The sequence below is a fragment of the Juglans regia genome, chromosome 12 (assembly GCF_001411555.2).
Source record: "Juglans regia cultivar Chandler chromosome 12, Walnut 2.0, whole genome shotgun sequence".
NCBI lineage: Eukaryota > Viridiplantae > Streptophyta > Magnoliopsida > Fagales > Juglandaceae > Juglans > Juglans regia.
This window is the reverse complement of record NC_049912.1, coordinates 2690442-2812337: the sequence shown is the minus strand read 5'-3', so window position 1 is coordinate 2812337 and position 121896 is coordinate 2690442. Positions and strand designations below refer to the sequence as shown.

General features: G+C 35.6%; 3 protein-coding genes and 2 pseudogenes across 4 annotated transcripts; 2 read left to right on the top strand and 3 right to left on the bottom strand.

Annotated features, from left to right (window-relative positions):
* Positions 1-2895: 2895 nt before the first annotated feature.
* On the bottom strand, positions 2896-9982 carry LOC108997553 (U-box domain-containing protein 5-like). Of its 2 annotated transcripts, XM_018973886.2 has the most exons (6): positions 9050-9982; positions 8254-8333; positions 6830-7015; positions 6023-6130; positions 4318-5483; positions 2896-3891 (listed from the first exon to the last, which is right to left on the bottom strand). In XM_018973886.2, the coding sequence occupies exons 2-6, from the start codon at positions 8308-8310 to the stop codon at positions 3135-3137; spliced, it is 2274 nt and encodes a 757-aa protein (XP_018829431.1). In that variant the 5' UTR covers positions 8311-8333; positions 9050-9982; the 3' UTR covers positions 2896-3134. The 2 variants fall into 2 exon arrangements, with proteins under 2 accessions (XP_018829431.1, XP_018829432.1); XM_018973887.2 differs by lacking the exons at positions 8254-8333; positions 9050-9982 and having other exon boundaries at positions 6023-6120; positions 6830-6928.
* A 19324-nt stretch (positions 9983-29306) lies between these two features.
* LOC108997506 (protein RADIALIS-like 4) lies at positions 29307-30978 on the top strand. Its single transcript, XM_018973823.2, has 2 exons — positions 29307-29800; positions 30665-30978. The coding sequence occupies exon 1, from the start codon at positions 29519-29521 to the stop codon at positions 29756-29758; it is 240 nt and encodes a 79-aa protein (XP_018829368.1). The 5' UTR covers positions 29307-29518; the 3' UTR covers positions 29759-29800; positions 30665-30978.
* Positions 30979-52935: 21957 nt separating this feature from the next.
* Positions 52936-71123, top strand: LOC118343969 (annotated as a pseudogene).
* A 7805-nt stretch (positions 71124-78928) lies between these two features.
* On the bottom strand, positions 78929-81716 carry LOC108997583 (zinc-finger homeodomain protein 6-like). The gene has a single exon (XM_018973935.2). The coding sequence runs from the start codon at positions 80298-80300 to the stop codon at positions 79239-79241; it is 1062 nt and encodes a 353-aa protein (XP_018829480.1). The 5' UTR covers positions 80301-81716; the 3' UTR covers positions 78929-79238.
* Positions 81717-84422: 2706 nt separating this feature from the next.
* On the bottom strand, positions 84423-90893 carry LOC118343968 (annotated as a pseudogene).
* Between the last annotated feature and the right edge of the window lie 31003 nt (positions 90894-121896).

Genomic DNA, 121896 nt, shown 5'->3' with positions numbered 1-121896 from the left:
TCAAAAGTAAGGCACTTCGTTTTGAGGAGTTGAAGGAGGCCCAAGAGCACTTTTTGGGCTATGTTGCCTCATGGGCAGAAGCCGGGGAAGCCTGCTGAGACTTGGAGAAGTGTATCGGCGAGCTTCAGTTTGAGAAGGAAGCGCTTGCAATGAAGAACGTTGCACTCCACAGGAACAAGGAAAAAGCAGAGGACTTGTATGTGGAGCTGGGCGAGTCCCACTAGCGACTCAAGAAGGAGTTGAGGTCCTATGAGGAACGAGCGAGGGAACTATTTCTCGTTCCTGGTACATTTGGCCTTTCGGGCTTTTGCTTGGTTGGTCTTTGGCTGAGCTTTGGATGACTTTAGATAAGAAAGTTGGTTTCTTGCCCCTCAGCTACTCCGTCATGTGGTCGTTGCACTTCTTACCCTTTAATTCTTGCACTTAACATTCCCTCGCCACCACATGTTTGTCGTGTATCACCCCTAAGCCTGCCTTCGTTAGAAACTTCATCTTTAAATGATATGTCAAGTTCACCACCTTTAAGCTATTTAGCGTTGGCCGCCCGATTATGGCATTGTAGTAGGAATGAGCCTTGACCATAAGGAAGTCCGCCATGGTTGTTGCTGTGAGTCTTCCCGTCCTGACTGTCAACAGTAGGGTTGTGGAACCTAGCGGATGTACTGCCTCACCGGAGAATCCACTCAACGATGTGGGGGATGGCTGCAGTAGATCTTGGTTGATCCCCATTTTGATGAAGGCCTCCCAGAATAGGATTTTCGGCCAAGCTGCTATTGTCTATTAATATCCTCCTAGTAGTAAAATTGGCCACTAGCATCATTACTACCAGAACGTCATCATGTAGGTAGATCACCCCTTTGCAGTCAACATCATCAAAGGAAACAACTGAGGTCTTTTGGGTTTAGGCTTACTTGAGCGGCCTCCCGACGCTGAAGATTCCTCATATCTAGCCTTTTTGGCTTATGTTGGCTATTGGATGCAGATGTGCCGCTACTGGTGAGTCCCTCGGCTATGGTATGGATCTCTCCTAATGGCAAGTTATTATAGTTCCATCGCAGAGGACTTTGCTCATTTCTTCTCCTTCTCGAGCTCTTCGACGATCTTCCCATCCTGGTTCTTGTCTTTCTCCCATTACTCGTCGGGGAAGTGATAAGCAGCGGGCGCCCTAATGTCCGAGCATCTCTTCTCAGACCTCTTCTCGGATCTCTTTCATCTTCTTCCTTAGGTGATGACAATCTTCGGTTCGGTGGTCCTCCACATTGTGAAAGGTGCAGTACCTACAAGCTATCTACCATGGTCGTAGCCTTCCTGCAAGCGCCCCTTGTCCCACGTTTGCATGTTCATGTTTAAGTGCACTTTCTGTGGGGCAATGCCGCCGTAGCTCCTTCTCTCGTGTTGCCCCTTCCTTGCTTTAGGTTCCTTCTCGTGGGTTTTCATGTTGGCACCCCGCTTGGGTTCGCTCAGGGCAATCAAGACTTTGAGGGTATCTTCAGTGTTGACAAAGTCGTCAGCCGGTCCATGAAATGCCACAAGGTGGTCAGGGTTCTTTGTGCTATTCCTGCCATGAAGGGGTTTTGGGGCCAGATGTCGCCCAAGAGCATCGCCAGTGTGATCTTCTCTTCTTGCTCATCCGTTGTCATGAGCTCTTTATTGAATCGGCATAGATACGCCTTTGGACTCTCATCCTCCTACAATTTGATAATGAAATAGGTGGTTGGTCTCCTACTCTTCTTGCTGGCCATGAACTATGTTAAGAATTTCCGACCTAGCTCCTCAAAGATGCTGATGATACCCAGCTGCAAGGCTCCGAATCATGCCTAGGCGGAGCCTTTCAGTGTCAGAGGGAACGTTCAATTTTTTGGGAAAATCGTGCAACGTCATGTGGGTCTTGAATGTTTCCAGATGTTCGATGGGGTCCTTGGACTTGTCGTACATCTCAACTTGGGGAGCCCTGAACTTAGGCGGAAGTGGGACGATCATCACTTAAGCACTGTAAGAAAGGTTCGTGTTGCTGAGCAGTTGGTCAACAAAGGATGATCCCTCTATTCTCTTCACCATTTCCTTGTATTTTCCCATAAGGCTGCGTAGCTCGTTGCTCAGCCTCTTCCATTCCTCATCTTTGGGTGGTACCCCGCTAGCATTTTGTGACTCCCCCTCTAGCCATTCAATTCGACTGGGTTGGGCGCCTTCTCTAAACTTAGCATTTCACTGTTTTAGTGTCTCGTTCTCCCGTTAGAGGGCCTCCATATCTAAGGTCATTTACTTCATGCGTTCTTCCATTTATGCAAATCTTCCCTCCATGTCTGTCGATGTAACTTTCTGCTCAAGGGTTACTCGGGAACGCGTCGTGGCTGCCATACGAAAGGCACGCTGATGCTATTGGACCAAAACAACTATCAAATCCATAGATGACACCAACTATTAAGGCGTGTTTTGTAGCCACCAATTTTGAACACCGTCAAGTGACTACAAAAGAATAAAAAGAGAGTGGTTGAGTGTGTCCATGACACCTTCAATACCAGAGTCAGAAAATAATCTTCAAGGAAGAAAATATAAATGTTTTGTTTACGAGCCGCATGCTTATAGAACTCCATGCTTATAGTGCATGCTTCATAAATGCTTGGGGTTCCTAAGGTTAATTCGGCTTTTATGTGTATTTTATGAATTAGTTCGCACGTCATGATGACCCCAGTATAGAACGCGTCGTGGCTGCCATAAAAAAATATATTTTATTCAACTTTCAATTTTTATCTCAACTCATCTGATCTGATCTGATCTGCAAAAACAAGCGAGGTCACTATCTAACAATTGAACTAAAACAAACATGAAATTTATTAAATTACAACATAGAACAGCACAAAAATGTACATGTTTGTCAAGTTAATATCCTAAAAATGGCAGCAAAAACATCATGAATCAATACTAGAAGCATTCAGTAATAGATCCCAAAAATCCATCCACCCCACCTACCATACAATATACATGGCTAATTCATTCCTCCATTCCATATAAACAGAATTACAGTTTAGGAGAAAAAGAGAATCACACCAAGAAAATTCTATTTCATTTAACACAGCATATTGCTACAATATTTCAAGTCACCACTGGGTTAAAATAAGCTGAAGGCACCAGTTTCATTTCTTCTTTCTTGTGTGAAGAGAAGTGGGCTTGAACATTCCGAAAAACCGAGATGTCTTTGATGGTTTCCTTTCTTCAGAGAGATTTGGAGACTCACTCGGGAAATCAATATCAGATCTGATGCATGCTTGATCATCAACATACTCGACATCTCTTAAGCACCGGAGCAATTCCAATGCACTTGCCCTGCCCATGTCATTTCCGTTGACAGATATATCAACAAGATCTGGTATGACACCCTCACGGGCCTCATCCATGACCAACTGACAATACTGAACACGTTGAGAGCACAATGAAAGGAGAACAGCTACTGCATTTTCTTGATACTCGCGACTGTCAGACCCAAGTAGTTTAGCAACAGAGGCAATGCATCCATTAGTTTCAGCAACAGATACCCTAGCCTCATCAGTATTGCATAAATTCCTCAATAGAAGTACACAACTTCCTCCAATACTGCTATCTAACAAAGGAACCAACTTTGGGATGCATTCCAATGATACAATGAGGGAACAAATGTCAATATTTGAGGAAAAATTGCACAAAATTTTGATAGCCCGTTCCTGGAAATCTCTGTTACAGGAGTCGAGCATCTTTAGGATAGAAGTTAAAGCACCAGATGCTTCGATTTTATCTCTACAGTACTGGTGGCCAGACAACACTTCCAATATGGTTAGACTTTCTTCTGTTGCTTCTGAACCAAGAACAGTGGCCAAGACACTAAATGCTTCTTCACGTAAGTACGAGATCCCACTTCTGAATGAAGCAACACAAAGTAGCGTTATACATGAGCTCATGCATAAAGGAAACATGATAGTTAAAAGTCAGAGAAATCAAGGAAAGACATGCACAAGAAACAATTATATATTTTGAACTGTCAATTGTTATGAAATTCCATTTTATGAAAAAAAAAAACATCAGTGCAGGCAATAAGATGGAGTTCTAAACCAACACAAGGTCTTGGATTAAATCATGCTGTATCAGCAGGCTAAACCTTTAATACCAACTGTTCCCAACATAATCAAAATCTCATAATTCTCAATTCATAAGGGCACCGAATGGGATATTGAACTTGCCATACCCGTTGAATACATGTTAACACAGTAAGGATAACCTTGACCTAACAGATATCAGTTGCCTTGGAACACAATCCATTGCATGTTCATCAACAGAGTAACTGACCTGCTTCTGCTCACATATGCCAGCAGCAATTGAGATCCAGCTTTTTGAGCTCTCAAGTCATGCCGGCCATTTGCATCCTTCAAAAATCTAACAAGCGGTTCAACAAAATTGTCAGATGACATAAATTGACAAGCTTCTTCGCTGTTATTCAGATGCTCTTTGATATCTTCAATGGCTTCACATTGGGATTCCCATTCAAGTTCAGCTAGTCTCGATAGAGATTCCAAATCTGTCTCATGTATACGTGCATAAGATTGACATTTGTGCTCATCTTTTTTCTGTACAGGATTCGAGTTTAAACCATCTGCCGTCTTAGTGTTTGATGAATCCGAATTGTAACTGGTATCTAAAGATCCAAGTGACATGTTGCTGAGATCCATCGGAAGACGTAGATCATGCATAGAACTTCCAAAGCTAGCAATGGAAGCAGAAGAAGCTTCCCAAGAGTGAAGGAATTCTGGTAGCATAGTTGGATCAGGAATGGTGACTCCATGCCTCATGCTCCACTTTGATATTAGATCCTTCATGGCCATGTTGGGAGTCAATGAGAGTTGGGCCAGTCTCATTTTAGTCTTTGGACATATATCATTTCCCTCATCAAACCACTTCTGTATGTAAATCCTCTCAAACGTTTGTCCAGAAGCAATGACAACAGGATCATACATCAATCTTGACGATATAGAACACTTAAATTCCTCAGGAGGTGTAGCTCTGCTTGAGAAGTCAATTTGGTCCTTGTGATGCCGTGATCCTATGAGCGAATCCACTTCAACAGACTGGCTAAATCCAGAATTATGTCTGCATTTCTGAAATGCAAATGCTCCTTCATGCTGAACATGGCCATTCATCGATTGCTCTTGCAGGATTAAGTTCTCATACTTCTTCAATAGATACAAAAGACATTTTAAGATCTTCTTTTTAATTGGGTCACTATCACTGACTTTATCATGCAGCTTCTTGATAGATCGTTTCTCTATCAAGATAGCCTTTGGGGATGTAATATGAAGTGTTGAAGCTGCCAATTGTAGAGCTTTTACTTCATATTCCACTGAGTCTGTTGCAGAAGCATCCTTATGGAGCAATCCTCGCACAGCCTTGCCGGCCTCTTCTTCAGATGATTCCAGGGTAAATGTCGCATGCCTAAGATCATCCATGATGTGAGAGATCTGTAAATGAGATTTCATCATTAGCTGCACCTAGCAAATTAGGTTATTACCCACAAAGCTTCTAGACCCAGAAGTTGCTCTGCCAGACTTTTTTTTTTTTTGGGGGTTTTGTATATGTGAAGAGCAGGGAGTGGGGCGAATAACTAGAAACTAGACTGAAAGCAGGAAAATCAGGAAATGGGACCACATTTTCTTTAAACAGGTTCCCAATTTGGTTATATGCATCAGAATCCAGAGAATTGCTTTATGGCATCAGTTACACTTTCAAAATACAGTGAAGTGGTTGGCTTAATCTACAACCATATTACTAGCACACTCCATAGCTAAGGGAACAAGAATACCGTAAATTTTGAAACAAAATATAACTAAGGAACTGCTCGGATATAATAACGATTTCTTCTCATATCAATACAAATGCATCCACTAACCATCTTTTTTTCTCCTCTTTTTTTTTTTTTTTGGCTGGGGGGATTGAAAATGAAAAAAAAAAAAGAAGAAGAAGAAGAAGAGAGAGCTCAAAAGGGCATGTAATGACGAACCTCTTCACCTAACTCAAGTGGAAGCATAGTTCGAAGTTGACCTAAACATTTCACCAACAAGTCCCTTGATCTTTTACATCTTGCGGCTATTTTATCCCCTGTAAATGCCTGAGTCAATTGCAAGCCTTATCAGCTATGAATTGACATTTAACTATAAAAAAATTTTGGAACAACTACACAGTTTATAAATGAAGAAAACTATTTGTTAATCCATCAGCTTTGACAGAGCTACTAGATGTAACAACAGAAGAGCAAGTAGTCTAACACATTCATATGCACACACTTTGTTAAATTTTTTTTAAGAAAAAAATATATAGGAGCAAGCTTATTAAAATGCTCATCAACAACAAGAGCATTCCAGAACATGTTTTACTCCAGTAAAATTCCAAGTGGAAATGATAGACCATAATCCGTCATACAAACATAATTTCCACCATGGATTGTAGTTGTAGGGCTTAAATCAAACCACTAATGACACGATCAATCAGCATATGTAATTTACCCCAAAATATAAAATAGCATGTGCAGGTTATGTTCTTTAACAGCAATATTTTTTTTTAAAATTCTCCTTCTCTTCTCGAGTTTACCAGCATAGAAAAAATTCTTTTATTTGTTTATTTGTACATATTTATATACTTTTGCAATGCACAGACAAATTAGAAATTACTATCCTCAAGGTCAAATGGCATGATTCTGTTTCTGTCAAGTTCCTTTTGGCTTGTTTATGGTCATTCTCACTTTGGTGAAATGCAGCAGAAAGTGTTCACATTACTCTACTTTGTTTATCGTATCGAAGAAATCACAAACCAGATAAAGTTTACTAGACTCGCTACAGTACTGAAGAAGTTGCTTGGCTTTCTCAATTGCATCGTTTAATGAGCATAGTTCCTGTATTCCTGATGAGCATCGAGGGCGAGCCTCTTCTATTGCTGGAAATATTCTTGATATTCTAGTAACCAAGTTCTGAAGTTTGGTGCACATTACACAATGCACCTGCAATCATGAATAAAAGCATAATGAGATACTTCGATGTGATATAACAGAAAACTTGAGTAGAAGTACAGAGACTATTCAAAGACTTAAATGAGGTCAGACTTAAAACTTCATTTCATAAGAATCACAAGGAAGCCACAGTGCTTGTCATTCTTGAGAAATAATACCCTCCGCCATCTGGAAAAAAAGTATACGCACTCTCAATTTGATTAGATCAATACCTTAGGATAAACAGTATTTTGTGAGTTTACTATCTTGATCAAATTATATTAAAAGCACACAATATTCTTGTTTCAAAAGAATTAAAGACTAGGTGTCCTTGTACATATAATCTTGCCCATGTGTTAAAGGTATCAGATTTTACCCAGTGTTTTGAATTTCATATTGTACCGGCCGGTACGGCCAGTATTTAGTGTACCGGTACAAGAAATGTATGTGTTTCGTACCAGGTCAAATACTGGCCGGTTTTTTGTGTATAGGCCAAAATTATTGTTTTTTTGTAATTAATGTAAAAATTCTAAATTTTTCATAATTTTCACTCCAATTCTCACATCTGAAAACTATTTTCTTAACTTTTTTTAATCCATTTTTCTCGAGAACTTAAAATCAAGTCCCTACTTCCCTTTTCGTGGATGACTAATTATTTTTTTAAATAGTTGGATTGAGAACTTAGAAGTATTATTGAGTTTTATAAATATGTGTTTTAACTTTTTAAAGGTTGCATCGATGTTATTTTGAAATATAAGTTATACATATATAATTAATTTATTATATATAGACTATCCCGAAACAGTACCGGTACCGAAATATTTCATTTCAGTGCCTTAACCGAAACGGCCACCGAAACGGTATTCAAAACATTGATTTTACCAACAAACAAAAACTAAGGTTTATACCAAAACCAAGAAACAAAAGTGATTATATCAATTACTGCTGATATATCTAAAACTCACGAATGCATGGGTCATGCCATTATGACCCATATACACTGCAAATACGAAAGTACTCCAATTCAAATCAGAGCATTCCACCTAAAGAGGAATAAATCTTTGGCTTATATCTAGTATTTGTTCACTGGATGTATCTTGTTAAAAAATGGAATGACCGGATCATGAGATTTCTACTCATTTTTTTTACTGTAATCGATTGCGTTCATCCATTTTTTCACAAGTTATATGCAGCAAAAAATCAATGGTTGTAAGCCAAATCTGAGGGAAAAAAGACCATGGTAATGGTACCTTGAAGGAACAAGGAGCAGATTGTTTGTCCTCTACCTCAGCAACATCAGACCCCATTAGGAAGGGGGATTATGTTAGATCTGCAGGTTCAGTAACAATTGAAAGCATCAGTCATGCTGTGTTCTCAAAAGAATCTATTCATAGCGTCTAACAGAATGTATCAAATGAAGATGCTATATGCATAACATTCCACAAGCAAGGTGACATCTGACTAATAGAATAATATCCAAAATAAAAAACACCAGAACTTCACGCTCTGAACATAATTACTAAGTTTGCAAATGCAAAATAAAGCATTTCCATATGCAGCACCATATATGCCATGGTATACCAAAGTTCTTCATTAAACTCACAAACACAATACGATTGTCGACAAATGGCAAAATGATGCCAGAAAACTAGCAAAAGCATTAACTTCCCCATCCAATTTTTCTTTTTTTAGAGTTCATTTCCAGTGATCATATACAAGTTTCACCAGAAAGATAAATTCATATTACAGAATTTGGGGTTGATATGCACAAGGATTTCATATAGATGTAATCCTGCTCAGCCCATCTTTCTTTCTACATCGACACTCTCTTTATTATTTTCCTACTATATATACCGAGTAGCTCTCTTCAAATTTTGACTCCATGGTCATCGTTACTTCATCATCCACGGGTGGGAACCCTAGATTAATTGGCTTGAAGGATGAAGTTGTAGGCCATGAAAAAATTAGGCTCTCCTCAGAAGAAAAAATAATTTGAAACCAGAAAGTTGAGTTGGAGCTTAAGGAACAACAGGAACGAAGCCTTACCCGGTGGAGAGGAAACCAGAACGATGATCAGAAAGCTGTGTTCCCTGTTTACTAAGAAGCAACTAGACTTCGTGGCCTTTTTTTTCAGCTAAACATAGACCTTGAAGCACAAGAAACACTTCTACAATCAAAACGAGCGCAACCCAATTCTTAAACCGCAGCTTCCCCCCACAAATTCCCCCTTCAGAAAAGAAAAAATTAACTCTGCAAGTTACGTTCAAACCACCAGAGGCTCTTAACCATTGAAAAATCACCACAACCTAGCTCTTAAACCGCAGCAGTTTCTTCAAATTCACCCGTATTCCGAGCAGACTTTTAACTTTTCAGAGTACCTTCAGCACAGCTCTCCCATGCATGAGAACGAATATCTCTGTCAGTGAACAGTACAGAGAGCACACGATCTTCTTACTCGTGAGAACTCCACAATCCTCAAGACTGGCGTTCCTTCATTGATAAGAACCCAGAGAAAAGAAAACAAAACTATACCACACAAATCAAAACAGCATCGGATTGCCAGAAAAATTTCAGAAGGTAAAATAAAAGCCAATCACTGCAAAGTGAGCTAATACTTCAGATTTTGCTGGACACCAAAACGTTTTTTTTTTTTTCTGCCCAACAAAAAGGGTAATAGAGTGAGAGAGAATTGAATGGGAAAATGTATGTAATTCGTTGGAACTTGGACCGAAGGAGGGACGCAACGCGTCAAAGAGCTGAATTTGGTGTGAAATTCACCGTCGCTACAGCATCAGCCATCAGGTCCTTGACGACGGCAGAAAAAGAGAGACAGAGACATAGACAGAGACAGTCGGAGTCAGTTGACGGAAGAAAGGCCACACCTGCTTCTCCAAGCCAACCAATAAACAGTTACCGGAAGCTCCACGACAGGACTGTCATAGCTGTAGCCTTTTTCTGGCTTTTCCCCTCTCTCATATAAGGAAAGCTGTAACTGTGCGGCGGTCCCAATAGTAAATCAAAGCGTGGCTTTAGTGGACCGTCATACTGTATTCTACAGTCCCTTGTGACCCCAGGGCATTTTGGACATCTCAATACAAGGGCTCCACCGCTCTACGGAAGGTTATGGGAAAGTTATAAAGTGGCAAAGAGCACTATCATTATCCATAGTCTTCTGTCATGTCACCTTCCCTTGCATAGGTTGATATCAATTAAAATATTAGGTGATTTAAATTAATAAAATATTTAAGATATTTTTTTAACAATAAATTTTTTTTTTAAATAAGAGAAAATAAGATGAATATTAAAAATTGAATAAAATATTATTAAAATTTGTATTAAAGGCGTAAAGAGACGACGGATTTCGTATTCAAGTTTTCTATTTAAAATTTTATTAATTTATTAAGAGATAAATACATTTTATACTTTTAAATTATTAAACATTCTACATTTTACCGATATATTTTACTACCCAACCATCACAAACTCCATTAAGATATAATTATCAAGGTCGTATCATGTCATCTATTTTTCATTTATCTTAATGGTTATAATTAAATTAGAGTGCAAAATGTCAATTGTTTTAATAATTTGAAGATGCAATGTGTAGGTTTTGATTATTTAGGATGTAAAGCATAAATTCCTAATAGTTTGGTGAGAAGGCTGTGATGTCCCTCTAATTATTCTCAATTTTTATTTTTATTTTTTTATTTTTTACTTATTTTCAATATGCACAACAAATATATTGCACAATTAGGTGTTTAACAATCAACACACAAACTTCTAAGGGTGGATACTAAATTAGAATATAATTAAGAATTTTTATTATTTATAAATTATCGTATAAATACACTATTTATTATGAAATTCGTTATAATTATGAATATTTTAATAAGAGTTTTGCTATACATCAGTTACTATTTATCTATATATTATTTATAAGATGTAGAATGTGAAATAATAAATAGTAACGTATGAGTTCTTCTGACAAACATACTTATACATAGAATTTCTTTTTTCTTTCTATTTTCACAAAAAAGGTGTATAAATCTGAAAGTTTTGTATTTGGGAAAGAAGATAAGGCGTTTGGTAGGTGAAAGGGACTTTCTTTTGGAGGGTAGAGTCCTTAATCCTTGTGGGGACTCTTTCAAAGTTACTCATTTATTATTATTATTATTTTTTTCCGTCTGTGACTCTGTTGGCAGTATTCTTCTTTAATTTCTTCATGCGAAAACTTAAAAAATAGAACACCGGAATAAAGGGTAAAGAATCTGATATGACAGAAGCAGGTAAGGCCGAAACATCTAAAGCCCACTTTGGCCCCCAGCGGAAAAATGAATAGTATTTATACAATATAAAATATGAGATATTTTAATTATTTTTTATTTTTATTATAATATAAATATTTGAATTATATATTTTTAATATTAGATGAATATTATCTATTTTACTCCAAAGTTTGAAGAATCTTTATTTTAATGGGAGGCAAAGATCATGTCCATGATTATCAATATATTTTTACAATATAGAGATTACATAGTATATACTCTCATTTTGAAATTGTTAATTTTAATTAATATAACATATTATAATTAAATGAAAATACTATTTATTTATATTTTGAGATTATCTCACAATTAAATGTGGTGCATTTAATTTTTCGTGTGGTGCGTATTCGGAAAAGGAAATCACTTAAAATATACCTAGAACATGAGAAGCATTAATTGAGGGGGTCAGAAGAAAACACTCGTGTTCTTGCTGCCAATTTGTAAGGTAAGAAGTTAAAAGAGATGGGATTCAATGCACTATTTGGACCAGCATTGAATGTAGATGGAAACACTTGAGTGGTTGCATTCATTTTATTATTGTGGTCAACTTGCAATTTTATCAAAGAGTATTGATATTCACGTAATATATTTTATAATAAAAAATTTTATTTATCAGTTATTATTTATTTTTATATTTTATATTTATAATTTTTTTTAGAATTATGTTATATATAAGCCTTGCACATCATTTAAAAAATATATAATTTTATTTTTTTGTCATCATATTTTATATTTCATGAAACACGAAAATAAAATAATAAATTTATATATTTTTAAGTAGTGTACAGAAATGTGAGGTTTATGTATAGAATTTTTCTTTTTTTTTTTTATAAGGTTTGAGATAGTGAATAGCAGCTAATGAGAAGAATTATTCATTTCATAACACATATTTTAAAGCGAGTGTATTTTTATAAAATATTTTATTAAATTATGATTTATTTTAAAATATAATTATATAATGTGTTATGAAAAATAATGTGTGTTTATTAAATTTTTTTTTTTTTTGTTTGACAAAATAAAATGAGTGAGATCGAAGTGGGTTGGTTGGATTGATGGATGGATGAAAGTTGGGAGCTTTTCTTGACGCCGCCAATGGGTACACATTGACCTAGTTTGACGGCACCGGACTCATGTCTTTCAACCAATTATAGTGGTACCCACCATCACTAATTGATGGCAAACACGTTTTTTTAAACTTTTTATATGAATTTAATGACTTCAATTGATACAAAGATAGGCATGATTTAGGTGAGTTTTAAAGTACTTATCATTGTCCCTATAAACTAGAGCTAGAGACGCATCATTCTTCTCGAACATAAGGAGAGCTTCTCATAAGATGTTTAGATTCGAAAATGACTTGAGATGACTTGAAATGAGTTGAGATGGATTGTGAATAGTAATGAGATGAGTTGTGAATAGTAGTGAGATTTATGAGTTAAAGTTGCTGAATAGTAATGAATAGTAGTGAGATGAGTTGAGATGAGCTGAGATGACTTGCGAATCCAAACAAGCCTCCAAAGTTTTTTTCCACTCCAACCCTCTCCTCTCCTCTCTCTCTCTCTCTCTCTTATTTGATTATATATTGACTAATTTCTAATTAATTTGTGATGGTTTGGCTCTAAAAATTTAGGAATATGTTGTAACACCAGGGCCAAGCCTAAGCCCGTGAAATATTAATTTATTGATATTAATATTTATAGGAAGCTCATTTGAGATTTAATGAGTAATTTTAAATAAGAGATGGATCTAAAATTTGTTATGAAGGAATATGAATTTTTTTATTTATTGGGCTTGATAATTTGGTTAAATCCAGATAATTTTTTTTATGGACCAAGTGGAATCTATTTATTTGATAGTTGCCTCAAAAAAATTATGGAACGAGTTGGGCTATTTTAGAATTTGAGTCGAGGCCCATTAGTGTTTATTATATACTCGACCCATGAAAAAAAAAATATGAACAAGTCAAAGAAATTATTTGGACTGCTTTAACGGGCCAAACCCATTTATTAAGTTCATACACCATCAAAATGTAGACCCAAATCTTTCGAAATTGACCCAAAGCCCACAAGCTAAGCCCAAAAGCACAGCCTTAGACACGTGCATAACTCCATGCACACTAATCTCTCCTTTCTCTTCATTAGGGTCTCCAATAGCATGTATATATAGATAACCATTCACTTGGATCACTCTTCACGTACAACGGTTTCTCCCACATGAAGACCCACGATCTCACGACTTTGCACACACAGTCTTCCTTCAGTCCCCTATAGCATGAAACAACATATCACTCCAAGCAGACCCACGCCACTGCACCATGAGACAACCAACTACTCTAAGACACTTATAGGAAAGTGCACCGCGGAAGGCCCATGTCCAACCGAGAACCACATAGAGTAGCCCAGCCACACGTGCACCATGAGCCAATTGCTGCCGACGTGTAACCCGGTAGAGAGACCAAGAATTCAACTGAGCACTATTTCCCCGCCAGCCACGAAACCAAACCCCACAAAACACCAGTCACATTATTCCTCGCTGGAAGAACACGGCCTCATGCTCCTCCATGCTAAACCAAGCCAAATCCACCATGAATAGAACGAAAACGCCCTTGTTTGAAGCACCCAAAAATAGAGCACTTTTGGAAACCATCGTGCACTGGTAAGCACAGAAACTGCCAACTAGACATTCATGTGACTCCAGTTCCTCTGCCACAGCACCGCCGTTACCTTTAGCCCACTGCAGCAAGACTAGCATCCCATCCAGTCGTGACCCCTAGTCACCTAGAGCCACGATGTGACAGCCACAACAGCCACTCAGTCGCTACACCCATTGTGAGACACTACTCCCCGTCTATAATGTAGTCCATGCACCACCAGGATAATGCCTCCTCTCTGTCTCTCGGTGAGCTCTCTCTCTCTTCCTCACGCCACTCTCTCTCTCTCTCTCTCATCACTTTCTTTCCCCTCTATCAATGACATGCTGTTTTGTTGACCACCTTCAACTGCCACCCAAACATTGCTCCGTCGCACACCTCTTCCTCTCTCGATATGGGACTTTCCACTCTATGGCACCGGTTGATCTGGAGTTTGTAGTTTCAAAAGTTTTATTTTTAGATTGCAGCCCTTCCCAAAGAGCCCTTACTAAGGGTGTAACCGGTCCGGTCCGGTTTTGTACAAAATTTAGGATCGAACCAGTATGTACCAGTTTTGTATTTTTTAAAACTGATTACGCATCAGTTAACCTCTTAAACCAGTATCTCCGATTTTACCAGTTTCCGGTCCGGTCCGGTCCAGTTTTCTGGTTTTTTACTAAAAAAAATCCATATACACAAACTATCAAACACACATATAAAACACACAATCTGTTTTACAATACAATCTATATACACAAACTATCAAATACACACTATCAAACACATACACACACATAGAGACACATACACTTACATACACAAACACATAAATTCAAATGTTCAGTTATTTTCGGAAGTTTCAAATATCTTCGAAAGTTTCAAATATTCCAATACCCTAACACACACACACACACACATACATATAAACAAACACACACAGACACACACAAAAACACATATAAATTTAAAAAAGTTAATCCATATACACAAACATAGACTTCTAGCCATTGACAACTTGCGGACTCAAGTTCACGCATATGGAAAGGGTGGGTGGGAATTACAGAAGCTTCCCATCAACAATAAACTGTACTTTCAGGTAATTTCACAATTACAAAATCCTAATAACACAAACACAATCACAAAACCCGAATGATTCATATAATTTGAATTAATTTCAAATAACTTAAATAAGTGAAATGAAAAAAAATAATGGAGAAAAATAACCATGAGGAATCGAAGACAGAGAGACGTGAAGAGAGGTTCGACGACGACAATTATGCCGTGAGCTCATGGTATGTGTGACGACCGGTGAGGGGAGGTAGAGAGATGAAAAGTGAGGTAGAGAGATAGAGACAAGAGGGCAGAGGAGAGGTAGAGACTAGATAGGCAGAGATGAGAGACAAGAGTGAGGAGAGGCCGTAAGTTCGTGAGGGGAGGTTCAACGACGACAGTGATGCCATGAGCTCAAGGTATGTGCGACGGCCGGTGAGGCTGAGGGACGAGAGAGTGAGGCTGAGAGACGAGCTCGTGAGAGAGTGAGGCAGAGAGTCTGAGAGTGAGAGACATGGGCCCGACTTTAGGGTTTATTCGAGAAATGAGAATCGAGAAAAGAGAGGAAACGTCGCCGTTTCCTTTTTATTATAACTATATAATATATTAGACTATATAATAGTATTAATATTAGGTATTAGCAATTAAGCATAACTAATTAGCTGTATATTGGTATCAGTTATAGTGATTTAGACTATATATTAGTATTTGTTAATTGTTATAGTGAATTTAATTTATTATAACTATATTATTGATAGTACTATAGTGATAGTATTAGTATAGTAATTTATTATTTAGTATAGTGATTTATATACTAATTTATACATAGACTTAAAGTAGATTACTAATAGTAATATAGTATTAGACTCTAATATTATTATAAATATTAGTATTAGACTATTAGTTATAGTGATTAGAATAACTATATATTAGTATTTATTAATTGTTATAGTGAGTTTAATTTATTATAAATATATTATTGATAATATTATAGTAATAGTAATAGTATAGTAATTTATTATAGTGATAGTATTAGTATAGTAATTTAGTATTAGTATTACTATATCATTATTTTATATGTGATTATTTAGTATAGTGATTTATATACTAATTTATACATAGATTTAAAGTATATTACTAATAGTAATATAGTATTAGACTCTAGTATTAGTTATAAACTTATAGTGATTTAGTATAACTATATTAGTATAAGTATCACTATAGTCTATATTATATATTAGTATTAGTTATAAATTTATAGTGATTTAGCATAGCTATATAATATATTAGACTATATAATAGTATTAATATTATACTATTAGTATAGTTATATATTAGTATTAGTTATAAACTTAAATATTAGTATAACTATATAATATATTAGACTATATATAATATAATTTAATATATATTTTTATGTTTAAAGCATATGATCAATTAAATTTTCATCTTTAAGATTAAACTTTTATTTTATAAATTATATAACATTATCTTATATATAATTATATTAATAACATATGATCAAACAAATTACAAATGTTCATATTTAAGATTAACATTTTATGTTATAACTTATAATTTATAAATTATAATATGAAATTATTTCATATATGATATCTAATTATATATATTATATATACAACTTTCGCATATAATTATATATTATATATAAAACTTATATATAAAAAATATTTTGTATAATATTAATTTTGTATAAAATTTATATATAAAATATTAATATATATATTTCCCCAACCGGTCTGGTCTGGTCTGAAAAATCGTAAAACCGGAACCAGTCCTAATACATGAACCGGTCCCGGACCGGACCTGATCAAAACCGAGAAAACCGCTCTGGTCTAGTGTAAATTTACACCCCTAATATCTTGTTATGAAAAGAAATTTGAAACAATCTTAGTGATTTGTTTGCATTACTCATGAAATCTGTATAAAATATAAAAGTATTTTTGTCATGATTGATATAGACATGAGCTTATTTTTGGCATTTTGTTTCAAAACTGTGCAAAAAGATCGAATATGAAAATTTGTGCTTGATTATATGAAAATTATCTGAATATGTTATGTTCTGTACTCTGTTTTGATAAGATATGGCTTCGGAAAACTTTTGACATGACATTCTGATTCTGTATCTAGCTCTGCTTTGACCTTACTACGGGTGTAAAACTTTGGCCTTTGTTTGGGTTGGTACCAACTTTTCTATCTCTGAGTGCATCCACTTTAGAAACAAAGTGATTTTTACGTGGTCTTTCTTGTGTGCACACTCAAGACTCCAAGAATAATAAGGAAAATATTCACTTCTGTCTCTACCCTGTTTAGCCACCGGGGATAGCACAACCCTACCACAGAGGTTAAACATTCTCTGTTCTGATGCGATGCTCTGATGTGATATGGTGACGATACTCACTTATGCTATACCAAAGGACTTTGGAACATAAATATTTTGAACTATCTGTCTGATAATTTTGATAACACGTTTTGTTCTGTATACTGAAATTGAAAATGCTTTGTTTTGCATTTTGTACTCTGTAAATGCTCTTATTTGCATGCTAATATATGTTCTTTACTTACTAAGTTGTTAATAACTCACTCCTTTATCTCCACAATATTTTCAGATATTTTGGATATTTCAGTTGAAGTTCAAGAATATGAAGTGTGAGTAAGGTTATATGATCATAGTGTATTAAGTACAAATAGGGTACTTATATTATTGGAAAATTTTATTTAGTAATTTTGTTTTGCTCTGTTGACTTGGTATTTTGGAAATCTGACATTTATTTTGAGACTTTGTGGTGTTCTTATTTAATTATTTTGGAGTAGTTGGTTTAAAACAATGTGATCTATGAGTAATTGAGAAATTTAAGTCTATATCTGTATTGTAAGATACGATTTTAAGTGATAAGAAGTAACTTTATGACCTATTTGGGACTAAGTCGTCACATATGTGGTTGAATTTTGCTGTATTATAGGCTTTACGCTTGCATTTCTCCCGCAAGAGGAAATTGAAAAATGAATGATTTTTTTAGATTATTATGATATAGATTTTTTCAAATTATTTTTTTTAACAGATTTTTCGAGATTATTATGATATAGATTTTTCATATTTACATTGAGTTTTATTGGACATGATGAACGTGTATGAATTGCTATTAGAAACACTCACAAGAATTATAGGTGTGGTATGTGTTAGATAATTAGGTTGAAAAAAAAATAGTTGGGAAACAATAAGTTAATTACAAGTTAAATTATTAATTAATATATAGTTAGTATAATTGTAAAATATGAAAAAAAATAAAAATATATTATTATTAAAAATAATATTATATTATTATTTTGGCTAATCCAATGTGAGGTTATATCTTGAATAATTTTGATTTTATGCAAAACATATACTTTTAGCTAAGTTTTGGAGATGGCTTTGGCTAGACCGATACCAATGCTCATGCTTTTAGAATCTTTTTGTAGGAGTGTCAATTGATGTTTGTGGGTCGTGTTCGCGTTCGTGTTGTGTCAAGTCATGAACATTTGACTATATAGGTTAGCCCAAATTTGACCCGTTAAGTTAAATGTATTAAACTTTCAAATCCAACTCATTTAAATAACAGGTTATGTCGTGTTACTTGTTTGATCTTTTAATAACTAATTAGAAATAAGTCAATGCGACACGACTCATTTCAACCATTTTCATGTAAATGAGTTGAATTCCCAATTTGACTTAATTAACATAATGTCACATAAAAGTTAAACTCTATATTTATTAATAGCTACAATATCTATAAAAAATAATAAGGCCACCTACTAACAAAAAATATAAATATTCTTCAAATTTTAACCTATACTAAAACTAATATTACATACCCTACAATAACAAATATGAGCACGAGTCTAGAATTACAATCTCAACAATAAAAACACAAGTGTATTGAGAAATACCGATATTACAACTCAACAATAATAAAATTTAAACAAGTTATTGCGGGTTAATTTCGGGTTAAACAAGTTGATCTGTTATTGCCATTTTATTAAATGTGTCTTAACAGGTTAATCCGTTTTTATCCAAATTCATTTATATCAAATCTAAATCTTTTAATTTCGTATCGTTTTTGTATTGAGTTCACGGATCGTATCACATATTGTCATCCCTATCTTTACGTGGTGTGCTACATTTCCTATTCTTTTATACTCTCTTCTTTTTACTACCCTGTTAAGAGGTGTCTTGAATCTATTTGAAATAGTGTCTTTGGTGTATGTTCGCTCGAGCAGAGGTTCATTCAGCTCGAGTGAAATGCAAGTCCTAGAGTTTGCTTGATATCGCTCGACATTCAACTCGAGCGAAATGCAAGTTCGAGAGTTCGCTCGACATTTAGCTTGAGCGAAATGCAAGTCCGAGACTTCGTTTGATACCGCTCTTCTGTTTGCTTGAGCGAAATGTCAAAACCCTACGTTCGCTCGACACCCGCTCGAGAGTTCACTCGAGCCAATGTTCTCAGAAGTGAATATGCATTATTTTCTATAAATATCAAATGGCGCCTCTTGTTTTTTCTTCTTAAGTCACTTTTGTTTTATAAGAGTGATTTCTAGAGTGAGTTGAGAGCAAGAGAGATAACGTCTTTGTGAAAGAAGTTTTGTATTATTCTTCTATACACCATCATTGTTTATTGTGCAATCTCTGATACCGACCCCACCAGTGAACGTAGGCTCACTTTGAGCTGAACCACTTAAATCTTGGCCTTTTTTGTGTGTGATTGTCAGTATTTTCTTTTGCTTATTTCCGCTGCTATACTTCAAGTTAGGCTACGTTTGGGTAGCAAAGTCTTCTCAACACTCTTCAAGTATTCTCGTACTTATGAAAATACTTCACATACCAAACAAATTAAAATACTCTCAATGGGACCCACAAATCTACTTCAATCTTTACTTATAACTATTTACAAATATTCTATAATATTTATCACTATTATATATAAATAAAAAATAAAAAATAAAATCACTATAATATTTATCCCTATTAAATATAAATAAAAAATAAAATACTATAATATTTATCACTATTATATATAAATAAAAAATAATTTCACTATAATATTTATTTATATTATATATAAATAAAAAAATAAAATCACTATAATATTTATCCCTATTAAATATAAATAAATAATAAAATCACTATAATATTTATCACTATTATATATAACTAAAAAATAAAATCACTATAATATTTATTTATATTATATATAAATAAAAAATAAAATCACTATAGCATTTATCCCTATTAAATATAAATAAATAATAAAATCACTATAATATTTATCACTATTATATATTAATAAAAAATAATTTCACTATAATATTTATTTATATTATATATAAATAAAAATAAAATCACTATAATATTTATCCCTATTAAATATAAATAAAAAATAAAATCACTATAATATTTATCACTATTATATATAAAAAAAATATTTAGACAATATAATATTTATCACTGTTATATATAAAATAAAATAAAATCACTATAATATTTATCACTATTATATATAAATAAAATCATCATTAAAAAAAATCAATCATTGATAGGACCCACATATTTTTCAATTATCTATCTAAAAGTCAACAACTCAACATATTTCTTACATCTAAACAACTCAAAATACTCTTAATGGGACCCACAAACCCACTTCAATCTCTGCTCATAACTATTCACAAATATTCTCAATACTTCTCAAGTATTCTTACTACCCAAACATAACCTAATCTTCGATATACAATTAGCAAACATACCCAATTGTCTAACGAAGCTTTAATAGGCCAAACACTTCGACCTAACATAAGTGAGCAAAGACAAGATGGCAAGATGAGGAGCGGCGCCCCTGGTAAGAAAGAAGAGCAGAAGGTTTTGGACTTTTTACTCTGCCCCTTCATCACGAGGATTACAAAAAATACTAAGACCTAGACCAACTGATAAATAATTATTTTATTTTATTATTAGAATACTGAATGCGCGTGGAAAAAATATGAGGTCTTATATATGGAAAAAATTAAATAATAAAACATTTTATAAGATTATATAATGCTTTTGTCTCTTTGAATTATTGGAAAGGTTTGGAATAAAAAGAGTAAAACTACTCTTATCGCTCCCGATTCCATTTCTGGTCCCGTAATATATAATTTTTAAAATTTTTTAATATTGTTTTTACTTAATGATTAAGTAAGTATTTTTTAATGATATTATAATTTTTTTATTTTTTTAAAAAATATTTTCCAATATTAAAAAAATATATGTATAAAAAAATAAAATAAAAAAATATAATATTTTACACATAACGATAGCTTTCAACGGGACCGAGGACTGTGACCGTAGAGCCACCAAAATAAAAAATATGGTGAGATTCCGAGAACCTTTTTCCCATCCAAAAAGAAAGCAAAAGTTTATTAAAGTAGTTGGCATAACACGCCATGTTGACGGTAACTTTTGTGGTTCAAATGGACAACCATGACTCGAAGAAAATGCAATGCAAACCAATCTGGTCTTCTTTCCACGTGTTTGGAAAATTTGGGACTTTCTCTCTCTTTCCGCTTGAAGCACTTGGATTTTGTAATGGATAGAGATATAAAATACATTGTGAATATTGATTTCTCTAAAAAGATTTAGGTTATATTTGATGGTTGGAGTGACTATAACTCATAACAAATTTATCATTGATGAGGTCTATTATTTTTTTAACTTTTTATAAAAAATTAAACTCATCTTAACCTATTTATACATTCAAATACATTTTAATGAGATCCATAAAATATTACTATTTATAGATCAACTAAGATCATCTGAGATCATCTCAGCATTTAAACACAATTTAAGGATTTGTTTGGAAAGTGAGATAATCTTATCTTATCTCAAAACATCTCATAATTTCTTTCCCAAACATCGATTAAATACAAATACTTTTCAATTTCAAATTTTTAAAATTTTCATCTAATCATTACAACTTTTCCAAACTATCAAAGAATATATAGAAAAATAATATAAAATTTTCAAATTTTAAAACTAAAATAATATTAAAAAATAAATGTTAATGTGGCAATATCCTTCAAGTTAAATGTAAAATAAATGTTGGAATTTAGAAAATTTACAATTCAAATTAGAGAAAATATTTACAGTTTTAGGGTGTGTAAGCCCCACACACAATCTTTGAAAAAAAATTAGTAAATCTTGGACTCACATAAAAAATTACTTTTTAAAGAGAAATGATATTTGTAGTTCTACGTTGGCAAGCCTTATGCAACCCTTTTGAAAAAAATTTGTAAATCTAGGACCCACGTGAAAAATTATGTTAGGTGAATCTTTGAAGTGTTCTGTAGTGCTGGGAATTGATCGAGTGAGCAATGATTTCTAACTAACAGAAGGTGAAACAGTGGGTTAAGACTAAGTGAAGTTGTGCATTTTGTGTGCAATGACTATTAACAAAAGTAGGTCGAAACGGTGTGTAGTGGAAAGAGGTGTGTTTAAAGACAAAGGCTTAATACGCGAGAAGGAAGCTCTTGACGCTACGTTTAATCTTTAGATGTAATAAAACGTAGTCTTTGTAATAGAGAAGAGTATAAAACTGGAAACTTGTAGGAGAATGTTCGTTTAGACTTGTTGATGTTAATATTCAATTGGAGGTTGGAAGTCCCTTAAAGTCTTCTTCTTCCAAGAATCAAGATTGAGATTCTTGGGTTTCTTTCATTTTCTAGTTTTGAATTATGTGTTGTTGTTCTTGTTTGTGTTGTGCTCTTGTTGAGTAGAAGAAGGCACGTGACAATTGGTATTAGAGAGGTCGATCCTCTCATGGCAGAAGGAACTCGAGGAACTCTGAAGATGCATCAAGAAGGATGTAGAAGCAGCAAGAGGCTCTGCAAATACAGTTGGATGACCATCATCATGCAATCCATGACATTACTGACAGGTTAGACCAACTTACCGATATGATTAAAACACTAAGGAATTCAGTGACTTGGTAGAAAAGACAGTCAATGAGGAGGAAAGTTTAGAGATTTCTATCCATGCTATTTTGGGTTGTCTTAGCAACAATGCTATGAGATTGTTGGGAAGGATAGAGTCTTGCTTAGTAGAAATCTTAATAGATTTGGGAAGTAGTCACAACTTCCTGAATCCACTTGTGGTGCAGACAACCAAGTTGAGAATCCATGGTGATTCTAGTCTATAGGTGCGAGGAAGTAGTCAAGATTCAAGGCCCTAAATTCATAGTTCCTTTTCATGTATTAACCTTGGGGGATCTAACATTGTGTTGGGAGTTAAGTGGTTGAAGACTTTGGGGCCAATTAATTGGAATTTTACAAGAATTTCCATGAGCTTCATGTTGGGATAGTCGAGGGGGTAACCTTACAGGGTATGAACATTGAGAATTTATCTGTGCTGACTAGGGAGAATTGCCTTAAGTCCTCTCTAATTAGGAAACAAGCTTGGTTTCTGCAGTTGGTGGCAGTGGAACAACGTCAAAAACCGGAAGTCAAGTTCAGGTGTTGGCAGAGGTTATTAATGAGTTAAAAGAAGTTTTTGGGGAGCCGGTGGGGCTACCTCCAAGGAGGTCTTTTGACCATCATATTCTCTTGAAAAAGGGAACTGCACCCATCTCAATTAGGCCTTATAGATATCCTTACTACCAAAAAATTGAAATCGAAAACATTGTGTAGGATTTGTTGAAATCTGAAGTAGTGAGGCCAAGTCAAAGTCATTTTTACATTTTATAAGTGAAGAAAGCAGATGGTAGTTAGAGAAGGTGCATTGACTACCGTGTTATACCTATACCGTACATTTACATTTGATGAGTTGTTTGGGGTCAAGGTTTTTTCCAAACTAGACCTAAGATCAGGTTATCATCAGATTAGAGCTAAAGATGAAGACATTGAGAAGACAACTTTTAGAACTCATCAAGGCCATTATGAGTTTTTAGTAATGTCTTTTGGTCTTACTAGTCCATGCTACTTTTCAAGGATTGATGAATGATATATTTAGGACTTTCTTGAGAAGATTTGTATTGGTTTTCTTGGATGATATTATGATTTACAACAACAATTTGGTGGAGCATGTGGGGCATCTTAGATCAGTGTTGGAGGCGTTGAAGCATCACACTTTGTATGCAAAAATGTCTAAGTGCAAGCTTGGAATGGAAGAGATTGATTATTTAAGTCATGTGATATCGGGCAGTAGAGCTAAAGTTGACCCCTTAAAGATTGTTTCAATGTTGGAGTGACCCATTCAATGTTGGAGGGTTTCTAGTCCTTACTAGCTGCTATAGAAAGTTCATAAGGTGGTACTATAGTAGCACCATTAACTGAATTGTTGAAAAAGAATTCCTTTGCTTGGAAGGAGGGCAACTCCGGCACTTTCACAATTGAAGAAAGCTGCCATTGAACCTCTTGTTTTAAGTTCCACAATCGAGTGTAATGCTTTTGGTGTTGGCTTAGGGGTTGTCCTCATGCAAGAGGGCTAGCCTATTGCTACAACAAGATTTTGAAGGGTAAAGTCTTGTTGTTATCAACCTATGAGAGGAAACTACTAGCACTTGTATATGTAGTCAGTAAGTGGAGACCATATTTGTTGGGAAGGGCTTTCAAGATCAAAGAGTGATCAATAGGATTTAAAGTACTTGTTAGAACAGAGGGTGGGGACTAAAGCTCAACATAAGTGGTTGTCCAAGTTGATGGGATATGACTTTATTATTAATTATAAGAGGGGAAAGGATAATAAAGTTACAGATGCCCTTTTGGGGAAATCAAAAGAGGATACATCTACTTTTGCGAGGATACAACTACTCTTGCTTTGATTACATTTCTAACTCTTGTTTGGATTGAAGAATTGAAGCAAAGCAACCAACTCTCCCTAACAATCAATGATATATACTTGAGACTTCAACAAGGGCAGGAGGGCCCACACCATTACACAATTCAGTAGGGCTTGTTGTTAAAAAAAGGCAAGTTAGTAGTGGTTCAGGTTCCCCGTTCAATATCAAAGTACTGCACCATATATATCATAACCCACAAGTTGGACATGTGGGTCATCACAAGTCATTACACAGGGCTAAGCAAGATTTGTTTCTAGGAAGGCATGTGTAAGGACACTAGAAAGATTGTGAAGGAGTGTTGTGTTTGTAAGACTACGAAACATGAGAATGTCCATCCAACTGGACTATTACCTAATCGTACTTTTCCATGGTTAGATATTTTCATGGATTTCATTGAAGGATTGTTTTATGATATTGAAAATTAAAAGTTTAACTAAATTAATATCCAATAGTCTTAGAGCTTTTGAATCAATGATTGGGTATTAAATAATTGGTATTAGAGTAGGAACCACGTTACAACTTTAAGTCACGGAGGGGGCGACCTATAGGTTGGACTAAAATGTAATGGTATTATGTATTGGTATAATGTTAAGTCATTGAATACTGATAGATGAATAAAGCTGTCAAAAGGGAAAGGACTACTACCGGATCAGTGTCGATAGAGTGGGCTGCTGGTGATGTCGGATTTGAAAGTGTGGTGGAATGTTATGATCTTGAGGGTTAAAGGTTTAACAAACTTAATATCCAATTGTCCTAAGACTTTTAGATCAATGGCTGGGTCTTTGATAAATTACTTTTTAAGAAATGGTATTCGCAGTTCTACAATATGCAAGCCTGCACACTTGCTTTGAAAAAAGTGGGTGAATGTAGGACTCACATGAAAAAACTATTTTTTTAATAGTGGACCACATTTTTTTTCAAAGGGAGTACGCGGGTCTTGTGCATCCTAGAATTATATCTAGCATTATCATTTTTTAAAGGTAGCTTCTACTTTTTTTCAAAAGGAGTGTGCTGAACTTACTCACCTTAGGACTGTATTTAGCATTACTCTTGAGATTATTCTAGGAAAACTAAAGAATAATCCGAAGTGAATTACAATAGGTGAAAATAGATGTTTCACGGTGATGTCAAATGTCATAATATATATATATATATATTTATATATATATTATTTTTTCAAAATAAATGATTTTTTCAAATAAGATTTTGATAATTGGTCTGATTTTAGTGAAGACTTGGCAGCTACTATCTTCAATTAATTGGGGGTGGCAAATTGTGTTAAAGAGTCGTGTTCGTGTTGTGTCTATTATACGATGTGGGTCTACTTGAACATGACCCATCCGTTAAGTTAACATGTCAGATTTCCAAATCTTAACATGACCCATTAAAATAACGGGTTGACACGATACGACACGACCCGTTTTGACTATTTTCAATCTGTTTATGTAAATGGGTTGAATTGACCCAAACAATTCATTTGACATAATTAATATAATGTCACATAAAAGTTAAAATCACAATATTTCTCAAAAATATAAAACTAATGATATAAGTCCAAAATTACAATTCAAATAATAAAAACACCAAAATTACAATCTAGAGGAAGTGTGGGAGACGGTCGTGACGGGTCTGAGAGAGAGTTAGGAAATACGAAATAATTAGGATATTTTTATTTTTTATGTTAAAAATGATATAATTGTAATTTTGAGTAAAACAATTTAACGGCTCACTAACGGGTTAAGAGGGTTGACCCGTTTAGTGACCTGTTAATGAATCATGTCTTAACGGGTCAACACTTTTTGACCCGAATCCATTAATATAAAACTCAACCCGTGTTCGTGTTTTATTAATAGATTGTGTCACATATTACCTCTACTACAATTAATGCCGTGGAATGTGTGTGGTAGTTAAGTTTAAATTCAAGCCGAATTCCCCAGACAAAATCATCAACTCGAATTCAGCAATCCTATGTTTCAACATGTTGGGAATAAGGGCTGCCACAAAGGAATGACGGCCCAATTCATAAGAAAGCCCAATTATCGGGTGAGAAAACCTGCTCTCCTTTTTGACAGTGGCTTGGCATTATATGCGATGTGAAACAAGAGGTGGATTATTAAATAAAAATAATGCTAGTGACAAGGCCAAAATGAAAAAGCTTGCAAGCCTTTTTTTTTTTCCTTAAAATAAAAAAATGGATTTTACTAAAAAAAATAAAAATAAATTTCTTACGCTTTTTTATAGAGAAATTATTTTTTTATAAAAGGTATGCTCGAGATTTATATATTTTGAATTTATATATATTATTATTCATTGAATAGACAAGACAACAACAAGAGAGACGTATTAATAAATAAATAAAATCATGTGTGGTGACAAAATGTAACTAATACTGGTCCTAAGAAGCTACAAGAGGGGGAAAAAAATTGGAATCCATAGGCTTTGTTCCAAAGAAGTGGATGGATCATATGAAGGTGATAAGGATTCCAAATATCAGGAAGATTATATACAGCAAGGTCCACTACCAGTACAGATTCCCAGTCCTTTTTTTCAGAAGTCCCTCTCAACCAATGATATGAGCTCCCAACCCCTCATATTCTTCCAATCAAGCAAACTAAAGCCACTCAAGAGAATAGGTTATTGCATGTTGCAGTTTGAGCATCTAGCAACAGCTCTAAGCAATATACTGAAAATTTGTGTATGATATAATACCTTGCACTTGGAATGCTGTGAATGAATATTTTTAGTGAAATGCTTTAGCCACGAAGGAATTTCACAAAAATAAATCCACAAACTGACGTAGCTTGATGTGGTATGCTAGATTATAAATTTTTTACTTTTATTATATAGTAGATTAAACATATCACATAAAGACACGTCAGTTTGAGAGTTTATTTTTGTGAAATCTCTCTGTGACTGTAGCATTTATTATATTTTTTACTTTGGGTAATACTTGCTTGCTTACAATTGTTTAGAGCCAAAATCCATAAAACATATGACAGTTGACACCCATATGAAAGAGTTGAAATTTCCTTTTCCATGCCTGCTTTTTTCCTTTACTGCAGAAAGAAGTTTCTGGATTCTAGAAGCATTCTTAACACTGATATGAAAAACCCCACTTACAAAAGGTCAGCCCATGGAGCCAACTAATTGCTAGGTATGTAAATGAGGTTCTGGGTATCTTCCTGGATATTATCTCAAGTTGGGAAATATACCTAATATTCCAAGCAGCTATATACTCTTCTCTAGTAAGAACTTTTGGTCCATACCTTGGTTGGAATAATAGCAAGTGGAAGAATCAAAAGAGCCACAATACGTGTACCAAACAATGTCTTAGTGAAGAAAGAAAGAGCCATAATAAGAAGAATCAACTAGGAGATCTTTAATATTTAGAAGGGAGCGGTCCAGTTGGATCAATAGTACTAACTTGAGTTCTTTTGCCAGTAAGAGTGGGAGTGATTGCCTTCAATTCACCATGACTGACTCCATTCCCCTAGTATTTGGAGTTCCACAGAGCTTTTGGGTTTGAAGTGGTATCCAATAAAAACACTATACAAGTCTCCAAAACCCCCCCAACAAGAAGATAAAAATGTAGAAAATAATAAAACATAAAAGTTGACAATTTCTCTCTTCCTTGTACCAAAATTGTATACTGATGAACAAGAAAGCATACTTACAATTGAACAAGTTGATATCAAAATCAAGAGTAGAACCCCCAAAAATGGAGGGGAGAGAGAGAGCGAGAGAGAGATTTGTTATGAGATTTGTTAATTGTGCTGATTGTCCAACCAGAGAAAGTTTTATAAGCCGCAGCATTACACTGAGGCCGCTAGGAACCATGATGTTATGCAGACAAGGCCTATATTTTAATCCTTTAGTCCTTTACAGGTTCAGAAATAGGATGCAAGATCCACAAAGCTTATATGGAAAAGGAAAATCTGTCCAATTGATAGGTGAGAGACAATAAGGGCAAACTCTGTTGCCAGATAAAAATTCCTTTTGATTGGTCTGAGTTGCCTTAAGATGAATGAGTAAATTTTAATTTGTGAGTTGATGCAATTTGCAGTGCAGTAAACATGGTTAGCATGGTACATCTCATTTTGGTTAGAAGATCAGGGATTACACGTCTTCTCCAGCCCCCAGATCTTAGCATGGTACATCTGATCCTTTTATCCACCGACTTATAACTAATAAAGGAAGTTCAACTTGCTAGTGTAATCCAAGAATATTGTCTGGTCAAAAATTTATAAAGGACTCATCCTTTTATCTCTGATTCTCCTCTTTCACTCGCTCTTCTTTGTCCTGCTCCATCTGTGGTTCCTGAGGGGGCGGGTTACTTTATTTTCTGCCCTTTTCTTGAGATATATTCGCCCAAGTGGCTGAACCCCACTATCCCTTTTCCTCCTGCTTATAAGGAGCTCCCTCGGTCATCTCTTTCCCATACCACACTTGACTTGGAGTCCCCTTCTTTTATTGAAACAACGATTCTATTCTCTTTCTTCCCTTTTGTGCTATTCACTCTAGACAACACTCTATCATCCACATTCAGTTTCCAACCTATTTCCAGACACATCATCCTCCAGAGCCTATCAAAATACCCCTGTACATTTAGTATTTCACTCTTTCTTGTTGTACATTAAAACATCCTCCAATGGCATCCAACTCTCTCGCTTTTTCAAAGGGCTGTAACTCCTCTTGGACCCCTCAGGAGAACAAGAAATTCGAGAGTGCCCTCGCTGTTCATGACAAGGACACTCCTGATCGCTGGCAGAAGGTTGCCAAAGCTGTGGGTGGAAAATCTGTAGAGGAGGTGAAGAGGCACTATGAAATCCTCATAGCGGATGTCAAGGAAATTGAATCTGATAGAATCCCATTTCCCAATTACAGGTGAAATGGAAAGTAAAGGTCAAGGCATTGAGTATGAGCGACAGAGGTAATACACTAGTAGCTAGTTTCTACCCAGTACTCAGTTTCCAAAACCCCTTTTCACTTTTTCAAAGTAATCCATAAAGTGTATAGCCATGTTGAATTATGATCAATGAAAACAAAATTAATGCCAGAATTCTAGGTCCTTATTCAAAATGGGATATCCCCACTTCATTTTTTAACTACTTCCAGGCCCTTGTAACGATAGGAAACACCTGTTATTCTGTTTCCTCATCGCCTTGTCCTTGGATACAATTCCAGTGGTAGGGCCAGGCAATAATCCTGGAAAGTGAAGGTTGTGAACCCTGAAGTGCTAGTTCTACGTACCATTAATTTCTCCAACTGATAATAAGTCCATCATCCTATACACCTAACTGTTTATTTTCAATTTTATTTAATGAAAAAGGCCAATTCCTGACCATACTCATGCAACTTCTTATCCTGTCGCCAAGCCAAAGAAAATCCACATGAGATCTAATCCTACCATTTCTGGATAACATCTAAATGGTTCTATGCTTACTAGTTCAAACACTTGCCATGTGAGATACAAAGCTTTGGCCTCTCTTTTCTGATTTCGATGATGATTCTCCTGCAGATCTAACTCAATATTTTATTGCTCATTGAAAAAATAAATATTTTCTCTTTTCATTCCTCAGGAACCTTTAGTTGTTTTCCCCACCAATTTGTCTTCATTCACAACCATATCTTTCAGAATCCATCTGAAACTTTTGGCTGCATTACTGCTCTACTTGATAGCTTTTCTATGGTTTGGATGTATTCTTCTTTGCCATACTGTTCATAACCTTTTCAGATAACAATTGTTCTTCTTCAGACTAAAAAACACTTGTCCTACTTTCTGATTGGCATGCAGGTCTTGAAGTATCTAAGGTTTCAAAGTTCCAATGAAGTTTAAGGAGATCTTAACGTATATCATATCATAAGCAGATCGTACACAATACCATATTTGCAAAGAAGTATCGAATTATATCACCTTCTCCTGTGGTTGTGTTGTTTACCCCTTCTATATACGTTTGCTCTTCTGTCTATGTCATGTTCAATTCCTCTGCAACTCTTTTAGTTCTGTTTCCCTGTATGAAGCAATCAATTATTAAGCAGAGGAGATTTCCACTTTTCTAGACCTGTTATGTTATGATTGGTAATGCAGAAAGATAACTCGACACTAAATAAAACCACCCCAGTGAAACATTCTCGCAGTGTTCTACAAGATATTGGAGAATTTCTTCACCTTAATGCTTGTAAAATTACTAAAATTAGAGCAACAAGAGAAGAATGACTAGTAAAAATCTTAATGTAATCTAAAAAGGTGGAGTGGAGTGGGGCTCTATTTGCTGGCCATACACACCTTCTAGATTCTCTAAAATCATTTGATAATGATGGGCCAAGGCATTGGGGGGATGTATTTTAAACACTTTTTCATATATCTACAAATTAAGTAAAACATCACTTAAAATATTACATATCAACATGTACGATTGAGAATGAGAAAATATACAGCGAAGAACAACATTTTTTACAGGAAGAAAGGCCTCAATGTGTTGGATATTCCAATTCTGTTTTAGTGCCAAAAAAACAGTGTTTTGCTTGTATGTCTAAAATGAAGTTGGTTTTTATCTATGAATAATGCTTCTTTGCCCTCTCATTTTGATATTTCATTTTGACCGCTCATGTATTTAATTTTTATTTATTTATTGATTAAGGAAGTGACTATTAGTGTATTGATATATTTTTTTATTTTTTAAAAATATTTAAAGACGTTAAAAAACTGTAAAAAACAAATTAAAAAAAATAAAATATATGAATTTTGCCTAGGCGGCACGCCCCGCCATCATTGTTGGGCTACAACCTAGCATTACTCTTTTACCTATATATAAAAACGCACCTTCAATGATTGAAAGATAGAATATATGGATATCACTTTTGTTATAGACAATAACTGTTATGTATGTGCTTAGAGAATGAAAAAATCTATACAGCTTCTTACTATTCACATAACCTTCACACATCACACTTTTTTTAATTTTTATTATTTTTTTCTTTTATAAATATTTAATATATGAATAATGAATAGAAAAATTAAATTAATTTAAAAAGAATAAACTCAAAAAAAATATTAAAAAATTTAAAAATTTAAAAAAATGTGGTGTGTGGAGGTTGAGGAGGTTGTCTAGCATTGTTCTCTCTCTCTCTCTCTCTCTTTTTTTTTTTTTTTTTTAATGAACACATTGGAAGATGTCATAATTGTGCATGTAACAGGCCGGCTTGTGCTCCAAACTATTTAACAGATAGAAGGTCGAGTAGATTAGGATTAATAGAACAATAATTATGATAATAATAACAACAAGAAGAAGTCTTATTAGTTAGTAGTGATCGATGAAAATGGTCACAAACCACATTTAAAATGCTTTGTATTAGTACGATAGCTATCTTGTTCATGTTATAATATATATAGTACTAGTCATGATAAACTTGCGCGATACATAAGAATAACTAAATTAATTAAATGAAAAATATTTTGTGTAACTAAATTAAGTTAGCATGTCTCGATGAAAAATAAATAAATAAAAGTTTATAAAAGTTTCAAGGTTACCACTTTGATCTCCAAATTAACTTTTGTTGAGCAACTTGGTCTTCAAATTTCACAAGCTTTGTTTGAGGGGAGAAAGAGACTGAAAACTATTTATAAAATGTGTCCCAATAAGCTTTGTTTGAGTGGAGAAAGAGCATATGTTGAGAAAACAAACAAGAAAGCATTAGGAAAACTAAAAAACAAAACACTAAAAGACTTATAATTTTAAATTAAAATTAGTAATTTTATTAAATATTCAATTGATAATTTTAATTTTAAATAAGATTATAAATCCAACTGGAAATATTAGTTTTTTATTCTATAATTTAACTTAATGATTTATAATGAAAAATCTATTGACATTGCTTCCTATCATACGAGAAAAAGTCTAAATTTAAAAATTATATAATATATGATTTTGAATAAAATTAATAATTTAATAGGATACTTTGTTTTTCTAAATCTTTTAATTTTTTAAATTTATTTTAATATATATAATAAAATATTGACAAGAATGGGGAGTGCATGAGCACTAATTTTTATTCGATAATAATATATTAAGATAATTGATGATATATAAGGCTTTACGAGAGTAAAACTCTGTATTTTTAAAATCATATAAATTATTATATTAACTGTTGTAAATATATGAATGTAGTAAAATACATTTCATGTATTTGATGGATAACCATTAGAATTCTTATACATTCATGTATTCCTATTTCTTATATTCATGTATCCCCTTGATTCATATATTGTCATTTCCTAAGTTCATATATTCATTTAACATCATGTATCCTCTCATGCCTATAAAAGAGAGTTTTAAGGAGCATTTGTTGTAGACACACAACAAGGCAGTTGAGAGAAATAATACTGAGTTTCCGAAAAATTAGTTTCATATATTGTGGTCTTTCAATTCTATTGTTACTTATCTTTAATTTTATAACATGTTATTAGCACGAGACGCTAGCCAATTGCGTGTTCCTTTGATCTTTGACGTTGAAAGCTATCTGTGAGATTTTCTCTTATCAATATAAGTCTTTCTATAATTTTATAACGTCACTTTCTAATCATCATGTTAGCATGATGTGTTTAGAAATATTGATATCTATTGTGAATCATGTTATAACATATGTTCTATGTAATTATATTTGAAGTAAAATATTATAGTATCAATGCAATTCATATGAGTTTTGTATATTCTTTTCTTAATTTCATAAAATCTAGGGGTGGGCAGTGGGGCCCCGTTCCCCGCTGACCCGCCCCATTCGCCCTGCCCCCGCCCATGCGGGGTGGGGGCTCCGGCCCGCTTAAGCAGGGTGCGGGGGGCCCCGCCCGCACCCCAGAGATGATGCGGAGGCGGAGGGCGGATAGGGCGAAGCCCCGGCCCGCTTAAGTTATATATATATATATATAATATAATTAAAATTATATATATATATATATATATATATAAAACAAATAAGTAGAGTGAAACAACGCTGTTTTGTAATAGACAAAACGGTGCCATTTCACTTAGGACTGGTAAGTGCAGCCGCCCCTCAACTAATAGTGAAACGGCGCCGTTTCACTTTTAGTTAAGATTCCCCCCCCTCCCCCTTCCCCGCGTCTGCTTCCCACTTCCCAGTTCACTCATTTCTCTTTCTCGAACTCTCCTCTCTCACTCTCTCAGTCTCTGAGTCTCTCGCCGATCTCTCACACTCACTCTCTTTGAGTCAGTCTCACACTCGCATCCACAAGCCTCTCTCTCTCTCATTCAAATCTCCGTCTCGCACGAGCAGCACCACCGCTGCCACTTCTCCGTCTCCGTCTCTCACTGGGAGTTCGCCGCCACTCAAAGGTAAAAAATCCGAAACCCATTTTTTTTTTTTTTTTGTTTTGGATTGGAGATTGGAGGAAGGTTGGGTTGAATCGGAGATGGAGGATGGGAAATTTGTAAATTTGTGTGCTGTGGAGAATTTTGTGCTTGTGTTTGATTCGTCTGTTTCTTTGTACTTGTTTGTTTGTTTTTGTTTGTAGATTGGAACCCTAAATCAATTTAGGGTTTCAATCCGAAATTTGTGCTTGAAATTTAGGGGTTTCAATTGAAACCCCTAACTCAATTTAGGGGTTTCAATTGAAACCCCCTCAATTTAGGGATTTAGGGGTTTCAATTGAAACCCCCTCAATTTAGGGGATTTCAGTTAGGGGTTTCAATTGAAACCCCTAACTCAATTTAGAGGTTTCAATTGAAACCCCCTCAATTTTAGGGGTTCCGGATTGAACCCCTAAAATTGAAGGGGTTTCAATCCGAAACCCCAATTTAGGGGTTTCAATTAAAACCCTAACTATTGGGGTTTCGGATTGAAACCCTAACTCAATTTACGGGTTTCAATTGAAACCCCCTCAAGTTTAGGGGTTTCGGATTGAACCTCTAAAATTGAGGGGGTTTCAATCCGAAATCCCAATTTCAGTTAGGGGTTTCAATTGAAACCCCCTCAAGTTTAGGGGTTTTGGATTGAACCCCTAAAATTGAGGGTGTTTCAATCCGAAACTCCAATTTCAGTTAGGGGAATTGAAACCCCTAACTCAATTTAGGGGTTTCAATTGAAACCCCCTCAATTTAGGGGTTTCAAGAAGATGATGATTTTGACATTTTAGGATGGTGGAAGGTAGCATCAAAGAAATATCCCATCATTTCTGAGATTGCCCGTTGTATATTGGCCATCCCTATTAGCACCGTTGCCTCGGAGTCTGCCTTTAGTACCGGAGGGCGCATATTAGATCCTTTCCGTAGTTCATTGTCTCCTACAACTGTGGAGGCATTGATATACATACAGAGTTGGACGATGAGAAATGATATTTATGTTCCGGATGTGTTAGATTTTAAAGAGACTGACGAAGAGGGTGGTGATCAGTCTGGATCTGGACCATCTGGTAATTATTATTTTTATTTTATTATTTTGATTTATTTATATTCATTTCAATTTCATCAATATTAATTTTAGTATTGATTGTTGTACCAACACATGAGACGACTCAGACGATGTCTATCTCCACTGCTATATGAACATGTGCTCAAGGCTCAAGCCTCAAGACTACCCATCCGGCCGCCCCAAATGTCATAGTCAAAGATCCAAACCGCTCGCATATTTTTTTAGATTATTAATTTCGTAGATTTTTGAATTTTGAATCAGTCTATCAGATGTATGTATTATATATTTTATTTGTAATTTTGTAATATTGATACAATGTCCCTTGGACACTTTTATTTGTAATTTTGTAATTGTTTAGACTTTCCATTTTATTTTTGTAATAGCTTAGTTATTATTATTATTTATTAGTTTATTAGGTAATAAACTTGTAATCTATACTCTATAGTAGTATTTCATTAGTCTTAATTATATAAAATTGTGTATGTATATATTATTTTCATTCATTCATGAATTTTTTTTTTAACTCCTTTTTTTTTTAAAAAACGCAAAATTATATTTTTATGTTTCTGGGCCATTTTAGGCCCAGAAACCACTTCTGGGCCTTTGGCCTAGTAGCGGTGCGGGGGTGCGGACGGAGGACCCCCTCCACCCACACCCCGTCAACCGAGACGGGGTCCCCCGCCCCCGCACTCCGGGGGCGGGGGGCGGATGGTTAATGTGGCCCCCCGCCCATGCGGGGGCGGGGTGGGGGCTACCCCTAATAAAATCTACTTGTTCAATTTTTAATATATTTATTATAGATAATGTCAAATCTTACAAAATTAAAATTTGTTACTCTTGATGTTTTGGGCAACAATTACTTATCTTGGATCTTAGATGCTGAGATCCATTTTGATGCAATGAACCTTGAAAATACTATTCAAGAAGAGAATGAAAGGTCCTGCATGATTGTGCCAAAACAATGATGTTTTTGTCTCCATCATTTACATGAAGAATTGAAAACCGAGTATCTCATTACAAAAGATCCATTGATTCTATGGAATAGTCTAAGAGAGAGATACGAGCACCAGAAGACTGTAATCCACCCAAAGGCTTGCTATGATTAGATGTACTTCAGGTTGCAAGATTTTAAAATAGTTTCTGAATACAATTCTGAACTTTTCAAAATAAGCTCACAGTTAAAATTATGTGGAGAGAAAGTCACTGATGAGGATATGTTAAAAAGACATGTACCACATTTCATGCTTCGAATGTGCTCATGCAACAGTAATATCGAGAGCGCAAATTCACAAAATATTTTTAAATAATATTTTGTCTGTTAGTGGTTGAACAAAACAATGAACCTTTAATGAAAAATCACCAGTCTTGTCCAACTGGTTCAACTCCATTCTCTGAAGCGAACATCATTCTATAATCATAAAGGAAATAGTGGACATGGCCGTGAACATGGACGTGGGAGGAAAAACTATAAAAATCAAGGAGACCGTACTCAAAATTACTCAGAGAGAAACTCAGTATACCACCAGAAGTGCAACCACACTAAGACAATAAATGATGAAAATAAAGGCTCATAGAATAAGCCTGCGAAGAACTATAAAGATAAATGTTATAGGTGTGGTATGAATGGATATTGGTCACATATTTGTCGTATACCAAAACATTTGGCGAACCTATATTTGACCTAGTAAAGGAAAAGGAGGTCAAAATTAATTGTGTTGATCACAATAATCCAATAGATCCAACTTATACCCCAAATGGAATGGATCTCACCCACCTGAATATTTTTTTTTTATTTCTTTGTGAACCCTAACGAAAATACAGATTTTTTTTTTTTTTATTGGTGATGATTATGGTTACAACAATAAATTTTCCTTCTTTTTCTTGTAATCACATTATATTTCAGTTATTATCCTTAAACACATTTTGTAATTTTCCTTTAAATTAATTAAGTTTTATATAAGTTTTGCTTTTATAAGGAAGCTTGGATTTTATTGATGAATTGATCAATTTGAAGAAAATTAATGGAGATGTATGTCTGGCAGACAGTTGTACTACACATACAATTCTTAAAGATAAGAAATATTTTCAGTATTTAACATTGAATAGAGCTATTGTATATACTATATCCGGTTCTTGAAACCAAATTGAAGGCTTCGAAAGAGCAAATATAATGTTACCGAAAAGAACAAAATTTTATATTGATGATACTTTGTATTCTTTAAAATCTAGAAGAAATTTATTAAGTTTTAAAAATATTCATCGTAATGGTTATCATATTGAAACTATCAATGAAAGCAGTAACAAATATCTTTAAAGCACTTCTATGATTTTGAGCCATAAACTCGTATCAGAAAAATTGTCAGCTTTCTTTTCAGGGTTATATTATACAACTATGAGTACAATTGAATTAAATATTGTAATGCATTGGAAGTTAAGGGCCTGCACCCCTCTACCCAGCCCCCGTCCGTCCTGCCCCTGCATGGGCGGTGTTGGCAACCCCGTTCGCCCATGCGGGGGAGGGTTGAGCACAGCGGGGCCCCGCCCCGCCCCCCGCTCAGCTACATATAAAAATAAATAAATTCTAAATATTTATATAAATATATTATATATAAATATATACATTTTGTTGTAGACTTGAAGTTGTATTCAAGTTATTGGATTTCCTTGGCCTCCTAAGTCCCATATTGCTTAAGTATGAATATTGTATTGTTTTGACCTTCTATATAAAGGTTGGTCTAAGAGACCAACCTTTATATAGAAGGTCAAAACAATACAATATTCATAACTTGAAGTTGTATTCAAGTTATTGGATTTCCTTGGCCTCCTAAGTCCCATATTGCTTAAGTATGAATATTGTATTGTTTTGACCTTCTATATAAAGGTTGGTCTAAGAGACCAAAACAATTTAAAATACAACTCTAATGAATTTAAAAATTATGTTACTAGTTTTTAATTTTTATTTATTTATATATTTTAATTTGAATTAAAATTATGGATTGAATTCCCATGGGTCATGGGTAGTATTGACCTGAGTGGAGGGCGGGGCCGATGAGGTTTTCGACCCAGGCCCTCCTCCAGAGGGTGGATCCTTCTCCGCACCCCGCCCCGCACCATGCGGGTATCACCTCTACTGGAAGTGCTATGATCTAAAGATTTTTATGATTTGACATGATCACCTTGAACATCCGGGATTAATTATGATGCGTCAAATAATTGAGAACTCACATTGACATCCTCTAAAAAATCATAAGATTCTTTTACCAAGTGATTATCCATGTGCATCATGTTGTCAAGGTAAACTAATTATCATACCATCCCCTTCTAAGATAGTAATTGAATCCCCATCATTTCTAGAAAGAATTCATGGGAACATATATGGGCCAATACATTCACCATGTGGACTATTTAGATATTTCATGGTTTTAATAGATGTATCAACTAGATGATCATATTATCTACTCTTTACTCGTTATTACGGCTAAGCTCCGACTCCGACTTCGACAGGAGTCAGAGGAAAATTTTTTCTCTGATTCCGATTAGAGGTTGGAGCTTCGAACAGAGGTTGGGACTTCGAACAGAGGTTGGAGCTCCGACCATTTATTGGGCTAAATAAATGCCCTTTTTTGACTTTTGGGCTCACCAAAGCCCAAGTTCTAACCTGTAAAAAAAATATTGAAAAAAAAAACCTTAAATACAATAGTTTAAAAACTAAATAACATGTATGATATAGCCATAAGTTATAACAGTCCTATTTATAACAACATTGACTTAGCCTTCAAAGATAAATACATAAATATTAAACACAAATTTCACTCAAATCTCAATGGTCCATTGGTCATGCCAGAAATGAAGACAGAAAGTTGCAATCGATAAATGAAAAAAATTGATAATAAAAAATTGAACACGGTAAAAGTAGAATTTGATTCTTACCAAAAAAAGAGGTTCTCCACAGTCCATAGTCTCACAACTCCATCTTAACTCTCAAGGGGTGTCCGTCTTAGACTCCCAATCATCGAAAATTATGTTAGAGTTCACAATTAGGTCTATAAAATCATAAAAAGTAGAAGTTAGAAATATTAAAAATAATTAAATAATCATTTAAAAGCATATAAAGTTACCCGATTCAAACCTATAGCTCTCGGTATCAACGCCAATAGTATTTAGTCCAATGGGCGTTTCACTTATCTAATTCTGTGTGCAAATGAGAGCCCCCGTGGTTGACGGTGACAATGAACTCCGATAAGCATCCAACACGCGACCTCCAGTGCTAAACGATGACTCTGAGGCAACCGTATTGACAAGAATGACTAGCACATTTCGGGCTATACGAGAAAGGACTGGATACTTGCTGGAATTAACCTTCCACCAAGTTAATAACTGAAGTACACCATTAGATGCCTCAAAAATTTCCATAAAATATCTTTCAACCTCAGATGTACACTGCATAATATTCCTCGTTGCAATGAGTTGATGATATTACTGCATAATACGATAGCCTGTAACCCCTACGGATGGGTTAGTGTTACCTAAGGAAGTTGTTGACCCCGTCGGCCTCGAATGTTAGGAGCTACTGGCTGCGGATAAAGGTTGACAACTATTACTGTAGTGACTATATAGGTCATCAATATCATTTTTTAGCACCTTAATAAACTCTGCAGCCTTCACTACCCTAAGGACGAAATTTACCCAAAATTCTAGAACGACCAACTTATATCGGGGGTTAAGGATCACAGCCACAAATAGTAATCCATTTATCTTCTCAATATTCCCATAATATTTATCATATTTGGTCTTCATCCTCGTAGCCATAGCAGATAACAATCATCTAAAGTCAGCACAACTATTTTGCAAGTAAAAGTGAAGCTCCGAGAGCTCGCTGAAGTACAAGTTCATAGTCGTATATTTAGATCCAGATATCCGCATGGTTAGGTCATAAAAAATTTTCAAAAATTGAACAAAGTACCTCATACTAGTCCAATCATGTGCGTCCGGCGCATTGAACCCCTATCTTGCTGGCTCGAACAAAGCATACCTCCGGCCTCCATCCTCGACCTCCATCTGCTCGAACGCCATTTGGTATTTCTGTGCCACATCCAACATCATGTATGTAGAGTTCCATCGAGTCGTAACGTCCAAGCGCAACATACTAGAACATCCAATCTGAAGATCTTCTGCTATTGCATTAAACTTGGCAAACCTTTAGGAGGAACCCCTCACATATCGCATAATGTTGCGGACTCGGGTAATGGAATCATTAACCTCTTTTAACCCTTCAACAACTATGAGGTTGATGATATGAGCACAACATCGAACATAAATAAACTCGTGGACCCGAATGATATCATCTTTCACCGTCATATTCCGCTTAAACCAATCAATTGCTGTTTTATTGGCACTAGCATTGTCAACTCTAATACATAACACTTTTCGAATTCCCCAGTCCTTTATACAATCATCCATTTTTGCCCCAATGGACGTCTATGTGTCAGTCGTAAATGACACACTCTGGCCAGTGGTAATAAACATCTTTCTCATCTCTGCTTTGTCTTTCGCATGTCTTTTCATATAATCTCGCATCACTGTATACCGTGATGGAATGAGAAATCGTGGCTCAACAAAGTTTAGAAACTTTTGGAAGCCTCTTTTGTCGATTGTGGTAAAGGACATCTCATTAGTAATTATCATCTCTGCAAGCATGTCCCTTAACATCTTCTCATTGTATTGAGGGATAACCAATTTCTTAGCTTGTATATCATCAGTGGCCATAGAAGTTTCGTAGCTGAGGTTAGTCTGATCAGTGGCCGCCAATCCCTTCATGATCTTATATCGTTGCCAACCATTTAGATGTGCTATTAACACACTAGTACATTGCTTCTTCGAATGACATCCACAAAATTGCCCACAGTGGTGGCATCTTACTAGCGGGTTCGCAATATCACCAAGAATTTTGGTGAAATGCTCTCGTGTCTACGACATTTTTTTAGAAGGTCGTGGTGGTTGATCGTGCTCAATGGGCATCTCCTCCTCTTCGTCGAACATATCTTCATCCTCTATATCTACTAGGAGTGGGAGTCGACTACTAGCACAAGATGTAACTGCTCTAGATGTAGGGGTGGAAGTACCCACCGGTTTAGGAGTTGTAGCATTGGCATTCGCCACATTCCCTTGTGGACGATTGTCTCCACTAGCTCTAGGATCCAAATCACAATCAAAGAAGCTGAAAAAATAAATTAGAAGCAAAAAATTAGTTTAAAAAATAACTAGGCTATATTAAAAGGCATCAACTCATTTAAGATGGAGAAAAATAAATTAGAAGCTAAACATAAACAAACATACATGAAAAGAGACATCAATTCATTAAAAGGCATCAACCCATTTAAGATGGAGTGTCTTGTGACCACTGAAATGAATAATAACTCACGTTCGCTGCCTAGTATGCATGATATTTTCCTTCATATATTATTACTTCCTGATCACCCCTCACATGACCGCTTAAGGACATTTACTAGCACTCAATAATTTATATACGAAAATGAGTCGAAGATGCATGCATGGACTTTTTATTTTATCCCATTTTTTTTAAGCAAATGTTTGAATGCCTAAGATCTCAGGAATCTGGATTTTGGTTTGCTAAGTCCATAGTCCTTTTTTTTTATCCCTCTCTTTCAAAAGAATGGCAATTTTTTGGAGAAAATGTTATGGAAAACCAGTCTTGTAAAATAGAAAAATTAATTGTGAAAGAACAAATCAAGTCTCGATTTATTCCTTTCAATAACTTCATATTGAAATGCTAATATCTTGCTGGACTTGGTTTTTATTTCTTCTAAATTTATTGGGGTCAAAAGAATGTATAAGCAGCATACGAAATTAAAATTCACATCTTAGACAACATAAGCATCCGTATACTCAGGGTGGAACTAAACTTAATCTTACAAAAAAAAAAAAAAAAGACTCATAGGATGTAGACCATTTAATCTGTAGTACACATATCTTGCATTTATTAAAGACATGTTAATCATTCTAAAAGCATTGTCCAATTTTTCCAAGGGTGATTTGAGATAGAAGAATTCTGCAACAACTATGTCTTCCCTTTCCATAACTACCCTATAAGTTTTGCTTAGAAGACTACTGAAGGATGGTTACTTTGACCTGCTCCTTTGCTTTTCTTCTAGATGAACCAACATATAGCTTCGATTTTAGGTTGAGTTATGAGAAACGCTAGTTGAGGAGAACCATTTACTTCAATGAAAAACACTTTTTATTTTACTCTTGTCTGGTTTTGCCTTTGCAGTTGATCTATTTTTTAGCATTTTTAATTTGGATAGAAAAATAATCTCAGAAATATTGTGTGTTTGTAAAAGCACACATAGGCTTTTCTTGACCATCACTTGGATAATTAAATTTAAGTAAATAAAATATATATTAAGAATTTTAATTATATTATTTTATTAGTTTACTATTCTACAATTTATATTACTAACTTTGTTCTGTTGGGTCATGTGGTTTTGATTTTTGAAGCAGGAGCATCTCTTACACTTTTATCAAACACATTGCATGCATACTGGTTTGCACAATCCGTTGCCATCAACCATATTCAATTTTTGCTACATTTCCTTACTATAACACAACTTCACAAGAATCACAATAATTAATCCCAAAACAACTAATTCTAGGCAATCCAACAACATGGAAAAAAAAGAAAACATAGAATTAAATTTCCTTGATTTTATGTTAGGGCTCAGAATCAGATAACTTACCAGAGGCTACGGAGGCTGGCTTGAGAAGTGAAGGGGAACAGAGTGTTGCGCACTATGGAGGCGTAAAGAGGAACGACGGCAGCAGAGAGGGAACGAGGCGGCGAGATGCAGAGATCCGAGAGGTTCAGAGAAAAAGGAGAAGGAAGAAGGAAGAAGGGAAGGGGGTGTTGGGGTTTGGACCTCCCGTGTGATTTAAGTGGAACGATGTAGTTTAATATATATTTTTAAATCCAGATGTAAAATGACGTTGTTTTACATCTGGATTTTTTTTTTATATAAATCAGAGTTGGAGTTTGGAGCTCCTTGGAGCTTCGAACTCCGACTCCGACTCTGACTCCAACTACTTATTCGGAACTACTCCAATTCCAACTCCAATTTCAGACCATTCTGACTCTGTTGCAGTTGAAATCGGAGTGGAAGTTGGACATAGTCGAAATTTTCAGAAGTTTACACAGCCCTACTCGTTATGTTGCATTTCCTAGATTTCTTGCACAAATAATTAGATTACAAACTCAATTTTTTGGTTATCCTATTAAGTCTATCAGATTGGATAATACAGAAGAATTTACATCCCAAGCTTTTGATGATTATTGCATGTCAATAGAAATTCATGTTGAATATTTAGAAGCCCATGTATATACATAGAATGGTTTGACCGAATCGTTTATTAAACGGCTACAATTAATTACTAGGCATTAGCTTATGAGAGCAAAATTACTTGTTTTTGCTTGGGGACATGCAATTTTACATGCTGTATCATTAGTTTGGACCAATTGCCCATAACAAATACTTTCCATTGCAACTTGCTTTTGGTCAACGACCAAATATTTTTTGTTATGCTGTCTATGTTCCGATTGTACCTCCCAAGTGCACTAAGATGGGCCCTCAATGAAGACTTGGAATTTATATTGATTTTGATTCTCATTCTATTGTTCGATACCTTGAACCTTTAACTGGTGATATTTTTAACGTACGTTTTGAAGATTTTTATTTTGATGAAACAATTTTTCCACCATTAGGAAAAGAAAATGTGCCTGAAATACAAACAGAAATAACATAGAATGCTTCGACATTATCTAATCTTGATTCTCATACAAATCAATGTGAACTGGAAGTTCAGAGGATTATTCATTTGTAATGTATTTCAAATTAATTATCGCATGCATTTACTAATAGTAAGAAAATAAAAAAATCTTATATTCCAACTACTAATATCCCTGTGAGGGTTGAAGTTCTTGTATGACAATCAAGAAATCTAGAAATAAATGAATTTAAGACATACTTAAAGCGTGGAAGACCTATTGTGCAAAAGATAATATTTCCCAAAAGAGAAGAGTAAAAGAAAAAGAATTTGGTGTTCCTGAAGCAACCATAACCACAAAATAGGCAACAAAATCAATTGATCCATCTAAACTTTCAATACCAAATTCTCTTGAAGAAGAATCCTTTGAAGAAGAATCTTCTGAAGAGGAACATGTACCTGAAAATAACGAGATCTCGATATATTATGTAAGTACATAAGAATTATGGGATAGAAGTAAAATTGTTGTCGACAACATATTTTCATTTAAAGTTTCCCTAGACATTACAAGAAGTAATAATGAAATTAAACCACAAACCGTAATGGAATTGCCGACATAGAAATGATTGACCAAAATGAAAAAATGCAATTCATGCAAAACTGAATTCACTTGGAAAATGTGAAGTATTTGGACCTGTAGTCTAAACACCTAAAAGTGTGACGCATGTTGGATATAAGTGGGTATTTATATGTAAACGTAATGAGAAACATGAAATCGTGAGATATAAATCACGACTTGTTGCACAAGTTTTCTTGCAGAAACCTTATATTGATTAGATTTTTTATTAGGTTGGTAGTCATAGAAAGTTTGGATATGCGTTTAATGTATGTAGTTATCGCATATTTATATGGATCACTAGATAATGATATATACATGAAAATCCCTGAAGGATATAAAATGCCCAATAATTTAATTTGTCTATGTGTTTTTTATTAACTAGTCAGAGTTTGGATTCACGATTATTGCAATTTATGTAGATGACTTAAATCTCGTTGGGACTCTAGAAGAGTTCATAAAAACTGTAGCTTATTTGAAAAATGAGTTTGAAATGAAAGATTTTGGAAAAACCAAATTTTGTCTTGGTCTAGAAATTGAACAATTTTCATTTTTCAAATGAAAATTTGAACACTCTATAAAGGTTTTTCGATCACTTGATATAGAGAAATATCATTTTTTACCTCAAAGTGAAGATGAAGAAATTCTTGGTCCTAAAGTACCATACCTTAGTGCAATTGGTGCTTTAATATATCTTGCAAATTGTACAAAACTTGATATTGCATTTTCAATCAACTTACTAGCAAGATATAGTTCCACACTAACTCAAAGGCTTTAGAATGTGGTCAAACATGTTCTACATTACCCTTGTGGTACAATCGACATGGGACTATTTTATCCAAAAGAACCAAGCTTACAATTAATTGGATATGTAGATGCTGATTATCTATCTAATCCATGTAAAGGACGTTCTAAAAAATTATACTTATTTACATATGGAGGTACAACTATTTCATAGAAATCTGTCAAACAAACAATAGTTGCTACTTCTTCCAATCACTCAGTAATTATTGCAATTTATGAAGTAAGTCGTGAATGTATTTGGTTAAGATTAATAATTCAACATATTCTAAAAAATTATGGTTTACTTATAATCAAAGGTAGCCCAACAATATTATATGAAAATGATGTGACATATATTATGCAAATAAGATGAGGCTACATCAAATGTGATAGGATCAAACATATTTCACTAAAATTCTTTTATACACACAAGCTTTAAAACGGTGGCGACATTGATGTTAAGAAAATACAATCGAGTGATAATTTGGCAGACTTATTCACTAAAACTTTACCAATTGCAATATTCACAAAGTTGGTACATAATGTTGGAATGCGACGGCTCAATGATCTTTCATCATGAACAATTGAAGCTCTGCATACTTATGAGGGAGAGTAAATTATTATCCGGATTGTACTTTTTTTCCTTCACTGAGGCTTTTTCCATAGGATTTTCTTTTGCAAGGTTTTAATGAGGCAATCGTAAGGCATTTAAAGACACACTAGAATATTGTTCTCTTTTTCTTTCATCACAAGTTTTTCCCATTAGGTTTTCTTTGGCAAAGTTTTATCGATGCATATTCTTTCTATATGGTCATCTAAGGGGGAGTGTTGTAAATACATAAATGTAGTAAAATACATGGAGATGACTATTAGAATTCTTACACATTCATGTATTCCTATTTCTCATGTTCATGTATCCCCTAAATTTTGTATTGTCATTCCCTAAGTTCATATATTCATTTAATATCATGTATCATTTCAAACCTATAAAAGGGAGTCTTGAGGAGTATTTGTTGACACAAAACTGTTGAAAATATTTTCAAAATAATTAATTATATATTATATTTATTAATAATATTTTTGGATTTTGGAAGTTATGAATTATTTTGGAAAGAGAGAAGTTATGGAAAGTTTATGAGAGTTATACTATTTTGTGTTTGCTTGCATGTCAGAAGACTTTAATTGGTTTAGTGGTATTGAGGTTTCCCATCTAAACTCATAGACTGGGTTCGGTCCACACCTCTTCCAAAGGAAGGATTTTTGTTGATTTATGAAGAGGCCTCCAAGAGGCATGCGGCCAGCACCAAGGCGTGCATGCGTGAAGCACTGCAACACATGGGCTCAAGGCGCGACGCACTGCATGCGCTCGCGTGCACAAAGAGTAGCAACACATTAGGAGGGGCTCCATGCGCGAGGCGCTGCTACGCATAGTAAAACCACATTTAATTTCCCAAACGTGTAGGTGGTGGTTTGAACTTGTGCCATTCAATTGGAGAAGAAACAAGGCAACCACCATTGGACTAAGTCCAATCATATGGTAATAGTCACAATATTTATATACCTATTTCAAACAATTTTCAGAAATACTAAAAGTCATTACTTTTCATTCACAACTTTTGGTCATTTATAAATAGACCCATTGGCCTGCCATTTGAGTATCCCAGAATTCCATTTCTAATTCTCTCTCTCTCCCAAAATTTTCACTTCTTCAAAACTTGTTAGAACTTGTTAGAATCTGTTTGTTCTCGAGAGAACAAATTTCTAATTTCTTGGTTAAATAGTAAAATCTGAGGGTATTCGGGATCTAATTTTGTGTGTGCATAACGCAGTTAGATAAACAGACTTGTTCTAGGTTTCATTGTATCTAAGATGTAAATTCGCTTGTAACCTGTGTGCATACCGTTATTGGTTGGGGCGAATATTGTCTTCAGGAAAGCGACATTATAACGCGCATTGAAGCAAACTTTTCTCTCACTATTTATTGTTTTGCAGCCCCTTTGCACCAACAATCTTAAGACAATATTTTATTACTAATGACACATAGTTTGAGAGATTTTGTTGTGAGCTTTGTTAAACTCGAACATTTTGATGGAGCCAATTTTCGACGCTGGCAAAAGAATATGCACTTTCTCCTAGCCAGTCTTAAAGTGGTGTATGTTCTAACCACTCCTAAGCCGCCTACAAATGAGGATGAGACAATTGCTCAAAGTCGGGTGAGAATCAAGTGGAAACAAGACGACTACATCTGCAAGGGTCACATTTGCAATGCAATGTCTAACACATTGTTTGACTCTTACCAGAACAAAGCAACCGCCAAGGATCTGTGGGACGCACTTGAGGTTAATTATCTCTTAGAAGATGCTACAAGTAAGCGTCAAACAATGTGTCAGACATTGAGTTGTTGGAACAAGGCACCAAAGCTCTTTGGGAAATCAACTGCTCCCCCATGCTAAACAGGTTTGTATCTGTGATTTGTTTGGTTGCTACGAAAATATGTGAAAGAGAACAAAATGAATTTTTAAGCAGTGCAGATTGAGTCTTAAGGACGTGGTATATGCGTAGTAAAGGTTGCATAGAGAGATTGATCTTTCCTTTCTCTCTCTTTTTGTTTTTGTGATTTTTTAGAATTTGGGACCCTAGGTAAATGAGGCTGCTTTATAAAACCTAGTAGTCGATTAACGGAAATAGTCAATGAGAATTTTTATTCCCAATATCGGGCTCAGTTCTATAGTATTGCAATTTTAGAGTTTGGAAACAAATATTACATAAAACATAACATTGTATTATTCTCATTTTGATACTTTAACACCAAATGTGGACTAGAGGTTTTCTTATATGGCATGGTGGCTGGTGCTATTTTGTCAAGTTTTTCAAGTAATGAGAAAGCAAGAGGATTCTCAACTTTCAAAGTTGTCCATCAAGAAAGCTCATTTTGAAGGAACTTAAGTTGAAGCTGCAATTGTGAGTGATTATGCATATCATTCAAAAATTGATGTAGTTTTGCTACATATTGTCGATCAATCTTGTATGAATCAGATCAAGTGACATTGTTTATTTATGCTTAAATTAGACCAAATGTCATTGTTTATATATGCTTTCCTCCAATAGACCCTGCCCAATTCTGTTTGTACGAGTAGATAGTGGCTCTTTTTGATAATAGGAGTGGTTGTTATTATCATTACAGGTTACATTTTGCTTCCATTCTAAGTATATTGTATATGTGGAAGAAAATAATCTTTTTTTGATAGGTAATCAAGAAGTGTTATTCATAGAAGTAGGCAAAACCCATGTATATAGGGAGTATATATGAGAATAACCTAATTAGATTTTATAATCGAAAGTAGAAGATTATGGACATTAGCCCATTACAAACAATAGACCCCGCCCATTGTTCTCTCAAAACTTATATCATTTCTCTCCTACCAAATGCACCAACACATACATATAGGAACCATTTTCTGCATCGTTGCCACTTGTTGGTTGCCTGGAGGCCTTTCCAGCTTGCAAGGAACTCCACCAATCTAAGTGGCATGACCCACAACAATCCAATTCTAGCGAAAAAAATAATCCCACATGATCCTAGCCACCTCACAGTGTAAAAATAAATGATCTACTGATTTACCATTCTTTTTACACATACAACACAGTCCAATACCATTACTTGAAGTTGCCTTAAATTATCTGTGGTGGGAATCTTGTCTAGAGATGTTGTCCATACAAAAAAGGTTATTTTTGAAGGACCTTTCGTCTTCCATATACTCTCCATGAAAACATGGTCATTCGAGGGCTCATTAGAACTTGTTAAAATGATCTGACCGTGAATTTACCTTTCTTGGAGGGGTCCTAGCTCATCTTATCTATTCTACCCTCTGTCATGTTTACGAAATACAATGTCTCATAAAACTCTGTGATAGTCTCCATCTCCCAGTCTTGGGCCGCCCTAATGAATTCTACATTCCATTGAGGGAAACCACTAAAAAAGACCAAAAGATTAGCTATCGTTGCATTATTTTCTCATGCGATCTCAAAAATAACAGGGAAGGTGTCTTGAGGCTAATTTCACCCCACCATTTGTCATACCAAAAATTGACACTAGAGTTGTCACCCACCACAATATGTTCATGTCTTCGGAAGATCTCCCAATGTCTCCTAATGTATTTCCACAAACCCCCCTATATGTGCCACATACCTCATTCGAGTACCATCCTCCCTAAGCCTCCCCAAACTGTGAATCTATAAGGAACTTTCATAGGCCCCCCTTTCATTTTGGTACCTTTACAACCATTTACCCAACATGGCTTGGTTGAATTTCATCAAGTTACAAATCCCCAGACCACCCCCAGAAATTGGGGTACATATAAGTGATCAATTAATCAATTGAAATTTGAACTATTCTCCCAATCCACTCCATAAGAAGTCCCATTGTAGCTTCTCTATACGGTTGGCAACCTTTGTAGGGAGGGGGAGCAAGGATAGAAAATAAGTGGGTAATTTATAAAGAATGTTTCTAATCAAAATGAACCTACCACCTTTAGAGAAATACAACCTCTTTTAAGAAGCAAATTTGCGCTCCACCTTTTCAACCATGCCATTCCAAATCCTCTTTGCTTTAAAGGGATCACCCAATGGTAAGCCAAGATATTTTAGGGGTAAAGATGATACCTTACATCCCAATAGAGGCTAAATTCTCTGCGTCAGGGACTGCCCCCACCAGCACCAGTTCAGACTTTGAAAGATTAACTCTTAAGTCCGAGACAACTTCAAAACTAAGAAGTAGAGCCCTCAAAGATTGGATATGCCCAAAATTTTCTCCATAGAAGATAAGAGTATCGTTAGCAAAAAACAGCTGAGAGATATTCATGGAACCATAATGACCATTCCCTATCGAAAAACCATAGAGAAAGCCACCTTCCACAAGACCCACAATCATTTTACTAAGAACTTCGATGACAAATAAAAAAAAGTAAAGGAGAGAGTGGTCTCCCTGTCTCAAACCATAGGAGGAGTCAAAGAAACTCACTAGAGAGCCATTCTTCAAGATTGAGAATCAAACTGTAGAGATGCAAAACTCTATCCATTTCTGCCAGTTCTCCCCAAAGCCACATCTTGTGAGAAAATAAAGTAGGAACTTCTAGTTGACATGATCATAGGCTTTCTCCTTGTCTAATTTCCAAAGTAACCCAGGTTCTCTAGATTTGAATCGTCTATCCAAGACTTCATTTGCAATTAAGACTGAATCTAGAATCTGTCTATCTTTGACAAAGGCGTTTTGCGGCTTCGAAATTACCTTTTCCATCACTTTACTCAATCGATTAGCTAACACTATAGAAATGATCTTGTAAACCACATTCATAAGGCTAATGGGGCAATAGTCTCTAACATCTACAACCCCATCTTTTGTGAATGGGTGCTAGGAAAGTAGCATTAAAACTTTTTCAAAGCTGGCATTAATATGAAAATCTTGAAAAACCCTCATAAGGTCTCCCTTGATCACTTCCCAACAAGCTTGGAAGAAACCCATGTTAAAACCGTCAGGGTTTGGAGCCTTGTCACTAGCCATGCCAAGGATTATTTGACCCACTTCATCCTCCTCAAAAGGCCTCTCTAGCCACCCTGCACACTGCTGATCTAATGTTGAAAAAGTCAAACCATCCACTTTTGGTGGCCAAGTGTGCTGTTCAGATAGGAGGTATTAGTAATACTGCGCGATGTGATTCTTGATGACTAATTGATTCGAGGATACTGCACCATCTACCATCAACATATCAATAGTGTTATTCCTCCTATGAGAATTAGCCACCCTGTGAAAGAATTTCATGCCCTTATGTCTCTCCTTAAGCAAGAGCACCCTTGATTTGTCACCAAGAGATCTCCTCCAACAATGTTACTTTTTCAAGTTCTGTGAGTACCTGGCTCTTGCGGGTTCTCTTAGATTCAGAGAGAGTTCTTGCCTCTTCCTCCCCCTCCAGACCTTGTAGCTCCTCCAAAAGAAAGTGCCTCTGTTGCATAACATTGCCAAAAACTTGTTCATTCCTTTAGATCTTATTTCAATATTTTTTACTTTCTTGCCATTATAAAGCTTGGAGAGCCTTGGAAATTGTAAAAAGACCACCATTGTCTAACCCTGTCAACAAAACCACTAGATTTAAGCCACATATTCTTAAATTTAAAATGCCTTTTACCCCCTTAGATGCCTCCACAGTCTAGGATGATGCGTAAGTGATCAGAGCATAGCCTAGGTAATCTGCTTTGAGTTACATTTGCATAATGTAACTCCTAGTCAGGAGTTAACAAAAACCTATCAATCCTCAACTAATATGGGAATTCTCATTTGTTGGACCAAGTAAATGTACTTCCAGTTAATGGAATATCCATAAGCTCATGTTCCAAAATGAAATTAGAAAACTCCCTCATGGCGGGAGTGATGTGGGACACATCTAATCTTTCACTCGGGAAGCAAGTTGCATTGAAGTCACACCCTATGCAGCTTGGTAACTCACACCAGCTAACAAGTCCAGCAAATTCTTTCCACAATGACTTTATCTCTGAATCAACATTAGGGCCATAAATTTCAGTGAATGTCCACTAGAAATCGTTTTCTACATTCATAAAAAAGTAAGCCACAGTGAACTCACTCACACATTCCTCCACCCTTTCCAAGACCCCTTTGTCAAACATAATTAGGAGACCATCGGATGCGCCTTTTGATGGCATGTACGACCACCCTACATGTTGACTTCTCCATAAACTTCGAACTAATTCCCTTGTGATGAATTCCAATTTGTTCTCCTATAAGCAAATAATATCACCATTCCATTGATGAAGTAATTTTTTGATTTGGAGTCATTTATTATACTCATTAAACCCCCTTATATTCCATGATATTATTTTTGGCATCATAATGCAACCATCTTACCCTTCCCCTTGAGACACCCTTGGTATGAGCTCTTCTCCACACCTTCATCTTTTATGGCCCGCGTATGTCGCTTGAGTTCTCTTTCTCTTTCTTAAGTAGAGTTGAGGGATTGATCAAATTTAGATTGTTCATATCCAGCCTCAATAGCTGTGAGTTATGCCATAAATTCATCTTCAAAGTCCTCACATGTAATCCCTACACAATGCTTAATCTTCATAGCTTTTTTAATGACCCAATCTAATACACTAGGGTGAAACGAGTTTAAAGGAATAGGTTCTTCCCCCTCAACAGAAGTTCTGCCTCTCCCTAGGCTCAAATAAAACCAAAGTTCCATCTGTTTCATCCTCCCCCACTAAATCTGCCCTCCTAGATTCGTTAGACCACAAAATGATGTAGAGTTTTTAATAAAATATTTAATTAGTTATTAAGAAAAACCACTACTTCAGTGCAACCTTCCATGATGACATTTGTTGTACCGCTAGCATTCTGTCATGGGGCTCATAAAGTGTCTTGCCACCCATTTGATGTAATATATGATAAGCCTGCAATGAAGGCCTTGTTAGACTTCTACCGGCAGAGAATTCTTATTCATGAGACAACTCAATTGATGTTTTAAATCTGAGTCATGATGGTTACTCTTTTAGTTTGATGAGCCGTCTGAATCTCTTCAATGATTTTCAATGTGTCTGCAGAGAAGGAGCCAGAGTCTTATGGGGATATGCTAATCGGATTCTGGTTGGGGCAGTAGGAAGTAAAAATGGTATTGGAAATATCATTCTCCATCCTTCATTGGAATGGAGAATCCAGCAACTTGCTCGAGCTACAACAAACAGACTCCTCAGGCACCTTTTCGAAATATGTTGTTTTATGGGCCTCCTGCAGGCACTGGTAAAACTTTGGTTGCAAGGCAGAAAGCTCAGAAATCAGTATGCTCTCAAACTTATGACTCTATTTCACTTCTTTTTTATTACCTCTGCGTGACTTGTGTGACTATAGCTTGTTGGATATTTGTTTTCTTGGTGCTATCATTAACCCTGGAGTCTTCTCATACAGGGTTTGGATTATGCCAATGCCATGATGACAGGAAGAGATGTTGTGCCACTAGGTTCATCGGCTGTTACCAAATTTCATTAGATATATGATTGGGCTAATAATGCCACTACAAAAAATATGTCCTTTTGCAGTAATTTCGCCGCAAAAAGCATAATTTTTGCTGCAAAAGACCAAACCCGACTGAAATTCATTTGTGGCAAATTGGCCGAGAATAAAATGTCTGGGTTGATCAATTACGGTGACCTCTAGATTTGGTCAGAGAGAATTTTTTTTCCGCGAAAACATTTCATCGGAAATAATAATTTTCACGCGAGGTAGAAACATTTTTGCCGCTAGATTAGTTCTCTGAAAATAATTATTTTCGGCAAGTAGTATTCGCCGCAAATAAGGACAAACATTTAAAAACATAAATTTGCGGCGAATCCTAATTCTCTACAAAGAACAATTATCCAAAAAAAAAATTATAAAAGCATAAAGCCGTATTCATTAAAATCAAGCCATACACTAATTTTATATTTCAAGGAAAATCAATAAAAATCCAAGCAGAATAAAAAATTAACCAAATAAATAAAAATAAATGTCCTCTAATAGGTAAACATCATATAAAAGTTGAAGATGTAAACATGACACATGGATTTCACCCGTATCATTGACAAAACATCCTTTGTAATATGTTTGCAATAGATTCACCAAATGCAATCTTGGATATTGTGCACATGCGTTTCACATTTAGCCACGGCAACTTAAAATATGTAAACATTTTAGCAGCCAAAAAATGCATTTGAAAATTGTATATTAACCAAAAAGAAAACATCATAGTTCTTATATATACTAACCTCCAGTATATTTCTTTCTTATGTGGCACCAAGTAATTGTCTTTTCAGATGTTGAACCTCTTGTCTATGATTCTTGGATGAACAAATCTGAGAGAATGTACCGAGTCTAACCAAAACAAACATAAAACTTTAGGCTCCAACATAAAAACTGAATGATACAAACATTAAAAAAAACCAACTTATTCTGCTATATATTACATACTACAGAGCCTAAACCAGAGTTCTCAAGATCATCAAAATTCTACAAGAATTACAAAAGAAAACAAAGGTGAAATGAAAGTCTCAAGATAGCAAACCAGAAAAATCAGATTGAGAGACCAAATCAAGTTCGGTGCAACTGAAGGCAACAGAATTTCCAAACTCCAGCAGATGATCACCTTGAGCTCTAATATTAAACTGAAAGCAACAGAAGTTGACCAACCATCACCGAAAACGAGACTTTAATATACTGAGAGTCAGTAAGAACTTCTTCAGCATTACTCAGCTTGCATCTTTTGAAATTGTGTGGCGCAGCAATGGCCTCTAAGGCTTTCTTTAGCCATTTAACCCCATCAATCAATGAACTACACAAGGGACCCGAGGTACATTTATGGGGAAGTTGCACTGCAACCTTCATCAAGCTCTCGACATCCTCAAAAGCAGGAGCACCAGAGCAGAAAGAAAGCACCCTCTTGCACCATTGCAGGGTAGAATGTGCACCTTGAAGTTCAGGAATCTCACAAAATTCAAAATGAAGAGATGATCCACTTTTTATGACAGATTCAATTTTAGAAACTAGAGATTCTATTTTCAAAATAAGGCATTTGCCCATTCCATCGCCTATATCACTCAAATTGAATATGAACATGCAGAACAGAACATGCATCGCCTATATCACTCAGAAGCTTTGACTGAGAAACCAACTCCTTCAAGGCCTCAACTTCAAACAAAGAACTTGAGGCAGGAGCAGCAGACATAGCAACCATTAAAAAAGGCTCCGACTTCTTTAACCAGGACTTGGCTATTAATACTGCATCTTTGACATCATTAAGAGAAGGCTTTTTCTTGTTGCATGCAAATAAAGGCTTGCTGCTTTTTTTGAGAAGCAACTCTCAAAATACGGTGTGCATTATCTGGTCAGTTTTCTTGTAACTCTCTATAACAGCGCCTGCATATATATATATATCCTCAGCGCCTTTTATGTGATCTCATGCGTGAGAAGGTTTTAGCCCTGTGATTACTGCATTTCTCTTATGTAGAATCCATTAAAACTCAAGTATATTAATTAAAAATTGAAGTTTATCCTAGTTATGTTATCCAAGAAATATCTTTTATTGGCTTCTATTTGCATGATATTTGTCTTAAATAATGATTTGATTCTCCTGTAAGAATAGTATAAATGGTTTGCTGTTAAAACTCTATATATGTCCATTCGACTATCCACATTGTACTACTGAAAGTCTGAAACCAAAACTGCCACTGCCTTTATTTGTATTAATATTTGTTGGGAATAAGTTATAACGTGCTTTAGTCTGGAAAAATTTACAAGCTCATGGATAAACACCGCTGGTCACGATTCTTCTGCTTTGGTGGATTGGGGTTATGAGTTTCTTCTGGCTGCCAGTTTAGTACGTAGTTATGCTTTTTGATCCATTGCAGGCGCAACAGTGCACATGATATCAGTGAAGCTCAACGAAGTGCTCTAAATGCATTGCTAATGCAGGACACAACACCAGCCAAAGTGGCAACCAATTGAAGCCTTTTTCTAGAAGAATTTGAGGAATTAGATTTTCGAATAAACGCTAATAAGGCAGCAGAATAACCACTAACAAGGCAGTAGATTTTCCCATTTATATGCTTAATTACTTTTCTTTGCTAGTAATTTCTTTCTTGTTTTATTTACTTTCCATTTGAGAAGTTAATGTTTCCTTAGAAGTCTACAAGTCTCTAGCATTATAAAAAAAGACCAACACTGTAATGGAAGGGACATATGTCGTAATTCATAATAAAGAAAGAAAGGAGGTGGTGTTGGACTTGAAGTTGAAGAAATCCTCTAATTTTTTTTAATTGCTTCCGCTACATCATTTTGGTATCAGAGCCAAGTTGTACCTGGCGTGATGTCGAGAGATGAGAACGAGAGCAGTCACTCCCACGGCGAAGAACGTGGAGTGCAAGCACTTTGGGCGGTTGATCAGCTTTTAATTTCGACTTCCAAGCGTAGAAGCTGTCAAAGTAATACAAGGGTAAATCCCAAGATCGAATTCACAGGGACAATGAGAATTTAGCAAACATTTCATTTTCGCAAGACCACGTATTACCGTTTGAAGTGACACGAAAATTTAAAATAATAAGCAAAGAGAAATAAATTCCTAAACTTAACCACTAACAATATTTACACCTAAATGTGGATATTTACTAAGGGAGTGTAGAATGAATTATGAGTGAAATTGTCGGGACGTTCAAGCATAAGTAAAACTGAAAATAAAAGAGAATCTATTTTTCTAAAATTGCTAAGATTAAAGGGAATTAAAGAAATCGTATGGAAGTTGACTTAAACCTGAAAGAAACAATTAAACAAACACTTGGGATGCAATTTTCACCCACTAATTTGGTGATGGATTTACTTCTCTTTTTATTTTCTCTCAACCGTTCTCTCATTCCTAGAAATCATAGTCGGATAATATAGCAATGAACTACAATTTTATTTTAATAAAGCTACTTGACAAATTATATAACAATCATAGAAAGTGAAAGAAAAACATTAAAGTCATGTTACTTGTTCAAGTATCAATTGTGCCTTTACGTCTACAATTGATCTAAACCAAGAACAAAGAACTCTAATATTTTCTAGATGCACATTGAGATATAATCCATCAAGTTAATCATCAAAAGCACTAAATATTGAAGTAAATCCAATCCCAAATAATCACGGGTTACTCATTGAATCCCAAGCTAAAAATCTAGCCTATCATCTCTAGATTAACAAAATGCTCAATAAAATTAAAATCTAACATCATCATCTACTGTTTCAAATTAAAGTTACTAAATAAAAATATACTGTATTCCACAAATGTGCTGAAATCCAAAACTCAAAAGCATACAAACTTGCAGAAAAATAAAATGAACTGGAAAAATAAATTGAAGAGGAAGACGAAGCTGTGCGAAAATAAAATGCGGAAAAAGAGAGATATGTGCGGAAGAAAAACTTGCGGAAAAAAAACTAAAATGAAAACTGCCGGCGCACGAATAAAAATTTCGTTTTGATATGTCCTCGTTTGCGCACGCCTCAGCTATGCTTTTCATCTCCCTCACCATGCCGTTTCGCATTTATCTTCTTGCGTTTTGACGTGCCCCTGCGTGCGTGCTTCCGCGTTTCGCATCCGCGTGAGTCTGCCTTCCAGCTCCTGCGTTTCGTGCCTCCCTCTCCTGCATTTTGGTCCAGTGCAGCCCAGCGCGTTTTGAGTTCAGCTCGCCTGTGTTTCATGCGTCCCTGTTTCGCGTTCCACTTCGTCCGCATCTCCTGCAGCTGTGCGTTTTGATCTGCCCATGCTTGAGTGCGTGAAGTCTTCGTGCGAGCTGCTTGCAGTGAGGCAGTTGCTGCTCGTCCTGCAGTGAGGCCCTGCATTACAACTCTTTTTAAGTGTAAAATATCATAACTTTACATAGAGTCAAGTAATAAAAATCAATACATAATTAAGTGCTTAATTCATTTTTTTGTTAAATAATTCATTCACTTAAGCAGCTTTATCATGTAACTTTTATCACTTTATCAGCGGTCATACACTCACATAATTAACAAAACTAGCAACGGTTAGAAGGTCTAGAACGAATGCTTCGTGAGATACAATGGACCATAACTAACATCCATGTTGACGGAAACAGAAATCAAGATGTGGGCGAGATTGATCGTGGTCGTGGGTACGTACTGCGACAAAGAAATCAAGCACATGATTAATTGTCTAGTGATGAAGAAATTGGTGGTATTGCTGGGGGTGATCAAGGGAATAGAAGGGGCCCAGATAACGCCAACAACTATCGGATCAAAATTGATTTGCCATGTTTCAATGGCCACCTACACATCGAGAGTTTTCTCGATTGGTTGTTGGAAGTAGAAAACTTTTTCCACTACATGCAGATTCCAGAAGTACAACAAGTGAAGCTTCTGGCCTATAAACTAAAGGGAGGAGCATCAGCATGGTGGGAACAAATGCAAAGCAGTCTAAGGAGCTAGGAAAGGCAAACAACCAGTGCGTGCATGGTCAAACATAAAGCGACTGATAAGCGAAAGGTTTCTTCCACCTGATTATGAACAGATTCTATACCAACAATATAAAAATTGCTGGCAGGGCACAAGGTCGATCAACGAATATACGGAGGAATTTGACCGCTTGAATTCTCAGAACAACCTTTCAGAGACGGAAGGGCAGAAGTTGCGAGATACATTGGATTGCAAATTGCCATACAAGACCAGGTCACTCTTCACATCGTATGGACCCTTTTAGAAGCTGTAAGTCTAGCCATGAAGATTGAAGTGCAGTTAGACCGACCACCACCACAAGCATCCATACCATTCGCCAAAAGAACCGAACACCCCACAAAACAAAACCATCAGCAATTACCCTCTACCAGTCGTTTCCAAAGAAACACTACCAATAACCAATCCGTTAACCCCATGGCCATTTCAGCTTAAGGAAAAGGGAGTACTGGCTATAATCCCATGGCCATTTCAACTCAAGGAAAAAGGAGTACTAGCAATAACCCCTACACCAAACCCATGACAGGAAAAGGGAGCGCTGGCCATTCCTACTCGTCGATCCGTCAATATTATAGAAGGAGAGGAAAGCAACCCGCAAGAAGAAGATAGCGAGATTGAGCAAGAAGGAGAACTAGTCAAAGGGGATGAGGGTAAGTTTGTTAACTGTGTGGTTTAGCGACTACTTCTTGCACCCAAAAAAGAGGATAACACAGAGGCATGCAATATTCAAAACACGTTACACCATTAACTAGAAGGTTTGCAACTTAATAATCGATTGTGGTAGCTGCGAAAATATTGTATCGAAGGCCCTGGTCACCACCTTGCAGCTGAAGACAGAAAAACACCCAAACCTATACAAGATCGGTTGGATAAAAAAAGGGGCGGAGACAAGAGTATCTACCCTTTGTCGCATACCTTTCTCCATTGGAAAATTCTACAAGGATGAGGTGACTTGTGATGTGGTTGAGATGGATGCTTGTCACCTATTACTTGGCAGGCCTTGGCAATATGATGTGAACACGACTTACAAGGGACGTGAGAATGTTTATACATTCTGGTGGCATGATCGCAAGATTGTGTTATTACCCATTGGAGACAAAGGCTCAAATCCTATGCCTACTGAAGACTTTTCTCACAATCCCCAAAGACCAATTCATAAAAGATACACGAGAGGCTGACGAGGTATTCACTTTGATTCTGAAGGGGGAAGTTGTTGTTGAATCCTCTGTAATACCTCAACAAGCGCAGTAATTACTGACTGATTTTGAGGACCTCACCCCACTAGACTTACCCAGCGGGCTCCTACCAATGCGAGACATCCATCACCATATAGATTTGGTCCCTGGAGCAAGCCTTCTGAACCTTCCACACTATCCATGAGCCTTGAAGAGCATCATATTTTGCAGGGACAGGTCGAGGAACTCATCCGCAAGGGGTTAGTCAGGAAAAGTATGAGCCCAAGCGCGGTACCCGCTTTACTAATGCCAAAGAAAGACAGGAGCTTAAGAATGTGCGTGGACAGTCATGCCATCAACAAGATCACGGTAAAATATAGATTTCTCATTCCAAGATTAAATGACATGTTGGATAGGATATGCTTGCAAGATCTAAAAATTTTTCAAAGATTGATTTGTAGAGTGGGTATCATCAAATTAGAATCTGAACCGATGACGAGTGGGAAACGGCATTCAAAACCAAGGAAGGGCTATACGAATGGTTAGTGATGTCATTTGTTGGCCTCTCTAACGTGCCAAGCACCTTCATGCGCGCCATGCACCAAGTTCTCAAACCCGTCATTAGAAAGTTCGTGGTTGTTTATTTTGATGACATTCTCTTCTACAATCAAGATGAACAAGATCAACACCTGCAGCAGTTGAAGGAAGTGTTATCAACATTGCATGCGAGTAAGTTGTACATTAATTTGAAGAAGTTCACCTTTCTAACCAGCAGTTTGCTATTTCTTGGTTTTATGGTGAGTGCTGAAGGAATTCATGTGGATGAATATAAGGTCCTAGCCATTCGAGAGTGGCCACGACCCGCAACCATAAACCAGGTCTGAAGTTTCCATGGGCTAGCTACCTTTTACCATCAGTTCATCTAGAATTTTAGTGTCCTTGTTGAACCTCTCATGGGATGCATGACAAAAGGGGCATTTTGTTGGGAGATGACCAAGATGCAAGCTTCGCAATAATCATAGAGAATCTATCCACGACACCCATACTGGCACTACCTAGCTTTGAGAAGCTTTTCGAAATTGAATGCAATGCCTTAATAATTGGCATAGGTGTTGTTCTCTCACAAAAAGGTAGACCCATGGAATTTTTCAGCGAGAAACTGAATGAAGCTTGACAAAAGTGGACTACCTATGAATTGGAATTCTATGACGTTATCTGATTTTTGCAACACTAGGAGCATTACTTAATTCAGTGTGACTTTGTGCTTTACACTGATCATCATGCTCTGAAGATCATAAATACCCAGGGACGCCTAAACTGAATGCGCGCACAATGGATCTCCTTCATGAAAAAGTTTACTTTAGTGCTCAAGCATAAATTGGGTTCGCAAAATAAAGTGACGAATGCTCTTAGTCGTCGTGTGGCCCTACTGGTGACTTTGCAAACTGAAGTTGTTGGTTTTGAACAACTTAAGGATCTGTATGTAGATGATGAAGATTTTGCCGAGGTGTGGAATAGGTGCCTTGCCAAGCAGCCAACATGAGATTTCCTTATTCAAGGGGGTTATCTCTTTCGTGGTTACCAACTTTGTGTCCCTCAAACCTCCTTTCATGAACAAGTTCTGTGAGACCTGCATGGTGGGGGACTCAATGGCCATGTGGGGGTGAGATAAGACTATATCTCTCGTAGTTGAACGTTATTATTGGCCCCAGCTAAAGTGTGATGTGGGAAAATTCGTTAAAAGGTGTCCCATGTGTGAAGTGAGCAAGGGCCAAGCACAAAACATAAGGCTATACATTCCATTACCAGTGCCTGAAAATATTTGAGAGGACTTGAGCATGGATTTCGTACTAGGACTACCTCGTACTCAATGGGGTGCAGTCTCTGTATTTGTTGTGGTTGATCGATTCTCTAAAATGGCACACTTTATCCCTTGTCGAAAGACTTCAGATGTGTCAAATGTAGCCCATCTTTTTTTTAGAAAGGTTGTTCGGCTTCATGGGGTCCCTAGGACAATCACTATCGATCGTGGTGTCAAGTTTCTTAGCCATTTGTGGATAACTCTATGGAAGAAGTTCGACACATCCCTCAAGTACAGTAGCACTTGCCATCCCCAGATCGATGGCCAAACAGAGGAACCACACCTGGGTAACTTGATTTGATGTATTTCAGGGGATAAGCCGAAGAATGGGATGTCAACCTGTCGCAAGTGGAATTTGCTTTCAATAGCATGTGCAATCGTTCTACATGTAAAACACCATTTGAAATCATTTACACTAGGGCACCGAAGCACGCTTTAGATTTGGTTTCCCTTCCCAAGCTCCCTGGCCTTAGTGTCGCAATAGAGAACATGGCCAAAAGGATCCAACAAATCCACTCTCAAGTTTTTCAAAATTTAGAAACCACTAACACCAAGTATAAGGCTGCTGTAGACAAGCATCAAAGAGTTAAAATATTCAAGGAAGGAGACTTGGTGATGATCTATCTGCATAAAATCCATTTCCCTTCAGGCACTTACAGTAAGTTGAAGAATAAGAAGTATGGTCATTTCTGGGTTGTCAAAAAAATTAACGATAACGCTTACATGGTCGACCTACCAAAAGACTTGGCCATTTCTTCCACTTTCAACATAGTAGGCCTTTTTGAATACCATCCACCTGATGAACCCTTGTACGATGATCATAACTCAAGGATGAGTTAAACTTTAAGTTTGGGAGGGGGGCGGGGGGAGAGAGAGAGAGAGAGAGAGAGAGAGAGAGAGAGAGAGAGAGAGAACTGATGCAGGACACAACACCAGCCAACATGGCAACCAATTAAAGCCTTTCTCTGGAAGAATTTGAGGAAATAGATTTTCAAATAAACGCTAATAAGGCAGCATAATAGCCACTAATAAGGCAGTAGGTTTTCCCATTTATATTCTTACTTTTCTTTGCCAATAATTTATTTCTTGTTTTATTTACTTTCCATTTAAGAAGTTGTTTCATTAGAAGTCTAGAAGTCTCTAGCATTATAAAAAAAGACCAACATTGTAATGGAAATGACATATGTCGTAATTCATAATAAAGAAAGAAATGAGGTGGTGTTGGACTTGAAGTCAAATGAATCCTCTGTTTTTGTAATTGCTTCCACTATGTCAGTTGCTCTTCCGAACCGGAGATCAATCTAGAGATATCGTGCTTGTTCTTGCCACAAATAGACCAAGTGATCTTGACTGTGATGTTACTGATCGCATTGATGAAGTGATAGAGTTTCCATTTCCAGGGGAGGAGGAACGTTTCAAACTATTGAAGCTTTACTTGTACAAGTACCTTTGTGGTGAAGCTGACAGCATATCCATTTTTTCAAAACAAATTTACTAAATATAACCCTAGAAGATGTATCAGATGATGTGATCAGAGATGCGGCTGGGGAAACATAAGGGTTCTCCAGCCATGAGATAGCAAAACTAATGGCAAGTGTCCAAGCAGTTGTTTATGGGCGGTGAGACTACATGTTGGATACCACTGTTTATTGACATTTTTTATTACAAGGTTGTAGAGAATCACCAGCGAATTAAACTAGCAGTTGAAGGTGGTCCTCCAGCTTAGCTTAGGAACATACATCTCTAAACGTCAATTGCAGAGTAGAGAAACAAGGCATATTTCAAAGGTATTATACTTCAAAAACTTAGGCAACACCATTCCAAAGTTAAAATTAAAAAATAACTCAAACCAATTTTATTACATTCACATGAAGTTTCTAATATTATTGTAGGGAAAGTTGTAAGTTTAGCATTTTTCATTTTTTCAAAGCCACCTTGGAAAAAGATTTTGCTATGATTTTCATATGATAGTTTACATTCTTTCTAGGGTTAAATATTGAATTAGCCCATGTGGTTTAATTGAAATTAAATTACTTCATGTGCTTTTAAATTGAATTGTTTACGCTTTGAAGGAAAAAAGGCTACTGGTTGGTCCTTGGGTCCTACCTAAGTGCTAGGCTTAATTTTCTACCCGTATGGTACTATAGTTCTATTTGCATATACTTGAATGATAAGGGTACGAAGTGTAGGATCTCATATTGCTTGAGAATGAGAAATTCTTACTCTCTATAATGGTTCTAATGTGACTCTAATCATATCATTAACTAGTCATTTTTTCGATTATAGGCTCGTATATGGCTTAAGTCTATCTTGTGGCGTTACAAATGGTATCAAAGTTATCCTAGCCATAAATGTGAGACTTGAGATATGTTACCTACGACGGACGGGCCTGACTAAGACATTGGAAATTTAAGTGTGAGAGATTGTGATGCCCCATACTAAGTGATTAGGGTAGGTGGTATATGGATCCTACATTCATTGAGAATGATAAGTTTTTGCTCTTTATAATGGTTCTAATGGGACTCCAATTGTATAATTGATTAGCCATTTTGGAGGATAGGCTTAGATGTGGCTTGGGTCTCCTTTAAGACGTTACACATGGTATCAGATATAGGTTTTATATTATGTAGACTTTATATATATATATATATATATATATATTTATGAGTTAATCAAATATGAGGTTTTAGATTATGCAAGACTTGAAGAAATGATTTTAATGAGATTTAAGATTTTGGATTTTGCAAACATTAGGTTAAAGTACAATTATAGGTAGGAACGAGTAGAATTGGGATTTGAAGTTTTTATAGTTATTTTTATACTTACATTTACACCAGTGCTTCCTATATGAGTATTTTGTTGAAATGTTTAATTGAGTCTATGTTTTCAGGATGTTGTCACGTCGTCGTGTTTGTAACCTTCTAGAATTGAATGGTTCTAAGAATGATGGGGAAGCCAATTCTAATGCTTCCAAAGTAACCCAAGCAATGACACAAGAAGTGATGAAAGACATTGCGGAGAAACCCCCCCCCCCCAGCGATGGCAATCACAACAATAATGATGAGGGTTGTACAGTTGAGCAGCTCAGTCGGAGGAGCCCATCCTCATTTGTTGGAAGAGGCGACTCAATTATGGCTGAGGACTAGATCTAGTATCTTGAGTAGATACTTCGAGTCTTGAAGTGCATAGATGAATAGAAGATAGTGTACTTTACCTTCAAGCTTACTGGTGAAGTTAAGCATTGGTGGATCGTAGAGAGAACTATCGGGGGAGCTAATGTGGGAGGTGGGAGAAGTCACTATTAGCTGGCCCCACTTAAGCACATTTTCTTAACACTTCTGCCTAAAATCTGTTAGAGATGCTAGAGTTAAGGAAATTGCAGTTCAGGGAACCATGATTGTGCATTAGTATGCTACCAGGTTTGTAGAGTTGTCGTACTTTGCTAAGTTTTTGATACCAAACTAAGAAAAGAAGGCCAAGAAATTTGATGAGGGCTTGAATCATAGGATATACAAGCAAGTTGTGAACTTTCAGACTTATAATTTCTTAGAGCTGGCTGAAAAGTCAACCGTGTTTGAGTAGAGCTTCAGGAGGAGTGTAGAACTCTAGGATCAGAGAAAGAGGTCTACATTGCATGGGTCCCACTCTAGCAAGGAATTGTATGGAAGAAGAGGAACGAAGGGAACAACTCATGCTAGAGGCTATGCCAGGGCAATCATAAGAATTATCTCTACAAGTCATGCAATCGAGTAAACTCAACTAGTAAATCAAGTCACTATATCAGAGATTCCCCATTACAACTCAATATTAGCATAAACACCAACCCACCTCAAATGGCTAATCTGACAACACAGGGCAATAATCAGCATAATACAGTGCCAACTCGAGTTTATGCACTGACACCTGGAGAGGTTGTGGACAACAACGACGTTATCACAAGTACCCTTCCTCAGTTCTCCAAGAAAGGTACAACTTTGCTTGACTCTGGGGCTACTCATTCTTTAATTTCAACTGATTATACTACGTTTTGTACCATAGAAGCTGAAATGTTGGGTAACAGCTTGCTAGTATCAACCCCAACAGGATACTCAGTGGTATGTAGTAATATTTTTTATGGGTGTCCAATATCTATCGATGGGAATTAAGTTGATACAAATATATATGATGATCAGATAAGAGCTCAAATAAATCAAATTGGACTAATATGTATAATTATTTGGATTGGATTACGAAAAACCATTTATGATCTGAACCCATCAATCTACATGATGGCGAACTCAATTAGGGGTGGGCAACGGGGCCTTGCCCCCCACTGCACTGCTCCATTCGCCCCGCCCCCAACCCAGCCCAAGAGGTGCAGGGGATCCGCATTGCAGATACGGGGGGCAGGTGGCCCTGCCCACATCTACGGCCCGCAGCATAGGCGGGGGACGGATGGGGCCCAACCTATACATATATATGTATTAAAAAAAACCCCATAGACAAAACGACACCGTCTATGGGGTTTTTTTAAAACACCCTAGAAGAAACAACGTTGTTTTGTCGTTATAGACAAAACGACGCCGTTTGGTCTGGGTTAATTTATCCCCCCTCCCCTTCTTGAAATTGAATCACTCTCTCTCAGTTCTTTCTTCGTCGCTCGTCTTTTCACTGTGTCCATCATCCGCTCATCTACGTCGCTCTCTGTGTCCATCATCGTCGCTCTCTGTGTCCGTCGCATCATCGTTGCCAAAGGTAAGCCCCAAATCTGAACCTCTTAGTTTTAGTATTTTATGCTTTTTTTTTTTTTTTAGTTATGGAGATTGGAGGAAAGTTGGGATTAAATGGAGATGGAGGATGGGATGTGTGCTGTGGAGAATATTGATTGTGCATGTGATTTGTGAATGTGAACTGTTGTGATTCATGAATCTGTGATTTTATGCATGAGTTTCGGATTGGAACCCTAAATTAGTTTTGGGTTCCAATTCGAAAAAGATTGAAACCCCTAAATTAATTTAGGGTTCCAATCTTTTAGGGTTTCGGATTGGAACCCTAAACTAATTTAAGGTTCTAATCTTTTAGGACTTGGCTGAACATGGGCTAAGTAATTCTTCACTAACTTAGGCAACTTACAAAAGATGGACCTCATCCCATCAAGAGCAAAGACCAAAACAAGCTCACCTTAGAGCTTTCTCTCTTCATTTGTAAAGAAGAAGACTTTTCCATAAATTGACATAAACATAGTTCATTAAAGACATTTAAGAAGACTTGAATTGATTTGATCAACTTGTTAGACCTTGTGAATATATGTTCCTGCAAGTGTATGTGAAACCAAGTTAACAGATAAATTATGTTTGAAGAACTCAAAAGATAAAGCAGACTAGGACTTCAGACATTCATGACTTGAGTCATTTTATAATGTAGCAAAATCTTATTGTTTACTGATATGCAATATTGGAAAAGTCTATTTTATTTTAGATCATTATTAAACAAAAATATTAATATTAAGTTTTCAAAAGTAACAAAAAACAAAATATATTAAACAAAAATATAAATAACAGAAGACAAACTTAATCCAAAGCAAACAAAGAAGAATGCAGTAAACTTGAAAAACATTTTTACGAACAAGAAATGTTATTAGTTTAATCTTTACAATAATGATGCACATGGGTCAGTGGGCCAGTGTACATCTCATGTTTCTGTCACCCTTCCACTTTGTTTATAAAAAGTTTTTTTTTCCCGAATGATACCTAGGTATCTAGTTTAGTATATGTACTCCAAATTGTTTTTGGCCTAAATTTCATCTTGTTCTCAAATGGTGCCACTTTCTTAGCTTACCACTTGTCAAATAAACTTCCTCCTTTCACTATGTCTCATACAATAGTAATGCAAAACATTTGAAATTTAGAGTATGGATGACCTTATAGCCCACCTTATGATATTGTCCATTCTTACATGTTCACAATGAGCACACCAAAAGGCGTACTTTACAACAAGGAACAAGTAAACTAGTTCTTGCAGCTGATGGAAAATTCTACAAACAAACTTCCCCTACTTTCATCCCACTATGATGAAGTGGCATATAATACCAGTAAAAAAAATTTTTTTCTTTTGTTGGATATGTAATACCCGTAAAACAGCATGCACATATTCAACTTTATATGTTATTTTGAAGGCCTTTTGCATTTATAAGCAAGCATTAATCTAGTTAATTCACTAGATGCATAAATAATCAATTAGTAATTACCAACGAGTTTAATAATATAATGTCTGTTTTGAATCTTTGATTGTGCATGCTTATTTTATAAAACAAATTATAATAATGAAAAGATTAGTGGAATGTTTTGATTGTTGATCCCTATGTGTTGATTGTTGATGTTAGTGTTATGTTTTTGTTTTAATTTCATATTTGTTTCTTGTTTTGGAAAATGTCTTCCTCTACTCTCTCAGATTTTAGTGATAGTTGTCCTACCCTTACCGAGCCTACCCCAACACCTAACCCTACACCCAGCACTAACCCTATGGACCCTAGTCTTAACCCCACGAAACCTTTCCCTGCCCCAAAGCCCACACAAAGCAAGAAATCTGTTTCTATAGTTTGGTCTCACTTTATCAAACTAAAGGGTGATGACCCCAATAATCCCTAAGCAAAGTGTAACTACCATGTTAAATTCTATGGATGTCACTATAGGAAACATGGTACATTATAGTTAAATGTGCACTTAGAAGAACAATACAAGAAGAGTTCAATATTGAGATCCTTACAAGAGAATAGTCAATCTAAACTAGAGATTGAACTTAAAAAATGGCAGATGAGAGTAATGGGGGTTCTACGTTCAAGGGGGATACTAAGTATGACCCCGATAAGTGTAGAAGAAAGTTAGCTCGTATGGTTATTATGGACGAGCTACATTTTTAGTTTATGGAGGGGAGTGGGTTTTAAGAATATTTCAGTTGCTTGGAACCTAGGTTTAATATTCTTTCTCGTCACACTGTGGCAAATGATATTAGAAAACATTACCAAAAGGAGAAGGATTTGTTGAGGGGCCAATTGGCAGGTCAAGGTGTTTGTCTCATTACCGATACTTGGACATCCGTCCCAAATTTTAATTACATGTCGTTGACTATGCATTTCATTGATTGTGATTGGACACTAAATAAGAAAATTGTGAAGTTTTGTTTAATTTCCAATCACAAGGGTGAGACAATTGGAAAGGCCTTAGAGGCTGCAATAAAGGAGTTGGGTTTGACACGGGTTTCGACGGTTATAGTTGATAATGTCTTGTCTAACGATGTCGCATTGAGATATCTTAAGACATATCTTAAAGAGGCAAATAAGATAATCTTGGGTGGTGATTGTTTGCATGTTAGATGTATTGTACGTATTTTGAATTTAATTGTGTCTAACGGCTTGAAAGATATTGATGACTCGGTTGCATGAGTCAGAATGATTGTGAGATTTGTGAGATATTATCTTGCTAGATTGGAGAAATTCAAAATTGTTGCAAGGAGTGCGGACATAATATACAAGAAGGGCCTTTGTATTGATATTCCCACAAGATGGAACCCAACATTCTTGATGTTAGAGGTGGCCCAAGAATATAAGGTAGCTTTTGAATTATTGGATGATAAAGACATCGATATGTCAGATATTTTGATGAGCACGAGGTATTAAGAAAGCCTATTGATGATGATTGGGAGGTAGTTGCTATCTTTGTAGATTTTTTAAAGCTTTTCTATCAGGTGACATTGAAAATATCTAGTTTTTTTTACCCTACATCCAATGAGTTTACTCAAAAAATATGTAAGGTGAAAGAAAAATTGGATGAGATATGTATGAGTGACCATACTAGGATGCGGGAGATGACATTGATAATGAGGGTCAAATATGACAAGCATTTGGGTGATTTGAGTAGGCAAAATATTTTGTTATATTTGACTGTTGTTCTTGAACCCCAACTCAAGATTGATGGCATGGTATATGGTTTGAGACTTGTGCACGGGGTTGCATGGGCTGAGCTTATTGGTGGCATGGTTAGAGACACCATCGGTAGATTGTTTGATGAGTTTACCATAATTAGGGGTAGTAGCGCACCTACACCTACCCCAGCGTCTCCTCCAGAAGTCGAGGAGGGAAAAAAACATAGGTCAATGTGGGCCCAAAGCCTCTCACAGAACCCTAACTAGTTCGTCAATCTACAGAGGCGAAGTCAGAGGTAGACCGATATTTGGCAGGAGATCTTCTCCCATATACAGAAGAGTTTGATATATTAGTTTGGTGGAAGATCAATGTCGTGAAGTATCCCATTCTTGGAGAGATAGCCTATAGTATTCTGGTCATCCCTATTAACACTATAGCCTCAGAGTTGGCCTTTAGTACTGGAAGGCACATATTAGTGTAGCAGCAAAGAACATGGCCTAAAGGATCCAACAAATCCACTCTCAAGTTCATCAAAATTTGGAAACCACTAACACCAAATAAGGCTGCTGCAAACATGCGTCAAAGAGTTAAAATATTCAAGGAAGCAGACTTGGTGATGATCCATTTGCGTAAAAGTCATTTTCCTTCAGACACTTACAGTAACTTTAAGAATAAGAAGTATGGTCCTTTTTTGATTGTCAAAGAAATTAACGACAATGCTTAGTGGTCGACCTACCAGAAGACTTGGCGATTTCTTCCACTTTCAACATAGCAGACCTCATTGAATACCATCCACTTGATGAACCCCTGTATGTTGATCATAACTCGAGGACGTGTTCCTCTTTAAGTGGGGGAGAACTGATGCAGGACACAACACTAGCCAGCATGGCAACCAATTGAAGCCTTTCTATGGAAAAATTTGAGGAAGTAGATTTTCGAATAACACTAATAAGGTAGCAGAATAACCACTAATAAGGCAGTAGATTTTCCGATTTATATGCTTACTTTTCTTTGCCAGTCATTTCTTTCTTGTTTTATTTACTTTCCACTTGAGAAGTTGGTTCCTTAGAAGTTTAAAAGTCTCCAGCATTATAAAGAAAGACCAACACTGTAATGGAAAGGACATATGTTGTAATTCATAATAAAGAAAGAAAGGAGGTGGTGTTGGACTTAAAGTCGAAGGAATCCTCTATTTTTTTTAATTGCTTTCGCTATGTCAATTGCTCGAAAAGATCAGTCTGGAGACATCGTGCTTGTTTTTGTCACAAACAGACCAAGTGATCTTGACAGTGTTGTTACTGATCGCATTGATGAAGTGATAGAGTTTCCACTTCCAAGGGAGGAGGAACGTTTCAAAATTTTGAAACTCCACTTGTACAAGTACCTTTGTGGTGAAGCTAACAGCATATCTAAGTGGGGTCTTTTTTCAAGGCAAATTTACTAAAAATAACCATAAAAGATGTATCAGATGATATGATCAGGGATGCGGCTGGGAAAACAGAAGGGTTCTCCAACCGTAAAATAGCAAAACTAATGGCCAGTGTCCAAGCAATTGTTTATGGGCGGTGTGGGACTACATGTTGGATAACCCGTTGTTTATGGACATTGTTGATTACAAGGTTGTAGAGCATCACTGGCGAATTAAACTAGCAGTTGAAGGTGGTCTTCCAGCTTAGCTTGAGAACATACATCTCTAGACATCAATTGTAGAGTAGAGAAACAAGGCATATTTTTCAGGAGTAATGTTAGAGGTAGCATACTTCAAAAACTTAGGAAACACCATTCCAAAGTTAAAACTAAATAATAAGTCAAACCAATTTTATTACATTCTTTCTAGGGTTAAATATTGAATTAGCCCATGTGGTTTAATTGAAATTAAATTACTTCATGTGCTTTTAAATTGGACTGTTTAAGCTTTTAAGGAAAAAAGGGTACTGGTTGGTCCTTGGGCCCTACCTAAGTGCTGGGCTTAATTTTCTACACGTAAAGAACTATAGTTCTTTATGCGTATGTACTATTGGGGTGGCACCTTATACTTAAATGATAAGGGTAGGTAGTGTATGAAATCTCATATTTCTTGAGAATGAGAAGTTCCTACTCTTTATTGGTTCTAATGAGGCTCTAATCATATCATTAACTAGTTATTTTTTTGGATTATAGGCTTGTATGTGGCTTAAGTCTCCTTTGTAGTGTTACAAATGGTATTAGGGATATTCCAGCCATAAATGTGGGACTTAAGTCATGTTACTTACGACGGACAGACCTGACGAAGACATTGAAAATTTCAGGGTGAAAGATTGTGATATCCTATCTAAGTGATTAGGGTAGGTGGTGTATAGATCCTAAATTCATTGAAAATAAGAAGTTTTTGCTCTTTATAATGGTTCTAATAAGACTCTTTGTATCATTGATTAACCCTTTTGGAGAATAGGCCTAGATGTGGCTTGGGGTCTCTTTTGGGACATTACACATGGTATTAGAGATATGTTTTATAGTTTTATATTTTTTTACTTTAATATATGAGTTAATCAAATAGGAGGATTTAGATTATGCAAGACTAGTTTTTATAGTTATTTTTACATTTACATTTACATCAGTGCTTCCTATAGAAGTATTTTGTTGAAATGTTTAATTGAGTCTAAGTTTTTAGGATATCGTCGCATCACCGTGTTTGTAACCTTCCGGAACTGAATAGATCTAATAATGATGGGGAATCCAATTCTAATGCTTGCAAAGTAACCCCAGCGATGGCACAACAAGTGATGAAATATATTACGAAGAACCCTCCAGGTGGCAATCACAACAATAATGAGGAGGGTTGTACAGTCGAGCAGCTCAGTCAGATGTTGCCCATCCTCATTTGATGGAAGAGGCGACTCAACTGTGTCTGAGGACTAGATCCAGTATATTGAGGAGATACTTCAAGTCTTCAAGTGCATAGATGAATAGAAGATAGTGTACTTTACCTTCTAGCTGATTGGTGAAGTTAAGCATTGATGGATTGTAGAGAAAACTATCGGGGGAGCTAATGAGGGAGAAGTCTCTACTAGCTGGCCGCACTTTAAGCACATTTTTTTAACACTTCTGCCTAAAATCTATTAAAGATGCTAGAGTTAAGGAAATTTCCAACTTGGTTCAGGGAACCATGACTATGCATCAGTATGCTGCCAAGTTTGTAGAGTTGTTGAGCTTTGCTAAGTATTTGATACCAAACTAAGAAAATAAGGCTAAGAAGTTTGATGAGGGCTTGACTCACATGATATACGAGCAAGTTGTGAACTTTCACACTCATAATTTCTTAGAGCTAGTTGAAAAGTCAACCTTGTTTGAGCAGAGCTTCAGAAGAAGTGCAAAACTCCTAGGATCAGAGAAAGAGGTCTACATTGCAGGGGTCCCACTCTAATAAGGACTAGTATGGAAGAAGAGGAACGAAGGGAACAGCTCATGCCAGAGGCTAGCCTAGGGCAATCAACAAAATTACCTCTACAAGTCATGCAATCGAGTACACTCGACTGATAAATCAGGTCACTATATCAGAAATTGCCCATTACAACTCAATGGTAGCAAAAACACCTAAGGGTGGGCAGCGGGGCCCCGCACCCTGCTGCCCCGCCCCCATCCTCCAGATGCGGGGGGTGGGTGGCCTCGCTCACATCTAACGCCCCCAACGGGGCAGGCTGCCTAACCCTGGCCGGCCCCTGCATCACACACACACACACACACACATATATATAAAAGAGACAAAACAACGTCTTTTTGATAAGTGATGTTAACCAAACCCCACACCCTTAGTTCTCTTCAATCTTTACTCATCTGTCTCCCTCTCATCTTTGTGAAACCCTAGCCGCTCTCTCTCTCTCTCTCTCTCTCACTCCGTCCATCGTACGCCTTAGGCCCGTCACCATTGCCGTCTATCTCCATCTCCGTCACACGCCTAGTCCGTAGCCGAAGGTATGATTTCATCGCATGCCTAGTCCATTGTTTACTTTTATATTTTTTTTTTCTCTTTTTGTTGAGTTATGGAGGATGAGATTAAATTGAGGAGTTAGAAGATGAAATTGTGAATTATGAGTTGTAAAGTATGGACATTGTGCATGTGTGTTGATTGTTGTTTGTTTAAAAAAAAAAAAATTGTGCATGTGAAATTGCGACTTTATGATTTCGAATTGAAACCCTAAATTAGTTTAGGGTATCAATCTGAAATCCTTAATTATGGTAGGGGTATCAATCTCCTAAATTAGAGTTTCGGATTGACATTTTTAAATTAATTTAAGGTTTCAATCTGAAACTCCATTCTGTTTTAGAGTTTCGATGTAAAACCCCATTCGGTTTTGGGGTTTCGATATCGAAACTTTGTTTTGTTTTGGGTGATTTTTGCATGGTTTTAATTGTTACTGTGATCTTTGCTTCATTTTAGACTTTTCTGAGTTTTGGGGAATGGATACTCCGTCAAATTTTTGTGATTTTAGTGTTAGCTCTCCTACCCCTATCCTAAAACCTAACCCTACCCCTCAACCTACCACTAACCCTATGGACTCTACCTTTATACCTGCCACTAACCCTACGGACCCTACCCCTACACCTGCCACTAACCCTATGGACCCTACTACTACCCCTTTGCCCCCACAAAGCAACAAAGTAATTTCAATAGTTTAGTCTCAGTTCACAAACTATCGGGTGGTGACTGACCCCAATAACCTCCAATCTATGTGTAACTATTGTGGTAAAGTGTATGGATGTCACTATAGGAGAGATGATACATCCCAATTAAACGTCCACTTAGAAGAACAATGCAAAAAGAGTCCAATATTAAAATCTTTACAATAGAAGAGTCAATCTAGACTAGAGATTGGGCTTAAAAAAATGATGGATAAAAGTAGTGGGGGTGCAACGTTAAAGAGGTATACTAAGTATGATCCATATGAGTGTAGGAGACATCTAGCTCGTATGGTTATTATGGGTGAGCTACTATTTCAGTTTATGGAGGGAAATAGTTCCAAGCATATTCTATATACTTGAAACCTAGGTTTAACATTCCTTCTCATCACATGGTGGCAAAAGATATAAAAAAAAAATATTACAGAACAGGAAAAGATTTGTCGAGGGGCCAATTGGTGGGTCAAAAAGTTCGTCTCACCACCGATACATGGGCATCCGTCCAAAATTATAATTATATGTCTTTGACTGTGCATTTTATTGATTATGTGATTGGAAATTAAATAAGAAAACTTTAAAGTTTTATCAAATTTTCGATCACAAGAGTGAGACAGTTGAGAAAATCACAATAAAGGAGTGGGGGGGGTTGGCACGAGTTTTAACAGTTACAGTTGACATTGTTTCGTCTAACGATGTCGCATTAGGGCATCTTAAGACCTATCTTAGAGAGGCAAATAAAACAATCTTGGGTGTTAAGTGTTTGCATGTAAGATATATTGTACATATTCTAAATTTAATTGTGAGATTTGTACTGGTTAGAACTGTTGTGAGATTTGTGAGATCTTTACCGGCGATATTGGAGAAATTCAAGGTTATTGTGAATGATGCGTATATAACATCCAAGAATGGCATTTGTCAAGATATTCTTACAAGATGGAACTCAACCTTCTTGATGTTAGAGGTGACCCAAGAATATAAGTCGGTCTTTACATTATTGGGTGATGAAGACATTCAATATTTCAAATGTTTTGATGACCACAAGGGATTTGGCCAACTTACTGATGATGATTGGGAGGTTGTTGCTACTTTTGTAGACTTTTTTAGATTTTTCTACGAGGTCACATTAAGGTTATCCGATTCTTTGTACCCTACATCTAATTATTTCTTTTAGCAAATATGTAAGGTGAAAGAAGAATTTGATGACATGTGCACAAATGACCATATTAGGATGCATGAGATGTCATTGATGATGAGGATTAAGTATGACAAATATTGAATATTTTGTTATATGTGGCTGTTGCTCTTGACCCCCAGTACAAGATTAATGGCATGGTATATGGTTTGGGATTGGCGCACGGGAACGCATGGGCAGAGCATATTGCGGCAAGGGTTAGATTGTTTGATGAGTTTACAATGTTCAGGGGTGGTAATATTCCTGCACCTACAGCTACCCCCGGGCGCCTCCTCCAGAAGGTTAGGTTGGGAAAAGGCGTAGGTTGGAGTAGGGTGAGATGTTGGAGCAAAACCCCCTAGTCTATCATCCTGCAAAAGCTCAATCAGAGGTAGATAGATACTTGGCAACGGATCTTCACCCATTTACACGAGACATTGATATATTATCTTGGTAGAAGACCAATGCCGTGAAGTATCCCGTCTTTGGAGAGATAGCTAGCAATATTTTGGCCATCCCTATTAGCACAGTAGCCTCAGAGTCGGCTTTTAGCACCGGATGGAGCATATTAGATCTATTCCAGAGTTCATTGTCTATTACCACTGTGGAGGCATTGATTTGCAAGCAGAATTGGATCAATGAGACCTTCCTTCATGTTCTGGATATTCTTGACTTGGAGGAAGCCGACAAGGAGGAGGGATGTGATGAGGTTGGATTTGATAATCGTGGATTTCATTTTGTTATTTTAATTTATTTATATACATTTAACTGGTATTAATTTCAAATTTAATTGTTGTAGCGATACATGAGACGTCTACCTCCACTACAATATGACATTGTGTCTATTGGACACACCATTACCATTTGCCATTTATTTGTATAATTTGTCCCTTCATTATTTTTTGTATTTATATAAGTTTCAGTAATTCTAATTGTTTTCTTGTATTTTTTAGCTAGTCTCATTGTCATATGCCCAATTCTAATCCCAAGGGCCCAATGATCTCATTGTCATCTTCATCTCAATCTCATATTGGTTAGTACTTTTAATGTTTGTAATTTTTACATTTCTAATATATGTTTGTATTTTTTATTTTTGTTTCTTATTTGTAATTCTAATCTATTTTCCTACTAATGTTTCAGGTTTTATGATCTCACAGTCTCACAGTACAGCTCATTGACTTTTCCACCACTATGACTAGTACCCCAAATTCCAATGTCAAAGTCAATTCGAAAATTAAATGATATTCTTGCGTTAATTGTAATCTTGCTACAATTTGTTCCTTAATAATTAATTGTGTTATCATTATTTATTTAAATTATATGACAACTTATAATATTTTTTAGATGAGTTTGTGATTTTGTAACAGTTTTAGCTTAATTTGTATTTGTTGTAATAGCTTAATTATAATTATTAGTTACAACTTAGTAGTATTTAGTTGTAAATTATTATTCTTTATTTGTATTTTTTACTCCAAGTAGTTTAAGTTAATTTCTAGGTCCAAAATGGCCCAAAAACAGGTCATGGGCCAATTTTGGCCCGTTACAAATGTTTCTAGGCCATTTTGGGCCCAAAACATGTTTTGGCCCCAATGGGCTGAGGGCCCATTTGCGCAGGGGCGAACGGATGGGGTGTCCACCCTCGCACCCTGTTTGTAGGGGTGGGTGCCTGGGGAAAAATCTCACCCCCTACCCATGCGGGGGCGAGGGGTTTAGAAGGGAGCTTCCTCACCCCATAACATGACCAACCCACCTCAAGGGTCTAATCTGACAACACAAGGCAACAATCAGCATAATATAGTGCCAACTCAAGTTTATACACTGATCACACCGAAAGAGGTTGTGGACAACAACGATATTATCACAAGTACCCTTCCTTTATTCTCCAAGAAAGCTAGGTACAAGTTTACTTGACTCTAGGCTACTCATTCTTTCATTCTAACTGATTATGCTACGTTTTGTACCATGGAAGCTGAAATGTTGGATAACATACAGCTTGTTAGTATCAACCCCAACGGGGTACTCGGTGGTATGTTACTATGTAGTAAAAATCTTTATGGGTGTCCAATCTGATCTCTCGAAGGGAAGTCGATATAAATATATATATATATATATATATATGTGTGTGTGTGTGTGTGTGTGTATGTGATGATCGGATAAGAACTCAAATAAATCAAATTGGACTAATCCGTATAATTATTTGGATTGGATTACTATAAATCATTTATGATCTGAACCCATCGATCCACATGACGATGAACTCAGACAACGCGAAAGGAGTACGTTTATAGACTTCCATCCATCAAAGAAATCAAAGGTAGGTTAGTAAAAAGAATATTTACCATTAATGCACTTGGATTTTTAAAATTTGTTTTAGCAACTGAGATCTTAATTTAAATAGCTAGCTTTACCTCAGAATGTGCATTTATTAAGTCCTTTAATTAAGTTCCTGCCCGTTTATGCCATAAACTCCACGTACGGGTACTTGTAAGCTGACTCTAGTCGTCTCAATTCACATATCATCGAATTAAGTAACCGATAATTAAACTAATATTGTATCCGCAACGGCCCACTTTATCACTGCAAGTTCTTATTGCTAATTTTCTTTTAGCAGCTTCATTCGTTTATAGTATTTAATGGTTTGACATGCATTATACACATACATAGTGTCAAGACATTTTAATCCAGGTCATAAGTCAGTCTACTCCTTTTATGACTCAAATTTATGACCCGATCCCTAGCTAACTTGATACCATGCAATTGTTACAAATCTAACTATTGATCTCTAAAATTGTTAGATAATATTAATTTGGTTAAATTTTTAACCCTTATGATCATAATATCCACGCAACTAGCACGTGGTCTTAAATTTATGATTTTCTCTAATAAATCATCCCCCTTTATTGGTTCAAGTGTTTTCATACGAAAGACACGAGTTTGGAGTACCCTTTCCAATTGATCTGTAGTACCATTAATTATGTGTATGCATGCCATGAGTATATATATAGGATGTAAATAAGTCAGAGTTCAAATGAGCAGTGTGATTAATAAGCTTTGCTCGATCGTTTAATTTTAATTGAGTCAAGTTCATGTGGAGTTTATCAGTACTATATATAAGTTACATTAATTCTCCGGTCATGTGGGCGGCTCGGTCAACAAAAACTGATGGCCGTACGTATGAACCTTCTCTGATAATTGGCCGCAGAGATAGATCAAAACCATAGGTGATGATCTTTCTGTCTCCACGTGCAACAACAGCTAGCGACCTTGACAAACAAACTTTATCTTTTACTGTTGACACTGAACCTTAATCAGGCCACAAGGTCATGTTGGACATTGATCATGTTGATCATCATCATCTCAACACAAAGGCCGGTACTGAAGGAGAAGACTCCTGGAATTTGTCTGTTTAATTTTTATATTTATCAGTACTGGCCAAATATCACGATCGAGATCATCAGCACCCCTTCAGTAATGTTTGATTCCAGAGAAAAATAAAAAGACAACAGTATCGTAGGGTTTCATGGAAGCAAATTAGCTTTCATAAGTGATCAAGGGTTCAAAAAGGAAATGCAATTGTAAGAAACAATGATCTGGAACTTCACAGTGATCAAAATTTATAAACATCAGGAGCATAAACTGATCTTCATGTTCATCATCAACAACAAAAGCGGTACTATTTTTTCTTTTTCTTAACCCTAATTTATTTTCCCCAGTGAGCAGTTGAGCTAGCTGGTTTTGGAAAAGAGAAGAGGCCAGAGAGACTGAGATTTATTATGACTACCCAGAATCACCATTAATTAAAGAAGGTTACAGATTATTAATTAAGATTTATAGCATCAATGAGATATATATACACCAAAGAGCTAGAAAAAAAAAATTTAATAATAAAGTGAGTGGGTAATCAATCTATTATCCTACATCCTGTATATATAATTGCGCACATGAATATATATAGGGAGAGGCATTAATTTTCCTCAGATTTGCTTTTCTTCATGGCTTGTTTATTGTTGTGCATCCATACCTTGAAAACTTGCCTCTTTACACCTACTTCTGAACAGAACTGCTGGACTTGTTGCTCATCATGCTTCTGGATTTTCCACTCCAACTTCTCAGCAAATTCCGTCATCTTGTCTTTCTGTTCCTGAGTAAATTTCGTCCGAAACCTCTTCTTGGATTGCTGCGCTTGTGCTGAAGTTCGCAAACCAACAATATTATTAGACCGAAACATATTGAGATCTTCGCTTGAAGACTCGGCCGGCACTCTACCACCGCCTCCAAAGGCCATCATCATCGGCAAAGTAGCTCCGACCATCGGATTCGTAGATGGAAGTACATGTGGGAATTTGTGGTACTGATGCTGATGATGATAAACATGAGGCAACGAGGGAGGAAGCTGAGGATGATGTTGAGGCGGCCGTACTATTTCTGATCTTTTGCCATTGTTTATGTTGGGGTTCGTGTAGTAAGTACTATTAGAAACATATTGAGAATCACCCTCGACTTCTTTCCGGTGAAAATTCCGGTGGCATTCACAAGCTGCACACTTTAAAGCCTCCGGCGTGCCTTCCTCTCCGGCGCTTGACATGAATTCTCCGCAGCCATCCACAACGTGCCCGCCCGTGCTGGCCGCATGATTCTTCAAACACTCACTATATCGAACCTTCAGTGAATTAGGTGAAGCCCTAATGGCAGTGGAGGTACTGGTTCGTGGGGATTTTATTTGTCCTGAGGATGCAAGAGCTGGAACTGGATCTAGATTTGGGTCTGGATCTCTTCTGGGTTTGTGTGTATCTTGTTCATGTGGATGTGGATCGGGCTGTTGATCAAGATAAAGCCGAGGATGTTCTAGGGTTTGAGGCGGGTTGACGATTGCGTTGCCATGAACTGGAGGATCCCTTCTTCTTTCTCCCTCAGCTGAAGCTAAAATTGGAGAAGACAGCTTGGTTGACTCTGTGTGGGAGGGATTATAGCTCAAAGTGCTTGGCATCCTTCCATCCTCATCTAGGCCACCTCTGATCAGTTCCATTAAATCTGGTTTTTGGAATAATTCCTCGATCTATGCCTGGATAATTCGGTACTCTCGATCCCTTTCTGTTTTAAGAATAACGAATGAATCTCAAAACATCTTGGCTTCCTTAATGATTTCTGTTAGTTATGAATCTTCCTGTGTTTTTGTCGACCCTAATTCTTCCCCATCCAATCCGTAGGTATAGAACAATAGTACTAATTAATCAAACGGATCATCACTGCCAAAACCAAGATTATTCCTTTTCTTTCTTACTCTGATCACGACATTTTGGGTGCTAAACCCACTATCTTAACACTAATTTCAACCCTATTAATTTCCAAAGACGTAAGCAAGTGATTGAGCAGTAAATTGACCGATGGAATAGATGGGCTTTAAGAAAAAGAGAATCAAGGAGAAATTAACCAAGAAACGAAGTGAAAAATAGAGGAAGAAAATCTATTGAGATGAAACCCAGATGGGCCCCCTAGCAACAAGAGCTAGAATAGAACTTACCCTGAAAAAGTTAAGACTGTAGATCAATAAGAGAAAACACACTGTAGTTGCATCAGATAGCTAGCAGTAGTATATACCCAGGAAGAAAATATAAGATCAAAGCTGTCTCAGACATTTTGATTAAGAAAGATCAGATCTTCAATATTCTTAATCTTAAATTAACACAAAATGTAAAAAGCGTGAGACATTTGTGTTTCAAGCAAAAAACAAAGAAAAAAGAAAGAAAGAAAGAAAAGGCCAGAGGCGGAGAAGAAGATTTGTGTTTCCTACCACCCATCCAATATATTAAAGGGTCATGCAGGAAACTCTGCACTCAAACTGAGTTATGACTACACCCAGACCGTACTATTCTTGCAGAACAACCGACAAGGTCATGTTAGTCCCTCTCCCACACAGCCTGCACCCTCATCCAGCTCCTAATAATTCCCATTTCCCTTCCCTTCTCTTCTGTGGGGCTCTCTCTGAAACCCTTAAACAACCCCAAATGAATATTTGTTTTATGCGGAAGAGTACAGCTAGCAATAGAGAGGGAAGAGAGAGAGAGAGAGAGGTGTCTGTTACTGGACGTACGTAGTCCTGCAGATTGCTTTGCCTGGAATCTTCCTGCAACCTGATCGAAAGCCTACATTAAACGGCTTCTTTTAGAAAACAAAAACCCAATTAGAGAGCCACTCAAAGAAGAGCGTAAGCATGAAGAATAATCAGGGAGGGAGAGGGATTCTTGTGTATAATGTGCTTGACACGGTGAGATCGGGGAAGACTTCTTTGTTGCTGTCTTAAAATCTTTCGGCAACTGAGGGCCTCAGGCATCTAAAGTGATAGCGAATGCTGGTCCACTGTACAGCACTGGTCCAGTCTAGTGTATGTCAGATTCTCTCTCTCTCTCTCTCTATCGGAGTGTTTCTTTCTCTCTCTTCAAGGGTTTATGCACGACCTGCAATTTCTGCATCTCCCACTATTTTCCTAGTGCTATTCTGAATGGTTGACGTACAAGCGCCCGGGCCCACGAGGTCCAACATTAGCCCATCTAATTTTAGAGTCAGCACATAAGGGTAGATGGACTGTAGGCCCAGCCCATTAGGCCCAATCAAGTGCCCCCAAAAGCACGGAGGGTGCATCGGGAGTTGTTTTATTTACAAGCGTGAATATTGAATAATAATCTGTCCGTTGGAATGATAGGAGCTGACTTGCATCTGACTTTATTCTCGCTGCCGACACTCACAGAAATTGATTTCTTTTCCTGCAATATTACATTAGAACTATGGAAAATAAAAAACAAAAAAACAAGATAGATAAAATAATAGATTGCGTAAATATTTCGCACTTTTTTTATTAAAAAATTAATTTTTTTCATATTAAATTAACCCAAAAAAATCAATAAAAAAACCAAAAATACAATAGTTAATTAAAATAATATTTAATTGAATAAATAAATATTTGAAAATAAAAATACTTTCATGTTTTGAACTTATTGATCTATTTGTTTTCCTGAAATATTAGTATTTTCTCTTCTTGGATATTATTGGAATTCTTTACGTTTTTTACTTTTGTTGGATTTTTCTAGTTTTCTTTTATTTAATCTAGGCTATTATGTCAATTTGTTTTATGAATTAACTAGATTACAATTTTTTATAGCTTGAGGGGATGATTTTCAACATTGATAGGGTGGCCGTAGCCTGAGATAAGAGTGGGTATTTCTCCTTTTTTTTTTTTTTTTAAATATTCATTGTTATTTAAAAAATATACTAATACTCTTAAATTACCGTTATTTTTATAATAAATAATATTATATATAGTCGTGGAGTGTAAATATTATACTATCATTTTGAAAAAGAATAATATTTATTATTAAAAAATTAATTTTTCTATATGAGTCTGTATTTACTTTTTTTTTAAAATAATTGTATAATATTTATATATTTCACTATTGTAAATATTATTATTTTTATTATAATTATCATTTTAAAAAAAATGGAGCTTTAAAATATCAACGGATATTTTGACAAGGTCTGAAAAAATTAATGTTTCTATATAAATAATTAATAGGAAAGAAAAATTATATTTTTAAACTTCATACACTACGAATTATTTTTTTGTGATTTTTTTATTTTTTATTTTTTATTAAGTAAATATTATATGAATGATGAATAAAAGAATTCAAATATTTTAAAAAAAATAAGATTAAAATTTTTTTTAAAAAAAATATAAAAAAAATAAAAAAAATAAAAAAAATTGTAATATACGATGTGTGTGAGAATTATAAATAACAATACTTAATGAAAAATGATAAGATTAAAAATAAGAAAGAATAGTTAAAAATATTAATAAAATATATGATTTGTCGTATTATGTGGGGGTTATCACGAGACTGGAAAAGTCTTCAGAATCAGGAAAACTTTTTAGCTGTTGGGTTATTTTGGACATCATCACTTTGAGCACAGCAACCTTTGATTCCTTTGTTCTATATGCGCGATTGCGCGGTCCACAAGTGATTACAAAGGAATCCATGAAACTTTTTCACTGATGCTTTAATTTAATATTAAAGTGAGATGAAATGAAATGAGATAGAACGTGATAGTTTTAGATATATGATTTTCTTTTGAATATTGAGATGAGATAAGATAGTTTTAGATAAAAGTTAAAAGTTGAATAAAATATTAATATAATATTATTTTTTAATAATATTATTATTTTGAGATTTAAAAAAATTGAATTGTTTATTATATTTTTTGTAAAAATTTAAAAAAATTATAATAATTAGATGATATGAGATAAAATCATTTCTGTATCCAAACGAGACAACAATTCATATTCGAGGGAACCCACTTGACCTTAAAAAAAGGAGATTAATATATATGTATTATCATATTCGATGGAACCCACTTGATCTTGAGTTCCTAGCTATTACCGGATTAGGGTTTTTTATAATTTATACAGAAATAGATATAATATCTCTTTATATATATAAAAAGTGGCTATCTAATATAAATTCTTATTTTAACAGTTTTTCTTATTTTTTTGTTAATTTTTCGTATATTCTGTTAACTTCCGTTAATTTCGTTTGTATGATAAAATTAAAAGCAGTGGAATGCCTGTTGAATATACCACAGATATATTGACCCTTCGACTTCATCGATGATCTGCAACATTGGAAGACCAAACGTCTCCTCCACCAACGGTGCGAAGTGGCCAAGGAATGAAAGCAATCGGAGGCGTTTCTTTGGTTTTTGACAAGGAATGAAATTAATTTCGTTTTCCAGGCAGTTTTGTTTTGACAGGGTTGATAGAGGCAACGGCTATACCATATCTAGGACTTCGCAATTCTTGGATTCTCTAAAATTTATTGTCTGTCTTTGAAGCCCAAGAGCATCGTGAGAGAGACGAAGAGTAAGAGAAAGAGAACCGTTGGTAGCAGAGGTGCAACGGTTGACTCTGTTTTTGGCCTCCTAAAACATAGGCTCACCAGCTTGTGCTTTGTTTTTTGTTGCTTGGGAGGATGTCATTTACAAGCAAAGTTACATAGCAGAACTTCCCTTTCTTTTGCATTTCTTTTTGTTCTGTCAACAATTAATTCTTCCCTCCCATATATCTCACTTCCTAGCGCTGCAGATAGAGAACTGCAATCCATCATGATGTGCCTCCCCTGTTATAATTGTATGATTTTGCAAAATATAGGAAGGCGGTCAGTTCTATTACACTAAGTCCACAAAGTAGACAATAAAAGTAATCCAAATGTGCCCGATTAAGATTATTGGCGAACCAACTATCTTGACCATCCCCACTAGTTGCTGACACAATGACAGAGACAAGGAAGCTGCTTAGAAAGCTACCCACGCCAAAGATACTCAGGTACAGAGCAAGACCCACAATCCTAAATTCACTTGGGACCTGATCATAAAAGAACTCTTGTAGACCAACCATGGTGAAAACATCGGCAATCCCAAACAAGACATATTGAGGAGCCAACCACCATATGCTCATTGGGACTGTCACCCCTGGCAAATCAACCAACCCATTTTCTTAAGCAGTTTTGAGCCTTACCATCTCAACTACAGCTACAATTGCCATGGAAATTACAAATATAAGGATTGAGATTTGAGATTTGCTGTGCAGGGAAGTCAGGGCTGCTGCTATCAACAGTGAATACCTTAGAAACATTAGGCCTTGAGATTCAACAATGTGTCATTAGCTGTTTCAATGACTTTGCAATGCAAGGTTCTTGCACAGAGGTACCAAATTTAATTATCTGGCAATTTTCCTATGGTGGAAGTTTTTGATTTTTTTTTAATCAATTTGTTGAACAAGTGATCTTATTTATTGTCTTCACTCCTAAAATTATAGGATATGGACTAGGGAACCGTACTAAGTTCTGAAGACATAAAACAAACATTGTCCAAAAATGCAGGATATGAGGAAAGATGTCTTTAAGGATCAAAGACAGGAAGAGAAAAAGAAACTGGGGTTCAATTTTTTTAGAGATTGGTTTTCCAATCCCTGTATTTTCGATGAGGTTTGCCAAGTGAGATGTTCAAGTTTTCATCTTTTTTAAAAAAAATAAATAAAAATCTGATCAACGTTTGAATAGAGATTTCTATTCCTTGAGAGCTATCATAATCAATCATTTTTATAAAATATATATTATTTTTTAGAAATAAACATTTCATAAAACTAGGTAAACGTGCTTTGCACGTTGCTCCCACCTAGTATATATATATATATATATATATATATATAAATAGATCCAACAGTATTTAATATTTTAGACTATGCTACGTACCGTCATTAATATTAAATAGGAAAATGCTAAGGAGACCGATGGTTTTGTACCGAAAATCGGTGCAACAATTCAGCTGCTGTAGAATGATCCTATTAAATAATCATTCATTTTGCCCCAGTCTTAAAGGAGTATTCATCATCTGAATATGCGGTGCAATGCCTATTATTATTATTATTATTATAATTTTGGGCCAATACTTGTTAAATAATATTAATGTATGAACTAAGTGTGCACCTTACTAAGCATGAGTATTAACATTGAAACTTGCACTACAAGAAAAAGAAGTTTTTGCCGCGACACTAAATTGTCGAAAACAATTAAAAATTGCCGCAAATAAGTATTTTTGGGAAAATTTTTTGTCTCACAAGGTGGCTGCCGTTAAAGTTTCCAAAAAAAAATTTTTGCTGAGATTTTTAGTTGTTTTAAAAAATAATTTCTTATTTGCAGTGATATTTGTCACGGGACTATGTGCTAAATAAAGTCGAAAAAAGTGTGCCAAACCATGGTAAAAATAGTGGAACAAGTTCCGGCAAGTTATTTGTGCGGGAAGAGATTATTACCAGCACTTATTTTTGTGGAAAACAGATATTTGCGACGGAGATAAGTCGCCGAAAAAAGTCATTTAAAAATTTTAAAAAAAATTATAAGAGACAATATGTAAAGCTATCTCATTAATCCGAACACAACCCCCAAACCACAAAATCAGTTGTATGCACTTGTACTTGTGCATTTAGAACATAGATACCTATAAACATGCACTAGTGCTAAACATGCAATGAGTTATATGCACTTGTAGTTGGCAAATACACATGCAACTAATTCAGCTAACATGTTCATCAATACAAGTATATAAATTACTATAAATTTCTATCTAAGGTGAGATCAACTAAAGTGAGTTAAATACAGTACTAGTGTATGCAAGAATGGGACTGGTTGGCAGCCAACAAAAGTTCAAAAAGTTCTCAAATATATCAGGTTGACAATTTGCAGATATATCAGACGCCTCAAGTGTTTCTGATGTTTTAGACTCACCCTTTGTTGAAAGTGAAACTAAAGATATGAGAAAACATGTATAGGATTACGAAATAAACACAACAGTTAAATAATGACTAGTCCATAGGGTGTTTTAGACATCCCTTGCATGTATTGATGGTGATGGGGATGGGTCAACATGCCAGAACTAGTTATATAGAGCAAAAACTAGTTTTAGAGACCTTGACTACTCAAGAGGTAACTATTTTTCTCTTGCATATTATTTAGGAAGTAACATTCCTAAAGCATAAAAGACTAACACTAGTAAGTCTATCATGGAAAAGCAGAAAAAGACAAGATAGTACAGGTTTTTTTAGGAATTAAATACATTTCACATCTTACTAGACTCGGTTAAACTAAAACAAATGACAAAATCAATTTTAACGACCAAATACAAGAACCATAGATATCAGTTTTTCCAATGATTTTACTACCTAAAGCAGTCAAATTTTCTAGAATGAACAAATAATTGTTCTCAAGCATCAATCAATCAAGGTTAATGGCCCACTAACTTGGTCTCACAAGCATTGCAATTGCTCAATTTCTGAAAAGTTTTGAATTGACCTTTAGAGTGAATAAGCCAAACATATTAGATCTGTATGGAAGTTTTTCCTTCAATGGTGATTTGGCAGTGTCAAGATTGCTGAAAAATGGCTCATAAAGACCCATTCAAAAAACCAGCATCACAATTCCCAAAAGATAGACATCTACAAGTGCAATGTAGTAGTAATTTGTGACTTGAGTAAACTAATAGAGAACAAGGGCAAATGGCCTATCATGAGGGGATTTATGGAGATCAAGTCCCCATACCCCAGACCGTGCTTGTCAACAAGTTCCAATCCAATAATTTTACAAGTTCTATCTATTTAACACTATAAGCTTCTCTTTCACGAAACCAACAAAGAAATCACAAAGTTACAAGATGTAACAAGCTTCTCCTCATGTCAAACTACAGTTAAGAAAGTTCAGAAAAAACACAACTTGACAAAAACCTTTCTTTATTCTACAATTGTAATAAAGATTAAATATCTTCTGAAAACATGCATAATTAATTTTTTTTTTTTTTTAAAAACAACATGCATAATTAGCTTTTCACTAGGGGTGTAAACTCAAACCGGAAAACCGGTCAGGACCGGACTGAATCGGACTTGTTTTATCGGTTTTGAACCGGTCCTGTCCGGAACCGGTTTTTAAAATGTAAAAATCGGTTCTTTTCAACGAACAAACAAGTGGTCATGAAAGAAATAAAATTAGGAAAAAAAAACTAAAAACAAAAATCCAGACAGATTCATGAACTAAACAAGTGGTCATGATCGAAATAAAATTAAAAAAAATAAACTTAGAGAAGTGAAACTCTTCAAACCAAACAGAAACCCAAGTTCAACGGACTAAATAGAAAACCAGATTCAAAAACTCTTCAGACCAATCTTGCAAGAAAATCTAAAATAGAGAAGTGAAACTTAGAGAGAGAAATACATAGGATAATTTCAATCGAGCGGGAGGGGAAGGAGTTAGATCTGTGCAAAGGGGAAGGAGTTAGATCAGTGAAGTTCTTCTTTTTTTTAATATTTTATACAGGCCATTAAAAAAATAACATGTGGCATCGGTCAGATTTCGGTTGAATCTCTCGGTCCTTTTAGCATTTTCCAAAACTTTTTGTAGGTACAATGAACAAGGTCTTCTAAAAATTCCGTAAATTTTATCTTTAGAATGTGAACCCGTCATCACACTATCAAAAATATATATGAATTATATCCCCAGACTGATTCACACTAAAGAAAACCAACAATCAAGCATAACACAATACTAAACTTTGGGGATTAGGGCTTTCCTTCTTTTTTGTTTTTAATTGTGATCATTTCGCCACGATCACGATTTAATGTTGCCGCAAATAGTTAAATAATCGTCGCAAATAGCTAAATATCATCTAATATAATTACAAGCAAAATAATATCGCCATAAGAGACACCAAAGGTGTCGTAATTGATTTCTTCCATCTATGTTAATTGCAATGATATAATTTTAGCCTTAAAAAATCTTGTGACAAATTCCTAATCGTTGCAAAGAAACAATGCACAAATGAGAAAAAATACTTTATGCGACCAAAATTTCTTCCGCCACAAATGACTTTTAGCCTTGACTTTTTGTTCGCCAGAAATAAAGGAACATAAATGTTAAAACTTGAGTTTTTGTGGCAAAATTAGAATCACCGCAAATAAAATTAGTTGCAAAATGTCTTTTTTGCAGTGATTGTATTTGCAGTACGGAATTTATGACGGGAAAAGTAAGGTTTTTGCGACGATTCAACCACTCACCGGAAATAAGGCCTTGCAATAGTAATAATTTTGGCCGCAAAAAGCCTAATTTCTTGTAATGTTGAAAGTATTTTATAAAATATAATACTTTTATTTGAAAGCATTTACATCACAAACCATCCATGTGACATAATTTGATATTACAGGTTTGTTTTATGCCTAATAAGGAAACCATGTCTATAATTGCATGCAATGTCTATTTTCTATACTCTCTCTCTCTATATATATATATATATAAATAAAAATAAAAAATAAAAAGAGCTACCCTATAAATAATAGTAATTTCTTATCATGTTAAGGACACAATTTCGTCCCTAAGATTATTTTTATTTTTGCCAGTGAAATATTGCAAATTCTTAATTCAACAATATAGATAGAGCCAACCTGATTTTCAAGGGTACCTATCAATTTTGCATCATAAGGGTCAAAGTTTTTTTTTTTTATCCGTCTTCTTTTTTTTCGAATTTTTTTTTAAAAACAAGATTAATAATTGGTCAACTTCATGCTCAAACAACTCTAAAATCTACTCCCACGGTATTTTTGAGGTTATATTTCAGAATTTTTATCATTTTTCTTATTTTTGAGGTTCTCTCCATTAGTAATTACTTAATTGAAAAACAACTAATGTATGGATTTGACTAAAAGAAGAGAACTGCCACCATGTATGCCGCCCTTGTTATACCGCTCACTTTATCCCATTGACGTGGTGCCACGGCCACTTAATGCTACGTGATTTATTAAAAATATATATATATATATATATATATATATATATATATATAGTCAAAACAAAATGGCGACCGAAAAAAGAAGACTGAAACTCTAAATTTCCTCTACCACTTGGTGCTAGACACATTAATGGGTGCAAAGTGAATAATGTAACTGAAGCGACATAATAGCATTCCTCCTAAAAGAATTTATATGTATATTGATTACATGGGTTTTGGTCCTTTGGAGAATGTATGTGTATCCATTAAATTATAGGAACAAAGGTCGATATTGATTGAACTATTGGAGAATGCCAACTTCTCTACAGATAATTACAGGGGTTTTGGAGACATGCACGTCGAGTTGATTTTCACTTGTTTTTTTCATGATTTTTCGATCCTAATCTTTTGTAGACATTAATGACTATACATAAGATCATTTGCATGCACAGAGGAGTCAATGGTTTCATCATGAGCCGACGTCCCATGCATGAATACTATGTATTTCAAGTGAAATAAAGAGTAATGCATTTTGTTTTGACGTTGGAGCCTAAGCTTTCATTTGGGCTAAGAATTAAAGATGGTAAAAACCTCTAATTCATGTTATATCAGAGTTGGTTGATAACTTGTAATTATATCATAGATTGTTAAATTAGCTTTCATTTTGTTAGCTAAAGGACAATTTAGCAAACCACCATTGGGAAGCAGACTTAAAGCATAGATCAGGGACTTATGCAATTTTCAAACTTTATGCTCCTACTTAGCAAAATGATGAGGAATAATTATATAAAACTCGTCAGATAACTCACTGTATAAGAATGCATTATTTACATCTAATTGATCAAACAAATATCATTGCTGCATAATTGCAGCAATAGCTAACGAAACCCAAACAATTGTGAGTGTAACAAGCGAGAAAGTTTACAACTAATTACGCTTTTCTCTCTTGCATATAATTAGTTTATAACCCTTAACTACTAATCTAATCTTGTACCTTTCTAAGGATCTTATGAGTTATTCTTTTTGAATTTATAGACTAAAAAAATCAAAGTTATAAGTGACAAACTCTCTGAAAATGTATATATAAGAGAATTACAACTAATCAACTAACTCTAATATGTTATTATATCAACGGTGTTAATAGCTGGAAATCATGTAGACAATGGCCCTTTTTTTAAAAAACAAAAACAAAAAAGGGTTAGCATATCATGTACAAGGCATGCAAACATAAAAGTCGAAGTAGTGATCTCACTTGAGTGGACCGCATATTTAAATCTTCATTTAGAAGCTTTTTCTTCAACTTTTTGGTAATATACTTTTATTTTTCGTTGTTGACAGAAGACTTTTCCTTTGATTGAGTAAACAAAGCGCACACACAGAGAGAGAGAGAGAGAGAGAGAGATTTGAAAATAATTCATAATTAGGAGTAATTAATTATCAGGTAATTGTTTGAAATAGAAATGGGTTATTTTTAATGAAAATATATAATTAAAATTATTTGGTAATTACACTAAAAATCGATGGTTTTATTTTTTATTTTTTATTTTTTTAAAAAAAAATCTAAGATTAAAAAGAATCTGAGCATAAAAATCGATGGGCCTGACTTAGCACTTCTTTAGAGGTAGCATCCAGACTCCATAGTGCATAGTGCGGAATCCACCAAATACATGTACAAATTAGTCAGGCACACGCGTGCAGTCTATGATGGGAAGGATGACTGATAAGGAGAGATCAGATCAGATCGAGAGGGCGAGCCCAGTAATCAAACTCTATAGATTTGCTTGTCTTCACTCTTGATTCTTTTTCTGCATAGTGTAGGATTTCTCTTTCACTTTTATATATATATATATATATGCTCAAATTGTTCCGTATGATCAGTACTGTGGCATGTTTTGGCTTTAGTGGCATGGCTTCCAGCATCGAGGTCGTACGCCTGTGTAGGGTATGGTAGGGACCCAGATGATCATGATGACACGCCCCAATCACCAATTAATCGGCTAATCCAGACCATCAACAATATTATGTTATCAAATTTCATGGAATATTGGCTTTTTCAACTTCTTTTTCAGCTTTTTGCATGTATAACTTTTCCAAAGATTTCATCCATGCATTATACCATGTTTGAAATATACTTTTGCATGTCAAGCTGTTTTGTATTACAAGATGTTAGCGCTCATTGTTATTATATACGATGAATGATTCGTGCGTGTGATATATATATATATATATATATATGAGGAATTCTACTCAACATTCACTATTTAATCTCGCATTCTATATTTACAATTTTTTTCATAGAGTATGAAGGTGTTTTTCATTGAATATGAGGTGTGAAGTAGTGAATAGTGACTGATAAGAATAATTATATATATATATATATAAATGGTCCATACATAAAGAAATCAGTAAATTCACAAAGTTATGTGAATTTATATGAATAGTTAGATCTATTTTACAATAAAAATAATTTTATAATCTGATATAACACATCAAATCACATCATTTTATACATTTACTGTTATGTAATATTTTTATAGTTAAAATATTTTTATATATAAATATATCAATAAATTTACATTTTAGACTTTAACCTTATTTAAATATGTCAAGATTTCAAATTTGATATATATCGTATTATTAGGGAGATCAGGCACGAAACTAATATATAAGATGGTTTTATTTTGTTGTCTATTGAAATTTATCGCCATTTTATAGTATTTTTGTAGCAACCAAACTGGCATAGAACTCGACACTTGTTGACCTGGTGGCTGCCAGCGCATTTTGATGACCCCAAAATTTGTGTTGCCCCAAGACCTGATCTGAAAAGCCGAAGGAGGATAATAGTACTCATCAAAGAGACAGTATGATTTTAGCCAAAAGCATATGGCTTGAATAACACCCAAACTTTTAAAATATAGGTTTTGAATTCTACTCCTCTCTGACTTAAAAAAAAAAAGAAGAAACAGTATGATTTGGGAATGAGATTAGAGTCGTGATACACCCACATATATAGGTGCAGCCTAGCAATTTCTACTAAGAAGGTTAAGGCCCGTTTCTAATTTGGACCGAACTGAAATATTTAATTCGATCTAATTTTAAGATGAGTTTAATGTTTAAATATTTAACTCTCAAATCATTAAACTCATCTCAATACAAAATCTCTTTATACGTAGAATCTATAACCTTTTTCAACTTCTGATCATAAATACATCTAAATTCATACTAACATCCAAACACATCTAAACTCATTTTAGATGGGTCTCACAAAACTCACATCATTATCCCAACTCATTATTATTTATAAAAAATTTAACTCATCTCAACTTAAGTCAACATTTAAACGAGACTTAAGTTATTTTTTTAATATATATTTTTTATATTCTTAAGTATTTTAAAAGAAAAATTTATATTATTAAAAAATATTTACTTAATTATCAAATAAATAAATAAAAGTGTCGGTGGACACTCTCGAGATCCCAAGCATTTCTCATGAGATTATATATGGTTGATGTTAAACAAGGTCAATCGGTGCAAGGGAAATAAGAGGAAAGTAATGTGATTAGGGTTAATATACTTTGAGAAATGATATGTACAAATTTCAAATAGACAAGCCTAACTCATACAAGTCATTGTAAAAAAGTGGATCACATTTTAAAAAGTGTAAAAAAAAAAAACTACTTTTTATTAATTAAACTCACTTTTTTACAAAGAATTTATATGAAACTTATCTATTTGAGATTTGTACCTATAATATTTACTCATATACTTTTATCTGATGTTTGCCGTCGGTATGGATCGATCTCTCTCGTCTTTTTTAATTTCCTTCACTCTCTCTCTCTCTATAAGTTTACAAGTCTGTCTTCGATCCATCTCTTTGCCCAACATGCTTCCCTTTTATATGGTGGCGAGTTAATGGTGAAAGACTCATGAGGAGATTATGACCTAATGCTCATATCTTCCCAACACACATACACACGCGCGGGGTTTTTAGGTAACAGTGGTCGTCTCTCCTTCTGTCCTGCGCTAGCTATATATAACCTTAAAAGTCTGGTCTTCAATTGGTTGCACATAAGTCGATCGCTCTAAAGAGCTAGCTTAATTTGTTCCACCATGCGAGCTGCAAGTTGATGCATGGCATGCAGTACTGGGATGTCCGATCTCTGTACATATATATGCTACTGCTATATATATGTGTGTGTTGTCGGCTTGAGGAAGAAGAGTATTCCTACATGCATGCATCATTTATTACTTAATAAGGTTAATTTGCTGGGTCGATCATCGAGTCCTCTCGGCATTTCATTGATGGCCCATGCATATGACCGCTTCGGGAACAAAGACATTGCCGTTTCTTGAGGCCGGATTAGGAGCTTATAATCTGCATGTATTCTTTTTTTCATGGTACACACTATATATATGTATATATATATATATATATTATAATCTTAATTAGAGAATACTATTTTCATATTAATTTTTTGTTGTCAGATTTCGCTTGCTTATAAATTCTTATCTATATTTTTGTTAACTGTAAACCTAAAAACATAATTAAAGGCATTTAATTATCATTCAAGTCATTAATTAATAATCAGGCAATCTATATATTTTTTAAGATCCAACCGTTCTAATTAAGATTTTTTCTTTCTTTCTTTCTTAAATTTAAATCCCATCGATCTTTTTCAAACAACCTGGGTTCTTTAAGATATATCATTAATTCCAAGCTCCTTAATTATGGATAAAATCATAAAACCATGTTCTTCATGAAAATCGTACTAGAGTTTGTAGGCGAAGCTTCTCTATAAGTTAAAAGAAATAAGTAATTCTATATATATATGGATTGCACATACAAAATCATGACGAACTTAGTTTGAATTTAATTAATCTTATTTGTTGAGGATTAACAATAGACATGTAATTAATTAATTACAATTTGTGTTTTGTTCGCTCACATAATTTAATGGTTCCTCAAATATATTAGGTCGTTTAAAATATTATCATATTAATATGAATAATTTTTTTTATCAATCATTATTTACTATATATCTTATATTTTATTTTATATGAAAAAAATAATAATAATAATAAATTATCAAATATGTGAGAATGAATAATGACTTATGTAACAAAACCCTATTAATATATATGACTAAGATGATAAAATAAGAAATAATATTGGTAAAAATTAGATCGAAGATAATGGCAAGAGAAGGCAGGCATCACGTACGTGATGATTAACGATATTGTCTGGAGTCTGAAATCTATTAATTCTTTATTGTAATGATTTATAAGTACCTTAAAGACATACGTACATGAGTTTCTTACCAAGTAATAATTTATTGCTGTCTAGTACTTGTCATGTCTACTGTCGTTTGTCCTTTCCCTAGCTACCTGGGAATAAATCATAGCACGTTTTCTTTGTAGCAAGATAAAGATATGGAAAATGCTAGAGCTGGGAGCCCCCAGCGGGAGCTCTAGTGTATTTATTTATGTATATTTTTTAATTCTTTTTTTTATGTAGATGTTTTTAATGATTTTAAATATTTTTAAAAAATAAAAAAATTTATAATATTATTAAATAATACTTGCTTAATCACGAAGTAAAATATAAAATATTTTTATATAATTTTTTATTTTACTTCGTGATTAAGAAAGTATTTTTTAATAATTTTTTTTTACTTCTTGATTAAGAAAGTATTTTTAATAATGTTCTAAATTTATTTTATTTTTTAAAAAATATTAAAAAATATTAAAAAAAATTATATAAAAAATAACTTTAAAAAAAACACATACAAAAATACACTACAGCCCCAGCGGGAGCTCCCAGCGGGAGCCCCCAGCGGGGGCTGTAACACTATCCAAAGATATTCATCTATATATTACGTATAGAATTAGAGTGTTCAAATTCTACGTATTTTTAAAATAAATAAGGTCTACTTTTAAAAAGATTATATGGATATCAGATTTATTCAGATTTTTTTTTTTAAAAAAAAATCTATAAAATTTACATATCCGAAGACTGTAATATTTATTCTTTCTATTTTTAGCTTCTCTGGTTTAAACGAAGGATACAAATGAAATCAACCCTTTCCTTTTTTGAAGTACTAATGAATCCTCTTTAATTTGCGTGCGTGTGCGGCATTTGTAATGCAGGCTTCTCTCCCCTATTGATCAGCTAAACGTGAAGAATAGAAACTAATACGTACGTGTATTGGAACTGGAAGTACCCTTTTTAACTTTGGGTCTCTCTCTATGTCTATCTCTGTATCCATGTTAAGCATGAGAGGAAAAGTCTTCAAACCTAGCCTTATATTGGGCAACCTGGGCCGACTTAGCCCATATAGCAGTCTTGACTAAAGTATATTCGGAATCATGTGGATGCATGGCTAGGACCAAAACGTATACCGACTACCACCCGGCCATTAGCCTATCTAAGGAAAGCCAGAGCCCCAAAGAGTGGTTTGGCCCCATTTTTTTTTTTTGTAAATATGTTATGATGTTGAGAGGAATTGAATTGAGTTGCGAATAGTAATATTTTATAAATTTTATTAAAATTGATTTAATTTTTTTATGAGAAGTTAAAAAAACAGTAGATCCCATCAATAATTATTTCTATATGAGTTGAGTTTGATTCAACGATGAAATACAATCTGACTGCAGCTGCAGAAAATGACACATGAATACGCTCTAATACCAAAAAAAAAAAAAAAAAAACAGAGTAGGTAAAACAGTAGCTGGTCATGTACACTTTACAGGAGATTTATAAAAGATCTTGAATTTGTATACATCTTCAGCTGCTGTACATGTTGAGTGTTTCGCTGAGCCTTACCCTTATCTGTTGGTTTCTGTTTGACATGTTACCCTTAGCTCGAGATGATGATTACTTGTCCGAATTAAGCTGCTTTTCGATCGTGAGTCTTCGAGTGTCGGTATATGGCAGTAGTACTGAGTAGTGGAAGTGGAAAATCTGGTCTGCATGGTTAAACAAAACAGATGCACATGATCTGACGAATTTGCTAGCTCCATGTTGGGATTATTACATGCATGCAACGGGTTCCAAAAATGTGTCCTTAATGTGTGTTTTATTTGTAATAACATTTCACCGTTCGCCTGGTGTCTTTGTACGTACTCCATTGTCTTTCGGGCGCTGTAGTACCAGAACCAGATTGAGATGATTAGGCGCATGCACATTTCTAGAGCCCCATTTGAATTTACTTCTTTACCAAATATGGTTTCCAACATTAATGTTTCATTGGGCTTGATATTTTTAGCACCAATCGAGGAACAAATTAAATGTATGTACGTTCAGAGAGTCGGCGGAGGCTGCATGCACAATCCAAGGAAGATCAGGTCTTATCTACTCCAGCTGGTGAGTCATATATATATATATATATATATACTAGCAGTGGGTTGCCCAATTTTTTTTTTTTTTTTACCTAGTGATTAAAGAAATATTTTTTAATGATATTGTAAATTTTTTATTTTTTTAAAAAATATTTATGATGATTAAAAATATAGATGAAAAAAAAAATTAAAAAAAGTGAAATATACATTCAGGACATATTTTCGGATTATAAACTAAATTTGATAGTTTATGTATCATATGCTATTTAATATCTGAAAAATATTTAATAATGACTTAAAATATTTATCTAAGGACTTAAAAGGAGGGGTTGAGATTAATTTCTTAAAAATATTTAATAAAATTTGATTATTTATTTAATGATGAAATATTAGTATTTTATAAATTAAATTTGATAGTTTATATATGATTTGTTATTTATATTTTAATTATTTTAATTTTAAATTAGTTTAAATCAGTGTTTTAATAAGAGGAATTATTTATATATAAATTTTAACAAGAGAAATTATTTATTATAGTAATAAATATTACAATTTTATAATTATATCTCTAAATTTTAATAGAAATTATTTATATAATTTTAAAGTGTATAAAATCTACACAATTTAAACAAATTTTAGATCACAAACGTTGTATTTTACGATAAAACCCTACCCCTCTCTCTTCCTCCCTCACTTTTCTCCCCCCGATCTCTCTCTTTCTCCTCCCTCTCCTTCAGCGTACGCGGTACGCTCTCCCCATGCCGAATTCCTCCACTGCCCAGCCCGGAGCCGCCGTGCGCCGGTGAGTCTCACCGCCCCTTCCACCGGCACCACCTCACTCCGGCGAGTCCCTCCACACCGGTCTCCCTCTCTCACGCTCTCTCTTCCTCTCTCTCGGTAGTGCACAGCCCGAATGGGCTTAATGTTGCTGCGCCGCCGTGCGCCGTCCTCCGATGCCACCACCTCCACGGTAGCCTCCCCTGCCACCGGCCATCCTCCTCCAGCGAGCTCGGCCTCCGTCTCCCTGCCGTTTGCCCCCAGGAAGTCCACCTCTCTCTTGCACGGGTTCTCCACACCCACGGCCGAGCTCCACCTCCTCTGGCCACCGCACCACCACCGGGACCTCCTTTGGCCACCGACCACCTCTCGTAGCCATCCCCACGTCCAGCCGAGCCACCATGCATCCTCACGTCTCTCACGCTCTCTCCCTCTCACACACGGCCGACGCGGTCTTGCCTTGATTTTGCCGTAGTTTTGGTTTTGCCGTGGTTTTGTGATCACTTGTGGTATTTTTGTGATGAAGTTGCTGTGATTTTGTGGGGATGTGGGGATTTTGCCGTGGTTTGCTTTGAGGATGCAGAGAGAGGGACGCGGTCTTGCCTTGATTTTGCCGTGGTTTTGGTTTTGCCGTGGTTTTGTGATCATTTTGTGGTATTTTTGTGATGAATTTGTTGTGATTTTGAGGGAATTTTACTGTGATTTTGCTTTGAGGATGCAGAGAGAGGGACGCGGTCTTGCTTGATGTTGGACGGTACTATTCACTACTGTTCATCTTATATACACTTTTAAGTATTAGGAAGATATATATATATATATATATATATATATATATCGATGAATGAAGACTAGCTTTCTTCAATTAATTATTGCTTCATAAATTTGTGAAGAATTAAGTGTATCGTTTGACTCGTTTGCAAATCCTTTTGACTTTGTTTTATGTTCAGTTATGGGGTAGATCATCAGATCGGTGGCATATATATATATATATAATGGCTAGCTTGAGTTGTTTTGTTGTAGATTATTTTGGAAAATGTATGATTTTGTTTGTTGTTTTTGGTTGCATATTGTGTAATACCCCATTTGATAAGTGATAAAATTAGGTAGTATATGAGATTTTATAATATTATTTAAAAATAAAAAGTTCTTAATCTTTATAATATTTAAATAAAACGTCCTGATCAATTATATTATTGACTAACTAGACATTTTAGAATATAAATCATGCGGATCGAGTCTTTTATTGAAACGTTACAAATGGTATATTATTCCAATTAAAAATGTGAAATTTTAGACGTGCCATCTATGACAAATGTGAAATGTGAAACTAGGATAATTTTATCTAATCGGTTTAAATTAATTTGTGTTTAAATTGGAAGGATCGATGAAGACGTTGTTAAGTACATGCAGACTTTATACCTGGGGAAATTAGTAAAGTCACATGTGCTCATGAATGGCATTGATTTTTATAATTTCTATATATGATTATAAGGTCGAGAGTATGTGACAGAATTAAACAATCTGTACATGTGCTAGAGAGGAAGAGGCCGTGTTAATGTTAGAGCACTCCCAATGATTTCTCATTTTTTTTCTTTTTTAACTAATGATTTTTATAATATATCATGCATCAATTTATTTATTTTTTCTTCATATCATTTAAATAGTATTTTTTTAAAAAAATATTTCATCTAACTATCAATAAATTTACAAAATCCTTAATTATATATTTTGATATTTGCAATATATTTTTGTATACAATGTGATATAATTATGTCCTATAGATACAAAACAAAAATATATAAGCTAAAAAATTAAAAATAAAATCAAAATATGAAAAAATGAGGGTCATATTAGGAAAATATTTCCAAGATATTTTGTTTAAGAGAATGAAAGAAATACTAGAGGTGTTTTAGATGATGACCAATAAAAGGAATTTGTTTAGATTGTAAAAATCAAAATAAAAAGAAATGGAGGAGTAAATGAAATCTTAATAATAAAAAATTATTTACTGGATGAACTATACCCACTACATGTAGCTGATAATTAGTGGCCGGGCGCAACATTATGCCTGTGCAATGAAGTGGACATTGATGGCTGGACTTAATGCCCATAGAGGGAGAGTTATATGATTTTGGCTTTGTTGCTCTTTGTACAAAACTTGTAACGCCCCGTACCCGAGGGTCCGGAGAGTTAACTCATGTCACTAACAAACCTGTCTCTCCAAGCACTTAAAACTCCAAGGACTTCATGATTAGCACACAATTCATATTTTTCCAAATAACCATAATAAAACTCCATAAGTTATCATTACAAAACATAAACCAAAAGGGGTCCACAATCTCCCAATAACCTCAAAAATATAACAATACATCTTTAGGTCTCAATAGGTCCAAACAACGTAAAATACTTCAAATACTCAAGTTAAATCCATCTACTAACAATGGTACTCTAAAGTACCCAATCCTTCCATCCATATCTAGCCAGCTTCAATTATATTCCTGACCCCCAGCTGGGAAATCAATATCATCTGAAAATATATGAAGATAAGGGGGGTGAGTTATCAACAACTCAGTAAGCAGAGAACATATACTAGCATGTAAACATGAGCCTTTTCAAAAAGTTCAATATGCAGAAACAAAACATTTTATTTTTATATGCAGATCTCAGAAAACGTGTTATCAGAAAATCAGAGCGACTTTTCAAACATTTCATACTCAAGTCAACAATTCATATTTGAGGATCCATTTCATATTCACAAACGATTTGGCATAACATAACTGAACATATTCATCTTGTCATATCATATCATATACCATGTTTAACCCCCGTGGTAGGGTTGTGCTATCCCCGGTGGCCAAACCAGGCAGTATCATGTGGTGAACTTCCCATTTTTCAATCTCGGAGCCCCGAGTGTGCACACAGGAAAGAACACGTAAAAAGACCACTTTGTTTCCAAAGTGGGTGCACTCATATCATATCATGGTGGTACCAACCATATCACGTGAACAGTATCATCATATCATAACCATATTCAGAACAGATAAGTATGCCAAAGTTTTATCATATCCATATCATATCAAAACACGTGCGAAACATATTCATATCATTTCTATTTGATAAAAAAAACAGATCCAAATCATTTCATATCACATGCATAAAAATTTCAATGATATCATATTCGCTCTTTTGCTTAATTCAGAAACATGTCAAATATTGCTCATGTCTACACATTTCATGTCAAAAACATTTCTTTTCTCTTTCATACGTATCTCATGAGGGAATGCAAAACATATACTGAGGTTGTTTTTCACTTTTTCTTTTTTAAACAACATGCACATTTTTACAAACCAACCTCAGTTCATTTCTTTTTATGCAAATCCAGCATAGGAACCCGCTTACCTAGACTTTTTAGCTTCTCAAAAATTTTTCTCAAAAGTGCCGAACAAACATATTAATCCTCACCTATAAAATCACGTAATTTTCGTAAAATTTCAGTCGATCACATACTTCAATACATAAGCCAAAAATGTTAGAATACCCTATTTTAAATTCCTCAAACTTAAAGTCCTCATACCCTCAAAATAGCATCATTTCCCTAAACCATCGATATTCACTAAATCGAATTCGTATTGAACAATAATTTAATCGAATAAGTATTATAATAATTACGGGACTCAATGAATAGTAATATTAAAATATCTAAAATACCAAAAACGTATTACAAATTGATAGGATACTTTAACTACTAAAAACAAATCTTATAAAATACGTCATGAAAACTCCTTTTAAAAAAATAGGTTTACTTTCTTTAGTTAACAATATTATTAAAATATCATCTACAACAAAAATACAATATTCTATGAGACTTAAAACAAAACCCAGATGACATAAACTCAAATAGATCCATCATTCGAAAATATGAATCGGGAACATACACTAAGGGTAAACCAGTAATAATATTCAACTATTAGGTTAATAATAATATATATATATATATCATAAGAACCAAAACTAGAGGATCACAACACCCGGACATGCGATGGCAGGGGCTTACTCCCAGGAGACCGAGGCGAGCATGGAGGAGTACGGCGCGATGGCTGGCTGGCGGGACAGTGGTGGCGCGACTAAAGAGCAGGAATGCAGTGGGGAGGCCGTCGAGCTGGGCTGAGCACGAGAGAAAAAGAGAGAGTAAGGTGAGCGAGCAAGAGGCGGAGAGAAAGAAGTGTGCAGACCGAAAGAGGTGCTCACCGTGGGAGGTGGTTACGACCGAGGTGGCCTGTGGGCGTCCAGCGCCCTCTTTCCGAGCGAGAGGCGACGGCTTGGATTGAATGGTGCAGTACAATGGTTTGGTGTTAGAACCTCTGTTTCGGGTGGCTAAGACAGGGGATTTTCGGGCTGGGATGGTGCTCTGTTTTCGGAGGTACAACCGAGATGGTGTTTACACGGAGAGGGTGGTGGCGCCCGGCTTGAGAGGTGGACTTTGTGTGGTTGTCGTTCCGTGCGCGTGGACAGCGTTCGGCGGAGAAAAACGCCTTGGCATGGCTGTGCAGGTGGCTGGGCTGCTGAATGAGGCTTGCGGTTTGGAGCCTTGAGGGTAGGAACGAGTGCAATGGCCACGGTTCTAATGTGCTGAGGCGTGAAATGAGGGCTGCAGCACATGAACTAGGGTTGAGAAGACTTAAACTTATACATAACTATAAGTAGAAAGTAGAACAAACCTAATTAAAAAGAAAAGGATGGACGTGCATGAAATAGAACTAGCTGGACGCCGTGCGATGACGTCTGGACCCGCGCGATCTCACGGCTAGGCTCTGAACGAGATTAATGTATTACTTTTATCTAAAGCTTCGGGTCTCTAATCAACTAAAAGAAAATAAAATAAATAAAATAAAATATACTGCCAAAGCATTTTAGGCTCAAAGTAACGCACCAGTTCAAAGGGGTCTGGCAATGCTGGGTCTTACAAAACTTTTAGGCTGTGGATTATTTGAGTGTTATTCCAGCTCTTGCTAAATAGGAACTATTGTTGAGATTGCATTTGAAGTATTTTCGAAGTATATATATTTGTTAGATGAGTATATAATATTTGTGATATCTAACAAATATTATACTTCAAGACAATGACAAATTAAACTACATATTTTGGATTTAACATTTCAAGAAAATTATTCTGAGAAGAGTTGCAAGAAAATTCTACCAATTGTTAGATGGAAGACTGAAAATTCTTGCTCGGAAATCAAGGATTATAAGAAGTTTTTAAGAGCGAATTTAGCAATATTTTAATTTTATCCCACACCGTGTTGATATGATATTGTCGATGAACCTTTAAATCAATTTTTTAAAAACAATAAATGCAAAAATTAATGAGCAATATCAAAGTGAAAGTAGAAGAAGAGTGAAAATTAGATCACTGATGGTGGCACTACAAGAAAACTGTTTATTTGTAACCAGTTAATTCTAGCGAAATGATTATTTGTGGTTAAAATTGATTGTAAAAAATCTTTTAGTTGCAATAAATTGATCACAAAAAACTATTTTTCTTGTAATGTGGTGGCTTAGTAATCCACGAGCTTAACAGTGGGTATTAAGTCTTGGGGTCGAATCCTATAACGAGAAGAGTTTAGAATTATTGGTGAGTCATTAATTCATAAACCATTAATGCCCTCGTGGGACTTGGGTCATGGCTCAAGTCCAACTTATAGGGAGTGTCTACAGTTCTTGCCATCTAAACCCCTTCTGTCTGGCTCTGGCTCTCAAACTAATTAAATATTTCTATGATCAGATTCTAATAATAGGAAAGTCATCTCTCATACTCCTTCTAAATCTTTTCGTTGAAAAAAAAAAAAAGTTGAAAAGGTTGACTAATCATTCTAGTGAGGGCCTGAAGTTTGTTTCTCCGAAAAGTAAAATCGGTGGGCTTTGACTCGGGTTAAACTGCTGGGGGGCCATGTTTTCGTGTCCGCACTGACAACTGTCCTCTAAACTGCTTTAGACCGGAGTCGGGACAAATCAAACAAATACAAAATATTAAAATGTCCTTATACTTTATAACCAACCTCGTGAATTATATTATAATTCCTCCAACTGTTGGTACTAATTCTGCGGTAATTTTTATTTTTATTTGAGAAATTTTATTTACAGTCTTCAAGTGGAGATTACATATACAGACATATTATTAAATAAGAGAAAACATCATTTTAGAAGAGATAATTTTGTAATTTTAAAAAATTTTAAAATTAAAATAACCTAAGCTTGCATTGCAGTCCCTATTTAAAAACTGTACCTAGTATTGTTCTTTTTATTTTTCTGTATAAACCCATTCATCTTATAATAATATAATTAAAAATAATAGAATATTATAAATGTAGTATTGTTGGGCATCATGCATGCATGTTAAGATGATATTTATAATTTTATAGTACGCAAACGTCACCTATTCTTTTAAAAAAAAATAAATAAATATATAATTTATATAAAAAATTAAATTTTTAATAATAGATCTCATTCTTTTTCAAAATGAGTGTTTAGCACTTTTATAACTCATTATTAAATTTAGCATTACTCTTAATAATGATCTCGTTTCTTTCATCTCTCCCGGATCCCTCCGCTCCTAATGATTTTACCCACAGTACTACACATCTCATTATATTTTTCCTTTATATTGTAACTTTACGTGTAACAATAGACAGTACTAGAGAAGCAAATTACATTCGAGAAATATATTTATAATTTTAAAATGTGTAAGTTTTATGCATTTCTTTTAAATAATGTGGATAAATCTGAAACTCATAAAAAATTATTATTTTAATAATAAATCATACTTTTTTTTAAAGAAAGCACGCATTCCCTAAAACTATATCTATCATTAGTGCATTACTCGATATATTAATCAGTTGTTTCATGCTAATATATAGAAAATCCGGCCCGAGTGCCTTCAGGTAATTTCCTGTATACAGCTAGTTGGAAATGGATTAATGTTTGATTCTTCCTTCACAGAAAAGCAAGCATATATATGACTCTATTGGCTGTGAGAGAAATTCTTGCTTTACAACCAAACAAATCAAGGAAATTAATTAGATGTCGATCGTGGAGGTAAGATATCTTGACATCTGTACTCACGTAATATCACTATATACACTACAAGAAAAACCGTATTTACCGGCGATTTTAGTGACGCTGGAAATTAAATCGCTGGGATTGATTATTATTTGCAGCGATTTTATAATCGCCGCAGGTTTTAATCACCGCATCCCGCTAAATGTTCATGACTTAACTTATGTCTTTTTTTGCAGCGATTTATTATGTATATAGCAGCGAATTTTTTCGCGGGTGGTTAGCCAGCGATTATAAAATCGCCGCAGAAAATATCGGCACCATTTAATATCAATATCGTCGAATACAAACTCGCCGCAATTGAAGCGCATGGGCGCCAAATGCACGAAGTGCCTTTTATTTTCCCCCCAAGTTTATTTCTCCACATGTCTGCCCACTTCGACGCGCGAGAACTCTTCTGCACTAAGACCCATTGCACCAAAGACTCCATTTTCAAACCCAAAAGCTCCGACATCTCCAGTGTTCTATCATGGCATCAACTCCCCCGTCGTGAGCTTTTGACCCATTATTCGAGTCTCATTTCCCCACACTGGCCTTCTCCCTTCCGTTCTAGGTTTGAAGAGATCACAAACTTCAAATCCCACAATCGACTACCCTAGTGTTCTCCATTGCTCCTATTCTCTCTCTTTAGGAAGCTAGGTCCTACGTTTGTGGCTCCCCTTTCAAATTTCAAATCCGTGCCTCGTGGAGACATAGAAGTTCATATTTGGGGGTTTTCAAGAATAATCGAGTGGTGGTTCCAGGTATCTCTTGCTGCCATTGCATTTATCTTCCCCCCTCCACATTTAATCGTAGGTTGCATTACGATTTGGGCTTGTCGTCTTTAGATCTTTTCATGTTGTTTCCTTCTGTGAAACTGATGTGCATGCTCCTCTGTTTATTTTGTTGTTTAATGTTGTGTATGATCTGCCTCGTGTGTTTGAGCTGCTGTATCAGTTGTGGGCATTAGATAATTTTAATTCACCAATTTTTTTTTTTTTGGCTTATCAGAAGCTTTTCTTGTAGAATTTATGGCTCGGTTTTTGGCTTATCAGAATGTTTTTCTGCTAGAATTTATGGCCCAGTTTTTGTTACCGTATTTAGTGTAAGTTAGTGATATCTTATAATGCTTGAAGAAAGTGCTGCCATTTTTCCTATAGTATATGAATTTCTGAAGTTGTTGCACAATGTAGGGGATTTCTACACGCTACCATAGCTCATTTCACTAGAAAAGGTCTGCTTATATAACTTACTAATGACAAGGATTAAAAAAAAGACAGTATTTGGTGAATTAAATACTGCTACCTTATGAAAAGGTCTACTTATGAAGATGTGCTAAAAGTCCTAATATATAATTATAGGACACATTTCTGCCAAATCTATATCATTTTTTTATTTTTCATTTCAGAATTAGACTTATATATATATATATATATCAAGCCATTTAGAGAATATATATGGTCTTAGCTAGTTATTTCATTTAGAGAAGCAGATCAACAGTGGGGTCATTTCTCACTCGAGTTCTTTACCAGCTTTAGGAGCTTACTGTCTGCCTTTTCTGATTTCATAGCTGTCATTTACGTCTGCTTGAGGAAACATCTCGTAACGTTCTTGTTTTCTCAAGATATATGTCCTGACGGAGTGATTGACTCTGTTGAGCGTTTGATTTTGCATTTATGAGATGGTTATGTGATATTGACGTTGCTAATTTATTATGCTTAGGTTTGGTGGGTATTGTTTCTGTGAATGTGATTGGTTTGATTTATTAGTATTTTGACTCACTAGTTAACTGTGATGGCGTAAAAGTTACAATATCTGCGCAAGTTTGTTTTGCCGGATTTGATCCCTAGAGTCGGAGAGTGAGACACGTTGGAGGAACCATTTCGACTGATAGGTGGCGCTAAAAGTCATGTTAGGTTTAGGATCAATGTGATGTTTGATGGGCTGGCATAAATTTTCATGTTGAGCCTACAAACATTCCGAATGGCTCTCTCCTGAAAGCATGTCTGTGCATTCTTTCCGTGTAAATCTAAGCAAGGAAAATAGAATGACATGCAGCTAAGGAAAATATGATTTCCACACATTTTATTATTCACCAATTTTTTGGGGTTAAGACTCCCTAGGCAGCCAAGGAAGGAATGGATCTGTAACAACTTTGAGTCATTAGTAGTAGATCCTATGTAAATTCCATGGTAATATTTTTGCAGATGTAATGTGTACCAAAAAATTAGGAAGGATTCACTTCATCAGCTTTAAGGTTACCAATGTTTGCCACAGTATTGATCGTGTATTATCATAGAGTTTGGTGCCCAGGTTGGCAATCAACGGAACTTATGTTGGTACTCAAGTTAGTAACCAATGGAACTTACCCTTGTCTAGAATATATACCCATATATGTAATCATTGAAAAACTAACATGAATAAACTAGTAAGGATACCTCACTTGCCAGTGGATTTATAATATTCCACTTAAAAGTTTCAATATTCTAACTTGTACGGCGTGTTTAGCAATGCATGCAATCATTTTTCACTATCCAATCCGGCTTTCTTTAATTTTTCAAATGCTTGTATAGCCTCTGCATCAAAACCACCTGCAAACTGAAGATTCTGGTGGTTAATAAGATAGATATTGATGGGTGCCATTCATTTTTTGGAGTCCGTTGTACCTGGTGTACTCGATATGCATATCGAACTCCTTGAAGCTTAAGATTCTCTTCACATGAGCATTCATCAGCCTGCAGTTCGTTAGCTATCATTTTCCCTTCCCTTTTATATATATATATATATATATATATATATATGATAATTCACTTCCATTCATTAAGAATGATTACGAGATTTGACCCATATATATTACTTATTCACATGAGTAGATCAGAGGGAGAGCTAGGGATGTTGGTTCTGTTCAATTAGCATTTATGAATCCAACCTTTTTTTTGGTATTATTATATAGATCATATGTATGCATACAACCACCCGGTCGCATGCATGAGGCACTTCGTAGGTTCAGTCGATCCGTTCAATCACTTTTGGAACCATTGTATATATTAGCTTTCTGATATTGCTGTCTGCCTAGCTACCGGCTTGCAGCAATCGTTTTGGGAAGTATTAATTTTTTAATTTGGCAGATTATATATGTTTATATTTTGTGTATAATAAGCTTAATTAATTAAGTTGAAATTGAAATTAAATCATAGATCGATAAAGTTTGAGAACCATCAAGATATTAACATTAAGCATGCTGCATGGTGCTCTGAGGTTCTGATCAGCACCAGAATTACTTTGTAATAATTTATAAATTTTCTTAATTTGCTGCTTAATTATTTATTGATCAATTGATGAATTATTTATTGATCAGTTGATGAATTAAAAGACACTACAAGAAAAAGGCCTTTTCCCAGGGATTTTATATATGCTGCAAAAGAAATCGCCGCAATAAGATATTATTGCCAGCGATTAAGAATTCGTCGTACGTTTTAAATTCCAATCCTCATAAAAAAACCGGGCCGGTCCCAAATTAAGTTGGCAGAGGTTTGTGCCCAGTTTTTGTACTTTATATATATATATATATTATAATTGCATTAGTCTAAACAGTACTAATATATGAAAAACAGACATCCACGTCTATAAATGTTAGAATGATAACTGCATGCACGATTTCAGTACCACAACTACAAATAGAAAGCTGGAAGATTTACACGAACATAGATATATATATATATATATACATACATATTATATATATTAGTTTCTTCTCTAAAGTTCTGCTTGATATATATATTCTCAACCAAGGCATTAACTAAACATCTTGCCTTAGTATATACTGACCAAGACATTAATAATCAGGCCCATAATTATTTTGCTTTTTTCTGATGCTCTCAACTTTGTATATAGACATTAGATCGATCTGGGCATGCAGCATTGTAGACTTTGTTCAAGGAGTTTGGTCCCTTTTAGTATCCTTCCTTATACTAAAAGGTTTGTGTATGGTTCCCTGGTGATTATGCCCCATGTGGTTTCAGGATTTAAAGGATTAAAAATTTTAGTGGATCATGCAAGCATGAACATGCAGCTAACATATATAGGCATCTTAGCCAGAATTATCAATATATTGGTTGATGGCAGCTTAAGTATAATGAACTACTCCTCTAGCTAGCTAGCTAGGCTCCATATGGTTATACTCCATATATATATCCTCCATTTAAAGAACAAATAATGTATGTACACAACCTGCAGGCACGTATTTAATGCAGTTTATTGTTAGAGGTAATTAATGAGGAATCTGATCCCTAGCTATTGGACTAGGGCTTCTCAAAACAGTGTCATCTTTTACTCATGATATAGCATTAAATGTAGGCTTATTGAATGTGCAGAAGTTTATTTCTACCCTTTTTAATATTGAGAAGATCTTCTGTTTTAAATATTGAGTTTGAATCATTTTTTGACTATGTTTAACCCTTTATGACTATGTGTTAAACTAGTGGAGATGAGAATGTATTATTTTTAACACTTTTCTTCAAGATATAATGCCTATGTAAGCAACCGATGATTTTGTTCAAACTAGTAGGTTCGATTAGAATTTTCTGGTTTGTCAAGAGCTACTCTTGTATTTAATGTTCTATGCTTTCACACAAAAATGATGTGAATTCTCTCGTTTTCTTCGAATCTAGTATGCTTGGGTTGTGTACTTGAGATTGTGGTTAAATGAGGGATGTTTAAGAGCATGAATGTACTAAAGCTGCTAGCTGTCCATGGTAGTGTAGAAAATTCTGCACTGCACTCTGTTTTGCTTGCATGCTGTCCATTTCATTCCCATTTTTCATTTGCATCTTTTGCTCAACCAAAGTTATTTCTTTGTATGAAAAACTGTTAAAAACAAGGGACAAAAACCAGCCATCTTGTAATCTTTAAGCTTTAACTTTTCTGTACTAAATATTGAGGCAAATATTATTTCCCTTGGGATGAAGGAGATGAAGTTCTTTTTGCATATAGAGATTAATTTATCTTACAATTTAAAAAGTAATGTAAGAGCCATATAATGCGTAATCTCTGTATGAAGTTCAAATAAAAATTCATGTCCAGCTATGCTTCTCATAAATCCCCAACTCGAGTTGAACCCTAAAATGCCTTACGTTCATTAATGCAAATGAATAGATACCATGCCCCAATACCTACAACAATTAGCTTCCCCTTGCATATATATGCTATTAATGTTTCTAATACCAACAAAGTGTATATCGCATACTAAATTGAAAGCAGTTTGTTGCAATTTCAGGGTTACTTTTAGTGTCATGTAGTTGAGATTTGCTAAAAGTAATTTTATTAATTGGAGTGATTTAGTTCGAACTCAAGTATTGATTGATGTTTTTGTACTTATTTGAATATTTTATTCATTAAGCATTGAATGGATTGTTTAGCCCTTGGTATTAATATGTACGTTGTCTGAGCCGATCTCAAGCTTATAACTAGCTTTCCTACTTTGTGCACCAGTATACGGGACATCCTATTTCAAATTGTTATTTTTTAAAAAATGAAACTACACTTACATAAATATTGAAAATACAATACTATTGAACTATTGAACTTATAGGAACTCAACCCAATTGGTTGCTTCCATCCATTTATCTTTCATGTACAAAACCCGACAGCCTTTATTGGACAGCAAACATGCAATTTGAATGTATGCTCTAGTTATTTATTTAGGATGCTTGGAATTAGGACTTTTAAAGTTTGGCTTAGTGCTAAGTATGGATAGAAGTTAAATGGTTTGATGTCGTGCTTGTTAGTTGATTTTCCCTAAGTTGACAGGATGTAAGGAACGTGCTTTCTAGTTGAAATTATATAGTTGGAAGATGCAGTTAATGCCTTAGATTAAAATCATTACTCTTATAAGAAGGTTGCTTTTATTTGTATATTTTCCTTTTGTTTATTGATTTCGTTTGTGTTAGGCTCTTCTATATATTAAGATTTAATCTGACACTTTATGTTACATTTTTGGGTGCAGATTGTAGGACGGATGTGCTGTCATTTTGATTGAAAAGCACTTGGTTGAGCCCGACGGCCTTATTGGTGAGCCATTTCACCTAGGGGTGAGCTGAAACAATTTGGATTGGGGATTGAAGGTAACGAATACCCATACACGTCCGTAATTCCTTCTTCCTTTCATTTCATGAATTCTCAAAACATAGATGGATGTTTTGTTTTTAGTGTTATTATATATGCTAGACATAGCTTTGATTGGTTAATATATATGGTTTATTATTAGATAATCCATCTAATAATAATTCTATTCTACCTAACTGCATTTCACATGCTGTTTGTTCTTTGTTTTGGGTGATGTTGTTTGCCGGTAATATTGTATTTTTCCTTGTGTTGCTAATTAATTAATTTGAATTTGAGTTAGAGTCGTCAGTGCTATGATTTAATTTCCTTTACTTAATAACACAGTTCATAGATATAAAATAACAACAAAGTACTCAAGGATCCTTAAGCAAGACCATGCAAAAGATGTCAACTAAAAGTAATTCTGCATGCAAACCAAAAAACAATTATTACTATAATTGAATATAATCATTTAAGTACTGCTTAAATGCATCTATGTGTTTAGCCTTGGATTAAACAATTATTTTCTTAGATTATATATATCGGACAAGTATTATAAGGAATTGCCTAAAACAGTATGGAGTATGTAAGGTAGATACGCAGTTTCTTCCGACCAAACAAGAAAAAGTGGTCAGTGTTATGGCATCACAAACGAACTCAAATTCCCAACTGAGATGATATCAAGAAAACCTCATTACTTCTTGAATCTTCTATCTTTTCTTATCTTCTATATATAATCTTCAACTATAATGTCGGACCAATTGTAGTTGTTTGCTTACTTTTGTTAGGAAAATTGCTTTAACAATATTACATCATCTATCTACGGTGAATTGTAATTTCCATAGATGAAAACATAAATCCGAACTCACCCACCTCAAAGAATGAAATGGAAATTTTAGACAACATAATAAAGCAATGCTTCTGATTCAAGAAGTGTGTTTTAATATTAATAATACAAGTAAATAGGCATTGCCCAAGTACATATGAGGTACTATACAAACATCATATCTTGAATTCATTAATTTGTTACATGATTCCAGTCCAGGGAAAGCAAACACCACAGCTTAGACCACCTTCCTATATCTTAAGAAAGAAACTTATTTGTAAGTTGTAGGCACGAGTAAGCAACACAGTTCATTGCCTTGAAAAAATGAACTGTTACACACATTTGCTCTTTAAATAAACTATATTACACTAACCTTTGGTATTCAATAACTGAACAGTGCCACACATATATGCTCTTTAAATAAGCTGGCAACCTCTATAACATCCTTCACATTCTTGATTAGAGTTTCCTGAATTCCACGTAAAGGTTACTCCCATTGGCGCCACGCTCTACTAGCCTAGTGTCTCAACCACCTTCTAATATGCTTTTTATGAATAGAACTAGGTGCCTCCAATTTTCTTCTTCAAACAACTTCTTATTCGTTCTTCTAAACGTCAATGCGCACTATGGTGAGTTTTTCATCGATCTTAGTTGTTTACGGTCCATGCTTAACTAATTTAGATGCCCTCCTATATCGTGCTTCAGATGGACAAAAGTTGGATGAATGATCCCGATAGGCTTGTATCACCTGCATACGCCGAAGGCGTTAAATATTTCCTCGCACAAGCACGAATGCATGCAAGTGGAAGGGATCACATCCGGTGTCCATGTCGTGCATGCCTTAACAATCTGTGGCTGCCTATATATGAGGTGGAAACTCATTTGTTCATGAAAGGGATCAACCCAAATTACACGCAGTGGATATTTCATGGGGAGGAGGATACAACATTGAACATGAGTGATGAAGATATTGATGATGATATCAACCAAGAAGACGATTACATAGATGACATGCAGGATATGTTGGATGACATCCGGGCAGGCACCTTCGATGATGCGCCCCAAGCTAGCACTCCTGCGGCAAACAGGCCAAGAGAGACGGTAGATTCACCATCTTTCGAGCAGCTACTAGAGGATGCCCGACGTCCGTTATTCGATGGGTGTACAAAATTTTCAAAACTGTCATTCGTTGTGAAGTTGTTACACATCAAATCAATCGGTGGGTGGTCAATTAAGTCATTTGACATGCTACTTGATTTGTTGAGGTCTGCCTTTCCTGATGCCCTATTGCCACAATCATATGAGGAGTCAAGGTCGTTGGAGCGCGGTTTGGGCTTCAAATACCACAAAATCCATGCATGCCCCAACGACTGCATATTATTTTGGAAGGAAAATGCAGCTCTTAATGAATGCCCTGTATGTAAGGCTTCGAGGTGGATACCAAATACACGCGGACATCGTGCGGTACCTCAAAAAGTGTTGCGTCACTTTCCATTGAAACCGAGATTGCAGCGTCTCTTCATGTCTGCAAAGATAGCAGGTGATATGCGATGGCACAAAGAGCAACAGACGAAGGAAGATACTTGTATGAGACATCCGGCCGACTCTGAGTGCTGGAAGAAATTTGATGAAGATCATGGCTGGTTCGCTTTGGATCCTCGCAATGTTAGGCTCGGTCTGGCAAGTGATGGCTTTACTCCATTCAACAACTTGGCTAAACCTCATAGCATTTGGCCAGTGATCCTTGTCCCCTATAACTTGCCGCCATGGTCATGCATGAAAGACCAATTCTTCATGACATCTCTGATTATTCCTGGTCCAAGGTCACCAGGGAATGATATTGATGTATACTTGCAGCCGTTGATCGATGAACTGCTTGAATTTTGGGAAGATGGGGTACCTACATATGATGCCTCAACTAAGGAGATGTTTATGTTGCATGCTGCCTTATTGTGGACAATCAATGATTTTCCTGCCTACGGGAATCTGTCTGGCTGGTCAACAAAGGGAAAATTGGCTTGTCCGTCTTGCAATGCAGACACAGACTCTAATTGGTTGAAATATGGCCGAAAACATTGTTACATGGGATATCGTCGTTTCTTACCCCCAGATCACATATGGAGAAGGAGGAAATGGTTGTTCAACGGTAGAGAAGATCATCGCATGCCACCAAGGGAATTTGGTCCTGAAGATATTCAAAATCAATTGCAGATGATTGGGGATGTTCAGTTTGGCAAATCTCATAGGAAGAAAAAACGCACTGCTGAAGAGCTGAACTGGACAAAGTGTAGCATATTCTTCGTGTTACCTTATTGGTCAACAGTTCGACTTCGGCATAATTTAGATGTTATGCATATTGAGAAGAATATTGCCGACAACATCTTGTTCACTTTAATGAACAGTCCAGGGAAAAGTAAGGATAACATCAATTCAAGGCGTGACTTAGAGCTTTTGGGCAATAGAAAAGAATTACACTTGATATGGCATGGTGATCGTGTAACAATGCCACATGCACAGTACACATTAAACGTCGAGCAAAGGAATAAATTTTGTGAGTGGTTGTCTGATATCAAATTTCCAGATGGGTTCGCTTCCAATATCTCGAACTGTGTATCTCGACGTGACTGCAAAATCTCAGGGTTGAAAAGCCATGACTGTCACGTTTTCCTTCAAAGACTACTCCCTATTGCAGCTGGGGGGTATTTAAGAAGTGACATTGGCTTGGCTTTGGCTGAATTTGGTACTTTCTTCAAAGAGTTGTGCGCTCGAACACTCGATGTCAACCGCCTGGCCCAACTCCAAACTGATGTTGTCACCATTCTATGCAAACTGGAGATGATATTCCCTCCTTCCTTTTTCGATGTTATGGTCCACCTAGCTGTCCATTTACCCCATGAGGCCAGACTTGGGGGTCCAGTACAATATAGGTGGATGTACCCATTTGAGAGGTATCTCGGCAAATTCAAGCGGTATGTTAAGAATAAAGCCCGCCCAGAAGGTTCAATAGCCGAGGCTTACATTCACACCGAATGCTTGACATTCTGCTCCATGTATCTCAAAGATATTGAGACGAGGTTTTGTCGATCGGACCGCAACATTGATGCTGACGAAGCGGAAACGTTAGATGGGTTCAAAATTTTCAACCAGAAAGTTCGTCCCTTGGGCATGCCTTCGAACGTGCAATTAGAAGATAAACTATTTAGGGCAGCCATCTGGTACGTGCTCAATAATTGTGCGGAGATTGGACCTTATATAGAGTAAGCATTAACGAGTCTACTTAAAAATCAGCTTTCATTCTATACAATTTGTTATGAGCCCAATACCATCTAACTTCAATATGTTGCTTCGCCTCGATGCACCAAATGCAGGGAACACTACGAGAAATGTAAGGTGCAACACCCAGATTGCATCGAGCGCACGCACCAAACTGAGTTCCCAACTTGGTTTAAGCAACGTGTAAGTTCTTATCCATTCCTATCTAAGATGTGCTGCTATAGCTTTCATTTTATATCATTTGGATCTAATCATCCTTATAAACGTTATGACAATTTGCTTTTTTAAATATATAGATCCAGGAACATCGTACCTCGCAGACACTTGATGTGTCCGCTGATCTGTACGCGCTAGCTTGCGGGCCTGACCGTTGGGTTGCAACATATGCTGCTTGCATAATAAATGGAAAAATGTTTCATACGAAACAGCGTGAACTTCGCCGTCGTACACAAAATTCTGGAGTGGTGGTAACTGGTGATGAGGCCACAAATAATTTGGACTTCTATGGAGTTGTTAATAATATTGTAGAGTTACGCTATATGGAGTGGCGTCGGGTGTACCTGTTTGAATGTGATTGGTTTGACGTTGGTGATCGAAACCGAGGGGTGCGGGTGGATGACCATATGATTAGTGTCAACATGAACAGGACTTGGTATAAGGATGAACCATTCGTGTTGGCGAGTCAGGCTGATCAATGTTTCTACATAAGAGATTTAAGGGCGAAAGGGAATTGGGGTGTTGTGCAGAACTATGCAAATAGGAATGTATACAACATTCCCCATCAAGTACTACCGAGAGTTCTTGAAGTACTTGATGGGGAATCAAGTACTCCCGATGCCGATCAAGAAGATGAGCCATCATATTATTATGAACCAGTGCAGTGTGATAACACAGATCAAGTGGCAACTCAACTGAATAGGCCTGATATACTACCTAGCCATGTAGATGCACGAGAAATCATGGATCCGGTTGGTCAATGCATAGATTCAACAGGCTTTATTAATGATGACATGATCACTTCTGAGTCTGGAAATGCGGCCAGTGAGGGGGAATATTCAGATGAAGAGGACCTATCAACAAATGAGGGGGAACATTCAGATGAGGATGGGCACACAACATCTGATGAGTCTGGCGACCTGTAAATATAACCCAGGAACTTCGTTCATTTAAGGTTGAGATATTAGAATTCTTGTTCGAAATTTTTCATGTCTATATAGACATCTGACAATATGAGAACAATATTGAACTTGGTATGTGTATATAGACAGTTCAATATGAGTTTGGGTGAAATATATGTTTTGATTTATTTTCTTACTACCATGAAGAAAATCATTTTACCTGGCCCGAACTACTTATTATGCAAACTCATATTTTGATTTTATGCAAGTAGCAAACAATCTTGAGAGTAGTATTCAAGTTTTACAACATCTATACCTAAATTAAATAGTACCTAACACGTGATTTAATTTGCTTCAGGTTACGTTCAATATCGGGAGGCTGTGTGAACTGGGATGCACTATGCATTATCAAGGTATATATACGGCCGGTTAGGCAGTTATTCGTTTGTCTATTTAAAGTCTCATAGTGTAAGGGTTAGTCTACCTAAAAGTAACTGAAAATGGTAGATAAATTTGCTTGTTTACGGACCTGTCTGTGCATATTGAGATTATTTTGTATCAATTAGGCATCAATTTTATCCCACTATGTTATTAACTTGTACTCGTGCACGTAATCAGCCGAGACCCAGTTCAAGAGGTGGAGGAAGACTTCGAGGTCTTCGAGGTGGAAGGCGTTATATCCCATACTCAGGTCGGCACATCCGACCACGCGGTGCGAAATTATCTTCATATCATAGCACGGAGGAGTGTAATCAATCCTCCTCGGATGACTCAACACAGCCCCCAAGTCCCCCACCATGCGTTGTGCCAACTCACGCGCCAGAACCTATTCAAGAACCCCAACCAAATACTGCTGGGGAGCCTGCACCTACTGGAGAACAATCTGGTGCATGTTTTTCCAATACTTTAATTTTGAAAGCATTAGTTTGTTTGAATATTCATTAAGTGTGAATATTCCACATTACACTTTAAAATACTAATATATTGTACCTTAAAATACAGCTGCAGATGCCCCAATGGAGACCGAAGGAACGCAAGAACAGAGGAGACGAACTCGTGGGCCATCTAGATGCATTTTCTTTGACAAGCTAAGGAAGAACGGGAAAGTGCAGTTGAAGATAAACGATGGTGAGATAGCCCCATGTTGTGAACACGCTCCTATGTTCACAACACGAGTACCGTGGATTGTGAAACAATACTGTGACATGAGTTACAAGCGTTGGTCGGATGTCCCACCAGCGATTAAAGAGGAGCTCATTGACCGTGTTCGGATAAGTCAAAAATTTAATTGTCCTTGTTTGGGGTGTTGTTTATGTAGTATAATCATCGCCTAAATAACGAGATAACTGGTGATTGTTTGCATGCTGCGTTATGTAGAGTGACTTTGTGTTGGACTGGGATCGCGAAAACCACCGATTGACGGTGACAAAGGCCTTACGTAAGCGCTTCAACTCCTTCCACCACGACTTGCACAAGATTTATGAATCCTATGGAAGCCACGCAGAAGCGTTGGCTAATGGAACTAGTCTGGTGGACCCCATTGTATGGGTGAAGTTGTGTGAAAGGTGGGGCAGCGATGCCTTTAAGGTACAGATAGTCTTTCTCACATACAATCATATAATAGCTATATATTTAATATGTCTAAATATTGTGGTGGAAAATCTGTTTGTCTATTATAAGTAATTGTTCCCTATTGTGTATGACAGAAAATTTCAGCTCAAAATCGGGAGAACCGAAAGAAGCAGGCCATTAATCACACGTCAGGACGTAAATCATTCGTCCGATTACTTGAGCAAAAGGTATGTCTAAGGGAAAACAATCTTTTCATTTCAATAGAATAGTGAAAATGCACTTTACTTGGAGATGTTAGTGACAATATTGCTTTACTATCACTAAAGGTGGTTACTCATAGCTTTTGTTGTTCAAATGTCACATGGTTCATACACATGACAGCGCAATGAGAATGGGAATTTGGTCGACTTCTACAAAGAGACGCGTTGGTCGAAGAAAAAGAATGCATTTGTCACAGATGCTACAGAAAATACTTATGTGAGTAGTGCATAAACAGCCGCTGGGATCTATGTTGAATTTCTAAAGTAATGTAAAATCATTAATATAGCACTTGCTGATTATTTGTTAATAATCGTTGCTTTCTCAATGTGCAGAAGGAGATGCAAGGTAGGTTGGATGGCCTAGGACCAGAGCAACGTAGTGATGAGGCAGCAGCGACTGTCTTTAGGGAGGTTCTTGGCCATCGACTTGGATATGCACGGGGACTTGGGGAAATGGTCATCCCCGAGTCAAGTAGACAACGTGACAAAGTTCAAATGCAACAATACATGTCTGAGGTTGAAAAGCACAAGAAAGATGCTGAACAATATAAGAAGGATGCTGAGCAATATAAGAAGGATGCTGAAGCTTACAAGAGTCAGCTGGATGAAATGAGGACAGAGATGCGGGAGCTGAGGGAGCATCAGCTACAAAATGACAAAGTGATGCAATCTTTCTTTAGGGCTTTCCCGTCGTTCACTGAGTCAGTTCGACAGACTCAGTGCAACGATTCCCCCGGCCCATAAGGGGCTTCTCATAAAAGGGCACATTTTTTGGGTTTATTTTTGTGACACCGGGGAGGCATGAGTCAAGGGTGTCATTGTGTTTAGCCTTTGGGTGGTTTTTGTACTTACTCTATACGACACTGGGCTATATATATAAATATATATATGGTATTATATATATTTATATAAATCTTGGATCTATGTCTACACCGGGGATCTCTTGGATCTCTCATGGTCTGCAAAATGAGGTTAGTATCATTTTGAGTTATCCACCATAAAATGTACTTGTACAAGTGAAGTGTTAAATATATTTCTAGCAACTTGGTTTCCCAAACCCGATGAATAATTCATTGATGGTTTTATACATAATTCCTTTTTTTTTTTTTTATGGTAATCATCACAGAAGGCTGACTCTCTGAGAAGCTTCCTTGAGATGAAGGAGAAGGAATTACTTCTGTTGGAAGAGAAGCTTAAGGCTAGAGAGAGAGTAAGTTCCGACACATTTTTCCCTGCTCTGTAAAAGTTTACTTACAACTTGTGTTTTATTTTTTTCCCGTGTAAAATGACATTGATCCTCTACAGTTATGTATGTAGTTTAACTAGCTTTGTCGCTTTGGAAATTCTAGTAAATATGTTTTCATTGCCACAGCTTGAGCTGCAGATGATGTATATTTTTGCAATCACGCATGCCTCCCATTACATTCTTAAGCCATAATGGAGTCCCTGAATTCACCTCCCAAATTATTGTATGTAGTACTTCTGATCTCTTGATCCACTTCAATATTTGGTCGACTTGAACATGCATGTCTATAATATGGTCTTTTCTATATCCATATACACTCACATAGTACTTAATATATAAGTGTGTGTGTGTATGTGTGAGGCTACGTACGTAATAATAGGAAGGGATACAATGTTTTCCAAATATTCATTTCATTGAATGCAATGATTACATAATGCCTTAGAAATCTGCTATAGGCATATGATATAGCAGGTAATGACTAAATTCTGGTACTGTCGAGAGGTTAGATTTATTTTTGCAATGCATATTTCATTTATATTTATTCCCTTATATTTAATAGCCACTACGTTTTTTGTTTTCTTTAACATAAATTCCACTACTGTCGAAAACTTAGATTTGTTGAAAATCATGGGAAAAAAGCTTTATTCCAAAGCAAATCTATAGTACTCTTTGCTTCCCTATTCTGTTCACGGCATCCGGTCGCTTGAATTCTGTCGATTAACGCTTGTCTTTCTCTTTTGATACATCAAAACTCAATCCTTCACTCAGTTCTTAGTAAGAAGTTTCCTGCAAGTGTATTTCAGATAATTAAAGAGAGATGCCCCAGTCTTTAAGCTAATGTCATTTTATAATTGGTTGAATAAAGTGTCCCAACTCATAGTGATTGACTCTTGGCTTCTATATCAACCATGAGATGAGGAGCCTTGATAGGTTTTGTAGGTCGGGCCTTTGAGAAGGAGCCTTTAATACATTAAGTTTCTTGCAGAGCAGTTTAGGGATGAATTGACTGACCTCTTGATGTGCTGCACTATCAAATATTCTCTGAAACTTTAAAGCACCACATCTTTTTAATGTCACTTGGTTGCAGTACTTTGTCTCATTGCCTTAATTTTGTCATGGAACCAGCTGCAAAAGTTCTCTGGCTGCACTTGCCCCTCTTCAAGCAGTACTATTTGATCGCTGGATGGAACTTAATGTGATTCAGATCCACTCCATTACCATGCCTTCCGGGAGATGCAAGAGGTGGAATTTCTTTCACTACCTACCTTATCAGCAAAAATATAAAATAAAATACCCATAAACTCAGATTTCTGATTCATAATTCTATTAATTCATGTCTCTACATTTCTTTAGATCACGTTCTTCCACACCCAGAAATAAGCCTTCCCTTGGCTAATGAATTATGACAAACATTTTGATCTTTAACTTAAAATATGTGAGGAAAAAGCAATCAAATCCACCATGATGAAATGGATTTATGGCAGCTTACTTGTTGCTTAGCCAAGGGAAGCTCATAATTATGTATGAATTTAATATATATATATATATATATATATGAACAATAGTTATGTAGGATTGACAGAAATTGTGGTGGCGTACAGATTGGTTTTAATGGAGGAGTTCCAAAGTACTGAGGAAGTCTACGTGCAGAATATTTCACACATATATAATGATGATATTGCTGTGTTACACTTCCCATTCGTTGTCAAAGGGGCTTGAAGTCCACAAACTATTTGAGGTATGTTTTCATCTTAGGTCATATACATTTCAGAGGTATTTATAGTATTAGAGTAATATAATAGGAAGGGATACAATGTACCCTAAATATTCATTTCATTGAATGCAACGATTACATAATGCCTTAGAAATCTTCTATAGGCATATGATATAGCAGGTAATGACTAAAAAGGAATAAAAGTTTGTTATAACAAGTTTCTTTTACAAGTAGTGTATATATATATATATATATATATATATATTATATTGCATCCTCTATCTAATATAAGCCTCCTCGATCGTCATTCTTATGTCTTTGGATTTTTGTTGTCCTAATTCCTTCTATATATCTCCAGTATACATGCATGAATAAGTCGCATTTCGCATGTGATTAATTAAATGTTATAATGGTTTTTGTGATCATTTGACTTCTGAAGAGGGAAACAAATCTTAATTAGAAGCCATGAGTACTACTAATTAAGATCATTGAAATGCAGCAATTAATTAAGCTGCTGATCAATGTTGCAAATTAAAATTAGGCTGTTGCATTGTTGCATTTTCAGATTTCTTGATGGATTTTATATATATATATATATATATATATATAAGAGTCGTGCTAACACCACCGACAAATTCTATCGAGAAGGTTAAATGCTTTTAATTTTTTTTTTCATATATTTTTTTATATCTTTAAATATTTTTTTTAAAAAAATCAAGAGTATCATTAAAAAAAATTTACTTAATCACTAAATAAAAAAATTAAAGTATGGAGACAGTTGCTTTGCATGAAATTGGGCACCTTCTTGGACTCGGGCATAGCTCAGTTCAAGGAGCAATCATGGAACCCAGTATCTCTCAAGGAGTGACTAAAGGCTTGCATGCAGATGATATTGCAGGAATTAAAGCCTTATATAATGTTTGAGAAATGTCTAAGAATTTAATGGGAGTAG

Coding starts and splice junctions, on each gene's coding strand:
- LOC108997553 (XM_018973886.2), bottom strand. CDS start 8,310: ATGGGGTCTGATGTTGCTGAGGTAGAGGACAAACAATCTGCTCCTTGT. Junction 7,016..8,253: donor CTGCTCCTTGTTCCTTCAAG/GTACCATTACCA, acceptor TCATGATTGCAG/GTGCATTGTGTAATGTGCAC. Junction 3,892..4,317: donor GCATATGTGAGCAGAAGCAG/GTCAGTTACTCT, acceptor TGCTTCATTCAG/AAGTGGGATCTCGTACTTAC.
- LOC108997583 (XM_018973935.2), bottom strand. CDS start 80,300: ATGGAACTGATCAGAGGTGGCCTAGATGAGGATGGAAGGATGCCAAGC.
- LOC108997506 (XM_018973823.2), top strand. CDS start 29,519: ATGGCATCCAACTCTCTCGCTTTTTCAAAGGGCTGTAACTCCTCTTGG.